The sequence below is a fragment of the Mesoplodon densirostris genome, chromosome 7 (assembly GCF_025265405.1).
Source record: "Mesoplodon densirostris isolate mMesDen1 chromosome 7, mMesDen1 primary haplotype, whole genome shotgun sequence".
In the NCBI taxonomy this organism is placed as follows: domain Eukaryota; kingdom Metazoa; phylum Chordata; class Mammalia; order Artiodactyla; family Ziphiidae; genus Mesoplodon; species Mesoplodon densirostris.
In genome coordinates, this window is record NC_082667.1 from 6,050,678 (window position 1) to 6,172,573 (window position 121,896).

Sequence of the window (121,896 nt, forward strand, 5' to 3'; positions counted from 1 at the left end):
GTACTAATCCAGGCCAGCTTAGGCTGCACTGAGGTGCCTTGAGCCAGGGTGAGCAGGGAGCCATGTGGCTCTCTGGGGGGATGGAGCATTCCAGACAGAGGGGACAGCCAGTGCACAGGCCCCAGGCAGGAGCCGGCTTACATGGTGCAGTGGGAGAGAGGGAGGCGAGAGGGAGGAGGACGCATCGCTGGCGGACATCACAGAGCCAAGAGAGGCCTTACTGACAAGGACTTGGGCTTTTCTGCTTGACTTGACCCCACCTTACCCAAGAGGCAACAAACCCCAGGCAGTGAGCCCCTTCCTGTCTCCCCCCAGGACCTGCCCTGCGTCCTAGGGCTCTGGACCCTGCTGGCCCTGCCAGGGGCCCTGGGCTCGGGCCGCGGCGCCGAGGACAGCCCGGGCTCCAGCTCCTCGGTCACTGTGGTCCTGCTGCTGCTGCTGCTGCTGCTGCTGGCCACCGGCCTGGCGCTGGCCTGGCGCCGCCTGAGCCGGGACTCGGGGGGCTACTACCACCCGGCCCGCCTGGGCGCCGCGCTGTGGGGCCACACTCGCCGCCTGCTCTGGGCCAGCCCGCCAGGCCGCTGGCTCCGGGCTGAGCTGGGGTCGCCAGATGAAGACCCGGAGCGGCAGGAGGACGAGCAGGACGTGGAAGATGACTACGACCTGGGTGGTGGCCAAGAGGAGCGTGAATCCCAGGAAGAAGGGCAGTGTGGACAGGGGCCCAGCCCACAGCAGGCCCCGGAGCCGGCCGAGGAAGCCTATGACGATCACACCAAAGGGGGCCTGGGCCTCAGCTCCCAGGGGCCGGTGGGCTCAAGGGGCAGTGCCGAGGCCCTGCTGAGTGACCTGCACGCCTTTGCTGGCAGCGCGGCCTGGGACGACAGCACTAGGGCAGCTGGGGGCCAGGGCCTCCATGTCACCGCACTGTAGGAGCCAGCCCTCGTGCCACATCCCGGTCACTGTGCCTCTGCTTCCCGAGCTGCCACGGCTGGACACAGCCTGCCCTGGGCTCATGTCACCCACACCCCCTGCTTGGAGAGCCTCCCCCACGAGTTCTAGTCCCCAGGTCTGTGTATCCCTGGCCCCTCCAGGAAGGCCATCCGTCCCCAGGGGGCACTGGGCAGCCATCTGAAATAAAACCCCTCTAGCCCCGCCCACCGCCGTTCTGTGGTCCTATCACGGCCCCTCCCATCCCTTAGCCGGGACTCCTCCCGGCACGACCCCACCCGCCCCTGCCCCAGAAGTCCAAAGGAGAAGCCAGGTCAGTGCCATGATTGAATACTTTAATAATCCAAGGGCACAGTTCAACTGCGGGAGGTGAGGGGGGCTGCCCCCCTCGACTGGCAGCCGTAGTCTGCAGTCCTTCGTGTTCATGATTCAGGGGTACGGCCACCCCCAGCAGAGACACACTCACGCACACTCGCTCCTGTACCCCTAGGCACAGCCCTAGGTCTCTGGAACTGGCCCGGGGTCCCACTGCCCTCATCTCCACCCACCCTCTTAGCGCCCGGGGCGCCCACGGCCTTTCTTGGACTTCTTGGTCCCTGAGGGGGGTCGGATGGGGAGGGGGGCAGTGCTCGAGGGCGGCGGTGGCGGCCGTGGCGGCCGCGGCGGCAGCAGGAGAGGGGGTAGGGGGGGCTCCAGGGGCTCCGGTGGGCCGGGGCTGGGCCGGAATCCCTCAAAGGGCGAGAACTTCAGGGGGCTGCAGAGGAAACCGAGGCAGAGTCAGCATTTACTGGCACGGGGCCAGGATGCAGTCAAGTGCCCACCCAGGCGGCCCCTGCCATAGAAGTCCCCATGGTAGACGGAGAAACAGAGGCTGAGGCTGGTTCCGAGACGGCCAAGGCAGCCCTGGGGTTGACGGCAGAGCCAAAGCTAGAACGGCCCCCGCCCCGCGGTACCTGATGGGGGTCCTGGGGCTGCTGTTGAGGCGCCTGGGGGAGCGCAGCTTGGGCTGGAAGGAGAAGCCCTCCTTGATGCTGTCCAGGACGGAGGGCGCCACGTACGTGAAGCCCTAGGGGGCAGAGGCGGGGCCAGGCGATGCTCAGGGTCCACCACTCCTTGGCCACACCCCTGCCCGTGTCCCCGTAACCCTCAGGCCCCCAGACCTCACCAGGAAGGCCTGGTTGGCGCTCTCACTGAGGGCCGTGTCATCTGGACTGTCCACCGGCGTCTGCCTCGTGAAGTGGGAGTCAAACTGGCTCACGTCCTCCTCCGACTGCTGTGGGCACCCCGGGGGGAGAGTCAGGGGTGTCCAGGACAGGGGCCTCCACCCTCCCCCAGGCCAGTGGGACCTCCACTCACCAGGGAGGGCCGGTAAGGGGGGTCCACGCGGCGGGCCAGGAGGTCATCCCAATTAACGTGCCGGAAGAAGGGGTGCCTCTGTGGGCAGAGTGCCCCCAAACGTGCCAACATTTCACCCTCCGTGGCTCCCTCAGAAACACCCTCTGCTCTAGGGCCCTGCCCCCTGTACCCAGACACCCTTGGGGGCTCAGCCCTGCCCCCTCGTAATGGGCCCAGACCCACCTGCACATCAGCAGCGTCCCCGGGGCCACCCCCGATACGTTGGCTGGGATTCCGCTTCAGAAACTGCAGGACAAGGGCAGGGGGTGAGGGTCTCGGGCAGAGGTACCGATTGTTTCCGAGTGGCCCCAGGGGGTGGGGAAAGGTGACAAAGGGGTCGTGGCTTGCGGTGGGGGCCCTGGAGTGTGGTCTCCACCTACTGACACCCTCAGGATTTCCAAGGGTTGGTCCCATGGCCCCTTCTCCACAAAGCCTTTGCTGGCATCACCCCAGGGCACATTTGTGGGGGTCCAGCTCACAACCTGGACGGGGTGCCTAGCCTCCCACTGTGGTCCCCAGTGATCGACTTTTTGAGGAGAGCAGCTAGTGCATGGTGCAGGCTCGCTGATTAGGACTCGACTAGGGGTCTGTCCAAGGTCGGCAGCCAGTCTGCGTCAGAGCTGACATCTCACACCTCACAGCCAGGGCTCCTCATCCCAAAGGCATGCCGCACAGGTGGGGGAAGGGGAGTGGGGAGCTCCAGCAACCCTGGCCCAGGGAGACTCAGGAGCCCATGCAGGGCCTGGGAGAAGAGACGGGGGCCGGACCAAGGGCAAGAGGGAGCCCACCTTTTTGACGAGGTCTCGGGCATCTGGGGTGAGGTAGGGGGGCAGCTCCAGCTTCCCTCTGATGATCTTGTCCATGGTTTTCTTCCGGTTCTCTGCAGTGAAGGGTGGCTGGAGAAGGCAGAGGATGAGAGGAGCCTTGCGGGCCTCCCACCGGGCCCGCCCCCGCCCCGGGAGGGGGCCCTCCTCCCGCCCCCACACCCACCCTCCCGAGGAGGCTGGACTTGCCGATCCAGTGAGCATGTCGTACATCAGGGCCCCCAAGCTCCACCAGTCCACCGCCCGGTTGTGGCCACTGCGCACCAGAATCTCAGGGGCCCTGGGGGCCAGGTGGAACCATCAGTCAGGCCGAGCCCTGCCTGGCTGTCCTCCCGACCCCTGGGCCCAGCCGGCTGCCGCTTACATGTACTCGATGGTGCCGCAGAAGGTGTGGGTGACGGCACCCTCGTGAATCGACTCCTTGCAGAGGCCGAAGTCCGTCAGTTTGATGTGACCTGAGGAAGAATGTTAGGGCGGGTCGGTCAGGACCCCAGGCCACCCCACAGGGCTCAGCCCTCCCCACACATGCGCACCCTGGCTGTTGAGCATGATGTTCTCAGGTTTGAGATCCCGGTAGATGATGCCTTGGGAGTGGAGATGGCCCAGGGCCAGTGTGATCTCTGACAGGTAGAAACTGCAGAGACAGGACAGGGTGAAGGCAAGGTGGGGGTGTGCAGCCAGGCCCTGGTGGGGAGGGGTCCCTGGACCCCCTCAGGAGAGAGGCTGGAGGTAACACCCACCAGGCCGTGTCTTCCAGAAAGATGCCCTCTCGCTCCAGATGTGTGAAGAGCTCGCCGCCTGCGACACAAACATGTCAGCAGCTGTGTGCTGGGACCAAGGTCCTCTGCTCGCCGAGCCTTGGTTTCTTCTTGGGGAGAGTGGGGCTCGTAATTCCCGCCCTACCTGCCTCCCAGAGCTGCCGTGGGGACTCAATTCAATTCAGCAAACGTCTACCGACGCCTACTCGGTGCCTGGCCCTGTGCTGGGTGAAGCTGGGGACAGAGATGAAGAGCCCCAGCCACTGCCCGCAGGACGCTCAGTCTACGGGGGAGACAGACACGCACACAGCTGCTCCAGTGCCAGACTGGGGCAGCGGCCCTGAGAGCCCACCAGAAACCTCACAGAGGAGACAGGAGGACACAGTTAACCCCAGCGTGAGGGGACAGAGAAAGTCCCTGGCGGCGGTGAGACTTAAAGGGGGTGCAGAGATGGAGCGCAGGAAATGAAGCTCCCAGGGCTCATCGGGACAGATGGGGTCAGTAGGAAAAGCAGGCCCGGATCGCTTCATGGCGAGCAGGGGACACCAGGCCAAGGGGGCCAGGCTTGATCCGGGCAGTTGCAGGGAGCCATGGAATTCTGAGTAGGAGTGTTGGGGGCAATCCCGTGCTCTGAGACGATGACCCTGGAAGTTGGTGGAGGAGACACTAGGAAGAGGGTGAGCTGGAGGCTCTGAGGCCAGTTAAGAAACAACTGTGACGCCTCCCCTCCGCCCAAGAGAGTAGAGAGGATAGAGGACACTGCAGAGAATGAACCTTCTGGATTGGGATCTGACTGGATGCAGGGCACACAGGAGAGAGGACCAGGACGTGAAGGGCTACTAGAAATGGACAAAACAACCCTCTGGACATCTATACAAACTCCCACCATTCCCATCCACCCCCAACACCGGTGAGGGATACAAGAGGCACTGGACAGACGTTTGCTGAATGAATGAATGAATGAATGAATGAATGAATGGATGGATGAATGAATGAACGGACAGAGGGATGGATGAGGTGGGGCCCCCCTGGCCATTCTACATACCACGTCTCTCCCAGCTCCCCCCAGAGCTCCCTGTGCTGGTTCCCTGGCCTTGCCCACACCCCGATGGGCCCGCACTCATACCACTGAGGCACTCCAGGATGAGGTAGAGTTTGCCACCAGTCTGGAAGGCATAGGCCAGTTCCACAATGAAGGGGTGCTTCACTGACTCTAGAATGTTCCGCTCAGCCCGCGTGTGTGCCGTGTCCTTGGCGTTGCGCACAATTTTGGCCTGCAGAGGCAGGGATCGGTTAGAAGCTGGGCCCCCAGGACTCCCTCAGTCCCTCCAGCCATTACCCTTCAGCCATTCTCTATCAACCCATTGTATTTCTCCATAATTCTGCAGCTATCAGCAACCATCCTTTCCAGGGACTGGTTTATTCTAGTCGTGCCATGTTTCTCAACCTCCGCACTCATGACATTTGGGGCTGATAATTCTTTGCTGTGGGGGGCTGTCTTTTGCATTGTAAGACCTTTAGCAGAATCCCTGGGCTCGACCCACTGGATGCCTGTGGCAGCCCCTCTCTAGTCATGACTCAGAAATGTACACCGACATTGCCAACATTGCCAGACGTTGCCTGGGAGGCAATACTGCCCATGGTTGAGAATATACTGCAAAACAATATAATTGCTACTGACAATAAACAAGCAAGTGCCCAAGACAGAGACCATCTCCTCCACCCCGTTCACTGCTGTCTCCCAAAGGCCGCTGTAGTACATTGGGAATGGCAGCCACTGGGTGAGGCTCTGTCGGCTGAATGAATGACTCACCTTCCTCAGGACTTTCATGGCATATATTCTGCCCACATTGGTGCCCTGCACCTTTCGCACCTGGAACACCTGCAGGACAGGGGAGACAGGATCAACCTCCCTCTCCATATCCTATCTTCAAAAAGCCCTACCCTGAAGCTCTGGCACTGGGACCAAGAGGCCCACCCAAGAGTGGGGCGGTAAAGATTTCAAGTCCGATTCTAAGAGGATTTACAAGTCAAACTTTTTTTTCTTTTAACTTTTTGGCTGCCGGCATGTGCGATCTTAGTTCCCCGACCAGGGATCGAATCCCCACCCCCTGCATTGGAAGCACTGGATCGCCACAGAAGTCTCTATAAGTCTAATTTGTTTTGAGACCCTTTGGTGCAGCAAGACTAAGCCTGTGAGGCCAGTGAGGAAGGAGGAGGGCCAGTACCTTGCCATAGTTCCCCTTGCCCAGCACGCGCAGCAGCTCGAAGCAGTGGGGCCCGATGCGCTCAGGGCCCGGGTTCACACTGCTCTCAGTCAGCTCCACCTCTTCATAGTGTCCCACAGGCCTGTGGACACAAGAAGTTAACGGGCTCAAGCTCCAGTGCTCCTCAGGTGCCCTTCCCCAGCCCATTCCCTCCTCCCCCAACACGACCCTCACTCACTCCAGGCCAGCCGCCCTCAACTCGGCAAGGGGACACACGTCCTGTGAGAAACCGAGGGGTAAGAGCCAAGGGAGGTGCCAGGCTCCCTCCCCCCAAGCTGGACTGCTTGGCCCAGGCGTGGAGAGGGTGAGGAATGGGAGCTGGCAGGCGATGGACCAGGACTGGGGAGGAGAGGCGAGGGCAGGAAAGGGAGACGCAGGGGAAGGGCTGGGGGCCTGCAAGACAGGTGGGGGTGAAGGTAGGGTCAGAGCCTAATAGTGGCTGGGATCTTGGACAGACCGGGGTCTGCAGGAGAAGAGCCCACTCTGGGGGCGGGGGGGGGGGGGCGGGCGCACGAGCGATCCCACCGCCTGGATGATGGGATCGAGCCGGGATCGAGCCGCGCCCGGGCGGACCACTCACCGCGGGGCTTAACTCTGGCTCGCCCTCGCCCTCGCTGCCTTCCTCCGTCTCCAGGTCCAGGTCAAACACCGCCGCCATGCCTGCGCCGGCCCCGAGGGCCCCCAGGCGCTTACCTAGCAGCGCTCTGACTGACAGGCCGACCCGGGCCTTGCGTCATCACTCCGCGACGGCGGCCTCGCGCGCCGATGACGCAAGAGGCTGCCCCTCCCGCGAGCTGGCGGCAAGAAAATTTGGCGTCCGTCACAAGGCATCTCGGGAATGGTAGTTCCTGAGTGCCGGGGTGCTAAAGCCCGCCGAACCTTCTTCCGCGGGCCCCTCAGTCTTCCCAGCACAGCTTCCTCCGGGGCGGCACAGGACAAGGGCCTCCTGGAAGCCGAGCATTTTGGTTCTGGGGCGACTTTGACTTTGGACGGGGCAGAGTCGAAGTGCATGCAGGTGTAAGTGTAAATGCAATTTCCAGCCCTGTTGGAGTCCTACGCTGCCAGGTTGTCTGGGTGGTGGCGAAAGGCGGGTCGAGTATATCTTTCTGTTCGCCTCTGAGAGGGAGCCGGCTGCTGCATCACGGTCTCTAACGTGCCTCCCGCTCGAGGACCCTCAAGTCAGCATTTACTGCTCCGTGCTCAGCTCACTGCTGGGCTTTGTTGCCAGATTCCTGTCGGAAAGGGTTTGGGTCTCAGTGCTCCACCCGTAATTATGGGCTTGTGCTGTGCGTCCGACACACGGACTTGTGTTCGGTGACACTACAATAATGAACACACCAAACCTAGTCCGTGAGTTTAGATTTGGGGATGGATTCTTGTTGGATGGGACTCTGAGAGTGTGAACTGGGCCAGACCAGGCCTTGGATGAGTTCTGATATTTGGAAGCTGTCTGGGTGTGCATTCCAGTTGGACAGGGGAGGCTAGATATGAGCTCAAATGGACAGAATTCAGGGTCTCCATGCTGGAGGAGGGTTATCTGGTTGGGTGTGGCCCTCGTTGTAATTCCACCCTCGGGTTTGGGTCCTGGTGGAGGTGCCCCCGGCAGGCCCCTCTCCAAAGGTCAACCCAGAGGCCTGGTCAGTGTGGCGGTTTATTCTTAGCTCTAGACGCTATGGATATCCCCTTAACTACCTCTCCCTCGCCCTTCCCCATCCCCTGTCTACCTGGGCTTGAGAAGTGTTGTCCAAGTCGCAAGAACCTATCCCAGACTCTGGACGTTTCACTAGTCCATAAGACTTTATTTGGAGAGGAACGCTTATGGAGCTGTCCACAGCTCCTGTGCAGCACAGAGGCAGAGTTCTTAAAGCAGCCCCCCCTGAATGAGGGAGTGTAGAGTCTCCTCTGCCAACGCAAGTTAGGTGTGCCTGAGGCCAAAGCACCAAAGCTTGGTGGATAAGGTGCATAGTGCACAGGAGGGGTGTTCACATGTCTCAGGGCCACATACAGGAGGTGAGTGGGGCCTGGAAGCTGAGTGGGCAGGTACAACTTAGTAAAAGCAGAAACCTGGACCTTGCATCTTGTCCCTCGACTCTTCATCCACTGTGGTATGACATCGAGGCAGTGGCCTTTCCTCTCTGAGCCTGTTTCCTTTTCTGTAGAATGGGGCAATAGTGTCTGCCTGGAGGGGAGATGGTTACTGCTGACCCCAGGTCACCTGCTTCTACTGCTCAGGCCAAATGAGGCAGGTGGGGCGCTGCCAAACATTGTCAGGAGGCTCCAGAACTATCTAGAATATGTTAAATGAGGGGGTGAGAGTAGGAGGACGAGGGATTTAGTCTCAGGTTTTCTTGGGATTTGTCCAAAGCCGGAGGCCAGGTTCTCTCCTGTAGGCAGCAGGAAGAGACAGACGTGGAGGGGTGGGAAGGATGGGCTGGGTTTGGGCCCACTCGAACTAACCTGGGGGCAGGGTGTGTGTGTGTGTGTGTGTGTGTGCAACTTCTGTTGTTTCTCCATGACTAGAGTCTTGGGAAGCTATGGGCTGGACTGGGGCCTTCGGGAGGGCAAGCAGCCCACCAGCTACTTCTTTTGTGGCCCCTCAAGTCCAGGAAGCCGTGGTGTCAAAATAGCCCTGCCGCTCTGGAACAGACCTGGGGCCTTGGAGAGGACCAGACCTCTCCAACGGTTGGGGCAGGGCCATGGGAAGAGAAGCAGGGAGAGCACCAGGGAGCAGAGAGCACCACCGCGTCCCCTCCAGCACTTGGCCCCTGCCCTCTGGCCCCAGCACTATTTGAAGTGGGACAAGAAGTAGGCAACGGGGTAGTGGGGCCCATCGATGCCCAGGCCCTGGCAGAGGCCCAACAGGCGGAGACGGGCCTCGGCCGGGCTGGACCCAGCACAGGCCACACTGCAGTAGGGCTCCTCGTATTCTCCAGGCACCAGGGTGTCCTCCAGCAGATTGAGACGCAGCAGGCCCTGGTCGTGAAGAGCCTGCAGGGTCTCGCGGCTGGCGGTGGAACTCAGCGCCTGCAGGTGCTGGGACACCAGGCACATGACACCCACCAGGTGGCCACGGGCGCGTGGGTGGGCAGGCAAGGCAGGCCGCAGGCCACAGGCCACCATAGTAGCAGCGAGCAGCAGGTCCACACCATAAAGCTCCAGGATCCAGTCTCGCAGGTAGAAGCCACCCATGCGGGGGTTGATCTCGATGAGCCGCGGACCAGCCCTAGTCAGCTTGAGCTCCACGTTGAAGACCCCATCCAGCAGCCCGCAGCCCAGGCAACAGCGGAAGGCTGCCTGCACCAGCTGCGCCTCCTGCTCCGGTGCCAGCCCAGTGGGCATGCAGGCCGCTGTCTCAGTGAAGCCAGGCAGCCGTGTGGGGCCATTGTCGGAGACGAAGGCAGCCAGCAGTCTCCCCCCAAACAACACCAGATCCACGTCGTGTTCGGTGCCCTCGATGAACTCCATCAGCAGCATGGCATTGCCCCAGCCCAGCCCGATGCCGGGGTAGTCGGCCTCGTCCTGCAGGTCTCGGGCGATCCGGGAAAAGTGCTCATGGCACTGCGATGCGTTCTCCACCAGCCGTACACCCACTGCACCCGCCCCAAACTCCAGCTTCATGACACCTGGCAGGGGCACCTGGCGGACAGCCCTGTCCACGTCGGCCTCGCTCTCCAGTGGGCAGCAGGGCACAGCATAGAGGGAGGGTGCGGGCCAGGGTGGGCCATGGCGGCACAACAAGTGCAGCTGGGTGCGGCTCTTCTGTTTAGCCACGTGCATGGCGGCTGGCGGATTGGAGGGCAGACCCAGCTTCTGGCAGAGCAAGGCCGTGAGCACCAGGCAGTCATCCCAGTAGGAAAAGCAGCCGTCTAGCTGCAGGCCGCGTGCCCGCACCAGCTCCAGCAGCACCCGTGCGCTCTCCTCATCATTCTGGTGGTCTGTTATATTGAAGTGGATGAAGGTCTGCACCAGCTGGGACGCAAAGTGGTTGGGGTCCGACTCCACCAGGTGCAGCTGCAGAAACCACAGGGCGGCAACACACGGAGATCAGCTTGTGCTGGGCGCTGGGCAATAGGATGGGGCCTAGAACATGGTCCTGGCTCTCAGGGGAGACAGCTTCACCAGTGCTACACGCTCAAAACTGATTTGTTGATGATTAAGTAGAAGGTACAGAGGTGGGACACCTAATCCAGCCAAGAGGGTAGGGAAGGCAACCTAGAGGAGGCAGTGCTTAAGCTGGGAGCTCAGTAAGGTTTAGCCAGAGGAAAGGTGGCTGCAGGAGGAGGGGGTGTCATCTAGATGGGAGGGGTGGCAGAGAGGGCTGGTGGACTCTTTCCCACTGGCAGGATCAGTCTGGCCAGGGTTTGTAGGGAAACCACCAGGGTTAGGGCTTGGGACTGCTGGTCTGGTGTCCCTAGTGGCCTTTTACTCCTAGCAGGGACAAAATTCAGCTAGGGGCGGGGAAAAGTTGAGACTCCTAACCCGGACGGGGCGACAGGCCCCACCCCTATGCTTGGGCTCCAGGCCCCCGGCTAGATCGCCCCGCTCAGACCCCGCCCCAAGGCCAACCCCGCCCCTGGCCCCGCTCCGGGCCCTGCCTCCACCACTCAGGCAGGGACTTTGAGCCCAGCCCCGCCCCACCCCGCCCACCTTGATCCCGTAGTCGCGCGCCGCCTCCCACACGAACTTCTTGCTGAAACCGCCCGCGCCGAGCAGCAGCAGCTGTTTCCCCTCCATGAGGTAGCGCGCCGAGCGCCGCAGCATCGTCTCCACCAGCGGCGCGGCCGCCGCCTCCTCGTCCGCCAGCCCCGGGCGCGGCGCGGCCCACAGCCCTTCGAGCGCGCCGCACGCCTCCAGACACAGGCCTCCGTTCAGCTCCAGGGCCACGGGGGTCAGCGCGCGGCCGGCCACCGTCAGGGCGAAGTCCACCCCTGGGCCGGGCACGGGGCGCGGGCTCAGTGCGGGCCGCCTTCGGGCCTCGGGCCCCCCTCCTCCCGTCCCCGTCCCGGGCGGCCCGCACTCACCGAGGAAGTCAGTGCGGACCTGGCGCCCGCCGCGCTGCTCAGCGCTCAGGCCGGCCTCCAGGGTCAGCACGGCGGCTAGCGCGGCCTCGGCCGCCGCCTTGACGCGCTGCCGCACGACTGCCACCTGCGAGGCCTCACCCAGGCCGCACTGGGCCAGCGCCGCCTCCAGCGTCCGTGGCAAGGAGCTCTGATGCCGCAGAGGCCGGTCCCCACGGCCCACGCTGCACACCACCTGGGCAAGGTGCGGCTTAGGGGGCTGGTCCAGGAGGAGTCCGCCCGGGACTATTCCCGGCCCCAGCACACCTTCCGCTATGTCACGATCCAGGCCACACCCCTCACTGGACATTCAAGTCCTGTCCTCCAATGTGACTTACACTGCACAAACCACCTTCCCTGCCACTGCTCATCTGGTCCCCCTGTGGGACCAGGCCCAGCTGGGGTCTCTGCTCCCTAAGGGCTCTAAGCATGCTTGTTCCTAGTCCCTACAGCCCTGGGAGCCTGTTTCACCCTGGTGGGCTTAGCCCTAGAGCTCCCTGAGGGCAAGGTTGAGTCTCTCCCTCTCAGCTTGGCCAAGAGCTGTGTACCTAGGAGGGTCCCTAAGCCTCCCTCCTAAAGGGCTCCAGGTCCGGAGGTTTGTCAGGGACCCTGGGTCAGCCTCTTCTGTGGGGAAGAGGTTTCAGCCCTGGGCCCTGGTACCCAGCATGGGGTACCAGGTAGGGCTCCGGATGTGGGAGGAGCACAGGAAGGGTTGGAGAGGAGGGAAAGTGTCCGACGGAGTCCTCCCAGAGGCAACCAAAATCCTCCGCCCCCGCACCCCAAGATTTTGTCCTCTCTCTGCCAGGGGCCCTCATCAGCTCAGTGGAACTGGGCTGGGGCGTGGCAGCAGGGGCATGACCTGAACCCGAGCCATGCTCACCTTGCTTAGCAGGGGCTTGTCACCCTGTGTCCGACAGACCACAGCACAGATACGCAGAGCCAGCTCAGGGCCAGGCGGGGGGCTGCCTGGGGGAGGACAGTGAGGCCTGAGCACAGAGCAGCCGGGAGGCCGAGCCAAGTTCCACCTCTGGCTGGCTCAGGTGGCTCTCACCTGGGAGGGGCAGCCGGGCAGGTGGGCATACCGCCTCCACAAGGACACTCTCCTCCTCCTCCAGTTTCTCCAGCAGTGCCAACACTGTGTCCACCACTGGGCCCAGCTCAGCTCGGGGATACAGACGCATCACCTGCCGCCCCCTCCAGCGCCAGCCACTGAGCTTCACGGCTACCTGCAACAGGCAGGGAAAGGGGGCCTCCTCACCACCCCACGTACCTGCAGGGTGGGGCACTCATACCACAGGAGCTAATGAGTAAACTGAGGTAAGAAGGCAGGGGATTACCACAGAGATGGGGCAGTGGTAGGGCTCAAAGTTGGGGACTGCTTCCCAGCAGGACCCGGTAACCCTCCACGGGTCCCCTCCTGCTGGCCTCTGCACAACCTCGGGGGCAGAGCCTGTTACCTGCAGGGCATCACCCAGGGCCTCAGAGTGCAGAAAAGCCCCTACTTCCTCCTTCACCAGTGTCTCCTGGCCCTCTTTGCCATTCAGCTCCACCAGCCGTAGTCTCGGGCTGGCATCCCCTCCCCTCAGCAGTGCCGGCGGCTTGTAGGTGAAAGCCAGGGTAGCTGGCACAGCCACGTCACCCTGCCGAGCTAGCAATCGCCGCGTCAGCAGCCGGTCCTCCAGCAGCTGGGCCAGCTCGGCCGAGGCTCCTGTGGGGCAGGTCAGGTCGCGAGCGAGCTCAGCTGCCTCTCGACCCCGGCCAGGCCCCAGCCCCAGGCCCGCCAGGAAGTAGGTGGCGCGGCGAGGAGGGACAAAATCGTCCAGGAATGTCAGGCCCCCCGGGTGGAAGCTCACGGCCTTGGAGACGAGCAGGGCTGCCTCGCCCGGCTGCCCTGGCGCTGGCACCTTTGTCAGCCAAGCAGGGGACAGGCAAAGGAGCATGTTTCCTGTGGGCAGAGGGAGGAGGGTTGCTGGCCAGGGAAGGCTTAATGCCCCCATGCCCTCCACCTCCAACCTGGGCCCCTGGGTAGTCGGGGGCAGCTGCTCCCAGAACCACCCCCACTCGGAGTAGGGCAGCTGGCCCGGTGGAATGCAGGCAGTTGCCAGGGTTAGCGGGTATTTTGGGATGTGGCCGGGCCAGGGCAGGGCTGCCCTTTCTGTAGGAGGGGGTGGGGGAACTTGGGCACACACTCACCCGGGCTCTGGACCCCACCCTCCAGCAGCAGAGACAGAAAGGTGCTGGGGGATCCCAGAATGCACAAGGTCACCTCCGCCCCAGGACAGCCTTGAGGAAGAGAACATTGCCAAGCTCACCAGGGGCTCCCCTTGCTCTCTTTCCGCCCACCTTTCCCCACCCCCATAGCCCTGCCCTCACCCTTGGACCCCCAGGTCCTCCCTGGGTATCAGACGAGAAAAGTAAAGGGGACAGAGGAAGCTGGAGAGCAAAGGGGAAGCTGCCTGCCCGCCTTGCCCTCTGAGGCTAGCTCCCTTCCCTCTGCAGCTGGCCCAGAAGGCACTGGAGGCTGGGTGACTGGAGACGTGGTTTTCTAGCCTGAGCTCTGCCACTGACTTTCTGTGTGACCCTTGGTCCCTGTGCGGTGGGGGGAGGAGTCTCTGCACCTCAGTTTCCCAGTCTGTACAATGGGGCCCAGTCTGTGATGTTCACGCACTCTAGCTGTAAGCCCTCTGTCCACACAAAATCTTTTGTGGCTGCCTGATACATAAAACAGATAAAGCAGAGGAGGAGTCCTGGGTCCCAGCTGCTAGCTGCCTCCACAGCAGCTCCCAAGACACTTCTGTAGAAGCTTTGGCTCCACAGAACATGGATTGCAAATCCCAGGGCTGGATTTTCTGGGGGGGGGGAGGGAAGCCTTGATCTCTGACTTTACTGGTGCCAGATGCCCTTTGAAATGCCTGTCTTCCGGAGGTTGACTGGCCTTGTCTCCCTGGCTTCAGACCAAGCCAGAGCCTAGGGGAAGGGGCCGACCTTGACAGAGATGGGAAGCAGGCTGGGCTGAGGGTGCCCCCTCCCCCCAGGGGTGCCCCCCTCCGTGGAGCCCTCGGGCACCTGTGCGGGGCACCTGGCTGCGGTCTTGGGTCTCCGGAAGGCCAGCTTGCTGCAGACAGCTCTGTAGGAGGCTGTGGTAGTAGACAGTCCAGGCCCGGGCCTCCGCCCCCTCGGGGGCGCCCTTGCAGTCCAGGGCCACGTCATGGCGCCAGGAACCATGGAAGCAGCCTGGGGGTGGCAGGCCAGAGCCCCCACCCCATGGGCCCTCCTCTTCTTCCAGGTCCTTGGAGCCCAGGGGGGAGTCACACTCAGGACACAGCGGATCCAGGGACAGCTGGGGGAGGCAGAAGTGGTGGGTCTTGGGCAGGGTCGGCAAGGGGCATATTAAGTCACCCAAGGGTATAAGTCCGCCACTCTCCTAACCTTGGGCAGACACTGTCCTAGGAACAAAAGAGGACGGGTTGGGTTGGGGGACGAAGGCCTGTCACCAGGAACGTGTAAGTGGGAGTGTTTTGTAAACTGTATGTGCAGTGCCCCAGCGGGTGGGAGCAGAAAGCAATGCGCTGCTGGCAGGACCACTGCCCCCTCATCCCACGCCCAGGCTGCCCCAGCTTGGTTCAGAGGGGCAGAGGTATTTTGCCGGTTTTGTTTATCGAGGCAGCCCTGGGACCTAAAACAGCCCCTGGCACACTGTAGCTGCTCAAAGTTTGATGACTGAAGAATAAGTGAACGAATGAACCAAGCAGTCACTCTTGGGCTGCTCTCTTCTCTCTGGCCTCAGTGACCCATGTACCATCGTGGAGTTCTGCTGAGACCTAAATATGTGGGTGAAGCTGGTCCACGGTCATCTCCAAGTAGGCTGGAGAATCTACCATACGCCCAGTCCTGGGCCAGGCATTAGTAAGGAAGAAGCTGGTGCCCTTCTTTTCAGATGTTCTGAGTCATGGAAATGCTCACTTTAGATGAAATCTTACACCCTGCCCCTCTCTGAGGCTGGCTGACTCCCAAATGAGGCTGCTCAGAATCTCACTGTGAACACACGTGCAGACACAGGTGTGGGCCTGTCCTCCGGGAGACAGGCTGGGCCTCCTTGGACAAGTCGTGAGGTTTCTTTGGGACTTGTGGGTGCCTGGTGCCTGCCCTGTCCACCCCCCCCCCCGGGGTGCTGATGAAGCTTGGACCTAGAGAATCACCGTGGTCATTGCGAGAGACAGCAAACTGCAGGCAGCCAGGAGGGCAGAGTTCTGGGCCTCAGACCTGGCCTGGAATCCCGGTTCGCCGGTGCCAAATTCTGAGGTTTGGTGCCCTTTCTTAGGAGCTGAGTCCCCTAAGAGCCCAGAATGGGTTCACTGCTATGTTCCCAAACTTAGAATGGGGCAGGGCGCATGGTAATAATAAGTTGCAGGTTGAATGAATGCCAGAGGGGACCAAGAGTGCCCGCCTCCCAGAGCTGATGGGGGAGAGAGGCAGTGCCTGGCACACGGCAGCTGCTTGTCCCATGGCACACAGAGTGGGCGGTCAAGGGGTGTGTGCGCAGCTGGTCACGGGTCTGTCCGCACAGGCAGCCCCAGAGCTAGGCTTTTACGTGCCCGATGCCGCCCTCCGGGCCCTCCCTCTGATTAGGGTCTTGGGCTTTGGTGGGGAGGGACCAGAGGAGACTCACCATCTCACAGGTGGAGAGGCTGAGACGCTGATGGAAGAGACTGACAGAGAGAGACAGAGGAGGGAGTCAGGGCGGCCGGATCTCTAGCGCAGAGCCCAGCCCCTAAGACTCTGGGGCAGAGAGGTGGCCGCGACCGCGCCGCTCTCCTGTCCCAGCCAGGAGGTGTCCAAGGCTGCCCCACCCCCACCCCAAGGAAGCAGAGGGATTTCTGACGCCCGGACCCCATGGGGCCCGCACCCCGAGCTCACACATCCCAAGCTGCGCGGGGCAGGGCCCGGGGGTCCTGGCTCTCAGCCCTTCCAGCGGGGGGCGCGCCGGGTCCCCGCGCGTGTATGCGCGCGCTTCTGGGAGGGGTGAGCAGGCGGTGTCGCGGGTCCCGCTGAGGGGCGCGGGCGCTCAAGGTCCCGTCCCCGCGGCCCCTGCCCCGCAGCCCCCTCCCTGGCTCTCCCCGGGGCGCCGGCAGCAGCCGGCGTACCTGGCGGGCGGCAGCGGCTCGGCGGGGCTCTAACGGGCTCGGCGGGCGGCGCGGACCCGGCGTGACTCGGCGGCGGCGGCACAGCGCCCGGCCGAGGCGGCGCCGCTTTATATAGAAGCGCCCGGGGCATGCCCAGTGCCAGGCGGGGCGGCGCGGGGCGAAGTGGCCCGGCCCCACCGTCCTCCAGCCGGGGGACCCGGCAAAACCTCCGCCACCCATCCTGAACCTGGGGCCCTGGGGCCCTGGGGGTGGGCGGGCCCGACCCTGCCAGAGGCAAGGCGCCGGGGTGCCAGGGGGAGACAAACAGAGGGACAGGCAGAGGGACAGACAGGAGACACAGTAAGTCGAACAGAGGGCCAGGTTCTAACGGGTAGCGATCGTCAGAGAGGGTAACAGACTTAGGGGCCGCGGTAAAGAAAAGACAGAGGACAGAGGGGGATAAATAGAGAGAGACCCATAATGGAAGAGAGAGGGAAAGAGGGTAGAGGGGGAGGGGAAAGCTGGAGCCGGCAGAGACTGGTACCAGGGCTCGCCCTCAGGGCTGGGGTGGCCAGGAGAGCGGCTGGAGCACACAGTCCGGAGCCCTGACCTTGGATGGAGTCCTGAGCTCCCCAGCACCCCGGGCCGCAGCTGTCTGCCAAGGAGCACTGTGCTGTATGGCAGCAAGCACTCCCAGAAAGACCTTCTTGAACAGGGGTCCCTGTATATCTGCGGGTTCCCCTCCTCATCTCTCCCAGACCATCCAGAGTAATGGCCACTAGGTAAGACGCCCCCCACAAGGGCAGTCCCAGTTCCCTGGGATACTCTCTGCCCTGCTGGGGGCCAAGAGGGAAGAGGGTGGCCAGGCTGGGAGTTCCAGTGGGTCTGAGCACAGCAAAGGAAGGGGCTTGTCTACACGATCTGCCCTGCCCATCAACACCCAGGTCAGCTGGACATCCATAGTTATACCCACAATCTCCCCAAAACGCACATCCTTACCCCCAGGTGCACCCATCCAAACACCCACAAAAGCACACCTCAAGAGAGCTGGATCACAGCCACATATTCACCCCAAGAAACACAGCCAGAGATTCATACCCTCGCAAGTGTTGTCGCACTAGGTGGATTCCCATCCTAGATCCAGCTGTGGGGCCTGGGCACCTCCCCTTCCTGGTCTGACTGAACCTCCCTCTCCTCCTGACTTAAATAAATGGGTCTAGTTACCATCTCATAGGACTGCGGTGAAGATTATCACAGCATCCTGAGCCCAGCACACGTAGGCTATTGCTGCAATTCTCCCACCTCACCCCGCAAACTCAGACCCTCTCTCCAGGGACACCCCCGACTGTTCCCTAGAGCCTCCTGGGCTGGGGGAGGGTACTGACGGCCCCGCAGCACTTGTGGAGGCAAAGGTGGCTGCTTTGGCCCCTTTCTACAACCGTACACAGAGCAGCCTGTGAGAAACCACCTTGTCTACCCGTGGAGGGGCTCAGAGAGGAGAAGTGACGTGCCTGGGGCCCCCCAGCCCAGCCCACGTTCCCCACACAGCTTTCCAGGGCTGCTCTGGGCTCCCCAGCACCAGATGCACACTCCACTCCTCCCTGTGGCCAGCCCCGGCTCCTGGAATGAGGTGCGGCCACCCAAGAAGATCCATCCCCTTGCTGAGGGGGTAGCCTCAGCTCCAGGGAGATCCATGGGAGGGAGCACGGTTGGGGCATGGATGTCACAGAGAGCATGAGATCTGACACTTAACAAATATTAAAACCCCAAATCCAACAGAGTAAATTTTAAAGATCTTATCGGCTTTATCCAGCGGTTCATGTAATCGGGCAGCATCCCGTCTAGCAGACAGAAAGGAGCTACAAGAAGTTGTGTAAAATGCAAGACTTTTATAGGCAGAAGGGAGCAGACACGAAGTTATACTTAGGCAAAAAAAATGGGTTGGTTATTGCAAGATCACTTTCTTTTAGGCAACAGCAGGCATCTATCAGGCAGATGAACTTGCTAGTGCTGGTCAGGCAATACCTGATTGACTGGTTTAAGATACAATTTCCAGGAGAGCTGAAACTGTAATCAAGTTAGCTCCGTTTGGTGACATGGGCTTAGCATCAGCAACTCCACCTTGGGCCTGCTGTCTTGTTTTTTGCTTTTTTTTTTTTAACTCTTTAAAAAATTTTTTACTTATTTATTTATGTTGGCTGCACTGCCTTAGTTGTGGCATGCGGGATGTTCAGTTGCGGCATGTGGGATCTTTAGTTGCAGCATGTGGACTCTTAGTTGCAGCATGCATTCGGAATCTATTTCCCCAGCCAGGGATTGAACCCAGGTCCCTGCATTGGGAGCGCAGAGTCTTACTGGACCTCCAGGGAAGTCCCTGCTGTCTTGTTTTTAACACAAGCAGTGTAGCATCTGTGGACTCAGTTTTCTCATCCTCAAATGGGGATTACAGTGCATATTTTAGCCCAGGCTTGGCTGGACAGGGGGCACCTGGCAGAAGGTAGCAGTGCCAGCAAACGTTTTTTGACTTGTCCCAGGCACTGTACAGAGGGCTTTGTGTGCCATATCTCACTTAACCCTGTTGGGTAGCAGTTATGAGTCTCTGCCTTTTGCAGATGAGGCAATGGAGGCTCAGAGAGATGATGTGCTTTGCCCAAGGTCACACGGCTGGTGAGCGGCAGGGCTGGGGTCTTTCCTCTGCCAGAGTGTGTGCATACATGCACACAGAGCAGTGTGGTTCTGTGCCCACTCCCAGACTGCCCTGGCTGGGCACCGGATGTGATGGCGTTTGCCTTGTGGATGCAGGGAGGAAAATCAGGGTTGGGCAACTGCAGCTCAGCCCAGGGCCCTGGGACTTGGGGCAAGCAGGCTGACAGGGAAGTCTTGCTCTGTTTGTGCCAGGAGAGCCTGGAGGTCACCTGAGGCTGAGCTGAGCCAGGTAGGCGTGGGGTGACGAGAGGCAATCCCTGGGTGACTGCCCAGCTTGACTGAACAATAACCGTCATAAAAATGAGACAGGTAGAGTGCTCTTGGGACTAGGGTGGGAGCTGTTATTATCCTATTATCTGTAGGAGGAGACTGAGGTTCAGAGAGAGTGAGAAGGCCTTTCCCATGCAGGGACTTTGCAGGGAGTCCAAGCCTGGCCTCCGGACAGTGTGGGGATGGGGGGACTTATGGGGTGGGTAGCAGTCGAGATGGAGACCATGGCCCCGCACACGGGGGTCCATTTGCCCTTCCACTTATTTGCTTGACCCCCACTCCTGTCCCCTGGGCTGACCCAGGCCGATGGACATCGCTGGGTGCCATCCCAGCTTTGGTCCCCACAGGCTGAGTACTCTCAGATGCGTGCCTTGCCTTCTCTGAGCCCCTTTCCAGGCAGGTTTGTAGGGAGCCGGGGCTGCTAGGTTCACTGAGTGTGGTCGTGCAGGTTGCTCACTGCACAAAGGTACCCTGCTGAGTGGTCACTTCCCTTCTGTCCTGCAAGGGATGCATGTACCTGGGGGAGGGGCATCTTTTCCCAACTAGTGCACAGGAGCCATAGGGGGCTAGCGCAGCCCTGTGGGAACAGCGTGTGTAAAAAAGCGTCCCGACAAGGAGGCAGCTGGTCCTCTTTTGGTCTGACCCCTTGGCTCAGGCTTCCCAGATGGATGGTTGATAACGGGACCTGCAGAAGGACTGCCCAGAAAATGCTTCCCTCAGTAGACAAGGCAGTGACTCAGCCCCAGCTAGAGAGGCCCCTGCTGGAGGCCACCTGCCCCAGGGTCTATATCCAGGGGGAACGACTACCACGTGGCCTCTCCTCCAGACTCAGCAGCCCTGGTGCCAAGGCTGCTGCTTTCCTGCTCCTCTACCTTCCCAGCAGAAGAGCTGAGCGCACGGAGGGCAGGGAGTGTAGGGCAAATCCCCTAAACTCCCTGCAGGTTCCTCCACCTACCTGCTCCCATGGAGAGTCCAGGAGACACCTGCCCTAAGCCTAAGGCGTGGTCTAGCTGGCTCTGCCCCCCACTGTGATCCTGGGCTGGGCGCTCAGCCTGGCCATCTCACCCTTCTCTAAAGAAGCTCTCAGTGCCACCTGCAGAGAGAGGGTGTGGGGGTCTGAGAAAGGGTCCGTGAACTGCAGGGGACTGTGTCATTAGTAAGCTCCAAGTACGCTAGTGGGGTGGGGAGGGGGGAGGGGGGAGGGAGGGCTCAGGAAGCTCTAACTCACAGGAGCCCAGCCCCTGGCCCACACTCAGAACCCAGGCTGGGGCGAGACTGGGGCAATGGGAGAGAGAGCAGCCCCAGGATGGCAGAGGGAGGTGGGTGTCAGGTTCATGGCTCTTGATGCGGGGGTAGCGGTGACCCTTGGGTCTGCCCCAGGCAGCAAAGCTTTGGCCCAGTTGCCTCTCCTCCTGAGCCTTAGTTTCCCCCCAGGTAAACTTCAGCTCTGGGTCTGGACCTCCGTGAGTCCCTCCTTCAGGGAGTGGGATGGTCTGCCCAGGACCCAGGGCCTGGCCAGTCACACAGTCAGCGCCACAAGAGTATATGTGGACAGAGCGTGTTCCTGCAGCCGCGGCCCCGTCACTAGATCTGAGGGCGCCAACACTCCAGCTCAGCCACTGAGAAGGATGGATCAAACACTCCACCACTGCGACTTCCCTGGCGGCCCAGTGGTTAAGACTCCGCGCTTCCACTGCAGGGGGCTCAGGTTGGATCCCTGGTCAAGGAACTAAGATGCACAGCGCGGCCAAAAAACACCCCACTCCACCATTTAAGCGGGACTGCGGACACTTTCTCCGGGTACTCCCCCTCCCCCTCCCCCCTTCAAGGGAGGGCACCCAAGGAAGCAGGGAGGCAGGGCACCCGGGATGGGCCCTGCAGGAACAGAAGCCTATGTCAGAACCAGCCCCGTTGTCCTGGAGACGGCTCCTGTCCCAGGCACCTCAGGCACCCACGGGGGCAATTAGCGAGTGTGGGAGGGGCTTCCACGGTGGCAGTCCCCAGGGGGTGCGGCTGGGGCTTAGGCAGGGGGCAAGGGCTGGCAGGCCCCTTCTCCTTCGTCCAGGCACACTAGGCCTTTGTTCTCAGCTGGCTCTCTCTGAGGACAGGACCAGGACCATGGGTGGGGGGCGGACTTGGCTTAAGAGTGCCCACAGCCCTGGGGGGCATCCTGAACCAGCAGGGAGAGGGAGCAGAAGAGGGGACAGGGTCCCACTTCTGGGCCCAGCATCCACTTGGGGAGCCCTCTTCCCCCAGGTACAGAAGCCTTCCCTGACCCCAAGAGGCTGGGCGCTGCAGCCTACCATTGGCTCCTGTTGCTGGTGAAGACCTTCCAGCAGCCAATAGGCAGCCTCGGTGAGCTCTGAGGAGCCGGGGCTGGGCTAGGAGGGGCGGGGCTGTGAGGGGAGTGAGGGCCGGAGGGGAAGGAGCCGCTGGTCCGGGGTTGAGGCTGGAAGGCGTTCCATCTGACTGCATACGGGCTTCTGCTCAGACTTTATTCCAGGCCTCCCCAGGAGCCTTGGGGTCCCCTAAGCCTAGCCTGTGCCCCTAACCTCACCCTCCTTCAGCGCCAGCTCGATGCTTGCAAGGGCCCAGGCACCAGGACAGCACCATGGGTGGATGATGGGCCTGGGTCCCCAGAACCTCACTCTCTCACCTTCCTTCATCCTCGACCCTGACACAGTCCACGGGAAAGAAGCTGAGGCATCCATCCCGGCTGTGAAGTGCGGTGCCTACTTTGAGGCTGGCATCCACCGTTCAGGCAATTGGGGTTGGGGGACCCTGAGTCTCTGGTACCCTCAGAAGTGGAACCTTCAGAATCGGGTGTCCAGGGAGGAGGTGGAGCCTCGATGGGACCTGGCGGGGCTCTCGATATGGGGAGCCCTGGACCGAGTCAGCAGCCCATGGAAAGTCTTGCCTCGGGTCTGGGGCTTGCGCCGCGGCGGCCTGGGCTCCTCCGGGGGCTGCACCACGATGCGGGGCACCTCGGGCCTGGTGGCTCCCCGGGTTCCTGCCAGCTGCTGGGCCTCAAAGATGGCTTGGGCCCCAGGCAGGCGGGCCTGCGGCCTCGGGGGTGGCCCAGATGCTGACGCGGGCAGCTGGGCCAGCTGGGCCTTGATCTCCCGCTGCAAGTCCTGTTCGGACAGGGCCACGCTGTGCACCTGTGGGGAGAAGTTGATACTGAATCTCCCTGGCCTGGGGGAGGGCAGGAAGCGATGAGGTCCCTGTGGGGCGGGCAGGACACAGCCGCAGGAAGTGGCTGAGGGCTGAGGGGCTGACAGACAGAGACTAAAGGAGCCACAGAAAGCCACTTGAGGCCTGGGGTTTCCACATTCTCTGCTGCTCAGAGGACAAGAACTGAGCCCCGGTTCTTACTCTGACTTCCCCCTCTGGGACTCAGTTTCCGCAACTGTGCAGGGGGGCTGGGCCATTACAGAGGGCAGGCAAGGGGCACCCACCTGGGGCATGAAGACCTCCTCCTGCAGCTGGGTGGGCGGGATGGCTCGAAGGGCACCGAGCGTCTCCAGGAGCCCCGGGCAGGCCAGGCGCTGTTCAGTGGTGCCCAGTGCCAGGCGTACCAGTGTCAGCCCCACGCGGAACAGCACCTTCACACCTGCAGGCCGGGGGCTCACTCAGTTGCGGGGCCAGCCCTGGGCTTCCTCAGTCTGCACCTGAACCTGCCCTCAGCCAGACTCCTTCCACCCTCCTGCAGCTCTGCTGCCGTGGCCCAATGACCGAGAGCACGGTGGCAATCTGAGAGCTCTGGCCAGCATGTCTCAGCGGCCACAGACACTTCTGGGCAGAGCAGCCTGCCAGGAGCCAGGGGCTACCGGACGCCTCACGCCAAGCCTTCTCATTCCGGGCCTCAGCTCCTCGTCCCTCCAAGGAAGGGCTGGGTGGTGACGTGAAGGCCTTTCCAGCTCAGACCTGTGACCTTCTGATTCTAGAAAGATTCTAGCCATAACTCCTCACCTCTAAGCCAAGAGCATAGAACACATGTGCACACAAACACGCACACACACACATGGGTGTGACCTTGGGCCTGTTCCTGGAGCCTCAGAATTCCTTCCTGGTAGCCTCGGGTCTTCTGAGAACAGCAGTCAGGGGACCAGTGAGGTCTGGTGACAACTGTGACTTGTAAAGGGACAGCAGCGACTACTAACGGTGTCACCGTTATGAAAGGGAGCCTGAGGCAGAGGGCAAGGGTAGCTCAGCCACCCTGAGGGGGGCCCTGCTCTGCCCCACCCTCGAGGTCTGCGTCTGCAGGGGAGGCCACGTAGACGGCAACTTGGACACCCGTGGCCAGAGCTCTAAGCCAGCCTGAAGCCAACTGGGCATACAGCAGGTGCTCAATAGATGTACTGATTGATTTCTACCATTTTTTGGTCCAACCAGCCAGCTCTTGGCCTGGCACCTCTCCCACGTCCGCACCCCCAAGTCAGTCGTCTGTAGTCTGGCCTCTCCGCCTCCACACTGGCCCTGCAAGTTTGCCTCTTCCATAGAGCAGCCGCGAGCACCTTTAAACAGCACTCTCCTCCTGCCACCCCCCTATACTCTGGCACATCCTTTGTTTTATTTTCTTCACAGAACTTATGACAATCTATAAATATCTTGTTAATTTAGTACCGTCACCTCCCATCCCCACCTCCACCAGAATGTAGGTCTCACTTACTCAAGTGGCCCTGGCTTCCAGAGCAGCGCTGGCCTCCGAGAGCGCTCACCAAGGGCCCATGGGGCTCCATCGGCCATGCCCCCACTGTGCCCACCCAGTCCCTGATCTCTGCGGCTCCTGCCCTAGCTACCATGGGGAAGCGCCCCCCGCCTCCAGCCCTCCCCCAAGCAGATGGTGCCCTCCCTGTGGGGGGTCTCACTGCTGGGGGTGGGGGCTATCATTAATTACATTGGTGATCCGTGGCCAAGGGCTGGGCCGTTTCCTCAGAGCCACAGGGCGCTGTCACCCTCAGCACACCCCAGCACCCAGACCCCAGGCCAGGACTGGCAGTGGCGGTGGGCAGAGCAGAGCTGGCACCCTCATCCCCTCTGCACACCAGGCACCCGAGGCTCCCGGCCCCAGTTCCCACGCCTGCCCCCACCCACCTGGCCAGCCACCCACTCACCCTCGCTAAGGAAAGCGTCCCAGACACGCAGCACCGTGGGGAAGGGCAAGGAGCGGGCGAAGAGGCACAGGAACCACTCGGGCAGGTAGAGCAGGGGCCCGACGCCCACCTGCTGCAGGTGCTTGTGCACACGCGGGAGCAGCCGCCGCAGCAGGGCCGCGAACACCTCAGCGTCCAGCCGTACAGCCTCCTGTGGCCACGTCCATCGGCAGCTCCACTCCCGGTCCCCAGGTCCCCACCCAGTCCCCAGGCCCCTCCCCACCCCCCGCCCAGCCCCTCCCCCTGTGCCCTCTGGCCCCATCCCAGCCTCTCACCATATGGGGCCCGTAGTAGCCAGGGAGGTAAACCTCGCAGATCTGTACCAGGCACCAGAAGGCCTCCTGGGGGCGGGCACAGGCCTTGAGTGCCCACCGCAGAGGAGACCACAGAGGGGACCGCAGGGCAGGGGAAAAAACGGGCGCAGGGGAGGGTCTGGACACCATCTGGGGTGACTCTGGAGCCAGGAGCCTGGACTCAGTGCTGGGGCTGGTGGGGAGGGGCAGGTCTTACCAAAATGCTTCCCGTTGCCCAGATAGAGGCCTACCAAGGGGCGTAGGGAGTTGGAAGTCACAGGGCTCAGGGTGTTGAATTTGAGGGTCACAGAGTAGGGGCTCACTGGTCAAGGCTAGGGAGGGTCCCAAAGTTCAAGTCTTGGGTTCTTGGGGTCACTGGGGTCAGGGATCATGGTCACAGGGTTTGAATCAGAAGTCATGAGGTCAAGGTAATAACATCCAGACTCCTAGATCATTGGGGCAAATGTCAGGGCTCAGGGTTCCATGTTCCTGCAGTCAAGGTCGTTGGGTTTGAAGGTCGCTGAGGTTGGTGGTCATGAGGCCCTGGGTCACTCACTAGGACAGGTTTGGGTAGAAGTCAAGGATCCCAGGTCCCTGAGGCCAGAGTTCGTGGGGATGGAGGGGTCATGGGTCCAGGGCACAGGATTGCTAAGTCCCTAGGTCACCAGCGTTGGGGGTCATGGATCACTGGGGTTAGGGGGTCAGGGTCTTGGGTCCCGTAGCAGGGTTGAGGGCACTCACCTCTGGGGGCAGATACATGAGCAGCACGGCAGCCACAGGGCCCTGGGCCTGGCAGTAGCCCTGTTCCGGCCGATATAGGGTGTAGGCCTTGAGTACCTGGAGGAGCCCCTGCTGCCTGTGCCAGAAGACCCCATTAGGGGCCAGTCCTCTGGGCATCCCTTCCCCACCCTCTGGCGGCCCTTGCCCAGGCCTCAGCCCCCCGAGGGCCTTGCTGGGTCCTCTGAGATGCAAAGATATAAAGCTGGGGCTGGGGGGGACTAGGCCAAAGCACCTGGGGGTTGTGGGGCTGGGGGTCCCTGGGCATCACTGGCCTCGTACCCGTGACCCTGGGGTGACACAAACATCTCATGCAGAGGGAACTGGCGGTGCAGGTCCCTGCCGATGGTCTCCACCCACTGTGGGTCCCCAGGGGCCTCAGCCAATTCCTATGGGTGGACAAAAAGGTGGATGTGAAGGCCCAGAGTGGTGAAGGGCCAAGGGAAGGGAGGTGGGACCCCTACCATTTCCCTCACCTGATAAGTGTCACGGCTGTTCTGCTGACACACATGGGCCCCGCACAACAGGGGCCAGCACCGGGCCCGCAGGGCCGAGGGGATGCCTTTCCGGCACTGCATCTTTATCTGTGGGTGAGGCCAAGGGACCCCGTTAGGCCAGCCAAGCCAGCTTCCCCTGCTCCTGTCAGCAGGCCCCAAGCACAACCTGTCATCAGGCAAGAGCCACCTTGGGTAGCAGGGAGAAAAGGCAGGAGGTACTGGGACACGGGAGGGATGAATTTTGCCAGGGCATGGGCCGAGGCAAAGGGCGCTGAGCCACGGAGGCCTGGGTGGGACCACTCTCCCCCTCACCTTCTTGTACCGCCGAGACATGGTTTTCTCCCAGTGTGAGGTCATCTCCACCCACTTCATCTCCCGCTGGCGGATAAGGTCTGCAGGAGGGTGACCTGGCCTGGGGACACATGGCACAGGTGTCCAGGCGCTGGGCAGCTGTTACCCAGAGCTGACATCTGCCACCCTTCATGCTACCTGGGTGAGCCTAACTCCTGGCCCTGGAGATCTCTGGGGTGGGGTGGGGACCTGTCACCTAGGAGTTGCCAGTGGTTGTCATGGGGACAGGAAAGGATGTGGCTCCGATGTGGGTGGAAGCAGGAGAGACTGAAGGGGGTGTGTAGGTGTGTGTTGAGGGAGGGGCTTGTTGATTGTCCCCCAGGATAGGGACACAGACAAGTCATCAGGGAAGTTGGGTAGACAGAGTCCTGGACTAGAAGCCAGGAGTTGTGAGTTTGATTCTCTCTCTGATCTGCTGTGTGACCCTCCTATCTGTTTCTGGACTTGTCTTCCTGTCTGTACATTGGGAATGCAGAGGCTTGGTGGGGGAAGAAGTGTGGGTTCTGTGATCTGGATCTGGGATTCCCGGGCCAGATTAGAAGGGGAGGAATGTTGGGTCCCAGAGGTGGGTGGAAACCCTCAGAGACTGGGAGTAAAAGAGACATGCAGGGACCACCCCCCGCAGCCCTGCTAACCTTAGGATTCCATCTGGAACCCGAGAGGGGATGATACTGGCTGAGTCCCCAGACCCGCCCAGGACCCTCGAGGTTGGACCTCACTCTAGAATTCAGCCCTCAGATCCCACCCTTATTCCCAGCACCCCACCGCCCCACCCCATCCCTTCCCTACTTACCCTGGCTCTGCTGAGCTGCCCCCAATGAAGCCATAGCGGTCAGCCTGGCGATATGGGCCGGGCCCACTCAGCTCTGAGTCAGACCCCAAAGAGCTGGAGTCATCCTGCTCACCAGACTGCACCAGGTCCTCCCCCAGGGCCTGGGCCATGGTGCTGCAGACCCCTGATGCCACAGGCTGCAAGATGTGGGGAAAGCCAATGTGAGAGGCGGCTCCTAGCCAGTCTGGGGCCTGGGCTCCTATCCAGCCAGGCCCCAGCCCCAGGACCCGACTGCGTGGTCAGAGGGAGCAGATTTCAGGGTATCTCTCCAAGCCCCTTCTGTCTCCTCTTCTCTTGTGGGGTGGGGGTGGAGCATGGGCCCAGAAGTGGCAGAAAGGCCAGGCCCCTGTCCCCTGCAGCCCGGCTTACCTCCTTGCCGCACCTCACCTCCTCCTCTCACTTCCCCCTCAGCCACAGCTTCGGCAACCAGCCGGCGGGCCCCTCCTAAGTGCGTGGGGGGGGTAGTTACCCCTTCCTGTCCCGGGCTCTTCCGGCCTGCCCCACGGGCCCTGGGCCATGGGCTCCTCCCACCATGCCGGTGGGCTGGGTGGGTGCAGGCTTGGGTTCCTGTGCTGGGTGTGCCAGGGCCTGCCAGAGGTAGAGAGGGCAGCCAGGGCCTGCCAGAGGTAGAGAGGGCAGGCTGCCTCCAGATTTGAGGTCACTGGCATGTAAAACACTCGATTCAGGGTCCAACGGGTATCATGGTGTATTTAGTGTTTGCTCTTTACAAAGTAATACTTTCAACATGCACACAAAGTAGCGTTACTATGCTACTCAAAAGGCAAGGATGAGACATTACAAAAAGTAATAATTTAGCATGCACCACAGGCAGTGTGGACCAAAATGAGCTCGGAGGTCAGCAACATGTGTCTGGATCTACCTAGCCAGTCGCCCGAGGGCCCCAGACTCAGGAGGTAGAGGTCCTCCGTGAATTTGGGGCTAACTCTTACTATCTCTGAGCCTCAGTTTCCTTTCCTGCACTTCAAGGGCTTAATCTACACTGTTTGGGGAGACCCAGTGAGTTACCAATGAGGTCACACCACCTTCCCCACCAGGACAGAAGTGGGAAGGACTGCTTAGCCCTTCCCTTGAAAGAGAAAAACAACTTCCACAGTACTTCCGACCGCACCTCCTCCGAACAGCGGAGGGTAACTCCTCAAGGGCGGAGCTAGGCTTGACCTCGCCCACGAAGCCCCGCCCACCGGGCAGGCTCCGCCCCAGACACACGAGTCAGTCCAAGTCCCGCCCCCCTGACCGAGGCCCCGCCTCCCGGGCCGCCGCGACCCCTGCGCCCGGCGTCCGGCGGAGGCGCTAGAGCGCTGGGGCAGCGGGCGGGGCGGGGCGCGGCGGGGCGGGGCAGGCGGCCTAGGAGGCGGGGCGGCGAGCCGGGGCGGGCGGAAGGAGCGCCAGGCCGGAAGGAGGCAGCGGGAGGCAGCGGGAGGGCGGGAGGCAGGAGCGGGCCCGGAGCTGCTGGGGCCAGAGCGGCGGCGCCGCCATGTCCGACAGCGAGAAGCTCAACCTGGACTCTATCATCGGACGCCTGCTGGAAGGTTGGCCGGGGCAGGGGAGGTGGGCGCCGGCCGCGCCCTGGTCCCCTGCTCGGCCCGGAAGTGGCGCGCGGGTCGACTTGCCCCTCCCAGGACCAGCTTAGACTGGGCAGGCACGGGCCGCGAGGTCCCGTGGCCGCAGGTGCCCCCCTTCCCAATCGCGGCGCCCCTGGGAGGTCTGGGGTTGCTCCCCTTGCCAGAGCAGGGCGGGGGCGCACGGGTTGGCCAGGGCTCTTGGGGTGAGAGAGAAATCCGAGAAGCCTAGCCCCCCCAAGCAAGGGGTCCTGTGTTCTGAGGTTTTGGCAGGCCTCCGCGCACAGCAATCCCCTCTCGAGTGTCTTGAGGGTAGTTGGGGGTCTCGTCCCTTGAGGCTTGAGGCGGGGGTCCCAGGAGGCTCAGCAGCAACAGCTGCCTCTGGGCGAGGCGGGGCCCAGGAGGCCCAGGCGCCCCCCAGAAGTGCCTATGGGGCCACCCGTGTCACCCACCCTCTTCTTGCCTGAGGGTCCTGATGCCTCATTCCACTCCCAGTGCAGGGCTCGCGGCCTGGAAAGAATGTACAGCTGACAGAGAACGAGATCCGTGGTCTGTGCCTCAAATCCCGGGAGATTTTCCTGAGCCAGCCCATTCTTCTGGAGCTGGAGGCACCCCTCAAGATCTGCGGTGAGACCCCTGCCCAGGCCCCTTTGCTTCCTGAAAGTGGGTACCCCCCCCCCCGCCCCCCAGCCAGAGTCCCTGGATCTCTCCTCCCTTGAGTCCAACCCTGGCCCTGGGTTCAAGTTTAGACTGCATCTAGGGCTGACGTGGTTCTCTGGGTCACAGGCGACATCCATGGCCAGTACTACGACCTTCTGCGGCTGTTCGAGTACGGCGGCTTCCCTCCAGAGAGCAATTACCTGTTTCTGGGGGACTACGTGGACAGGGGCAAGCAGTCTTTGGAGACCATCTGCTTGCTGCTGGCCTATAAGATCAAGTACCCCGAGAACTTCTTCCTGCTCCGTGGGAACCACGAGTGTGCCAGCATCAACCGCATCTACGGCTTCTACGATGAGTGTGAGTGGGCTGAGCCTCCGGGGCTGAGCAGGTCCTGAAGGGCTCTCCCGGCCATTCAGTGCGACCCTCGTGTTGACCTGGTGGCTGGGGTAGCAGTGTTTGACAAACACCTGCTAGACTGAGCTCCGTGAAGGCAGGGCCGGCCCAGTTCACATCTCTCCACTCTGCCCTCCTGGCATGGGTCCTGGCGCTCAGGAGGGACGCAGTGAATGGTTGCTGACTGAAGGGCTGCCAGCATTCTAATGCAGGGCCTTGCCTGCCGACACTCCCCTCCAGTGCATCCGTTACTTAAGCACTTAGGATGCCTGTCTGGACTGGACTCTGTTGGCCAGAAGCTGAGAGAGACCAGACCCGGTCTTGGCCTGGCTCTGCTCACGTGCAGGGGAGTGGGTGCCACCCCTGAGGTTGTTCCAGAACTGGAACTCTGGGGTTCCTGTGGACTCAGCTGCTTTAGAATTCCTCCTGGGAGGCAGTGGGGTGGGGGTTGGCGGGGGGGGGGGCGGTTTCCCTTCTTGCCTTCCATTCTCTTCTCCCAGCTGTGTCCGAACACCACACAATGTGCCCTGGAAAGCCCAGAGACCCACACTGAGGGTGGGGCAGACAGGCCTTCTCGTGAGCCCTCTCCTTCCTCTGGGCAGGCAAGAGACGCTACAACATCAAACTATGGAAAACCTTCACCGATTGCTTCAACTGCCTGCCTATTGCTGCCATTGTGGATGAAAAGATCTTCTGCTGTCACGGGGGTGAGGGCGGCTCTGGGCCGCATGGCGAGGGAATGCTTGGGCAGGATGAGCCTGGCCACCTCCCTGGGGGATTTGGGACAGAAGTGTTGGCTGGAAGGACACATTCTCAGCCACCTGGAACAGCTCTTCCTGGAGTCCTGGTTTGGATATCACTTCTTCCACAAAGTCCCCCCGCACCCCAGCGTTAGGCTGCACTCACTGTCATGTCGTGGCCTCGGCTTCTTGCGTGGAGTTTGCTTGTCTTTCTCCAGGGAGCACTGTGCTCCTTGAAGGGACAGGGACTTGAGAAGGCAGAAGGCGACGAGCTCTACCTGTCTAGGCTCCCAGGAATCCAGGAGAGGGCGGCGGGTTGGGGGAACAGAGGCTGATTGGCAAAGGCTTCCTAGAGAAGGGAGGGCCCTTGTTTTGCGGCTTGAGGAAGTGACCTGCCCCCGGTGCTCCCCAGGCCTGTCCCCGGACCTACAGTCCATGGAGCAGATCCGGCGTATCATGCGGCCTACAGACGTGCCAGACCAGGGCCTGCTGTGTGACCTGCTGTGGTCTGACCCTGACAAGGACGTGCAGGGCTGGGGCGAGAATGACCGTGGCGTCTCCTTTACCTTTGGAGCTGAGGTCGTGGCCAAGTTCCTGCACAAGCACGACCTGGATCTCATCTGCCGGGCACACCAGGTGGGCTGGCAGCTCTGGTCTGGGTGGCAGCGGGGGCCGCGCAGCAGCACCTGCTGAACTAACTGCCCCCACCCTCATCCAGGTGGTAGAAGATGGCTATGAGTTCTTTGCCAAGCGGCAGCTGGTGACACTCTTCTCAGCTCCTAACTACTGTGGCGAGTTTGACAACGCAGGCGCCATGATGAGCGTGGATGAGACGCTCATGTGCTCCTTCCAGGTGGGGGTGGAGATGGGGACGGAAGGGGCGGGGGGCCCATGGCTCAGCCCCACGAGTCTGACCCGCTTCCCTCTTTTAGATCCTCAAGCCCGCCGACAAGAACAAGGGGAAATATGGGCAGTTCAGCGGCCTGAACCCTGGAGGCCGGCCCATCACCCCACCCCGCAACTCCGCCAAAGCCAAGAAATAGCCTCCGTATGCCCGCCCTCTGCCCCAGATGGTGGATTGTACAGAAATCACGTGGCTCTGAGGGTTCGTGCCGGCCCCCTAGGGCCGCCCATCACAGGGAACACAGAGCCTTGGTGTATTTTTCTTTTTTTTTATGAATCAATAGCAGCGTCCAAACCCCCAGGGCTCCTTCCACCTGCACCTGCAGTGGCTGCAGGCAGGTTCCTGGGGCTGAGGCTGCAGCTCAGGGCAGAGCAGGGCCAGATTGTGGGTTCCCAGCCTTGCTTGGCCTCAGGGCTGGCAGCCGGATGCTGGGGCAACCCATCTGGTCTCTCGAATAAAGGTCAAAGCTGGATTCTCACCATGGCGTCTGTCTCCCTTGTCCCAAATGCCACGCCTGGCGACCCTTCTGCCTAGGGCCACTTGGGAGGCTTGCTGGGCACGGGCCCCCAGCCAGGGAAATACCAGCCACATGCTCAGGTCACAGGGGCCCTTGGAATTTCCAAGCCAGGGCCAGAGAGTTGGAAAAGCAAGCAAAACAGCGTGTGCCGGCCACAGGGGATCCCCGAGGTGTACCCAGGATCTGAGGGAGGGACAGGTCCTGATTGGCAGAGAAGGTGGATCAGCAGGGGCCAGCAGCCCCACCGAGATTTTTCTCCTAGGGAGGTGGGCTTAGAGAAGGCAGGCCCCCAACCCTGGCCACATGGTTGGATTAAGAGGTGAGGGACCTCCCAGCAGGTGGCAGCTCAGCACCAAGACTGGGAACAGACATGATCGACTGGGGGCTGAAGGGAGACCACGGGACCCAGGCCAGTCAGATAGCCGAGCAGGGCCTGGGGGAGGCGGCAGGACCAGCCAGCTGAGCCCCAGCACAGCCCACCTCTACCACCCACCCTGGAGGAGAGCTGGCCCCGCCCCTGGTTGGCGCTGGGAGATGGGGAGGCTGGGGCTTCCTCTGGTCCAGTCCTCCAAGGACTCCTCGGCTCAGCCTTCCCCCTCACTGTCTTCAGCCAGCACGGGGCTGGGGCCCTGGGGAGAGTGTGCAGGGGCCAGGATGGAGCCAAAGAACAGCGAGCGGAACTGGCGAGAAAACAGAGGAAGCCGAGTGAGCTCTGGAGGCTGCAGCCTCCGCCTCCCATCCCTGCCTCGGTCTCCAGCCAGCCCCTACCTTCTTGGGTGGGGGAGTCCCAGGCACTGTGCTGGGCTCGGTGTCATCTTCCTCCTCTGAGTGGGAGCCAGGGCTACAGTGGGGCTGGAGGCCAGGTGAAAGGGAGGTGGAGGGCAGTGTCCGTGAGCCCTCACTGCCCACGGTGGTTTCCATGGCGATCATGTATGAGTCAATGTCATCAAGGGCAAAGTCGTCCAGGTGGGGTGTGCTGTAAGCAGAGACGGCTTAGCAACGACAGGGAGAGAAGAGGGGGGACAGAGGCAGGGCCCCACCTTGGAGGGCTCAGCGGGGGGCTGCAAAAGCCCTGTGACCGTTGGTGACCTCTTGGTTTTATTACTTCCTGATTTGGTGGGAGGGGAGAGGACGCCTGGGGTTAAGTGGCTGCTTCCTGGAGGGGGTGGACCTGGAATCCTTTCATCAGAGTTGAGGTAGAGGCCTGAGGGAGGCATCTTGGGGGCCGGTTTAGCTCAGCTTGGGGAGGGGAGCAGCAAGTCCTGTAAGCTGGGTCACCTGGGGCCCAAGCCCGCACCTTCCCCGGGGACAGGAACTGGAGAGCACTGGGGCCCAGGGACATGCTGGGCGGAGGGCCAGGCCAAACTTCCTCTGCTTACACTACACTGGGCCCACCCTCCCCAACCCACCTGCCCTTTCAGCCACCGGCTTCCCCAGTCCCAGGCAGCCCCCGGCTTCCCGGCAGCCCTCAGCTTCCCGGCAGCCCTTTCCCTCCTTGGCCTGGGAGGAGGCTCGGAAGGGAGGCCTCAGCCAGAGAAGGAAGCCAGCCCGACCCTGGGGACACTTCCCTGGGTGGGGGGAGTCTCTGAGTACAGCTGCCCGGTAAGGTTGAGCCTGCAGGGCTGGAAGCTGTGAGCACTGCAGGGGCTGGGGCCCAACAGGAAGTGGGGGCAGGGGGAGGCGCAGACGCTGGAAGCAGCAGGCTCCCCAGGGTGCAGAGGTGGGGAGGGGAGGAGTGGGTGGGCAGCGCTCTCACCTGTGAGCCTGAAGCTGAGGCGCTGGCTGCTGGAGCTCCGGAGCACGCAGGTCCTGGGGGTGCGGGTCTGGCTCTGAGAGTGTGGCCAGGACAAAGTGGCCGTCTAGCAGAGAGTCCTTGATGGCAAAGATGGCTGGCCTGGGCAGGTGACGGGTCCAGGCAAGGTCAAGGCCCTTTGGCTCTTGGCATCCCAGAGCCCTCCCCTCCCTGTCCTGAGGCTGGGAGTTACCTGCCCGGGCCATCGAAGTAAATGCTGAGAGAGAAGTTTGCTGACTCAGCGAAGCTCAGGAGCCCCTGGGAAGGGAGAGGCGGAGCAGTGAGGCCCGGGCGGGGCCGGGAGGAGCGAGCAGTGGACCATGCGGCGAGCAAGTGGGGGGCAGCCTCACCCGGAATTCCTTAAGGCAGAAAGTGATGGCCACCCCTTCTTGGGCCTGCAGCTGCTGGAAATCCTCCCCGCCGATGCTCATCTCGGTCACCATGGCTTTGACGGTGCTGTCTGTGGGGACAGCAACAGGAGGAAACCTGGGCCCTGCCCCATCCCAGCCCATCTCTGCTCCCTGCCCAGGCCACGTCTGGCTCCCTCACCTGCCTCCTCCTGGTAGCTACGCAGGATGACCCTGTGGCCACGGCCAATCCCCAGTGTCACTTCGGCCAGCGCAGGGGGGAAGGGCAGAACAGCCTCCCCCAGGACCCTGTGAAGAGGGCACAGCATCACCCCAAGACTCAGCCCCACCCAGTGGCTTCGCTCTCAGGACCTGAGGCGGGACGGTGACACACACCCATGTCCAAAGGGAACCAGGCCAGGCCTAGCATGCCCCCAGGGAGGACAGGAGCGGGACATGGTCCCTGCCCCGTCCAAGGCTCCCAGGCTGTCGTGGGAGGAGAAGTCCACTTGCAAGAGACGGGGCAGACAAGAGCAGAGCCCACAGAAGACACCAGGAAGCACGGGCTGTTTGCGCTGAACCAAACCGGGCAGGCGGCACCTGGCCACCCAGGGGTGGGAGACCATCCCCACACTGTCTGCATAAATGCGGCCTTCAGAGAGAGCCCTCAGATCCTTGTCTAGAAAAGACACATGCCGACAAACAGTTACAGGTGAAATAACGTCTGGAATTTGCCTCAAAACACTTGGGACAGGAACTGGCGTCTGCTTTTATATGAATTTAAAATTGTCCATAAGAAAAAGAGAAACGGGCTTTCCTGGTGGCGCAGTGGTTAAGAATCCGCCTGCCAACACAGGGGACACGGGTTCAAGCCCTGGTCTGGGAAGATCCTACGTGCCCCGGAGCAACTAAGTCCGTGCGCCACAACTACTGAGCCTGCGCTCTAGAGCCCGCGAGCCACAACTACTGAAGCCCGTGTGCCTACAGCCCGTGTGCTCCACAACAAGAGAAGCCACCGCAATGAGAAGCCCGCACACTGCAACGAAGAGTAGCCTCCGCTCACTGCAACTAGAGAAAGCCCGTGTGCAGCAGCGAAGACCCAACGCAGCCAAAAATAAATAAATTAATTAATTAAATTTAAAAAAAGAGAAACAATTGCTTTTTTTAAAGGTTTTTTTGTATTATGTGTAACAGAGACAAAATTATTTAAGTCAATAAATTTTTAAGGAATTTCACATGTTCTGATTCTTTCCACTGCCAATCACCTTAGCTCCTCCAAACTCATAATCTTCAAGATAAAATAGCCTTTTCAGAAATAAGCTGTCATGTGAGTCAGCCGCTAATTCTCTTAGTTGGGCTTCTTTGATCTCCATGGAATATGGACACACTTCAGAATTCCCCACCTGTAATTTCTAGGATCCAATTTCCTCAAGCGATTTACTTTAGGACCATGTTTAGGGTCAGGAGGTGGATCTGCCTGGTTCTGAATTTGACACCCTCTACAAATGTATTGGGTTCAAATCACATTCACTCCTAAGCCATCACACCCTAGAACAGTACAGATTGTTGGGATAGGCCAATACCTAAGATAAAAAAAGTCTGACTGTTTTTCCAACGATGTAGGTTTACAGAAAAAGCCCCATCAGGATAGATCTCAACACAACTGCTCTTTTTAAAAAAGAAAGAGAAAGAAAAATCCTCAAAATACAGACCACAGATTGATTCCCTCTTTCTCTACCCAAAGGGATCCTGGGCAGTGCTGTTTCAACAGAACTCAGAAAAACAGAAAGTCAGGACCCAAAGGGACCTTGAGGTTACCATGTCCTTCGGCTACCGAAAGAAAAGAAACACAAGACCTTGGGTTACTTGGATGCAAGTGGCACCCAGCGTGTGCGCGAGTGGGAGGGGAGCCACTCCTCTCTGCTCTTGTGTTCACCAGGGACCTTTGCATCTGCTGGAGTCTCCTGGGCCCTGCACAACCCCTCTGATTCCCCAGAACAGCTCCATCTCTACAGCTGCTTTTTCAGGCAGCCCTCCTGGACCGTGACTTCCCCACCTAGCCTCCTTCCTTGGCCTCCTGCTGGGACCCCTCAAGGCTAGAGCCCAGCCAGGTAGGAAGAGAGGCTGCCCTTGAATGGGGATCATCCCAGAAGGATGACGAGGCCAGAGAAGGGTCATGAGTCCCTGAGCCACAAAAATTAAGGGACCTTCAAAGGTGTTTACGCCAGAGAAGACTTGACGGCAGGCCAGAGACCCGTTCTCTGACAGAGGAGTCAGAATGGGTCTGAGTGGTCAGAAAACCAAGTCAGACCTTTGAGGTGGAGAATGCAGACTCCAGAAGACAGTGAGGAACATGGAACAAGGGAGCACCCAGCCCCTCCTCACTCCAGCCTCTGCCCTTAAAGAGCCAGGCAAGGACCTGAAAGCAAACCGGGTTGGATAAACTCCTTGAGGTCTACAGAAACCCTGTAGGGAAAATGGAGGAGGTGCCTTCTTAAACTGACCCTTGAGGCCCAAAGAAGGAAGAGAGAAACCTATGCCTCAGCTTGCAACCAGGGGGCGTGCTCACCTTGCTGGGGCACGGAGCACATGGGGGCACACGGCTGGGTCGAAGACAGCCTGCAGGGACTCGCAGTCCTGGAAGGACAGGTTGTGAGTCTTCCTCACCCCTGGATGGGCAGACAGGGTCTCAGTGGGCCTCGCCAACCTCCACCCCACGCCGCAAGGACGGCCTGGCCAGCCAGCTGCTCACTCACCGTATTTGCAGTACAGCTGAACTACCAGGCGGCTGCTCCTGCCATTCAGGGAGATGCAGCATTTCTCCACGGTCTTCTCCAGCATCGCCAGCGAGCGGAAGACTGACAGGAACGACTAGGCGATGGAAACACATCAGCCGCGTGCTGCGCCTCCACCAGCCAGCTCTCACGTCCCCTTAGGCTCTGGCCCATCACGGGCTCAGCACGGTCACACCAGGAAAGGACCTCCCCCCTCACACAGACATTTACACCCTTCCAGGCCTTCGTTCATGCTGTTCCCCTTGTCTGGAATGCCTTGAAAGACCGGCTTACCTTTCAAGCACCAACTTGAATGTCACCACTCTCTGCAGGTCTCTGGCAGAATCAACTAACCTCTCCATATCTCCCATTACCCCCTGTGGATGCCCGTACTATGCCCCTGCGCTGCATTTTGCACTGGATTGCTCCTGCATCCATTTCTCTCTCCAGCTGGCACCTACTGTGTGCCTCAGAGCAAACGCACCGTGGTAGAGGTTCCTGGGGGAGTGCACTGCCACTGCTGAGGGAGGGGCCTCACCTTCATCAGGATCTTACAGCGCAGCGGGTCCTGACCAGGGGTGGCTGCCTGGTACTGCTGGAAGAAGAGCGGGGCAAAGAGGAAGCAGGCATAGGCCGAGCGGGAGGAGTTCACGGTCCGGAGGGAGAGCTGGGCCAGGAAAAGCAGGGAGAGGGATGCAGTCACCAGCAATGTCAGGCCCAGCCCTCTGGCCGGCTTTTGCTCACACACTTGCCCTAATGTTCTCCACTTCCACCATCATCTGCTGAATCCCTCCCTCTCCTTCCAATCAGCGGGTATCTTCTCCATGAAGCCTTCCGAGAGTGCCCCTCAGCAACGCCCCCGCAGCAAGGGCCCTACACAGCTTTCAGCGCCGACCCCACCCGCCCCCGGGCACTTCAGGGAGGGCAAATGCTCTCAATTCACACACTGGTCTGGGAAGATGACAGGGCTCAAGGTGACATCCCAGCAACAGGGGAGGAAACTGTAACTCAGCTGACAAATCTGCCCACCGGCATCCTATCTGATGGGGGCGAGACTCGAGCCCAGGTTAGGGCTCCCTGTGGGAATCTCGCCCCCCCCCCAATACCGTGGCTCCTCACCCCGTCTTCCAGGGGCTCCAAGTAGAGTTCGTCCCCGATACGGGACAGGGAGTGGACGGCCTTGCCGAGAACTGCAAGGAGAAGAGGAGAAAAACACTGGTTTGCTGGCGCCTTGGGCCGTCCCATGTGCCCCCAGCTGGCCCCAGCTCACCCTTCACGTTGCTGCCCGTAACCAGACACTTCATGCTGCTCCCCGCGGCTGGGCTGTGACAGGCGGCGGGCCCCGGACTGCACGCCAGCTCGCTGCTCCCCTCCGGGTCTCCCCGGCCGCCGCGGATGCCCCGGTTCTCTTCCCGCGCACCGCCCCCGGCAGCCCAGCCCCCGCCTCCTCATTGGGCCACAAGCCTGCACCTCCATCACGTGAGAAAACGCTCGCCGGCTGCGCCGTCACGTGACAGAGTCCTGCCGGGGCGGTCACGTGATCCGGGAGCGCCGCGCGCCTTCCGGGCTTGTCTCTTCGCGCGGTCCCGGGCCTTCTTCGGCCCTTCAGCGCCCCGGGTGAGCCGGGCCTGTCAGCGGGGCCCAGCCCCGAACGCAAGGCGCTCAAAGGGTGTGGGGGAGCGAATCCGGAGATGTGCAAGCGAGCCCGCCTGGGTCACTAATTTAGAACGGATTTTCTGGACGTCTGTCGGGGGTACGGGGTCGAAGGCAGACCGTCGCACCCAATCCGAGCCGGGGACACGCACAGAAGCAGCAACCACTGGCACTAAAAAGAAATTAAAGCACGTTGCGGCAGGATCCCGGGGTGGGAAGGCTTCGAGGATCCTGCGTTGATCCCGAAGAAAAGATTCTCCGGACAGAATGGGGTAGAAGGGTGTGGCTGGCAGGGGAAGGCGAGAGTAAGGGCTCCGCGGTGCATGGGGCTTTGCCCCCGTTGGGAGGGAAGTGGGTCTGTGAGAGGAGGGATGAGCGCTGCCAAATGATGAGGGTCACTAACGGGAAGGGCTGAAACGTTTTCTGAGGGTAGACGCATGCGTATGTGGCCCTTTGAAAAACGACCAAGGGACTGTGCCAAAGGAGGGGTTTCATCGGCGGGCAGGTCTTCCCCTAGTCCTGGGCCTCGGTCCTCCGCTGCGTGAACTGGAAGGGAAGTCCTGGAGCGGCTCCCTGACCTCTAGTTCCCTGCAGCACCCAGTGTGCTTTGAAGGGCCTTGGGCACCACTGTGTTCCTTTAGGGCCCATCTGGACTTGCCTCTCTGGTACTGTCCCCAGTGAGGAGGCCATGTTTGTCTGTGGGCCCCTTGCCCTCCTGCTCCTGGCCTGCAGTTCTGGACCGCACTTTGTTTCTTCCTCTCCTTGCCCTCAGCTCCGCTCCCTCACCAAGTTTCCCTGGAGCACTGGGGGAGGTTATTCTTGCGTTTTAGGGGGGTCCGTGTAAATGGTACTACCTTTACCCAGGCATTTAGGTCAGTAAACCTAGAGTCATCCTTGACCCCACGCTCTCCCGCACCCTACATACTACAAGCGTCCAGCAAGCCCTGACTGCTCTGCCTCTCAAACAGATGGCAACTTCGTCCTTCTCTCCCATGTCCACGGCCATCGTCCTGGCTCAGGCCACCATCATCTCTCACCCGAATGACTGTGGGAGCTCCCTGGGTGGTTCCCTGTCTCCTCCAGTCCACTCTCCAAGCAGCATCAATGTGACCTTCCTAAAATGTCACTTGGGTCACGCCTCTCCCTGGTGTAGACCCTGCAGTGGTTCCCAACTACTGTACTTGCCATCAAATCTAAACCCCTTGGGGATTCCCTGGCAGTCGGTGGTTAGGGCATCGTGCTTTCACTGCTGAGGGCATGGGTTCAATCCCTGGCGGGGGAACTAAGATCCATCAAGCCGTGAGTCCTGGCCGCCCCCCCCCCCCCAAAATTCTAAACCCCTTACCCCAAACCTGCAGGAAGGAGCTGGCCCCACCCATCTCTCCACCTGTCTGTGGCCTTCCTGTGCAGCAGAACTGGCCCCATCAGTTCCCTGAACGAACCACATCCTTTTCCATCTTGGGATCTCTGTAAAGCTGTTCCCACCGCTTGGAATGCTCCTTCCCCTTCTCACATGCTGGTGCCTTCTCTTCCTAGGGCTCAGCTTCAGTTGCCCATCCTCAGATAGGCCTTCTCTGCTTCCCCCTCCACCCGCCACCCCCCACCCCGCATTGTCTAGCTAAGCCCTTGCTCTGGGTTATCCACAGCACTTATCCCAACTCAACATTATTTCATAGTGTCTACTTCTTTAATGCCCCTAGTTATGTCAGCCCCATGAGGGCAGGGACCTAGTCTGTTCTGTTTGTTACTGTATCCCTCTACCTCCCACAGGGCCTGGCCCTCAGCAGGTGATCAGTAAGTATGTGTTCAGTGAATAGGTGTGTGACCCAAGTGTACCTGAGTTGCCTCTAGTTCCCTCGTAGCACGTAGCATGGTGCTGTGATGAAAGGAACAAAACTTCCAACCTCTGCCCACAGTCCAACGCTTTCGTGGACAGTAGCTGTCCCCCCACATTCTGTGCAAACCCCTGCCCCCCAAGGAACCTAGCATTCGTTATTCTCTTCCTTACGTTCCTCCTTCTCTCTGGATCTCGCCCTCTCTCTTTTTATTCCAGTGAAAATCAGCAGAGCCTTCATGGCTTCTCCACCTCTTCCCCACAGCCATTGCCGGAGCAGCGCAGCTGGAACAGAAGATAGATGCCAAAGCTCCCTGGAAGGCAGGGAGGGGAAGGTGTGACTAATCACACACCCGTGTCTCTGCCCCTGACACCTATGGGACCAGTAGGGTCCTGTGGCGTCGAGGTCTTTGGAGCAAGGCCCCGGGGGAAGGGAGAGGGAGACATAAACGCTTTAGGACTTGCTTTTTTAAAAATATTTATTTGGTTGCACCAGGTCTTAGTTGCGGCAGGCGGGCTCCTTAGTTGAGGCATGTGAACTCTTAGTTGCGGCGTGCACGTGGGATCTAGTTCCCTGACCAGGGATCGAACCCGGGCCCCCTGCATTGGGAGCGCGGAGTCTAATCCACGGCACCACCAGGGAATTCCCAACGCTTTAGGACTTTTGATGAGTCCTTCTTCCGCTGCACACACACACCTGCCAAAAGTTGGGAATCACCTGACCCTTCTGAAGGGTTCAGACACGAGAAAAGAGCCTAGAGCCAGGACTCAGGCGTCCTGGGTCTCTGGTCTGTGCTTCAACGCTGACTTGCTGTGTGACTTTGGGCGAGTCCTTCCTGTCTCTGCGGCTGTACAGTGTGGTTGTTGGCACGAGATACTCATTGAGGTCCCTTCCCACCGTGACGTGCTGTGGTCCCGAGGGGGCCCTTCGGCTTCTCTGAACCCCTCACCTAGCCACAGCTCTGGAGAGGAGCTGGAATTGGCAGGCCTGCTTCCCCCAGGCTGTGGGGCTGGAAGGGAGCTTTCCAATCGGAGGCCAAGCAGCCTCTCCAGGCTTGCAGTTGGCATAGCCAAAAAGGCCTTTCAGGTCCAGAAGGGAGAACACACAACGGGGGACGAGGACCTTGCAACTCTAGCCCTGCTACAGACAGCCTCAAGCTAGTCAAGGCCCTTCTTTGAGCCTGTTTCCTCCTTGATAAAATGAGGGGATTGGATGAGATGCTCTCTCAAGATCCTTTCAAACCCCACATTCTTACAGTTTTTGCCATACCCCACGGTAGAGGTGGTCTCCGGCAAGTACACAAGTATGTGATTGTGTGGGAGTGTGTGTGTGTGTGTGATGAAAATCCCTGCCCTCGTGGGCTTCCACTCGACTGGAGAGAGACAAACCAGAGGGCCTGACTGTGCCAAAGCCTCTGGCAGAGCCTGCTGGGCTGCGCACACGGGAGACGGGATTTGCCTGGTGACTCTCAGGTTGCCGAGCGGGCAAGGGAGCTCTGAGCTGCTGGGGCACTGAGCTGCTGGGGGCACTGAGCTGGCGGGGGCACTGAGCTGCTGGGGGCACTGAGCTGGCGGGGCTCTACTTGCCCACCTATCATGCCTTTGTGGCACACCAGGTGCCTCGAGCCCCCAGAGGCAAGCCCTGCCCAGGCCTTTCTTGTTCACTGGCATTTCTCCCAGCAACCAGAACAAGCCTGGCACATAGCAGTGGTTTAATAAACATAGGTCAGATGCCCCAAGAGTATAGGGTTCAGAGAGGTTACAAGACTTGAAGCCAGGGACTTCCCTGGTGGTGAAGTGGTTAAGAATCCACCTGCCAGTGCAGGGGACACGGGTTCGAGCCCTGGTCTGGGAAGATCCCACATGACGCGGAGCAACTAGGCCCGTGCGCCACAGCTACTGAGCCTGCGCTCTAGAGCCCATGCTCCGCAACAAGAGAAGCCACCCCAAGGAGAAGCCCGTGCATCGCAACCAGGAGTAGCCCCTGCTCGCCACAACTAGAGAAAGCCCGCGCGCAGCAACGAAGACCCAACACAGCCAAAAAAAAAAAGTTATTAAAAAAAAATAAAGCCCTTAGTTCACACGGTCAGTGTTGCTGTTACTGTGATTGCTGTGTCCTAGCACCCCTATCTCTGGAGTGACCCCTTCATGGTATTCTGGGGTCAGGACCGGGGACAAAATACATCATCAGCACGGACGAAGCCAGGGTGAATCCATACTAGAAACTGAGAGGGAAATCCCCCCACAGAAACATTACAGAGGAAAGTTCTGGAGGCCAGGAACTGGAAAATACTCAGAGAATTAGGGTTGGGGTAAAAGTCAGCCCCAAGAAGAGGCGTAGGTGTAGGCGGGGCTGCGTGCCGCCCTTTGATTCTACGCCCCTTGATTCTGGGCCCTCGGTGTGCCCTCTGACCCATTAGCTGCTGGAGGCTGGCATGAGGTCATGGCTGTGCCCGCACTGCCAGGCTCCAGGCACAGGTCAGAGACCAGGTCCCTTCAGACTGCAGGGCTGAAGGTGGAAGGAGATGGGATGGAATTTTTAAACCTGCAGATGGGAAGGGGAAGCTCAGGCTTGTTCACCAAAACCTGGCCTGCTGGAGTTACAGGGCCCCCTTGGAGCACAAGTGAGGTAAGTTTAGGACAAATCAAAGGCAGCGTGCTTCACCCAGCAGGGGAGGACTCCGATGGAACTCATTACCCCAAGATGTGGTCTCGGCTGGAAGTATAAATAGCTTCACAAAAGGTTTAGATAAATCTGTGGATGACAGCTCCATTCATGGGTTAGAAGGGAAGGAAGCTGTTTGTGGCCTGCGGGCCCGTGGGGAAAGCATCAGGGAGGCGACCTGGCCTCCCTGAGACCACCCCTCGGGGCCCCTGTTCGAGGCCGGCTTTGGGCCGAGGGGGCCCGGGCGGCAGTGTGGTGTTCCTACAGCCTGGAGCCCAGCCTGAGTCCCCAGGCCCTTTCCTCAGTGCCCCCGTCCCTCGCCAACCGCTGTTTCGGGAGCCATGGGACCACCCGCTCTGGGGAAAGCGCCCTGTCCTGGCTGTCCCCTAAGGGACCAGCAGAGGGAGACAGACACCGTGTCCAGTCCCAGCTTCCAGCACAGAGACCAGGCTAGCCTGCCCTGGGGAGGGCAAGCAGGCACCCGAGGGTCCCAGCTCGGTGTCCAACACGGGGCTAGGCGCCCCAGGAGGGAGGGGCCCAGAAGGCATCCTCCCTGGCCAAGGTGGGCTTCCTACAGTGCCGGGGCCGGTGAGGAGGAGAGACTTCAGAGACCTGGGGGCAGGGCGGGGATGAGGCCACTAAGAGCGGGGCGGCTCTGGAGCCATCTTCCCTCTGTCCCCGCAGACCCCCAGCCCCTGGCGGGCAGGGTGTGGTCTCCGTAGGACCACGCTGTTCCGCGGGCACATACAGAAGATGTTTCAGAAATCCTTGAGGGGGGTGACTGAGCCCCACAGGCCCGAGTGCCAGCTCCTCCCGGCCCAGGAACCGGTTCCAGGCCAGGTGTGGTTCCCCAACTTTGGCTGCTCGGCTTGTCCCCAGCCACCCTCAAAGTCTCCCTTGACATCCCCCTGACCTCTGACCTCTCCCTTCTCGGCACTACAGCTGTTCTCACACCTGTCCGACCTCTTGAGTCCCTGTTTCACTTAACAATGAAATTTTCATTGTGCAGCCGTCAGCGGCTGAAACTGACACGTGCTCAGGGTGCTCTGCTGAGGATCACGAGGTGGACCTCGGAAAGGAGGCTTTGGGGCCCGGCGAGCTCCTCACAGACAGATTGGGGCTGGCGCCCGGCACAGCCAGGGTGGGCTGTCTCCCCAGGTCACTTCAGAGCTCACTGTGCCCTGTGTCCCTCCTCCCCGCTCCGGCCGGCCCTCCTCCAAGACACTGACCCCCTAAGAGGAGGCTGTCTGGGATGCCGAAGCAGGTGCTCAGGATCATTTATCGTTGGAGGAAAGCTGAGCAGCGGCCCAATTCCAGAACTCTCAAGAGTTCTGTGTCTGTGCCCAGTGCGGGGAGTCAGCATGGGGGTGCTGGGGACAGGCCTCAGGAAGAAGGCAGAATGGAAAGAACAGAGTAGGTACAGACAGACAGACTTGTAGACACGGAGGCTTGCAGGGGTCGGGGCACATCATTAGCAGAGATGGAAGGATAGGGCATGAAGGGCGGATAATAATAATATTTAACCTTGTCGAGCGTTAAGTGCCAGAGATTTGACTTGTGTTAACTGAGGAAGGCACCATTATCGTCTCCCCTGTCTTATGCAAGAGAAAACTGAGGTGTAGAGGGGTCAAGGGGCTCGCCCAAGGTCACACAGCTCGTGGAGGCGGAGCGGCAGCCTCATGTGCTGTCAAGCTCCCAGCAGTGCTGGGACAGCCCCCCAGAGGTGCCAAGTGCAGGGACCCCCCCAGGGCCCCTGTGGAACGCAGACAGTCTGGAGAAAGGTTGAGAAGGCTGAAGGAGGAAGGCCGGCGGGAAGGAGGGGTCAGAGCCGAGGAGCGGCAGTGACTCAGCAGGGCAGGATGAGGATCTTCCTGAAGGATAAGGGAGAGGTAACCCCGCTCCTCTGCCGGGATGCCAGAGTCCCAGAGCCGGAGGCATGGGTGGTCCAGGGCAATGGAACATCCCGGAGAATGGCGGGGGAGCTCCTGGCAGACTGGGGTGGTGGTGGAGCCCCTGAGGGTATCCCTCCTGCCCCTGTCCTCCTCACACAGCCATCACCCTGACACCCTTGCAGACGGGGAGCGAGCCCAGGTAGGGCAGGGGAGAGGCAGGCGGCACGACCTGGTTCCTCTCCTCGGCTGGGAGGCAGGGGCTGTGGGCGCCGTTTCTCTCGGGAGGCCTGAGCTGGGCCAGGTGTAGGTGGGGGATGCAGGGCTATTGCTAAGGTAGGAGGAGGCCTTTGGCCCCGGGGTTTCCGCTGACATCACAGCCAGCTCAGGGTGAGGCAGGGCCCTCTGGGCTCCTGCCCCTGGAAGAAAGGGGAAAGTGCACTCCCCGCCGCCTTTCCTCCCCCTGCTGCCCTCGGTGGCCCCTGCGCCTGCACAGTCACGCTGGAGCACGCGTGCGCAGCGGCGGAGGGGCGCCCCTCCCGGGGTGCAAGTCCCCGGCGGCTCGCTTTGCAGGCCACACGGTCGGTCGGGCCCTCAAGAGGTACAGCCTTGTCCTGGCTCTGTGCGCAGGCAGCCGTCTGCCTTCCAGCTCAGTGCTCATTCCATGATTCAGACTCACTGCTCTGCTCTCGGGATCTACACTTCCAGCTGAGGGGACTGAGTGCTCCCGGGCTGGCACCTCTCACCGACCCAGGAGGGCCACGTGGCATGGCTGGCCCAGTCAGTCGCGTGTGGCGGGTCGCAGGCAGGAGAGCCCAGGTCTCCTGCTCCAGGCACATGGGGACTCTCTGTCCCAGAGAACATGCTCGTGTCCTGAAGAGAGAGACCAGGCGTGCCCCAGGTTAGATGCCTCACAGCCAGGGGGTGCTCAGCACGCGCTGCTTTCTCCACATCCAGCCTCTTCCCCTTTCAAGAGTCCCTGCGCGCCTGCGCCGCCGTGGGGGTAGTTAAGAGGGCGAGGTGCTGAAGACAAATGGTCCTCAGTTCCAGCCCTGGTTCTACCTCCTGGTGTGACCTTAGACAAGTGACTTCATCTTACCAAGCCTCAGTCCCCTCGTGTGTAACATGGGGAAACAGCAGTTCTTATTTTCTTGGGTTATTGTAAGAACGGAATGAAATCATTCACATAAAGCCTTAGCACAGAACCTGACTCGTGGTGAGAGCTCAGTACGTTTCAATCAACGCCTGTCAGGAGTTAAGCCTGAGAGGCGCAAAGGAGCAGCATGTCGCCAAGGAATGCCAGGCGTTGCAGCAGGCTGGCGGAGTCTCTGGGGCCGGTCGCTGCCTCTCCTGCCTGCGCACAGGCCAGCCTCTGCCTCTCGACCCCAGGGCCTCTTAGGCCTCCTCTCTGTGTCCCTGGCACCTGGCACAGAGTAGGAACTCAAGGAATGTTTGGTGAACAAATGAGTGAATGAGTGAATGTCCTTACTCATCTCTGTGGGCTTCTCCAATACCACACTCCTGCTCACCCACCAGGAGGGGACCGGACCAGAGGCTTCCCTGGACACCCCAGGGGTCAGGGCCCCTTCAATGCCAGTTCTGCATCTGCGTGGGACATGGGGCCTTTTGGGCATATAGAGAGCCTTCCCTGGGGATGCCAGTTATGGGGGGAGGAGGGGAGGCAGGAGGGAGGGGTGGAACACTGACTCACCCCCAGCCCCTTGGAGGGCAGCTCAGTCGTCTCTGGGTGCTAGCCCTGCCCCCTACCCAGACACACCCTTTGAGGCCTGACCTGCTACCCCCTGCGGGTGGTAAGGACTGAAGTCTGGAAGGCCAGAGAGGGCATCAAAACAGCATCCTCCTCATCAGCTCACTGATACTCCCACCATCCCGTGGGAAGGGAGGCAGAGGTGGTCATGGCGCATTCCGCCGAGGGGTGGTGGGCTTGTCCCAAGGCCCACCGCCCAGTTGGAGGCCTGGCATCCTGACTCCCAGTCCTGCCCTCTGCCCTCTGCCCACTGCAGGCAGCCCCGTGAGCTACACCCAGTGCAACCGACCGTGGGGCTTCGGCCTGTGGCTGGCTGCCGCTGCCCCTCCTGCCATCCAGCCACATTTCCACCCAGAAGCTCCACCTCCTCCCAGAGCTCGCCTTCCCTCATCATCCTCTGATCTCAGTTTAGTGAGTGTCCCTTGTCACAAGACTGTGAAATTCTTGCAGGCAGAGGTGGGTTTTCCTTGTCTCTCTGTCCTTTACAGGACCTGGCACCCAGCAGGGGCTCAGGAAATACCTGGATCTGGAGCTCAGGGGGCTGGAGCTCAGGGGGCCAGTGTCTCCTCTAACCTCTGCCCTGCCCCCAGCAGCAATCCCAGATCGTGAGAGCTGGCAGGGCCCCCGAACAAACATCCCTTTCTGAGAGCCACAGGGGTGCAGGAACTTCCCCAAGGTCCCCAGCTGGGAATCAGAGGGCAGCCACCTGCACCCACCACCCCACAGAAAGGCTGGAGGGGCTCTCGCTGCTCTGCTGCTCCCTTCTCCCCGAAACTCCCTCAGCCCAGCCCCCTCTGGGATTTGGCAGAATAAAGGCACAGTCTTTATTCTAGCCCCTACCCCAAACCAACTGGCAGCTCCTAGCCTGCTGCCTTTGCCCAGACATGGCAGAGGGGCACTGGCAGCTTGGAGATGGAGTTGATTTTCCCTTTGGCAGTGGGGAAGATGGGGGAGGGGAGAGGCTTGCCCCCCACCCCCCACCCCGTCCCCGCCAGGTGAGGGGAGAGGGCAGGGATGCAAGTCCAGACAAGAGGCAGAGGGAGAACACGACTTCCCCAGCTTGTAGGGTCACAGCATCAAGCCCGGGGCTGTGTGGAAAGCCAGTTGTCCCTGCACCCAGCTGGTCTGGGTCCCCACTTCAGAGCTGCAGCCTTCGGTTCCTGCAGACCGAGGCTTTCTCTCTCGACTCCCGAGGTGAACATTTGCTGGCGGGGGTGAGGGCATGGGAAGCTTTCCTCCCATTCCACTGCAGTCCGCTCCTCTCTGTGTCTCCTGCCCCGTCCCTTCTTTTCTCCCTTCTCTTCCCTCAGCACCACCCCCCTTCCTTCGGCTCCCCTCTCCCTCTTTCCCCTTTCTCCCCTGGCCCCTCCTCCTCTCCCGTGTTGGGGCTGCTTTCTCCCTGACTCAGCAAGGTGCTTTATAAGGTGCTGAGGGGCTCAGCCAAATCCAAACCACATTGTCTGTGCAGACACTCTCCACAAGCAGCAGGCTGCACACCAGGGGAGAAGGACTTGAGAGGCTCCCTTCTCCCCCTCCCGCTCCCCTTCCTTCTGTGGCTCCCTCCCTCTCAAAGGGTGGCTGCTAGGGGACCTCCTGGCCAGCCTCAGGGCCAGTCACCCACTGGGCATCTGCCTCCTTGACCTTGGCCTGGGCATCAGAAGATCTTCGGGCTCACTGACCAAGAATGTCATTGAAACTCCACGGCATTCTGGCTGGGGGAGGGGCGGGAGGGAGGCCCCCCACCCCAGCACTTTTGCAAAGGGCCCCTCCAAGGCAGGTTTCATCAGAGCTGCTCCTGACGCCCCAGAAAATCCCCTGCCCCCAACCCTCCGCCAGCTCCCCCTTCTCAGCTCATTTTCTCCTCGTTTAGGAAATGAAAGAAAGCGGGGGGGAAAAAAAACCCCAAACAAACCCAACAACAAAGTCTGTCCCACTCCAGTGAGGTAATTGAAAACAAACTTCTTCCCCACCCCCCCACCCCCCCATCCCAGTTCTGGAAGTGCAGAAAAGGGAAGAGCTGCCCTGGGAACCCAGCGCTGGTCATGCCCACGCTGCCTGCTCTGACCCACAGGCTGGAGGGGCTATGGCAGGGCGGGCAGGGTGCCCTTCCTTCTCGGGGAGGGGGGGAGAGGGGGCCCAGGGCAGGAGTGGTGAGCGCAGGCTCTGATGCTATTCCAGAGAGGAATCACCTCTCAGGTCTGGCCCACCACCTCTCCCTCCTTGAAACAGAAATAAACCACAACAAAAGCAACTTATTACCAAGTGATTTAATTGGCCATCCGGTTCTAGGGCACTCAAGCCTTGGAGACCAAATGACCGTCCCCCAAGAAAAGTCACAGAGTGGGGATGTCTGCAGGCCCCCAGAGGAGAGCTGTTTCCTTTGCACGCTCCTTGGCAGCCCTCTGTACAGGGAGGAAGGGAGACCCTCCAGGGAGGGTCTAGGCTACGGGTACCCTAGGGATCCTGCCGGGCAAGTCCCAACCCAGGCCTGAGGGAAGGACGGAGGGAGAGCACTCCACACTCAATCCACCGCTACCCCAGCACCGGAAAACAACCTATAACCCAAACCCCAAAGGCAGGAGATAGCCAAATGGCTTCTTGGGGAAGCATTTCACAAGTGGGGACTCTTGGTCTGTCCATCGCCTTGAATTTGAGCGGTCCCGCTGAGTCACCCCTGAAGCCTCTGGTGTTGAAACTGGTCCGGTGCCTCGTGCTGATTAATGAATTACAAATCCCCCACCCATGAGCACTCTCCTGGCGGCTGGGAAGAAGAATGAAGAACCCTGTGAACTTGAGGGAAAAACCCTCAGCCAAGTGCCCTCTTCTCTCCTCCACGCTGGGCAGTGGGCCTGTGTTGCGCTCTTCCTGCCCCCCACGGGGCATTGTGAGCCGGTTAGTCACCTGCCCCAGCCCCGGAGCCTCGCTTAGCCTCAGCTTTTGGAAATGGGACAGGCGGCGGGACAATAGGCAAGGGGGGCGGTCAGCCCAGACAAAGGGCAGCAGGAAAAACACCATCACTTGCTTCGAAGCCAGCTCGCTGGCATTTGGGAGGATGTGTCATTGCATTTACTCAGGGGGAGGGGGAGGGGGGAGGGAAGGTTAGAGACGTGGAGGCAGAGGTAGGGTGAGAGCTGGGACCCCGCCGGGCAGGGGGCAGGCGCGCCGGGCCGACACCGAGGGAGAAGAAAAGGAGCGGCCGGCTCACTCCCCTGGCTCTTGGGAGTTTGCAGAAGCACTGATGCCCTCGCGCCCCCTCCCCCAGGAGGCCCAGGGTGGTACCGCCGCAGCCTCGCCTCACCTCACCCCCCCTCGGTGTTGTGGGAGGGAGAGGAGCCCCAGAAGCCCTCCCTTCCCTCCTCCCCCCTCCTCCCCCCACCCCGGGGAGGGCCGCTACAATTTGTGGTTACAGCTTTACACGTCAGAAAAAAAAAGTTTGCAGAATGTCCCACACCGAAAAAAAAAAAAAATCCGAAACCGAGCGAAAAAAACCTGCGAGTGGGCCTGGCGGATGGGATTATTAAAGCTTCGCCGGGGCCGCGGCTCGCCCTCCCACTCCGCCAGCCTCCGGGAGAGGAGCCGCGCCCGGCCCGCCCGGCCCCCAGCCCCATGGACCTCCGAGCAGGTAGGAGCCAGGCGTCCGAGGCCCTGGCCCCCGCCCCCGCCCGGGAGCCGCGAGATCCGGTTCCAGTCCTTCCCCCCGGGAGTCCCGAGCCGGGGCCCGGCCTGGGAGCCGGGCGCTGCCCCCGCCAGCGGGGCTCGGGCCAGGGGAGGCACGGCCGGGCGCCTTCGAGAGGGGCCGGGCGGGGACGCGGCATTCCTTGAGTCCGCTCGGCGGGGAGCCCCGGCGACCCGCAGACCTGGGAGGCGGCCACCTGGAGCCCGGCGAGGCGGGGTCGCGGGATCCCGGAGGAGAGAGCCCCGCGCAAGAGTCGGGGAGAGCGCGTCCGAGGCGGGAGCGGGGCTGCGGGAGGGAGACGCGGCGCGCGGGGAGAAGGGGGCCGGGAGAGGAAGAGGAAGGGAGGGAGGGAGGCACGGGGAGCTCGAGGCCGGGCCGGCGGGAGGCGAGGAGAGGCCGACACCTCGGGCCGCGCCGCTCTCCCTCCCCGGCCCGCCGGGAGGGGAGGGCGGGAAGGAGGGCGGGCGAGAGTAGAGAGGAGGGCGGAGGGCAGAGCGGAGCCTGGCTGGTCCGGGCCGGGCCGCGGAGTCGCGGCTTCCTCGCTGCGCGCCGCGCGGCCGGAGCCCACCATGCTGCCCGCAGCGGGGGAGCCGGCGGCAGGTAGGGGCCGGGCGGCGGGGCGGGAGGCGGCAGCGAGCCCCCCGGGCCGGCCCGCCGTGGCCTGGGAGTGATTAGTGCGGGGGGCGGGCGCAGCCCGGCCGGACCGGGCAGGAAAGTCTGTCACCGGCCGGGGAGCGGAGGCAGCGGCCGCTCGGCCCCGGCGGCCCGCGGGAGGGCGGGCGGTCAGGGCAGGGACTTGACGCGCGGGAAAGGGCAGCGGCCCGGCCGAGCCCGGAGCCCGGCGCCCCGGACCCCGCCCCCGCCCCCGCCGCCGGGAAGGGAGAGACCGGGCGGGAGCGGGCCGGGGGCGGGGCCGGGGGCGCGGGGGCCACACAGGGGGAAGGCGCCGCCGCTTCGGGGAGGGGGCCGAGAGGTCACCGCCGGTGGGGGGGGGCCGGCGGGGTTCTCGGGCCGAGCCCCTCGAGGGAAACCCCAAGTCCCCGGGCCTCGCCAGAGTCCCCTCACCCCTGCTCTCCCTACCTTCCTTCCCAGCAACTCCACACTGCGCTCCAGAAGCCCTCCCCAGACTCCCAATCCCAGAGGACGCGTCCCTGTTTCCTCCTGCGCCCGGCCTGGCCCTCCCCCCTGGGGTAGGAGGGGGCTGCCAGGAGGGGAGGGGGCTGGAGGCTCGGCTCGGCAGGAGTGGTCCGAGCCTCAGAGAGAGGCTGTGGTTGGAGGCACTGGACCCACTCCTCTGTCAGGCGCTCTCTGACCCTGACCCATACAGGCTGAGACCTCTGAGCTTTCACTGTCCCCACGGACCCCTTCCCGGCTCCAGGAGCACACAACTGTCCCCCCTCCCACCGTAGGACACAGGGATACATCCCCCTGACAGATCAGACCCATTCCCCCCACTGGCTCAGACACCCTCGCTGCCCTGGAGCCAGGCACTCAACCAGGGAAGGAAACGGGCATCAGGCAGAGGTGGCAGCGACTGTCACCCAGCAGCCCCAGAAGTCTCTCCTCCCAACTGATGTAATGGCTCCCTCTCCCCTGGCAGAGCCCTGCGCTGGGCCCGTTCACACTTCTGCACACCACCCCTCTGCACCAGCTACTCCATTAGTGACACTTCACATTCCTCCCCACAATCCCACCTGCCTATTCACACCCTGGCTCCTGCTCGTTCCCTCTGAGCCCCTCCCATACCCGCTGGATAACAACACCCTTTCAAGCACACCCACACAATTGCCGGACTATCTCCTTCATTTTGCCCCCCGTGCCTGCCTTCTGCTGGCTGCCCAGCTCCCCCGCTCCACCCAGGGTCCTCTTGCAGCACGATCCGGACCCTCTTGCTCCAACAGAAGCCCAACTCCTGGGGGGGAACGGACTCCACAAGGCTGGAAGGCTGCCTGCCCATCTGTTTTTTTACCCTGGGCCTCAGTTTCTTCTGTCATTTAGGCTGGACGAGAAGGGCAGGGAGGGGGTTGCTGAAGAGCACAGCAGAGATGGAGCATCACGTGGTTTGGAATTTCACATGCACAGTGCAACCCCTTCACACAAGCCCAGTCACCAGATGGGCTGGTGACAAAATGAGGTCTCCTGACTTCTGGGCCCATGTGTACCCACGCACTAAGCCGATTCTCAGTTGCCTGGGGGATAGGGAACCAAGGAGAGGATGGAAGGGAGAGAAGGAACAGAGGGGAGGGCAGCCAGCCTAGAGGACAAGGAAAGATGGGCTGTTTCTTTGGGCCCTTCCCTGAGAAGGGGGGCTGGGAGGTGACCCCCAGGGCCGTTTCCTGGATCTCACACCGCAGTGGACCCACCACCCCCTAAACCGCTCGTCCCCTCAGTGCACCTCAACAGACCCCTCCAAGGTCACCAGGATGCTGGTCCTGGTCTGGCCTGAGGGTGGGGCCTTTCCTCTGGCTCCCACATTCAGCCCAACACCTCTGGAGCTCTGCGATGCCTCCCCCGCTCCTACCTGTTAGGCTGATGGCTCTTAGCCACCAATCCCAGGTGCACGGTCTCCTGGCTGACCTGTCCTACCCACCCTGACTACCCTGGCGTATTTGCACTGCTGAGCACCCTACCTTCACTGCGTGAGGTCAGACTGGGGGAGACAGGCTGAGGGGGCAACTGCCTAAACACGTGTACACGGGTATGCCTGCCTGTGTAGCTGTGTCAGGGTGGCCATGCTCTTGCGTGGGCTAAGTGTGTGTGTGTGTGTGTGTGTGTCTGTGTGTGTGTGTGTGTGTGTTCATGAGGGGGGGCCTCGGTTCCCAGGGCCCAGGGATCTGGATGGAATTAGGGGCTGGCCCGGGTGGGGGCCCGGATGGGGGGTGGGGGGGCCGCAGCAGGAAACGTGAGCTGCTCTCATTAGCTCCTCACGTGCTCAGCTGGATTTATAAACACAGGGGAAGACGGGATGTAAACAATCAGTGGGCAGCAGCCAGAGGCAGAGCTGGGGCGGGGGCTGGGCGGGGGGCCAGGACTCGGGGAGGGGGCCCAGGACACAGCCCCCGGTGGCCGGTCCACCTGCACACCATGAGCCTGGAGAGGAGGATGGATGTGAGGGCTCCAGGATGCCCACTGGGCTTGCCCTCCTAGGAACATAGGCAAGCGGCGGGCTGTGCTGAGTTCCAGTGCTCTCGACTAAACCACAGGTGTTCCCTGCCCCACACGGCTTTCAGTTTTGCTGCCTAAGATACGGGACATCTTGCCCAGAGTGGAGGCTGTCCTAATAGAGGGTAGAGCCCTGTCACCTTACTCCTCTCCTGGTCTCTTCTCCCTCTGGATTTCTGAGGCTCCTTCCCTCTTTCTGGTTCTCTCCATGGGTCAATCCCGCAGCTCCTTCAGCTTCCCCCCCTGCCCCCCCCAGCCTTCAGTGACACAGTTACCTCAGAACTGAAATATTCCTGGAAACACCGGCCTCGTCTGGTTAATTTCACGAGCCGTTTTTCTGCCCAGATGACTTCCCTCTTGTGTTTCCAAAGGCTTCTCCCCCTGCTGTCCCTGTATAGGGAGCCAATCCTCCCCAGGGATGTCCCACAGGGCCCAGAAGGGGAGGGGGCAAACAAGGCCCAGAGCTGGGTTCCTGACCCCCACCCCTACCCACCCCCTCCCACCGTGGGCCAGGCAGAGCCCAGTCCCAGAACTCTGGCTAGCAGGGCTGCCCGGAGCAGGGTGGGGAAAAGAGGCGAGCCTAGTGCTCAACTGCTGCTTCACCTGGGACCCTCGGCCTTGCCACTAACTGCGAGAAGACACCAGACTCAATCCTGAAAGCTACCTCAAGGCTGCAAGGACCGCTGCCCACCTCAGCAGGTCTCCAGCCTCTGAAACTAACCCCACATTGTACCCAAAGGATCCTGGAGGTGACTCAACCAGATAGCCAGGCTGAAGGCAGCAGAGGAGAAGGGCCTGGAATTGTGTTGGGATGTGAAGAACGGAGAATAGGAAGGAACTCAGAGGGTCAGCAAGAGCTAGGGGTGGAAAGGAAGAATGAGGAAAGGACCGCTTGGGAGGGAAGCCACAGGCTGCAGATGGGGAAGAGGAAACGGGGAGCCTGTCTCCCCAGGGAGCAGTTATGAGCCTGATCCTGCTTTCTGTCCTAAAACACACATGGGTGGGGCGCGCGCGCGCGCACACACACACACACACACACACACACACCTAGAACCAAGAGCCCTCCACCCGAGAGGGCAGGGTTCCTGAGCCTAGTGGCAGCCGTGCTACTGCATTCTGCCAGTGAAGCCAGCCAGTAAAGCAGATGAAAGAGTCAGGACTGACCAGCTGCGCCATCGCAGAAGTTCCCACCTGAGCCCTGCACTCTGTAAGAGACATTCCATAGAGTGTGAATCCTAAACCCCTCCGCGTTTGTAACCCTCGCTGAAGCCCTGACCCAGTGTTATGACTAAGTCTAAACCTGCCTAGTCTTAATCCTTTCTTAAATCCACACTTATCTTAAGTACAATCAAATTGTTAACCCCCCATCCAACTTAATTTCTATCAAAGCAACGTATGTCATTGTACAAAATTTGACAGTATATAATATAAACTAGAAGAAAGAAATCCCTCGTGATCTCACACCTACCCAAGCTCAAAGCCCAAACTAGCCCTACTCTTGCTGACAGGCCATGCATCACCCCATCTGACAGCTAAATCAACAGATTCACAAACCTTAGCCCCAGCCAACCCTCTGCCTGCCCAGACCTAACCACATCCCCCAGCTAGACACAAACCTCAACCACACTCAGTCAACCAAATCCCAATAGACTAACCTGAAGCTTTGAAAGGAACCCAGTCCTTAAACCTAACCTAGCTCAATGCCAATTATAGCCTTACTCTACGCTAACCCTCATGGCCACTGCCAGTCCCAATGCCCACTGAATCCTGGCCTAGTGCTCTTGACCTTGGACCTCACCTAAAAGCTGGGAAAATCATGTTTCCCAACTGCCTAGTTTGTCCTCACAGCAATGACCTCCTGGCCTCTGGTATCCTGTGGGGCCCAAACCCTCCAGCACCATCAGCAGACAAGTCCTTCTTGGCAGATACATCATATTCTCTCTCTCTCTCTCTCTCTCTCTCTCTCTCTCTCCCTCTCCCCCCTCCCCCTCTCCCTCCCCCTGCCCCCTCTCTTCACTGCAGGCTGATCACCAGGTCTCATTCAGGTCCCAATTTTCCCCATCCAATACCCTAGAGGAGAATGGGGCAGATCTCCACGCTGCAGCCAGCCTCTCAGGGTGACACTAAATCTTCAATCTAAGTCGATCCTACACTTCCCACACCCGGGAATCAAATCCCAGAATGTACCCACCACCGCCTGCCAGAGCCAGCCCCATGTCCTTCAGCCCGCCCCTGGTGGTCCACAGCTCCACCTTGCCTCTGACCCCGGTGGTTTGACCCTACGTCCTGCCTCTGGCTCAACTCCCACTCGTGGCCGCCTCTGGGGCGCCCCTCTCAGGGCTGACTTCTCTCAGTTTGAAGCTCTGACACGTGCTGCTTCCCAACCCCTTGGCTCCCCCTAAGCTGCAGTGGGACCCGGAGGGTGGGAGAGTAGGCCGAGGTACACCTGGAACCTGGGAATACTGATTCTGATCCGCAGTCCCTTGGCCTGGTCCCCCATGTACACACACACACACGCACGCACGCACGCGCACACACACACATACACATGTCGGCACACATAGCGACTTAGCTGAAACACAAATACTCTCCAGTACCTCCTGGTAGACAAACAGGCCAAGTCCTCTTCCTCAGACACAAACATGCCTCCATGCACACACTTTCTCAGGCCAGGAACACTCCCCTCCTCCACTCCCCGCACCTCCCATCTGGTGGTCCACCCTCACCCCCTCCCAGCCTATGGTGGGGACAGACACCTGAGGGGCTGCTAGCTAGCTTCCTTGACCGGGCCGGGCCACCCTCACGCTTCTCTCTGTCTTGTCCACAGGGGACTCGTGGGGGATGCTCGCGTGCCTGTGCACCGTGCTCTGGCACCTCCCTGCGGTGCCAGCCCTCAACCGCACAGGGGACCCGGGGCCTGGCCCCTCCATCCAGAAAACCTATGACCTCACCCGCTACCTGGAGCACCAGCTCCGCAGCTTGGCTGGGACCTATGTGAGTATCCAGGGCAGCTCAGGGGCTGGGAGTTGGGTGAAGAATGGGAGTGGGGGAAGAGAGGCCAACCGGTGGGGGTCCTGGTGAATGATGGGGTGATGGGGAGGGCCTGTCTCCCGCCCTTCCCTCTTAGGGAGGGTGCCCCTCCTCCCCATCCCTGGCCCCAGGACTAGGCATGTGGGCAGGCCTCGCACCCGCCTTGGCCCATCGCCCGGCTGGCTGCGGGCCCAGCCACCCGCCTCCCCCTGGGGGCCGGGGAAGTCTCCTCTGTTTACACCGTGTTGTGGTGTCTCTTGCGCACGGGTGGGGCTGGGTGGGGATGGAGGGGCCCCACCTCCTGTGCCTGTGTTCCAGCTCGTCTCTGCCCCAGACCTGGGGCCCTGCTGCTCTGGACCCATGGGCCTCCCTTCTGTCTGCCTCTCCCATCCTAGCTGGGCCTCCTAGGGGGGACTTGGGGGAAGGGGGCTGCAGGGAACCCAGGCCAGGAGTGGCAGGGGCTTCAGGGTGCGGTTGGAAGCTGTGCCATAAGGATCTGGGGGTGGTCCAGAGATGCTCAGAGAGCCCAGGAGGGAAGGCAGGAGGGTCAGGGTTCCGAGGACCGTGGGGAACTGGCCCCTCTTCCCGTGTTCCTCTTCCACATCCCAGACCCTACTTTGGAGCCAGGGAAAGAAAGGGGAGGAGGGTGGCGGGGGGAGCTGGCTCCGGCCCCAGGATACACCGAGGAAATGAGTTTGTCTCTGTGCTTGTCAGCGTGGGAACCTCCCCCGGGCCCTTGCCTATCCCAGGCCTCGCCCCTCGCTTCTCCCGCTTCTCCCTTTCTCTCCCAGCTGAACCGTCTCCCTCGCCCTTTCCCGGGGCCCCAGGCCTCTCCCCGGAGGCTTGGCAAGGCTCTCTCCTCTTCCCCAGACTGTCTTCGATACCCTTCCTCCTGCCCAACTCTTGAGATGGCCTCACTTTCTTCCTTCTGCAGCCTCGCGCCTATGAGCGCTTCTTTGGAGGCTTAGTGAGTACCTTGTCCCCTGCCCTTCAGCTGGTGGACCATGCGTGCCAAGGGGCAAAGGCAGCTCAGATGGTCAGGAGCCCCTCTGCCTTTCCACCCAAGGCAGCTCGGATGCTCACGGGCCCCTCTGCCTTTCCACCCGCTCTTCCCTCTCTGGTTTCCCGTCCAGAAAACCTTTGCTTGACTGCTACCCCCCTAGCTCCCGACCCTTTTTCTCCCCGGGCTGCCAAATCTCTTGAAGGAGTGGTCTGCAGCCTCTGCCTCCACTTCCTCTCCACCCACTCACTCCTTAACCCCCTGCAATCTGGCTTCCAGGCCACGGGAACGGTTCTCTCCAAGGTCGTCAGGCACCTCCTTCTTGCCAAACCCAATGGCATTTCTAAGGTTCATTCTCCTCGCTCTCTGTTTTGCAGCCCCACTGCTGAGCGTTGCTGCCTTCTTGAACTCCTCTCCTTGGCTCTGACTCTCCTGGTCCACCTTCACCTCTGCAGCCTGGCCGCCTGGGTCCTCGTGGCTCCTCTTCCTCTCTGTCCCGCCCCCACGGTGGGCGCTCTCCCAAGGCTGGTACTCTCAGCCAATCAGCACGTCCTTCCTGAGTTTCTGCTGCATGTTATTCTCTTTCTGCACTTCTCCATAGGAGAGCTCATCACCCCCATTGCTTCAACTGTCACCTCCATGCAAATGACATCCCTGGAGAAACTTAGGGGAGGCCCACCAACACAGAGGCCTAGCGTGGAGGTGGGGCCGGGTGTCAGTGGACACAGGAAATAGCAGCTTTGGGAGCAGGTATCTCCCGGCAGGCAGGCGAGCTGGCTTCTCCGTCCCCCTCCCTCCCCATCGCCCTCTCCTTTTCACAGCTGAACTACCTGGGCCCCCCTTTCAACGAGCCTGACTTCAACCCACCTCGGCTCGGGGCGGAGACTCTGCCCAGGGCCACTGTCAACCTGGAGGTGTGGCGAAGCCTCAACGACAGACTGCGGCTGACCCAGAACTACGAGGCCTACAGCCACCTCCTGTGCTACTTGCGTGGCCTCAACCGCCAGGCCGCCACGGCCGAGCTGCGCCGCAGCCTGGCCCACTTCTGCACCAGCCTCCAGGGCCTGCTGGGCAGCATCGCGGGCGTCATGGCAGCTCTGGGCTACCCGCTGCCCCAGCCTCTGCCCGGGACTGAGCCCACCTGGACCCCTGACCCTGCCCACAGTGACTTCCTCCAGAAGATGGATGACTTCTGGCTGCTGAAGGAGCTGCAGACCTGGCTGTGGCGCTCGGCCAAGGACTTCAACCGGCTCAAGAAGAAGATGCAGCCTCCGGCAGCCGCGGTCACCCTGCACCTGGAGGCCCATGGCTTCTGATCCCTGACCTTTACCACCGTCTCTTTCCCCTCCCCCTTCAAGCCCTGCTCCCACTCTGGGAGTGAGAAACGCGTACACCAACACTTGTTGAGCCAGGAGACAGAAGCCATGAGCCTCTAGCCCTCCCTGGACTGGGAGGAGGGTGTGATGCAATAAGGCCCATCCCCTCCCCGCTTCCCTAAGTCCTACGGGTCTGGGGAAGAGGTGCAATAGGCCCCATCCCATTTCCACAGGACGTGATGCTCAAGGGAACCCACAATGGTTCAAGTTGGTGCAAGGCTCTCACAGCTTCCTGCTCCCTGCCCACCACTTGCCAGTGCCCACCCAGCCCCTCAAGTGGCACTGCCAGGAAGCGTGCCTGTAGGGCAGGGAGGGGGCCACCATCGCATGTGCCTTTCTGGGGTGAAGCCCTTTGGCTGCCCTGCTCTCCTTAGATGGGTGTTGCTCCCCTACCCCCAAATAACTCAATACATCCGATTCAGGAAACAAACACAGTGGCAAGTCCAAACAGGAAGAGATGGGATCAAAAATGGAAGAGGTGGGATCTGCATTGGAGGTAATACTGAAAGCAGAGGGGCAGGGACAGACTGGACCCAGGGGTCCCCAAGGCAGTCGGTGGCACAGGGTGGCAACCAAAAGGACATTGCCTTGAATTTTCTTGCCAGCCCCAGGGTGCCTCCTCTCCGCCCCCTTTCCCAGGGTATCTGTGGGTTGCCCAGGCTGGGGAGGGCAGCCATAGCCACAGCCACAGAACTTCCTGAAAGTTTACATTGCAGTAGCATTTCGGGGTGTGGGGGGGAAGCTCCCCCAGGCCCTGCCCCCCAGCCCCACCCACTCATGACTCTAAGTTTGTTGTATTAATATTTATTTATTTGGAGATGTTATTTATTAGATGATATTTATTGCAGAATTTCTATTCTTGTATTAACAAATAAAATGCTTGCCCCAGAACTTCATCTGTTTGCTTGGCCTTGCCCCGCCCCCTGGCTCTCCTCCTTGTTCTCCGGGCCTTTCCGCCTCCTCCCCCCTCCCCCCCCACACCTGCTGGTGGAGGGCCGGAAGCCCAAGGGTTAGTTCAGGAGATGCCAAGAGCTGGGGAAGAGGCGCTCTCCCCTGTGTCCACCGGGAAGACGTGAACACAGCAGACTCCGCTGCTGCCCCGCCACCTACCCCCTCCTCTCGTCCTCCCAAATGTCTGTCTGTCGCCTACCTTCCTCCTCCCAGCCTTTGCTCGTCTACCTCACTCCTCCGGCTTACTTCAGTGGTCTTATGGGTCTGTCCCCCTGCACAGCTGTCTGCCCTCCGGTGCTCTCTCCGACCCCCGCGCATTTAGCCCTCAGCTTCCCCAGGACACCCACCTGTGGCCAGCTGCTGGAGTCCCTCAGCAGTGACCCTCACCTTCTCAATACCCTTCATCTCCCAGGGAGGGCGACAGACTGAGGCCAAGTATCAAGTCTCAGCTGTGACTCTACACTTTTCTCTCCAACATAAAACAGCCGATTGGGGGAGAGAGAGAAACTCATGTTGGCCTGCAAGCAAACGGGACAGATGCTGTTTGAGGGATGACCTAAGATCAAATGCCAGGTCCATAACCTACCACCTGAGTAACCTTGAACAAATGATTTAAAGCTCTCTATTCTCCAGTTTCCCCATCTGTAAAATGGGAATAATCGATACCTTTATAAGAACGTTGGAAAGGATAAGAGAAACAGTGAAGGTAAGATGCTTGGCCGAGGCAGCGGCGATCAGTAATCACAGATGACTGATGTCTGGCGTGTCAGGACGCTCTAGTGAAGAACCACTGGGTAGATCAATGGGCTAATTGCTCCCAGGTAATACGGGGATATTTTACCAGGGCCTCCTGGAGACAGTGTCCTAAGCGAAGGAAGTAACAAATGATGGTGATGTCAATCAGTTGACAAATATTTTAAAGACCTAACTACCTGCCCATCACCGTGCTAACTGGTGTTGGAGAGCCTAAAGGAGTCCAAGGCCTGAAGTGGCTCCTGCCCTTACAGAGCCTGCAATCTCTCTGGGAAGAGAGAGAGCTTACCTGAGCTGATAAGAAACAAAATCACGCTCACGTCATGTGCACTGGGAGATAGTGACAAGTGCAGAGCCACCAGAAGAGGGGGAGCTGGGAGTGTAGGTGCAGGAGCAACAGGACCTGCTTGTGGGCGGGGCGAGCCAGGCTCTGCCGAAAGTCCCTGAGTCACCTGACCCAAGTTGGGGGGAACACGTCCACCCAGAGGGGTCCAGGCTCTTGTGGCAGAGACGGCTGCCCAGGTGTGGCCGGGGGCAGCTGCAGTCCCCACCACCAGCCTAACTAGATAAAAAGGAGAGGGCCTCTGGGCTGTCTCCATCCAGAGGCTGTACTGTGAGGCACCTAGCAAGGGGCTAAACGGGATGCAGGGAGAAGGAAGGTACGTCCCACGCTACGTACTGTGAGCTTCCTGGGGGCAGATTCTGAGTCTTCCCCATCTCTCTGTCCAGCACCCAGCTCAGGCTCAAGCTCAAGTCCAAAGAAGGTGTTCAATTAGTGTGTTGAACAAAATCCGGGAAGAGGGACCAGCCCCCCCATCCCCCCATCTTCACCCCCTGCCAAATGCTAGAATCCAAAGCAGAATTTGATTAAGTGCAGAAAGACGCAGGCAAAATACTATTTAAGTCAAGAAGGAGGGAGTGATCGCATCCAGTTGGGCGAGGGCCCTGCTGGTCTGCTGGGCCATGGGCCCCACAGGGCAGGAAGTGGCGTCTGAAGTCCACGCTGTACTCCCAGCACCTAGGACACAGTAACTGCTTTCGCGTGGGACCTGACGCCATTCTTGGAGGATGGGCAGGACAAGGGCTGTTGTGTCTGCCTCCCTTTTAAGCAGGTAGCACCGTGAGGGCAGCCTCCACCATGTATTCATCTTTGCATCCCTGCAGCATTTTAGCACAATGCTGGGCACAGGATTATGTACTCGATAATTTGGTTTAAACAGATTTAAAGAGTGTCAAGACAATAGTGCGTGAAAAACCAAGAGAAGAGAGTCTCAAGGAGACAGCTGATCTGCAGTGTCAGATGTCCCAGGAGAGCGGAGAGGAGACTGGCGGGGGGGCTCTCCTCCCTGATTACCACCTCTCTGGTAATCAGGGAGTCACAGGCCACCTTGGCGAGAGCAGTTGAGAGACACCGAATTGTGAGATTAAAGATGGAGATGGTGAGAAGAAAGTCGGAAGGGTAAGTCTATTCCCTCTGGAGTTTCGTGGCAAAGTCAACATCTAGAGGGAGCAGCAGGATCACGGAAGGTTTTTTTGTTTGGTTGGCTGTTGCTGTTGCTGTTTTTATAAATTTATATTTATTTATTTGTTTGTTTGTTTGTTTGTTTATTGTTGGCTGCATTGGGTCTTCGTTGCTGTGCGCGGGCTTTCTCTAGTTGCAGAGATTGGGGGCTACTCTTCGTTGCGGTGCACGGGCTTCTCATTGTGGGGGCTTCTCTTGTTGCAGAGTATGGGCACTAGGCATGCGGGCTTCAGCAGTTGTGGCTTGCGGGCTCAGTAGTTGTGGCGCATGGGCTTAGTTGCTCCGCGGCATGTGGGATCTTCCCTGACCAGGGCTCGAACCCGTGTCCTCTGCATTGGCAGGCGGATTCTTAACCACTGCGACACCAGGGAAGTCCCCTGTTGTTGTTTTTAAATGGAAGAGACCAGAACATGGTGTTGCTCTGTGAGGGGTGGTGGCTGGAGAAGGACTGAGAGGTTTGGGGAATGGAATCAGGGACAAACAGAGGAGAATCAAAAGGGTTGCTGGGTAGCCATGTGGCACCAGTGATATCAGCAAACACACCTCTGTCATGGACTCATCGGCATGACTGTGACATTCCCTGACATTTCCTAGCAAGCCAGAGGTGGGGACAGAGTGAAGAGAGGCTATTGCCCAAGGCAGAGGACAGGCAAGCAGGGAAGGCAGTGAATCAAAGGGCGAGAGACTCTGGAGGGCTAGAGATTGCACGCTGAGCGGCTTTGAGCCCGAGCGCTGCATATGCGTACAGGGCGGGGAGTAGAGGGAACCCGGTGGCAGGGGTGGGGGGCAGGGGGTGGACGCAGAGGGGAGCCCGGCCAGAAAGGGCATTTCAGAGTTTGAGTTCTTGAACTCTCCCCCAACAGTTCCCTACTGATGAGGTCAGGGGTGTGGGTCCTTCCTTTGGGTTTTGGTGCCGTGGACCACGAGGCGGGTAGCTCCGGATGAATGACAGCTCATCAGCTTTTCTGTGAACGGGTTTGTCATTTGTTCTCCATCCACAGCGGCTTCAGGAGAGGTGATGAGTTTTCATTGGTTATCTTAGGTTCCACCTCTTAAGTACAGTCTTATAGTCGGGGCCCACGTACACAGAGGTCCATTTAAGAACCTGGAACACCTAGGGCCCTGCAGAGTCACTGGGGGAAGGGCATTATCTCTAGAATGCCTTCTGCTCCCAGGAAGGTTAGGGAGAGTGGGAGGGAAGGAGAGGAGGCCCTCTCCCTGTCACCTCCAGATAGCATGCTGTGGAGGAGAAATCTCATCCTCATCTTGGGTGCCTGGAAACACACCTGTGTTTGAGAGGATGCATACAAGATGGAGAACTGTCACTTGGGCGAGGCAACTTTTGGGGTGGGGGAGTGGACAGAGTAGAGGCTCTGCTGGGGGGTGGCAAGAGGGTAGTCATGCCTTGCCAGCTTCCTGCTGACCCATATCCAGGACTTAGGTCCCCCTTGCTATGTGGGGAGACTCACTGAAGCACGCACCACACCCCCCCACATCCACCCACACACACACACACATTCCCCACTTGCCGTAGCCATCCCACGTGGGGAAGGGCCAAGGGAGGCCCTTGTTCCCCTTAACCTACAGGGCAAGGGCTAGTGATCCAGGCCTGGCTGAGCGCTCTGATGGGTGGCTCCCCCTTAGCTCCCCCTTATTCTCTGGAGCCACAACTGTCCCTGCCTTTGTTCCTTCAATTCTTGAGCTCCCTGACTCAGCCTGGTTCCCCAATTTCCCAGCAGTGGACAAAGCCATTGTCAGTAGGCCGGGGGTAGGAGCATTGAGGGAGTAACTGTGAGCTTTAGAACCAGAGCTCTGGCCCTTTCCCCAACCTTCAGCATCCCTCAGCCTTCCTAGTTCAGAGGTCACCTCTGGGCCCCTCTCCAGTTCGTCCTGGTCGCCAAGGCTAGGCTGATGGGGTGGAAACTAAGTAGAACCTTCCTCCCAGCTGGACAAAGTCTGACACCTGGTGGCCAAGGTGAGGAATGGCCAGAAGGGCCCCTTTTCAAATCTCCCTAGGATTGCCCTAGAGCCAGGAAGGGCAAGGTGAAAGGGGAGGTGATGGGAGGAGGTTTGGGTGGGGTGTTTGGGACAGAGCAGAAGAGACGTCCAACGGCAAACCACCCAGACCTAAGGGAACTTTTGCCTTCCTCCCCTTAAGCTCACGGGGCCAGAGAACCTGGAGCAGGAGGAAGGAGGGTGTCTGGGAGGGTCAGGAGGGACCAGGAGGAGCTGCCTGAAAGAATTTGCCCCACAGGGTGGAGAACGGGGCCCAGGCTGTGTGAGCATGTGGGGGCCAAGGGTGGGAGTCTGGTGCCCAGAATCTCCAGCTCAGGGTGGGTGGCAGGGCCTGAGGGCCTTAGGAAGGGGGATGCAGGGAGAGGGAAGGAGAGCGGGCTACGCCCCGCAGCCCGCTGGGCCCCAGGCAGCTGCTTCCCTCCCTCCACCTGCCCCCACCTTCCTAGCTCTAACTGGCTCTCCCCACAGGCCCCATTGTGACTGGGGGAAGGGAAGGGACTCCTAGGGCGCGTGCGCAGTGCTGAGGCCCCCCCATCCTGCCACATTGTCTGAGCTAAGCCAGGTCTAATCCCCCTTCCCCTTGGAGCAGTCAGTGGTGGGCCTCAGCCCTAAAGAAGGTGCTGGGATCCTGTTCCAGTTCTTTTCTCTCCTTTTCTCTTGCGTTCCCCCAAGACTCTGGCCTTGGCCGTGAGGCAAGGGCCTTGAGTGTTCCCAGGCCAAGGTGCAAAGGTCACTCCTGCCAGTCTCATCACCAGCCTCTGGGGATCAGGGCTGACAAGGAACCTATGCCTCGGTCTCGGGAAATTTCCTGAGAGAGAACTTAACCCCCAGGTCAGACCTCTGGCCTGGGCTTCCAGCCTGAAGCCTGAACTGTGACAGGACCCAGGACAGCAGTTTTGGGGATAGGCCAGGAGATTGCCTGAATAGGGATAGGGGTTCCAGGAAGGAAGGTTAAAAGCGGCAGACAGGGTTGGGGGAGTAAAGAGGGAAAAGACCTGAGGGTGGGCAGGCCAAGGTCTGGCCTAGTTGTGCCAGCACAACTTAGGACTCCAGATGCCATGTCAGGGAAGGATACCAACTGGACAGAGATGGCTCCAAAACCCCTGGGTGCCTACTCCTTCGAGCCTTGGGACTTGATCCCACTGCTGTCTGACTAGGCAAGGTGGGCAACGTTGCTTGTGGAGAGTTCCCTCAACTCCAGGCCAGAAAGCCAGTCCTAGGGTGCCTGAACTTGAGCTGATGACCTGGACTGGGACAAGCTGAAGGCCAAGGGAGACATCTTCCAGGCTGGGTGGGAGAGGCTAGCAGGGCCTGGGCCAGGCAGGGCTGTGGGCAGCTGGCAGGGATGGCCCAGACAGTGCCCAGAGAGCAAGCCAGGGTGCCAGAGAGGAGAGGGACTAGCTCAGGCGGCAGTAGGAGCCGCTGTGGCCGCCCAGCCGCATACCCCATTTCACGCTCCCTGGGCGGTGGCAGGGCCCCACGGCTATCAGCTTTCAGGGGTGGGAGGGACCAGGAATGAGGAGGGGTCTGCCCCACCCATGGCTCCCTACTCCCTCAGGGCTTTGTGGGCGCAGGAGCTGGGTGCCACACACCTCCAGACACGCCCTCTGAGGAGGGGTGGTCAGTCCCACAGAGCCTGGGCACCATCCCTCCCTGGAGCGCTCTGTGCCCAACTGGACCCCACACGGAAGCCCTTCCCAGGCCTGGTGGAGAGGGCCTCCCTGCTTCCCTCCCCAAGGCAGCAGGGCCCCTGTCTGCCTCAGGGTGGGCCCCACTTAGTCCAGGAGGCAGAAGGGGGATTAGACCAGGCCCAGCCCAAACAGTAAAGCAGGGAAGGGCCCTCCAGCCCCGGGCAGTGCACCCACGAGCTCTCCCTGCTCCACTCCGCTCTCCTTCAGGAAGGGATGGGGAGAGCCAGGCGGGAGGAGGCCCCTGAAGACATGGCTGGCTCGTTCCTGCTCCTCCTCTTTGGTGGCTACTCTCCACAGCGTTCTCCTCCCATGTGCCCGCAATCCTCCTAAGGCAGAGCGCCCAGACCCCAGAGCAGTGCGACAGGGGGAAGGCAGAAGCCTCTGAGCAGGCCCTTGCACCTCGGGAAGGAAGGACTGGATGGGATCTCTGGAGGGCCATCAGAGCTGGGCTGGGCCACACACGGATTCCCAGACTCCCAATGGCCAGCACGTTCGCCTGCCGCCAGGAAGTTGGTGAGGAGGAGGCGGGTATAGGGGTGAGTCAGCGATGACAGTAGCCCAAGGGACAAAGGTCATGGGTGGAGAATTGAGAGACGATGTTTACAGCAGCCCACCTCTTCCAGGAGGTCTCCCAGTGCTAAGCCAGCCTCAAGGTCCAACCCACTCTGGCCCTCTCTTCCCCCTTTTCCTGTTTGTTAGGAATTTTATCCTTGCGCTGACAATGCGTGTGTCCGTCTGCTTGCCCTTTAGCCTGTGAGCTCCCGGGGAGCACGGAGGGACAATGGCTTCTGGGGCCCCACCACTGCCTGTGACTATCAGTACTTCTCACTTCCTCATTTTACCATGTACTGCATGGCTTGCGGGATCTTAATTCCCGGAACCAGGGACCAAACCCTCGCCCCCTTCAGTGGAAGCTCCGAGTCCTAACCACTGGACCGCCAGGGAAGTCCCCAGTACTTCCAACTTTCAAGAACCATTTCTGTCTATTTCAGTAGAGTGAATATGTGGGAAAGTGCTTAGAACAGTACTCGGCACACTGTAAGTGCCATATATGTGTTAGGTTTATTGTTGGTATTTTTTGCTCATACTCTCACATTGGGGCGGATTTTACTGACGAAGGACTGGGGATACAAACGCACTCTGGCCTCCTGCGTGGTGTGGAATCTTCCTGACTAGAAGACGGGCAGGGGCAGGCTGTAGGACCCCAGGAGAGCCGAGGAGGCAAGCACTCGTCTGGACTCAGAGTGGGCAGTGAGTGTCTCTGGGCGCAGCTTTCAGAACCCATGGGGCTTCTCCGGGCAGGTCTCCTGGGGCCGGTGGGGGTGGCGTGGGAGCCGGGAAGGGGTCGGGATGAGCCCAAACTCTCTCCGGACCTCCAGACCTGCCCACACAACGCTTGGCGGGCCAAGGGGCGGGATTGGAAGTCTCCGGCTGGGCTCTGGGGAGTTACACACCGGCTACGGGGATTAGTGAGGCTGAAAAGAACATTTGCCTAGAAGGGAAAACGGGAAGTGAGAGGCTGAGGATAACACTCTGCAAATCCCCAGAGACCCGCTGCAGACCAGTGTGGGGGGGACAGGAGGAGGTGGTGCAGTCTGGGGATACCATGACAGGTCCCCCACCCCAGCCTCACCCCTTCTCCCACAGAAAGCAGCTGCATCAGCTGCCCCGCCCCCTCTGTCTGCACCACCTGCCATTGGCTGGGGCTAAGCCCCGCCCCGCAGAGGCGGCCTCCCATTGGCTTAGGTCTTTACTGTTTGCATGCTTGTGGGGGTGGGGGAGAGGCGTCATTCCCTGGAACCCTCGGACTTCCTTTCTGTTTGTCTGGGTCATCCGTCTGCCCATCGCTGGCCCCAGGCTCGCTCTCTGGCCCCAGCCCTCTCTCACTCTCTCTCTCTCTGCAGCTGTCTCTCTCGTGCCCGCTGGCCTGTCTCTCCTTCCCGGCAGTCGCCTCCTTCTCCGCCTGCCTGGGTGGCCGCCATGGGCCGGAAACGGCTCATCACTGACTCCTACCCTGTAGTGAAGAGGAGGGAGGGCTCCGCTGGGCACAGCAAGGGGGAGCTGGCACCAGATCTAGGTCTCTGAGGTGTGGGAGGGCGGGAGGAGTGGATGTGAGGGACACGAGAGGACGTGGGCAATGGAAGGGGAAGTGAAGTATGTCCTCTGCTTCCTACGCCAGACCTGGCAGTGGACAGCAGAGGCAAAGGGGCGGTGAGGGCTGGGGAACAGTGGGTCAGCTGTGAGGCGAGGGGCAGGGGACCAGCCCGGCAGGGCACAGGCTTGGGCAGGCCTGAGGAGCAGCATGTCATTGCAGGGGAAGAGCCCCAGCCCCCGAGCGTGGATGAAGCGGAGATGGAGCTGCTGAGGCAGTTTGACCTGGCCTGGCAGTATGGGCCCTGCACAGGTGAGAGCCCCCTCAGGCCCCGAGAGCACATCCCGGAGCCAGTCCTGCCACCCACTCGGCGCCCAAGCAGCCCCAGCCCCTGCCTGACCCTCTCAGCACTGTCTCTGGAGACCAGGGGTGTGGAGGTCCTGACACACCCCTCCACCCACACTCTCTAGCCTGGACGCTTCCCTGCCCCCCACGAGGCCCCACTGTCTTCTTTCCACCCCCGCAGGGATCACACGGCTGCAGCGCTGGCATCGGGCAGAGCAGATGGGCTTGGAGCCTCCCCAAGAAGTGTGGCAGGTGCTGCAGACCCACCCCGGTGATCCGCGCTTCCAGTGCAGGTCAGAGGCCGGTGGGGGGCTCTCAGGGGAGCCAGGGACTTCTCCAGGCACCACCAGCCTGCTGGCCCTGGATGGGGGCCGTCCTGACCTGAGGAAGAAACAGGTGCAGCTTTGGGGGGTCCTCGCTGAGCAGGCAAGAAGGTTCTACAAGGTGCTGGGCTCAGGAGGCAGAAGCTTGCCTTAATACTTATCTCTGAGCTAATGGTGGAGGAAGGGTACACTAGGGCCCAAGGGACTATTTAATACTGAGACGTTGGCCAAGGACTATAGGCCGTGGCCAAGAGCTGGGGCTGAGACTTAACTGACGCGGGTTTTTTCCTCCATCCCACACCCCCTTGCACAGCCTCTGGCATCTCTATCCCCTCTGAAGCACCACCTAAGACCTCCCGCCCGCTACTTGAGAACCTCCAGACACAAGCTAGAACCAGTTGCTGCCCCTCGGCTCAGCTCTGCTGTGGAGCACGTTTGTCAGGAAAGAGGTTCACAGGGCAGGGAAGAGGCTGAGTGTGGAGGTCCGACCAGCAGGCTCCCAGCGCCCCCTCTGAGAGCCAACACAGCCGAATCCAAGCACCTCCTACATGGAGAGTGGTCTCTGAGGACGAGGACCTGGCCGTGACCCTTCTGAAGCCTACCCCATGCCTGACCTGAACACCATGGTCCTTGAGATGATGTGGCAAATTAGGCACAGCTTTGGGAAGAACCAGACTCGGGCAGAAGGCAGAAGACCGAAGAGGCAAAGATGCACTCCGCACCTCAGGCTGGGAATCTGAGGGCAGAACTGGCTGAGCTTACGGGGCGAGGGGTTCACTAGTGCTTATCAATAAAGAACTCTGAGGCTGGAAGCCTGACCTCCAGTCTCTTAATGTGGCCCTGCTTGGACGGGCAGCACCCAGCAAGTTGATAGGTGGGAGAGAACTAGCACCATGCTTTCCTGCAAGGTGCGTGTGCCTCTTCCACTGCCTAACCCTAGACCTGAGAGGAAGGAAAGAGAGACACCTTAAAAAAAAAAACCAACGGTCAGTCCTCACAAGCGCTGAGCAACCTCTGGCGCCCCCTGGTGGTGCACACTATTCTAGCCACCTTCCCTTACCAGCCAGGAAAACCCCACTGGAGCCACCACCTAGCCTGCCCAGGGCTGCCCACCTCACAAAAATGGGTTCTTTGTCAGAGCAGGATCCATGGGGCCCATGACTCATAAGGTCCAGACAGACATACACATTCCCAGCAAGCACCTGTACTTCCCACACGGGGGCCACGTGGATCCAAAGCAGGGTTGGGGGGCGTTTCAACCTGCAGGAGCTGCTCAAAGATGGCCATCATCTGAGGAGCTTTGGTAGGGAACTGGAAGGTCCTGGGGATGGAGGAGAATTGGCTGTATTCAGAAACAGCGCTTAGGGAACCCTGGGCCATACGACGTGGAGAACAGAATCAGTTCTCCTTTTAATGGTGTTACTTCATTTGATGCATCAGCCCTCCATCCTGGGGCAGATAGAGACAGAACTATTAACTCCTTGGGAACAGGCCTAGAGGGCAATCAAGTGGCCTTTTTAGCCCCCATTTTATTGAGCACTGACCATGCCTCAAGTACCTTAAATGTATTATCCCTATATTTCCTAAAAATCCTTCATGGTAGATTTTACAGAGAGGGAAACTGAAGCCTAGACGGTTGTCCAAAGTTGCCCAGAAGCGCCAGCAGCAGGTATGTGGTGGCGCAGAGACTGGGGCCGTGTGCACTGGGCTCTTCCCCTCTCCGCCGTGGCCCCTGCCCGGCTGCTGAGCACCTGCTGTGTGCTGGGCTCTAGAGCTCCTCTGGGCTGTTAGTGGTGAAGAGATGGACAACAAACATGTAAATATGATGTCAGTGCTGGGCAAAATCAGGGTGAGAGGTCAGAGAATGCCAAGGGTGCTGAAGAGGTTGGTCAGGGGAGGCTCTCTGACAGGGTGGCATTGGGCAGGCCGAAGGGACAATGGGCACACCCTCTCCAAGGCAGGAGTGTTTCCAGACTGGTCCAGGGGCAGCACGGAGGCCAGCGGCCGGGCAGAGGGAGTGAGGAAGTGGGGGGGCAAATGAGGCCAGAGAGGTAGCAGGTTGGTCCCACAGGGCCTTGCGGACCGGGACGAGGAACCTGGATTTTATCCTGAGTGAGAGGGGAAGACACTGGTGGGGTGGGTCTTAAGCCAATAAATGACAATCAATCTTATGTCTTGAAAGCATTACTCTGGCTGTTGGTAGAAAATAGACCGTGGGTTTGGGGGAAGAAGAGGCAATGAAACCGCTCAGGAGGCTACTGGAGTTGGCCTCGTGAGAGGTGATGGTGACTTAGCCCCGCGCGGGAGATGGAGGTGGTAAGAAGCGGCCAGCTTCCTTTCTTTCTGTATTTTGAAGGAAGAACTAACTGACAGGACTTGCTGATCAGTTGGCTGTGGGGTTGAAGAGAGAGAGGAGCCAAGGATAACTCCAAAGGTTTTGGCTTGAGCAACTGGAAGAACAGAGTTCCCATTACTAAGATGGGAAAGATTGCGGGAAGGGGAGGGTGGGGCGGCGAATTAAGAGTTCAGATTTGAGGTCTGTGACACATCCAAGCTGGGGAGTAGGCAGTGGACATGCAAGTCTGGAATTCTAGGGAGAGCTCTGGGTTTGAGATATAAATTGGGGCACCTTTTAGGTGGCACTTAAAGCCGTGTGTGGGGATGAGACTACCTGAGTGAGTACAGTTAGAGGCGAGAAGTGGTCCGAGGACAGCCCTGAGGCTTCTATGCTTAGAGGCAAGGGAGGAGAAGGCCTGAGCAAGGAGACCGAGGAGGGGCCAGACTGGAGAGAAGTCAGGAGAGGGTAGGGCCTGGGAAGCCTGGGCAGAGGGTCAAAGTCTCAGATGCTTCTGAGAGGCTGGTAAAATGAAGCCTGAGAAGAAGAGCACACTGGACTGGCAACGTGGCGGTCACAGGAGACGAGCAGCTCCCACGCAGTGATGGGGATGGGACCGGGCCTGGAGTGGGCTCAGAGGGAAGTGGAAATGGGGAGCATGCTGATCCTTTCAGAGACCTTTTACTGTAAAGGGAGCAGAGAAACGAGTGGCCACTAGAGAGGGTGTGGGATCCAGGAACCGTTTTGATTTGTTGTTCTGTCTGTCTTTTGTTTTAGCTAGAGTGAGAGTACAGCATAATGACCCGGCGAGGAGAGTGATCCGACAGGGAGTCTTTGTGAAGGTGAGAAGGGCCAGGACTAGGACACAAGGAAGAGTGTGGACTTAGATCGGAGCATCCACTGTGACAGGAAGGGAGGCAGAGGATATGGGAGTAGATGCAGGTAGGAGGACACGGTTGGGGGTGGGAACATTCAAGAATCAGATGTTTGCTGACAGCCTGGTATGCTGGGAGGGATGTGATGTTTAGTGAGCGCCCCCATGCCATCTGCTGCACTTCACGCTGTCTGGTTGACTGCTCAGAACAATCTCATTAGGTATTATCCACTCTCACAGATAAGGAAACCGAGGCTGAGAGGGAAAGTGCCCTGCTTCATCCGTGAGCACCGGGGCCCCGTTTCCACCCGGGTGTGTCTTCCCACTGTGTCACCCCACACCTGCATTCCCACCCGCACCTGCGCTCCAGGTGTTTAGGGTGGCATCGAAGAGATAAGACCCACCCATGTGGAAAGTTAAGAAACAATGTACTACAAGTGCTACCTTGGGGCCAGGAGGAAGGTATAGACACAGAGTTCTCAGGAAGGAGGGAGTGTTAAAGGGACCCTCACTGCAAGGGCCCTGAGCACAGGACTGCCACGTCGGCATGGCCCCCGCCTTACCTCATCACACCTGGCTCCTCAACCCACCAGGCCCCTGCTTCTCAGATCTTTCCACGGCAGAATGAATGCACACTCGCCACCAGGGCCACTCTGAATATTCTTAGTAGTTGTGTGTTTTCTCTTTGGCCAATTTTGCATTCTACTCCATGATGTGTGTGGAGTAGTTGCTGTAACGTAAAAATGGCTGAACTTACTTACTAAGTAAAATGAACCCCAGGAAGATGCGTTCCTGTGTTGCCTATGGCTGGTTTCATATACCGCGACACGCCCACTACCACCCAGCCGAGGCCGAGCTGCACTGCAGAAAGCACCAAACAAGTGTGTGTTGGGAGGAAATGGGAGGTCAGCGGCCCTTGAAGGGTGAGTAAGAGTCAGCAGACAGAGAAAAACATTCTAGACTGAGGGACTGGGCTGAGCAAAGGCGGTGAGGAGAGGTGGGTGTGTGTGCCCAGGGGAGATGTGTGCAGACTGCAGCCCTTGCTCTACAAAACTCAGCGCAACCCAAAGCTAGCGTTTCAGTGCTTGCTATGTGTCCAGCACTGTCCTAAGTGCCTTTTATCCTCACAGATTATAAACATTTTATAAAGCAATTTAGAGAGGAAATTCAGGCACAGAGAGGATAAGTACTTGCCCAGGATCACGTAGCATGTGACTGAGGAGAATAAATAGGATTTGATCCCAGAGTCCCGCTCCAGAGCCTGCACTCATATCGTGTGGGACAACAGTAGTGAGGTGGCTGGAACAAACACAGCTTCTTGAGCCTGAGACAAAGGAGTTTGGACTCATCGATGGTGATGAGAGTGCCTGAAGGTTTTTGAGCAGGAGAGAGACAGGACAAAAATAATCATTCTGGAGAATCTGTCGGACCAGACTAGACGGGGGAAGAAACTGCAGGCAGGAGGGCCAAGTAGGAAGCTATAAAATATTCAAAACCTGGGTACTGAGACCTAGATTAGCAGACAATGCAAAGGACAAAGAGCTAGCTATACGAGAGGTTGCAAAGGAAGCTGGCAAGACTTGCGTTTGGGAAGGAAGGATATGGGGAGGAGCCGGCCACTATGACTCAGGTTTTGAGCTCATGTGGGTGAGAGAATGCTTGTGCCATGGGCAGAACAAAATGGAAACTGGGAGGGGAAGACAGGCTTGATTTCATGCATGTTTAGTTTGAGATGACGACAGGACATCCAAATGGAAACATCTAGTAGGCAATGGAAACCCAGAGGTCAAGTCCAGCAGCAAGGTCAGAGAAGGGTGTGGAATCCAGGGGAGAGAGGGAAATCATCAGGAGCTGACATTTGAGCCCATGACCATGGACGAGTTCTCTGAGAGAGGAAAGGGAAACAGGGAGAGGGTGCAAAGATAGGACCAAAGATGGCACTTGGGAAAATTCTCTCTAGAAGAAGGTGGAAGACCAGCAAAGAAGAGGGGAGAGTGTCAGAGTGGCAAGAGAGTCGACATAGTGTCCGGGAGGTTCCCGAGAGCTTCACAAGTGGTAGTGGCTGGTGTGATGGTGCCGAGACGTCAAGGAAGATCTCGTGAGGAGGAGGTGGAAAGGTACAGGATGGCTCACCCTAATTCGGTCCCCACATTTCCTGCTTCCCTCTTCCTTGTTTTGTAATTCTCGCTGGCATCTCAGCTGTCATAGTATCTACCATGCCACACCCATCAAAGAGGGGCACACTGATTCATTCTTTATTGACTCAGGTGTGGCAGCATTTATCCACCCTCAAACTCTGACAAACTCACTAGTAGCGTGAGGGCTTAAGGAGCTAATTACCAAGAAACTCGAGTAAACAGGGAAAGGAAGACATTTCTGAATTAGTCTAGACGTAGATGGAAGCCACAGCCGTGCCAGCTTGAGTGAATTCGGGTTACCACCACCTCCAGGACTTAGGGGATCCTCAACATGATGGCTAGTTTTCTCGGCAGGTAGGTCTCCAGTTCATCCACCTGAGTCCTAATCTAGAAAACAACTTTGTGCCAGTCACAGCACAGGCCAATCAGAACCCTGGTCCCTAAGCTTCAAGAGCTTACAGTAGTGCGAGAGAGAGACAGAAAAGATGTATAAGAGAATTTTAAACACTGCCACAAGACGGGTGTAAAATGGACTCTGGGAACTCAGACTTCCTGAAAACGGCCCTTTAGCTCAGCATTTAAGGATGAGTAGCGGCTTCCACAAGGTGGACCAGGTCCTTGGTAATTCTTGAGTCCTACTTCAGTCCTTTGTCTCTTGAAGGAAAAGGCATTTCCTAGAGACCTCCTATGGGGTGGAAGCCTCCCTCACCTCACCAAGAGGTTCCAATGGCTCCTGTCCTGCGAGCCCTACCTGGATTGCACGCTGTTCTCTCCTTGCAGCTTTCCCTAAGAAGAGCTAAGGACTCCTCCTCTGCATCCTGTGGTAACCTGGTTATATTTTATTATAGCATGTCACATGGCTGAAACAATACATTTCATTGTCTCCACTGCTGGAGAGTATTTTATACTTGTCACCAGTGTAACTAGCACAGGGATTGCTACATAGTAAGCACTCAAAGCTGAAAGAACCTTCCCACTTCACTCACACCTACTGTTTGAGTGGTTGGTCCTGTCCAGCCTGTGAGAATCATTTATGTACCAGTTGTGGAGGTCAGCCCTAAACTCCAGTGAAATCTGATCTCCATCTAAGTCACTTCTGGGGGTTGTGTGGCCTTGACGGCAGGAGCCATCTTTTCCTAGAGGCTTCTCGTCAAGGAAGGCATCAAGGCTGTCTGTCAACTTCAGAAGCAGGATCCTGTTCCATTCCTATTTTGAAGCCTATGCCGCCCCTGGGCCAGCCTGCTGAGTGTTTATCTGCGGTCCTCTCACATGAGAGCGGAGACAGTCATCCTATCCAGAGTGTGGAGGAGAATCCAGCCAACTTTTCTACTTGCTCTCAAGAGCATGGCCGCCCAGGATCCTACATTACCTCCCACAATACTGGCGTGTAAACTGGTACAATCCCAAAGACACCAATTTGGCATTATTTATCAAAATTACAAATGCACATATCCCTTTCAGTTCCTATGTAGAAATGTATCCTACAGATACTCTTGTATGTATAAAATACCATTATAGCACTGTTTGTAATAGCAAAGACTATAAATAGCCTAAATGTCTCTCAGTAAGGCAACCAGAATGTAAGTTGTAGTAAACGATGGATGCTGTGCTGTGAAAAAGTTTGAGGAAGCTCTTTACGTATTGGTGCAGAATGGGACGATCTGTGAAATATACAGTTAAGTGTAAAAAAGGATTTACAGAACACTGTGCACACTCTGCTATAGTTTAGGTTAAAAGGTGTGTATTCACTTGTTTCATGCATACAATATCTCTGAAAGGACACCCAAGAACTTGATACCACCAGTTGCCTTTGAGAGGAAGGTAACTTGGTGGCTTGGAAATAGGAATGAGGGGAATTTTTTCATTGAATAAGACTTTTGAACTTTGAACTATGTAACTATATTACCTATTTAATCAATCAATAAGAAAAAAACTCTCACCATATCCATGTTGATGCACTTATTTAACAAGTATTAAAAATAATAGAAACAACACCACTAGGGTAAAAGGGTTATTGTACCATGTATTGCGATGGCTTTGTGCATATCTCAGCACTCATGATGCTGCACTCTTTTTACTATATTCCACTGGGAGAAAAGTGTCTTCTACCTCTCTGTATGGTGGAGTCCTGGCAGTGGGAAGGTCCAGGACTCACTCCGTCCAGAAGGCCCCTCTCCTCTTTTACTAGACCTCTGCCAGGCACCTGGCACTGCCCTACACTGGGACAAGGGTCAACTTGTCACAGGGACAGGTTTCACAAGAGTGCAAACATAAAAAAAAAAAAAGAGTGCAAACATGATGAGTCCAGTATAAGTCCAACCAGTTCATTCATTTATTCATCTAACAAATGCAGATGGGTCACCTGTTACTGTGAGTAGTATGTGGAATATATGGCTTGGGTCCCAAACCTTAAAGAGTTTCCAGTCTACCCTTAAATACATGAAAAGATGCACAACTTCACTCCAAATAAGACTGGCAAATGCTAAAACATTTGGACAGTACACTCTGTTGGCAAGGCTTGGGGGAAACATGCAGGAGTACAGAATGGCACAGCCTCTATGGAGGGGAATTGGTGGCACTGATAAGATGACAGCATTTACTTTTGACCCAGCAATCCCACTGCTAGGAATTTACCCTGAAAATTCACTTCCACAAACATAAAACAACATATGCATAAGTGTATTCCCTGTGGCATTATTTGTAAAAGCAGAATATTGGAAACACCCTAAATTTTTGTCCACGGATTAAATAAACCTGCCCAAGGGAATACTGTGTAACCATTTTTAAAAAATGAGGAAGATTTCCATTAACTGATATGGAGTGATTACCAGGACAAATTGTTGAGTATGTAGTATGCTACCTTTGTGTAAGAAAGAAGGGGAAATGAGATATATATTTGAAAAAGGGAACACTGGGAAGAGTAAACTAGAAACGAGTAAAATGGTTACTATTGGGGGCAGATAAGAATGGAGCCGGTGAGACAGGATAGGAAGGATATTCCTCTAAGTATATTTTCTTATATAGTTTCAGCTCTTGAACCACATAAACATTTTACATATTCAAAAATATATCGAAAGATGGGCTTCCCTGGTGGCACAGTGGTTGAGAGTCCGCCTGCCGATGCAGGGGACACGGGTTCGTGCCCCAGTCCGGGAAGATCCCACATGCCGCGGAGCGGCTGGGCCCGTGAGCCATGGCCGCTGAGCCTGCGCGTCCGGAGCCTGTGCTCCGCAACGGGAGAGGCCACAGCAGTGAGAGGCCCGCGTACCGCAAACAAAAACAAAACAAAACAAAAAAATATATATCAAAAGAGATTTTCAAAAATCCTAAAATTGAATATAAACGGTAACAAATCAATCCAACTATATGTCAAATTAATAATATAACCTCACAGAAAAAGAATATAAGGATTCAAGTAAATTTTTTTTTTTTTTTTTTTTTTTTTTTTTTTTTTTTTTTTTTTGCGGTACGCGGGCCTCTCACTGTTGTGGCCTCTTCCATTGCGGAGCACAGGCTCCGGACGCGCAGGCTCAGCGGCCATGGCTCACGGGCCCAGCCGCTCCGCGGCATGTGGGATCTTCCCGGACTGGGGCACGAACCCGTGTCACCTGCATCGGCAGGCGGACTCTCAACTACTGCGCCACCAGGGAAGCCCTCAAGTAAATTTTGAACACAGTTCATGGACTTCGTAAGAACAAAAGAACCACACACATAAAAAAAAACTTGAACTTTACTTAGTAGGTTTGTTGTTGATAATGGTATTGGTGTACTAATTCTAAAACTGTTTGGCTGTTTTTGTATTACAAATAGAAAATAATGAATAAACATGTAAATGTTGGGAGCCAGAGACTGCACTGTGAAAAAAGGGAGGTAAAATATGGAATGGGGGGGGGGGGAAATTCCCTGGCGGTCCAGTGGTTAGGGCCCCACGCTTCCACTGCAGGGGACATGGGTTTGATCCCTGGTCGGGGAAGTAAGATCCCACAAGCCGCGAGGAGGGGCCCCCCCAAAAAAAAGGAATGGGGGAAGGTGAGGAAGAGTCCTGAAGTGCTGTATTTGAATTGGAGGTATCAGTATGCTGATTTCTTTTTAAATTAACTTTTTGAAGTATCATTTATCTACAACAAAACTACAGATCTTATTTTATTTATTCTGGCCATGCCACCAAAATAATAGTTATACACCAGTGTAACTACCAACACAATTAAGATCTAGAACATTTCCATCAGCCCAGAAAGTTCCCTCACTCTCCTTTGCATCCAATATCTCCCTCCTCTCCCATCCTAGGCAATTTGATTCCTATAATCAAAGATTTGTTTTGCCTGTTCTAGAACTCATACAAATGCCACCATTCAGCATATCTGACTTATCTCACTCAGTATAGTGCCTATGAGATCCATTCATGTTGTTGTGTATCAGCACTTCACTCATCTTTGTTGCTGAGTAATATTCCATTGTATGAATATACTAAAATGTAGTTATCCATTTATCAATTGATGAACATTTGGGTTATTTCTAGTTTTGGACTCTAATGAATCAAGCTGTTATGAATATTTAGGTACAAGTCTTTGTGTAGGCATTTAGTTTCATTTCTCTTGTGTAGATGCCAGGGAGTCGAAATGCTGGAAGGTGTAACATAATATACATTCAATTTTACAAGAAACTGCTAATCTGTTTTCCAAAGTGATTCTACTTCTTCTTTTTTTTTGATTATTTAAAGATCTTTTTATTGAGGATTGACAACTATGCTATCATCAAAGTGGTTCTACCCTTTTATATTCCCATCAGCAACGCATGAAAGTTTTTGTTGCCCCATATCCTACCAGCACTTGTTATTGTTAGTCTTTTGAATTCTAACCATTTAATGAGTGTAAAGTGGTACGTCATTGTGGTTTTTTTTTCCACATCTTTATTGGAGTATAAATGCTTTACAATGTTGTGTTAGTTTCTGCTGTACAACAAAGTGAATCAGCTATACATATACATATATCCCTATATCCTCTCCCTCTTGAGTCTCCCTCCCACCCTCCCAATCCCATCCCTCTAGGTCATCACAAAGCACCGAGCTGATCTCCCTGGTGCTATGCAGCAGCTTCCCACTAGCCATCCATTGTGGTTTTAATTTGCATTTTCCTAATGTTGAGCATCTTTCAATAAATCAATGGATTTATTTGCCATTTGTATATTTCCTTTGGTGAAGTGTCTTTTCAAATATTTTGTCCATTTTAACATCAGGTTATTTGGCTTCTTATTATTGAGTGGTAAAAGTTGTTTATATATTCTGGATACATGACTTTTGTTAAATATATGTATTGTGAATATTTTCTCCCAGTCTGTAGCTTGCTTTTTCCTTTTCTTAATAGTGTCTTTTGAAGAACCAAAGTTTTTAATTTGATGAAATTTGATTTATCAATTTTTTCTTTTATGGTTAGTGCTTTTTATATCCTAAGAAATATTTACTTACCCCAAAGTAATAAACATCTTCTATGCTTTTTTCTAGATGTTTTATTGTTTTAGTTTTTACTTTAGGTCTAAGATCTATTTTGAATTAATTTTCACCCTTTTGTCCCTGATAATTGGTAATTTGTATCTTCCTTCTTTTTTTCCTTAATCAGTCTTACTAGGGGTTTATCAATTTATTAATATTTTCAAAGAACCAACTTTTGGCTTTGCTAACTTTCTCTGTTCTTTGTATATTTTCTATACAAAAGCATGAGTGAAGAGCATTAATTTCTGCTCTTCACTATCTCTTCCTTCCTCTGGGTTTAACTTGGTCTTTTACTAATTTATCTTATTTTATTTTTGAGATAGTATTCACATAACATAAAATCCACTACTTAAAAGTGTACATACAATTCAATGGTTTTTAGTATATTCACAATGTTGTGTAATCACTGCCACCATCTAATTCCAGAACTTTTCCATTACTCTATTATCAGTCAGTCCCAGTTCTCCCCGCCAACCACTAGTCTACTTTCTGTCTCCATGGATTTGCCTATTCTGAATATTTCATGTAAATGGAATCACACAATATGTGGACTTTTGTGTCTGGCTTCTTTCACTTAGCATAAGGTTTTCAAGAATCATATATGTTGTAATTATTTCATTCCTTTTAATGGCTGAATAGTATTCCATTGTGTGGATATATCATATCTTGTTTATCCATTCATTAGTTGGTGGACATTTGAGTTGTTTCTACTTTTCGGCTATATAACTAATGTTGCTATGAACATCCATGTACAACTTTTTATATGAACATATGTGGGGTATATATTTAGGAGTAGGATTGATGGATCATATGGTAATTCTGTTTAACTTTTTGAGACACCACCAAACTTTTTCTGGTGCTTTTTAAAAAAAATTTATCTATTTTGGCTGCGTTGGGTCTTGGTTGCTGCATGCGAACTTTCTCTAGTTGTGGCGGGCGGGGGCTACTCTTCATTGCAGTGTGCTGGCTTCTCATTGCAGTGGCTGCTCTTGTTGCAGAGCACAGGCTCTAGGCACACAGGCTTCAGTAGCTGTGGCACGCAAGCTCAGTAGTTGTGGCTCACAGGCTGTAGAGCGCAGGCTCAGTAGTTGTGGCGCATGGGCTTGGCTGCTCTGCAGCATGTGGGAACTTCCTTGACCAAGGCTTGAACCCATGTCCCCTGCCTTAGTAGGTGGATTCTTAACCACTGTACCACCAGGGAAGTCCCTTTTTCTGGCTTCTTAAGGTAGAAATGTAGAATATTGATTTTAAATCTTTGTCTTTTTTTCTGATATAGGCATTTAAAGTTATACATTTTCCTCTAAGTACTTTTTAAAAAAATATTTATTTATTTTTGGCTGTGTTGGGTCTTTGTTGCTGTGCGTGGGCTTTCTCTAGCTGCGGAGAGCAGGGACTACTCTTCGTTGCGGTGCACAGGCTTCTCATTGCGTTGTCTTCTCTTGTTGCGGAGCATGGGCTCTAGGCACGCGGGCTTCAGTAGTTGTGGCACAGGGGCTCTAGAGCGCAGGCTCAGTAGTTGCGGCGTACAGGCTTAGCTGCTCTGTGGCATGTGGGATCTTCCCAGACCAGGGCTCGAACCCGTGTCCCTTGCATTGGCAGGCGGATTCTTTTTTTTTTTTTTTTGGCGGTACGCGGGCCTCTTACTGTTGTGGTCTCTCCTGTTGCGGGGCACAGGCTCCGGACGCGCAGGCTCAGTGGCCATGGCTCACGGGCCCAGCCGCTCTGCGGCATGTGGGATCTTCCCAGACCGGGGCACGAACCCGTGTCCCCTGCATCGGCAGGCGGACTCTCAACCACTGTGCCACCAGGGAAGCCCTGGCAGGCGGATTCTTAACCTCTGTGCCACCAGGGAAGTCCCTCTCTAAGTACTTCTTTAGCTGCACTACACAAATTTTGATATGCTGTGCTTTCATTATTGTTCAGCTTAAAATATTTTCCAATTTCATTTGTTTTCTTCTTTGACTCATTAGTTATATAGAAATACATTCTTTAATTTCTAAACATCTGTGGATTTTCTAGATATATTTTTTATTCTAATTTAATTCCATTGTGATTAGAGAGCATATTCTATGAGATTTTAATCTTTTGAAATTTATTGAGAGTTATCTTATGGCCCAGGATATAATCTAGCTTAGTGAATATTCCATGTGTACTTGAAAAAAAAAGTTCTGCATTTATTCTGCAATTATGGCGTGGAGTTTCTTTAACGTCAATTATATCAAGTTGGTTGACTGTATTGTTCTGATTCTCTAAATCCTATTGCTTTTTTGCCTAGATGTTCTACCAATTAGCAGTAGAGGAGTTTTCACATCTCTGACTGTAAGTGTGCATTTGTCTGTTTTTTCCCTTTAGTTCTGTCAGCTTTTTATTTTATTTTTATTTTTTATACAGCAGGTTCTTATTAGTCAACCATTTTATACATATCAGTGTATACATGTCAATCCCAATCTCCAAATTCATCCCACCATCCCCCACCCCCTGCCGCTTTCCCCCCTTGGTGTCCATACATTTCTTCTCTACATCTGTGTCTCTATTTCTGCCCTGCAAATCGGTTCATCTGTACCATTTTCTAGGTTCCACATATATGCGTTAATATACGATATTTGTTTTTCTCCTTCTGACTTACTTCACTCTGTATGACAGTCTCTAGATCTACCCACGTCTCTACAAATGACCCAATTTTGTTCCTTTTTATGGCTGAGTAATACTCCATTGTATATATGTACCACATCTTCTTTATCCATTCATCTGTCAATGGGCATTTAGGTTGCTTCCATGACCTGGCTATTATAAACAGTGCTGCAATGAACATTGGGGCGCATGTGTCTTTTTGAATTATGGTTTTCTTTGGGCATATGCCCAGTAGTGGGATTGCTGGGTCATATGGTAATTCTATTTTTAGTTTTTTAAGGAACCTCCATACTGTTCTCCATAGTGACTGTATCAATTTACATTCCCACCAACAGTGCAAGAGGGTTCCCTTTTCTCCACACCCTCTCCAGCATTTGTTGTTTGTAGATTTTCTGATGATCCCCGTTCTAACCTGTGTGAGGTGATACCTCATTGTAGTTTTGATTTGCATTTCTCTAATAATTAGTGATGTTGGGCAGCTTTTCATGGGCTTCTTGGCCATCTGTATGTCTTCTTTGGAGAAATGTCTATTTAGGTCTTCTGCCCATTTTTTATTTTTAGTAAATTTATTTATTTTATTTATTTATTATTTTTGGCTGCGTTGGGTCTTCGTTGCTGCGTGAGGGCTTCCTGTAGTTGCAGTGAGCAGAGGCTACTCTTTGTTGCGGTGCACGGGCTTCTCATTGCGGTGGCTTCTCTTGTTGTGGAGCATGGGCTCTAGGCACACGGGCTTCAGTAGTTGTGGCACAGTGGCTCAGGAGTTGTGGTGCACAGGCTTAGCTGCTCCGCGGCATGTGGGATCTTCCTGGACCAGGGCTTGAACCCGTGTCCCCTGCATTGGCAGGTGGATTCCTAACCACTGCGCCACTCGGGAAGCCCTTCTGCCCATTTTTTGATTGGGTTGTTTGTTTTTGTAATATTGTTTTTTAATATTGAGCTGCATGAGCTGTTTATATATTTTGGAGATTAATCCTTTGTCCGTTGATCTGTTTTCAAATATTTTCTCCCATTCTGACCATTGTCTTTTCGTCTTGTTTGTGGTTTCCTTTGCTTTGCAAAAGCTTTGAAGTTTCATTAGGTCCCATTTGTTTATTTTTGTTTTTATTTCCATTACTCTAGGAGGTGGATCTAAAAAGATCTTTCTGTGATTTATGTCAAAGAGTGTTCTTCCTATGTTTTCCTCTAAGCGTTTTATAGTGTCTGGTCTTACATTCAGGTCTCTAATCCATTTTGAGTTTATTTTTGTGTATGGTGTTAGGGAGTCTTCTAATTTCATTCTTTTACATGTAGCTGTCCAGTTTTCCCAGCACCACTTATTGAAGAGACTGTCTTTTCTCCATTGTATATCCTTGCCTCCTTTGTCATAGATTAGTTGACCATAGGTGTGTGGGTTTATCTCTGGGCTTTCTATCCTGTTCCATTGATCTATATTTCTGTTTTTGTGCCAGTACCATATTGTCTTGATTACTGTACTTTGTAGCATAGTCTGAAGTCAGGGAGTCTGATTCCTCCAGCTCCCTTTTTTCCCCTCAGGATTGCTTTGGCTATTCAGGGTCTTTTGTGTTTCCATACAAATTTTAAGATTTTTTGTTCTAGTTCTGTAAAAAATGCCACTGGTAATTTGATAGGGATTGCACTGAATCTGTAGATTGCTTTGGGTAGTATAGTCATTTTCACAATATCGATTCTTCCAATCCAAGAACATGGTATATCTCTCCATCTGTTTGTGCCATCTTTGATTTCTTTCATCAGTGTCTTATAGTTTTCTGAGTATAGGTCTTTTGCCTCCTTAGATAAGTTTATTCCTAGGTATTTTATTCTTTTTGTTGCAAGGGTGAATGGGATTGTTTCCTTAATTTCTCTTTCCGATCTTTTGTTGTTAGTGTATAGGAATGCAAGAGATTTCTATGCATTAATTTTGTATCCTGCAACTGTACCAAATTCATTGATTAGCTCTAGTAGTTTTCTGGTGGCATCTTTAGGATTCTCTAGGTATAGTATCATGTCATCTGCAAACGGTGACAGTTTTACTTCTTCCTTTCCAATTTGTATTCCTTTTATTTCTTTTGCTTTTCTGATTGCCATGGCTAGGACTTCCAAAACCAAGTTGAATAATAGTGGTGAGAGTGGACATCCTTGCCTTGTTCCTGATCTTAGAGGAAATGCTTTCAGTTTTTTAACATTGAGAATGATGTTTGCTGTGGGTTGGTCACATATGGCCTTTATTATGTTGAGGTAGGTTCCCTCTATGCCCACTTTCTGGAGAGATTTTTATCATAAATCAGTGTTGAATTTTGTCAAAAGCTTTCTCTGCATTTATGGAGATGATCATATGGTTTTTATTCTTCAATTTGTTAATATGGTGTATCACATTGATTAATTTGCATATATTGAAGAATCCTTGCATCCCTGGGATAAATCCCACTTGATCATGGTGTATCATCCTTTTAATGTGCTGTTGGATTCTGTTTGATAGTATTTTGTTGAGGATTTGTTCATCTATATTCATCAGTGATATTGGCCTGTAATTTTCTTTTTTTGTAGTATCTTTGTCTGGTTTTGGTATCACGGTGATGGTGGCTTCATAGAATGAGTTTGGAGTGTTCCTTCCTCTGCAATTCTTTGGGAGAGTTTGAGAAGGTTGGGTGTTAGCTCTTCTCTAAATGTTTGATAGAATTCACCTGTGAAGCCATCTGGTTCTGGACTTTTGTTTATTGGAAGATTTTTAATCACAGTTTCAATTTCATTACTTGTGATTGGTCTGTTAATATTTTCTATTTCTTCCTGGTTCAGTGTTGGAAGGTTATACCTTTCTAAGAATTTGCCCATTTCTTCCAGGTTGTCCATTTTATTGGCATAGAGTTGCTTGTAGTAGTCTCTTAGGATGCTTTGTATTTTTGCAGTGTCCGTTGTAACTTCTCCTTTTCCATTTCTAGTTTTATTGATTTGGGTCCTCTCCCTCTTCTTCTTGATGAGTCTGGCTAAAGATTTATCAATTTTGTTTATCTTCTCAAAGAACCAGCTTTTAGTTTCATTGATCTTTGCTACTGTTTTCTTTGTTTCTATTTCATTTATTTCTGCTCTGATCTTTATGATTTCTTTCCTTCTACTAACTTTGGGTTTTTTTTGTTCTTCTTTCTCTAATTCCTTTAGGTGTAAGGTTAGATTGTTTATTTGAGATTTTTCTTGTTTCTTGAGGTAGGCTTGTATTGCTATAAACTTCCCTCTTAGAACTGCTTTTGCTGCATCCCATAGGTTTTGGATCGTCATGTTTTGTCATTTGTCTCTAGGTATTTTTTGATTTCCTCTTTGATTTCTTCAGTGATCTCTTGGTTATTTAGTAACGTATTGTTTAGCCTCCATGTGTTTGTGTTTTTTACGTTTTTTTTCCCTGTAATTGATTTCTAATCTCACAGTGTTGTGGTTGGAAAAGATGCTTGATATGATTTCAATTTTCTTAAATTTATCGAGGCCTGATTTTTGACCCAAGATGTGATCTATCCTGGAGAATGTTCTGTGTGCACTTGAGAAGAAAGTGTAATCTGCTGTTTTTAGATGGAATGTCTTATAAATAGCAATTAAATCTATCTGGTCTATTGTGTCATTTAAAGCTTGTGTTTCCTTATTAATTTTCTGCCTGGATGATCTGTCCATTGATGTAAGTGAGGTGTTGAAGTCCCCCAGTATTATTGTGTTACTGTCGATTTCCTCTTTTATAGCTGTTAGCAGTTGCCTTATGTATTGAGGTGCTCCTATGTTGGCTGCATATATATTTATAATTGTTATATCTTCTTCTTGGATTGATCCCTTGTTCATTATGTAGTGTCCTTCCTTGTCTCTTGTAACGTTCTTTATTTTAAAGTCTATTTTATCTGATATGAATATTGCTACTCCAGCTTTCTTTTGATTTCCTTTTGCACGGAATATCTTTTTCCATCCCCTCACTTTCAGTCTGTATGTGTCCCTAGGTCTGAAGTGGGTCTCTTGTAGACAGCATATAGATGGGTCTTGTTTTTTTTTTTTTTTTTTTTTTTGCGGTATGCGGGCCTCTCACTGTTGTGGCCTCCCCCGTTGCGGAGCACAGGCTCCGGACGCGCAGGCTCCGGATGCGCAGGCTCAGCGGCCATGGCTCACGGGCCCAGCCGCTCCGCAGCATATGGGATCCTCCCAGACCGGGGCACGAACCCGTATCCCCTGCATCGGCAGGCGGACTCTCAACCACTTGCGCCACCAGGGAGGCCCTGGGTCTTGTTTTTGTATCCATTCAGCGAGACTGTGTCTTTTGGTTGGAGTATTTAATCCACTCACGTTTAAGGAAATTATCGATATGTATGTTCCTATCACCTTTATCTTAATTGTTATGGGTTTGTCTTTGTAGGTCTTTTTCTTCTCTTGTGTTTCCCACTTACAGAAGTTCCTTTAGCATTTGTTGTAGAGCTGGTTTGGTGGTGCTGAATTCTCTTAGCTTTTGATTGTCTGTAAAGCTTTTTTTTTTTTTTTTTTTTTTTTGTGATACATGGGCCTCTCACTGTTGTGGCCTCTCCCGTTGCGGAGCACAGGCTCCGGATGCACAGGCTCAGTGGCCATGGCTCACGGGCCCAGCCGCTATGTGGCATGTGGGATCTTCCCGGACCGGGGCACGAACCCATGCATCCTGCATCGGCAGGCGGACTCTCAACCACTGTGCCACCAGGGAAGCCCTGATTGTCTGTAAAGCTTTTGATTTCTCCATCGAATCTGAATGAGATCCTTGCCGGGTAGAGTAATCTTGGTTGTAGGTTCTTCCCTTTCACCACTTTAATTATATCATGTCACTCCCTTCTGACTTGTAGAGTTTCTGCTGAGAAATCAGCTGTTAACCTTATGGGAGTTCCCTTGTATGTTATTTGTCATTTTTCCCTTGTTGCTTTCAATAATTTTTCTTTGTCTTTAATTTTTGTCAGTTTGATTACTATGTGTCTCGGCATGTTTCTCCTTGGGTTTATCCTGCCTGGGACTCTCTGCGCTTCCGGGACTTGGGTGGCTATTTCCTTTCCCACGTTAGGGAAGTTTTTGACTATAATCTCTTCAAATATTTTCTTGGGTCCTTTCTGTCTCTCTTCTCCTTCTGGGGCCCCTATAACGTGAATGTTGTTGCATTAAATGTTGTCCCAGAGGTCTCTTAGGCTATCTTCATTCTGTTCATTCTTTTTTCTTTATTCTGTTCCACAGCAGTGAATTCCAGCATTCTGTCTTCCAGGCCACTTATCCATTCTTCTGCCTCAGTTATTCTGCTATTGATTCCTTCTAGTGTATTTTTCATTTCAGTTCAGTTGTATTGTTCATCTGTGTTTGTTTGTTCTTTGATCTTCTAGGTGTTTGTTCTTTAATTCTTCTAGATCTTTGGTAAACATTTCTTGCATCTTCTCAATCTTTGCCTCCATTCTTTTTCCGAGGTCCTGGATCATCTTCATTATCATTATTCTGAATGCTTTTTCTGGAAGGTTGCCTATCTCCACTTCATTTAGTTGTTTTTCTGGGGTTTTACCTTGTTCCTTCATGTGGTACAAAGTCCTCTCCCTTTTCATTTCGTCTGTCTTTCTGTGAATGTGGTTTTCCTTCCACAGGCTGCAGAATTGTAGTTCTTCTTGCTTCTGCTGTCTGCCCTCTGGTGGATGAGGCTATCTAAGAGGTTTGTCAATTCTGTCAGCTTTTATTTCATTTTTTGTAGCTCTGTTATTGGGTGCGTATACATTTAGGGTTATATCTTCCTTCCTCAATTGACCCTTTTTTGATTATGAAATGTCTATTTCTCTGCTAATTCTCCTTGTCCTGACATTTCTTTCTCCAATATTAATATAGCCATACCAGCTTTCTATGTGCATAGAATATCTTTTTTCATCCTTTTACATTGTGTCTGTATGTTAAAATTATACTTCTTTTAGATATATACAGGTTGAACAACACAGGTTTGAAATCCATTTATACACGGATTTTTTTTCAATAAATATGTACTACAGTACTAGACGATCATCGGTTGGTTGAATCTGTTGATGCAGAACTGCAGATAGGGAGGGCCAGCTGTAAAGTTATACTCACATTTTCCACTGCAGGGAGGGTTGGTGCCCTTTACCCCTGCATTGTCCAAGGGTCAACTATAGTTGGGTTTTGACTTTTTATTCTGACAAGCTCTGTTTTTTAATTGGAGCATTTCTATTTAATGGAATTATTAATACAGTTGGGTTTAAGTCTGTGTTAGTTTGCAAGGGCTGCCATAACAAAGTACCATGGACTGGGTGGCTTAAACAACAGAAATTTATTTACTCATAGTTCTGGAAGCAAGAAGTCTGAGATTATGGTGTTGGCAGGGTTGGTTCCTTCTGAGGGCTGTGAGGAAAGGATCTATTCCAGGCCTCAATCTCTGGCCTGCAGACAACCATCTTCTCCCTGTGCCTTCACATCATTTTCTCTCTGTACATGTCTGTGTCCCAATTTACTCTTCTTATAAGGACACCAGTCATATTGGATTACGGTCTACCCTAATGACCTCATTTTAACATAATACTTCTGAAAAGACTCTATCTCCTTGGAAAAGTAGGATATAATAACCAAGGACAGGGTTTATTAAAATAAAGCTGTAATTAGTATTAAAAAACTGTTATAACAGCAGCAATTGGCACAACACTGTAAATCAACTGTACTTCAATATAAAGAAAATAAAATCAGAAAAAAGATTATATATCTATCTATATGTATATGTATCTGTATATCTGTATGAAATAAAGGAGCTTATCTTTAATGAAGTGAAAAAAAAAACAACAAAGACTCTATCTCCAAAAAAATAAAATAATATAAATTTTTAAAGACAAAAAAAAACAATACCTGTCTCCAAATAAGTCACATTCGGAGGTGCAGGATTTCAATATACGCTTTGGTGGGGGACACAATTCAACCCATAACAAAGTCTATCATCTTGCTATTTGTTTTCTATTTGCCCCATATGTTCTTTTTTTATTATATATTTTTAAGTTAATTAATTAATTTATTTTTGGCTGTGTTGGTTCTTTGCTGCTGCACGCGGGCTTTCTCTAGTTGCCGCGAGTGGGGGCTACTCTTTGTTGCGGTGTGCGGGCTTCTCATTGCGGTGGCTTCTCTCGTTGCGGAGCACGGGCTCTAGGCACGCAGGCTTCCGTAGTTGTGGCACACGGGCTCAGTATTTGTGGCTCATGGGCTCTAGAGCATAGGCTCAGTAGTTGTGGAGCACAGGCTTAGTTGCTCTGCGGCATGTGGGATCTTCCCGGACCAGGGATCGAATCCACGTCCCCTGCATTGGCAGGCGGATTCTTTTTTTTTTTTTTTTTTTTTTTTTGTGGTACGTGGGCCTCTCACTGTTGTGGCCTTCTCCCGTTGCGGAGCACAGGCTCCGGACGCGCAGGCCCAGCGGCCATGGCTCACGGGCCCAGCCGCTCCGCGGCATGTGGGATCTTCCCAGACCGGGGCACGAGCCCGTGTCCCCTGCATCGGCAGGCGGACTCTCAACCACTGCGCCACCAGGGAAGCCCTGGCAGGCGGACTCTCAACCACTGTGCCACCAGGGAAGGTCTGCCCCATATGTTCTTTGTTCCTCAGTTCTTTTCCTGACTTCTTTTGAGGAATTGAATATTATATTTATATTAATATCATACATAATTAATATTATAAATGTAATAGTATTATTAATATAGATATAATTGTCACACATTATAATTCAATATTAAATATAATTAATATTATACTTTGTTTCATCTCTGCATTTTAGCTATACCTTTTTATTTTTAATGATTGCTCTAGAAATTATAAATATGTATCACTAATTTCTCACAGTGTAATTGAACTCCACATTTCACAAAAGAAGAAACTATAATATAATCTACTCTTCCATTTTTTGTACTATTATCATATATTTTATTCCTACATATGTCATAAACTGCATCTTACAATTATATTACTTTTGCTGTAAACAGTCATTTGTCTTTTATGGAAATTAAGAGAAGAAAACAGCCATGCTTTTATAATTACCCAGAATTATCAATTCTGTGGCTCTTCATTCCTTTCTATAGATCCAAGTTTCCAAATTTCCTTTCAGCCTAAATAACTTCATTTAGCATTTCTCACAGTGCAAGTCTGCTGGCAATAAATTCTCTTATCTTTCATTTTTCTGAAAAAGTCTTTATTTCTCTTTCTTTTTTTTTTTTTAATGTTGAGCCTTCTTTTAATTTATTTATTTTTATTTTTGGCTGTGTTGGGTCTTCGTTTCTGTGCAAAGGCTTTCTCTAGTTGTGGCAAGCGGGGGCCACTCTTCATCGTGGTGCGCGGGCCTCTCACTGTCGTGGCCTCTCTTGTTGCGGAGCACAGGTTCCAGACGCGCAGGCTCAGTAGCTGTGGCTCACGGACCCAGCTGCTCCGCGGCACGTGGGATCTTCCCAGACCAGGGCTCGAACCCGTGTACCCTGCATTAGCAGGCAGATTCTCAACCACTGCACCACCAGGGAAGCCCTCTCTTTCATTTTGAAGGATATTTTCATTGGCTATAGAATTCTAGACGGAAACTCTCCCTTTGTCAGCAATTTAAAGGTGTGATTCCATTGTCTTCTATCCCCCTTTTCTTCCTATCATTGTATCCCTCTATGTAAGGTGTCTTAGTGGTTCAGCATCAACACTAATGAGATAAAGCAATATTAAATGATTGAAACAACGCAAGAGAGAGCATGTCCCTTATGTAGTATTCTTGCAAAAAGGTTTAACCTGAATCTAATTGTGAGGAAACATTCAAAGAAATTCCAATTGAGATATTTTACCAGAAAACTAGCTTGGATTCTTCAAAAATATCAATGTCATGAAAAACAAAAAGGCAAGAGGACTAGTCTAGATTTTAGGGATATGTGGAGAAATGTAATTATGGCCTAATTAGTCTAGATAATAATACTGCACTGTGAAATTTCTTGGTCGCCATGGAAAATAGTTTGCCAGGTCCTCATAAATTTAAACATAGACTTAGCATATGACCCAGCAATTCCACTTCTAGGTATATATCTGAAAGAATTGAAAGCAGGGACTCAGACAGATACTTGCACACCCGTGCTCCTAGCAGCATTGTTCACAACAGCCAAAAGGTGGAAACAACCCAGGTGTCCATCAACAGATGAGTAGCTAAACAAAATGTGATATATACATACACTAGAATATTATTCAACCTTTAAAAGGAATGAAATTCTGACAATGCTACAACATGGGTGAACCTGGAAGACATTATGCTAAGTGAAATAAGCCAGACACAAAAGGACAAATATTGCATGATTCCACTTACATGAACTACCTAGAACAGGCAACTTCATAGAGACAGAAAGTAGAACAGAGGTTACCAGGGGAGGATGGGATATTTACTGGGTACAGTTTCTTTTCAGGATGATGAAAAAGTTCTGGAAGTGGATAGTGGTGATGGTTGCATAACACTGTGAATGTACTTAATGCCACAGTTGTATACGTGGGTTTTTTTTAACATCTTTATTGGAGTATAATTGTTTTACAATGTTGTGTTAAGTTTCTGCTGTATAACAAAGGGAGTCAGCTATATGCAATGCAACTGTATAACTTCAAAAGGTTACCATAGTAAATTTCACGTTATGTATATTTTACCACAAATTTTTAAAAAGGATATTGTGGTTACGTGAGAAGATGTCCTCATTTTTAGGAGATATGGGCCAAAATATTTAGGGGTGAAGTGTCTTAATGTCTACAACTTATTTTTAGTGGATCTAGGGGAAAAGAGAGAGAAAAGAGAAAGAAATGTGGCAAAAGGTTAGCAACTGGTGAACCTAGATACATGTTCATTGTGCTACTCTTTCAACTTTTCTGTAAGTCTGAAGATGTTCAAAATACAAAGAAGATGCTCAATAAATATTTTTAAATGAGTAAATGAATGTGAGAGAGAACTCTTCCAGACAGAGAGAAAAGCAGGAGCAAAGGTTAAGAGGAAGAAAAAGTGCTTTCAAGAAACACTGAGTAATCTAGTTTGATTTGAGTCAAAGGTGCATGCTAGGACGTTCTGGGAGATAAAGCCAGAAAGGTAGGTAGGCTGTGTGCCAAACTGGGAAAGGTCCTGAGCTAAAGAACAGAGAGGCTGTACTGTTCCTGGCTAGCAACAGGGAGCACCACGGAAGGCAACAAACATGGCAGTACCATGTGAAGTGATGCAATTCTTCTGCAAGATTAATCTAGTCATGATGCCCTGGACAGACCAAAGGGCATCACAGCTCGGAGGCTGTTACAGTAGCCTAGGCATGGGAGCAGGGACTTGGGCTACGTGGAGGAAGTGGGAATAAAAGGCAACTGCTTTGTGAAGGACCTTCAGAATTTGATAACTGAGTAAACATGGAAAGTGCGGGTTATCACCCTGAGGTTTACACCTGGGTGTCAGAGAACACAGGAACTGGGAAAGTCAGCAGGAGAGGCTAGTTTGCAGCTCAAGGTTCAAAGACATGAACTATAAGAAAACGGAGTAGGTTTGGTCTTATCCCTGCCTTCCTGTAAAATGGATCCTTCACAAGCCCTCAGGCTGTCAGACAGGGTCCAGTCAGAACCAGAATTCTCCACTGGACCCGCTTCACCTGGCCCCACAACCCATCCCCGGGGCCAGCAGGCCCTTAGGGCCGACTGGTACCCTGAGTCCTTCTCCTGTAGTGTCTCTTCAGCATCTCCCCTGGTTCCTCTCCACTTAGCCCGCACGTAGTTTGGTCTTCTTGCCCTAACTTCCCCTCTTTTCAGAGTCCTTTTTCCTCAGTAAGAGGAGAGGAATCAAGTATCTGCACAAGCGCACCAGTCCTGCAGCATGCAGGCCAAGACCGGCACTCCTAAGCAGCTCAGGTGTGGGTGGGTCAGGGGTGGCGGGAGAGAGGGAAGAGATGACAGAGCGGGGCTGAGGGGGAGGCCAGCACAGGGTGGTGGTGGGGGCAGCAGGGACCTCCTGCAGCATATCCGGCTGCAGGGAGACCCAGTAGGCCTTGCTCCATCCAGCCCCACCTGCCATACAGGACACCCAGCAGTACTGGGGTTGGTGGAGGGGGTCTCTGCTTACCAGCTCAGTCATCCCACCAATCCTCAGATAATTCCATTTGTTGCCCCTAAACCACTTACTCTATCCCCATGGCACTCAGCCCTCCTCTCCCAGTTTCCCATTTCTGTGTAGAAAATAAAAGCTCGAGGTCGGCAGGAGTGTGGACATTCTGATGAGGCAGAGCTCAGCCTAGCACACAGGAACATTTAGGACACGGAGACAATCAGACTGCGGACAGGGCTGGAGGAGGCATCCAGCTGAGCCACCAGTGAGGGTGGAAGCTGTGGAGAAAGTCAGAGGCCTTGGAGTCAGTCCACCAAGCCAAGAGGTGAGCTGCACAGCAGAGCACGGCCTGCAGAGGCAGGTGTCTGCTGTCCTGGGCACAGCTGCCCAGCTCCACGCCTTCTCAGGCCGCATGAAGATCAATTATGTGGGGTGCATATAATCAGCTCCTTCTCCTCGCCGCAGCCTCCTTCACGCAACCTGTCGCCTGCCACCACAGTTATCAGTCTGGCCTGAGTTAGGCTGGCACGTGGGGTCTTGCTCTAGCCCGGGCTTGCTCTGGGTGACCCTCCCTGCCACACCTGCCTCCCCAGCTCTACCTCCCAGGCTCACTGATCTGCCATCAGGGGTGCCGGGGGCTGGGGGCTGGTGTCACGACCCAGGCCAGGGAAGCCCACTGGGCAGCCTTTGCCAACTTGCCTCCCTACCCACTGGGAAAACAGCTTTTGTATTCTTGGTCCTCAAGCCCAGATACAGAATCCCCTAAAGTGTGCCAGCTCTCCAGGGCGTCTGCCTGGGAACGAGCAAACCTGGCAGAGTAAGGGGAGAAGTACCAGCTCTGGTGTGACCTGCTGCCATGGAAACAAGTCAGTGACTAGCAAGGGCGTGAGAGTGAGAGGCTCTGGTGAAATATGTCCAGCGACAGAGAAGCTGGGCTGGAAAACTGAGGGAAATGGGCAGGGAAATCTGGCTGAAATGGGAACGAAGGAAAGTCCCGGTTTAACTGCAGGCTAGCCTTACCGGGAGGCAGAGGGCACACCTTTAGTGACACCTTTCCAAGGCAGTGGCAAGATTACTGGTCTCACTGCCACCACCGGCTCTTTGACCTAAACCTACAAATCCATCTCTCTCAGAAGGGAAAGTTAAAGTCACAACATAAGACTTTTCAGCTGTTGTAAATTGCAATGGACCGTCACGCCCCTGACGTAGGCTGATGTAGGCCTCCACGGCAGGCCCTGAGCTGCAGCAGGTCTGGAGTAATTAAGGCTTCCCGGGGCACTTTGCTATACAGGAATCCTGACACACCCAGCAGGCACTTACCTGCAGCCAGCGGAGCAGAAGCAAACTGGAGAGGCAGGACAGAGAAGAAGCGCAGGATCCTGGGGTGGGAGCACAGGCTGCCAGGAAGAGGGTGTAACAGCTCACCTTGGGTCACATCTCCAGGAAAAGGAGCATTTGTGGGCCCCAGAAGTCCTGCACCATCCCACATCTAGGGACAAAATAGACAGTCAGTCGTGTCCCATCCCTTCCTTCGTTGTACTCACTTAACCTCTCCCCAGCTTCCTTGTTCTGAGGATGACTGTACCCTCTGTGAGCAACAGAGGGTCCGAGGGGACGTCTAAACAGGACTTGCGAGGCTTTGCCCTGTCCTCAAGCCATTATTCCTTCAATCTTCTCTGCTCTGCCTTCCTCAAGTAACAGCTCCGTCCCAGCTCCTAAGGAAGTTCTCCACTCCCCAGGTCATGGGACAACTGCTCTGCGCGGTCTGCTTCAGCGCTAGCTCCTGGCACAAGTTCAGCCCTAGGCAGGCCTGTGGAAGGGCAGGGCCTCCAAGTCAGCCTGAAGATGCTGCTGCAGCCAGCTTCATTCCCTTGCAGCAGCTGCAGGCCTCGGCAGTCTGCTGGTGTGGTGCACACAGCTTCCCACTCCCAGGTGGGTCACAGCTGGGGGAGAAATGTCTCGGGGGAAGAGTGGGCCATTGAAAAAGAAGAGCCAAGAACAGGCACAAATGCCACAACAGCCAAAGGAGTGTCCATCACTGGTCCTCCAGATTGCTTCATGATCCTGTGCTGTACTTTCCTCCCCTTGCAGCTGTTCAGCTCAGTTCCAGAGAAGGAGACTCACAAACCCTCCTACCCATTCACAAGACCCTGTTCACCCTGCTCCCAGTTGGCTGGTCCTGCACCAAATATGCCAACGATATGGCCCTTGCCCCGTAATCATCTGCCTCTTCACATTCTTCCCCTGGAAGAGTGGCTGTAAGAAGTGAACCTCATAAAAGGGCCTCAGGGTAATAGAGAGACCACATCTCGCTTCCCCTCTGCAGGAAACTCACAGCTCCTGTTCATTCACTATTATTTACTGTGTGCCATCCATGTGCCAAGCTGGGAATAAAAACACTGACCAAAACCCAGTCCCTGTCTTCTAAGAACTCAGTATCTATAGACATTTCTCCCCCATGTCTCAGGGCTGTGGGGAGGGTGCCCAGAATATCTTTTCCCGACTTCCTAGCATATCCACATTCTCCATGTCCTTCACAGCCCAGCACACACGCTGTCTGCTCCGTGGCTCTCATCATATAGCCACTTCGCAGTGGTGTCTCCTGCCTCTGAGGGTTCACAGCACAGTCACCTGCACCTCTCTCAAGACATGTCACTTTCTACTTATATGTGTTTTGTATGCATAGTTGATCTTCTCTACTAGACTCCATGTTTCTTGAGGGCAAATATCATCTTACACATCTTTGTATCCTTTGGAGTCCCCCCAAAATACCACGTGCATAACAGGTGCTCAAATAATACTCATGGAACACGGCTTCCACACAAAGATGCCGGTTGGATGAATGAAGTCTTGTTTGTGAAGCTATTGGGAGTTCTCAGATTTAAAAATAATACATTTTCATCACTAATTAAAAACTTCTTATTAGAATTTTCCCAATTAATACAAAGCTTGAACTCAATGCAGGTAACATAGGATTCTTATGTATCCCTTATAGCTGTATATATATCCAGTCTTATGTAAATGGTATATTATGTAAATATTATAATTCAATAGTCAGCTGTTTCTGCACTATAACATGTAAGTGCTCACATCCTGTGTGTATCTTATGCAAGGGAAAGTATCTTCTGCACTACGTGGTGTCCAGTTTTTCACTCTTCCTAATGCTGTGTGGTAATGATATAACCCAGGCTACAGCTGAACGGAAGAGATACCCTGGCCATGAGCACCCAGCCTTGGGTAAGCAGGCTCAGGTTTCCCCATCAGAGTCAGCCTATAAAACCATCCTTCCTAGGAGGACAGATTTGCCCATCAACAGAGGAAGTGGGGACTTCCCTGGTGGTCCAGTGGGTAAGACTCCACGCTCCCAGTGCAGGGGGCCCCAGTTCTATCCCTGGTCGGGGAACTAGATCCTGCCTGCATGTCGCAACTAAGAAGTCAGCATGCCACAACTAAAGATGCTGCCTGCCACAACTAAGACACAGTGCAGCATAAATAAATAAATTAAATAGAGGACGTGACTCCAAAAGTTAAGAAAAGTTCTCACAGTGGCTAAGGGATGTTTTTGAAAATATCGGAACTGATGGCTGGGACTGGGATAGTGCTTATTACGGGCAGGCTAAAAACTTACTCCATTTAACCATCAAAAACCTGAGGTGGTTCTATCACTACCCCCAGCTTTGCAAATGAGGAAACTGAGGCTCAAGAGATGTAATCACTTTGCCCAAAGTCACATACCCAAGTGTCTCTGACTCTAGATCTTGAGGTGAGATTCTTGCTCAAACCATCCAAGTCCCTTTTTTTCTGTTTGCACTTGGTGTGCAGTGAGGGGCAACGACCCCATATCCCCTAGAAGAGACCTTAGGGATAATCTGCTTCAACCTCCTTACTTTACAGACAGGAAACTTGGGCTCAGAGAGATAAAGGGACATGTCCCTTAGGTCACACAGAGCCAGGGGCTTTTCTGCAACGGAATCGCAAGGTGCACAAGAGTACCAGTCCAAACTCCATTTTACAGAGGGGGAAGTGAAGCCCAGAGCGCTGAGCGCAGGTCCCGGGTCCATCACAGGCAGAGCCGTATCCAACCCTGGGAGCGCTCGTTATCCTGCCCGGCGCTACCGGCACCTTCAACTGGGAGCCAACCATCAACTCACCGGCCCGCGCCTCGGGAGTGCTTGTCGGCGGCGCGGAGGCCCTCGGCCGGGAGTGACAAAGCGCTGACGTGGAACGAGCGGGGCCGCGCAGGCCAGAGCCGGACATGGCCTCGCTAACCCGGGCCTCCCCTGGCCCCTTTGCCTCAGAAGGCCGAGGCCCCAGGAGGGCGCGGACGCCCGGACGCCGAGCAGAATTCGGAAGCGCTGGACCCGGAGGGAGGCAGGGTCGCCTGGCCTCCTCTCCTCAGGCTCCTACTTTGCCCCCTCAACAGTCTGTAGACCCGGTCCTGGCGCCGGGGCACCTGACGGGAAGCAACGGCTCGACCCTCAGCAGGGTCTAGCCACTGGACCGGCTAGGTTGCCCTGGAAACGGGAAAAAGAGAGAGGCTCTTTGCGCCTGCGCGGACGCGCTAGGCACCATGGGAAATGTGGTTTCCGGGCTGTCACCTGGTGGCCAGAGGAACGGACGCAAGATGGCGCTCCAGCGTCGCGGTCAGTTCAGAGACGCAGGGTTCCCCGGCTGCCCTGGGCCCTTTCTGGGCGCTGCCGGCGTAGGAGAGGCCGCCGGAACCTGAAAGGTAGTTTCTCTTGAGGGGACGCCCTGGCTCGTGACTCGTCCCAGGCCGGGTCGAGCCGGCCCCGACGAAGGGAGAACGTTGTGGAGGTGGGAGCTGGCCCAGGAGGGACCGGCTGCCCGAGGGACCCGAGCTCCTCGTCGCACAAGTGTTCTAGTCGGGCCGGGCGACCACTCCGGCCCCTAAGAGAATCCTATATCGGGTGGGAGTTAAATTGGGACCCCGTGAGCAGGGCCTGTCCTGACCATCCCTCCGGCTTCCCTGCCCAGTGCGTTGACTGCCCTGGAACCACCTTCTCCATTCCCGAGTTAGGCCTCTGGACTGAGATCTAGAAACCTAATTCAGGCTCTGTCAGAGACCCAGTTACTTCTCTGAGCCTCAGTTTCCTTATTTCTAAAACGGTAGTGATTGTAATGGCTCCCCTTTCTCCTCTGAGAGTGCTGCAAGGTTCATATGAGGTGACTGATGTGCAGGTTGGACAGTCCTTTAAGAACATAAACAGGCATTCCCATTCGTTGTAAATTAGTGCAACTTCTTACAAGGAAATTAGGCAGTGCCCTTCAGAATTAAAAACGAAGAATGAATTTACTTCGGCAATTCTAGAAATATGTCCTACGGAATTAGTGGCCATGTGTGCACAAGAAAGTATATACAAGGGTACTTAAGCATTACTTGAAATGGAAAAAAAAACCAACCCCAGAACAATATAATGTCCATCAGTAGATGACCACTTAAGTCATGATGGATTCCATAAAAGAGAATATGTGTGCTTATTTTAAAAATTAGGCAGAGCTTTCTGTACTGATGTAGAGCTCTTCTGTGATATGAAAAAAATTTTCAAAATGCAGAATAGTATGTTAATATGCTTTAATTTATACTTAAAAAAGAATACACAAATGTATTTGATGGCTTAAGCATGGAATGTCTTTGGAGGGCCTTAGAAGAAGCTGGTAACAATGGTTGTCTGTGAAGGATTGGAGGACAAGATCGGAGGGAGACACTCTTTTCATTTTATATATATTTTTTAAACTGTGTTTTTTGCCCCTTTAGCAATTTGTATGAGCTTTGTCTATACATACAGTTCTTTTTCTTTTCTTTTCTTTTTTTTGGGGGCCATGCCACGCCTTGAGGGACCTCAGTTCCCCAACGAGGGATTGAACCCTCGACCACAGCAATGAAAGCCTGGAATCCTAACCACTAGGCCACCAGGGAACTCCCAGTGTACATATAGTTCTTAATCATTTGTCTGTATTTTTTTTTTTTTTTTTTTTTTGCGGTACACGGGCCTCTCACTGTTGTGGCCTCTCCTGTTGCAGAGCACAGGCTCCAGACGTGCAGGCTCAGCGGCCATGGCTCACGGGCCCAGCCGCTCCACGGCATGTGGGATCTTCCCTGACCGGGGCACGAACCGGCGTCCCCTGCATCGGCAGGCGGACTCTCAACCACTGTGCCACCAGGGAAGCCCCATTTGTCTGTATTTTTGATGCAGATAATTTCCCCTCCAATTTTTGTTTCTCCTCGTGCTGAATTCTTACTTCTCCGTAGATTCTAGTGGGCCCCACAGCTCTGAGTTCATGACTGGATCCTGCCTTCCCAGCTGCACAGACTGCAGGAGGGCAGGGTCCAACCTTGGCTTCCCTCCTGACATTGTCACCCCCACTGTCCCCGAGCCCCGGCCCAGAACTGCTGAAAGGGCAGTCTGGGTGGGACTCACGGGTGGCTGTAGATGGCAGGCAGCCCCTTCCCTGCTCAGCAGGGTGGACCAGCCAAATGGATCAAGAATCACATCTGGCTTCTCTGTACCCCACCTTGTGACCCTGGGCCTGCTACCCACAGACAGGTACAAATGATTCCTCTTCTAGAGAGCATGTTGAGGCTGAATTCTGTCAGTGTACAGAGGACACGTATTGTTAAAATATCAAAGCAGGAGGTGGGGTCTAGGGATTTCCTGGTTTAATCCTTTTGTCTTACAGAAAGAAACAGAGACTTCAGATGAAGTAACTTGTAAGTGATACAGCTGGGGCTAGAACCCAAGTGTCCTGCTCCTCCGTCCACTAGGGTTAGAGCAGTGCTGGGGGTCCCATCAGGGTCTGGGTGAGAGATTCATTCCTAAAACTGGGCGTGAGGTCTCAATCAACAAGAACATTTGCTGCCAGCTCCTATCTGAGGCCTGCTTTGAGGGAAGGAGCTGCACCCACCCACTCCCAACCCCCAACCAAACTAGAGTGTTACAGGGCAGAGCATATGATCTGGGGAAGAGGGGAGAGAAGTGACAAAGATGGACCCACTTACTCTTCTTGAACATTGTAACTGAGCAGAAGGAACCCCTAGGCAGAGGGGAGGGCCCACCGAGGGTCCTTCTTCCCTGGCAGTGATAGGCTGGCTTGGAAAGTCAGGCTCTCTTGCATTGTAGCAAGAAGAAGGTTCTTGGGACCCAAAGTGTGCTCAAGAACTAGCATCAAGTGCCCAAAAGGAGCCTTAGCTTCTGTGACAGGCTTGGTCCTGTCCACATAGGCATCAACAGCTTCCATTTCCTCATGGGTAACTCCCTTCCGCTGCCCCGACAGAGCCCAGCACCTGCTGTCCAGTGTAGACTTGTTCCCCTGCCGACCTGCCTGAGGGGGGCGGGGCAGCTAGCATTTACCCAGGCCCTGCCCCGGGAGATGAGGGAGATAGCGCCGACCTCCCCTCTTCTCTTCCCCAATTTTCCTCCCACCCCGCCCCAAACACACCACTCCCCAAACGGGCCTGTCGCAAGATACCTGGGAACTGTGAAGAGAATGGAAGGGGTAAGGAGAGGCCACACTCCTTGTGCAACCAGAGAAAGAGTGGACCGACAAGCTTTATCATAAAATTAAAACAATATGAAAATGTTTTTTCTTTCTAAGTACAAAGCCAGACACTATTAAGACTATGAAAAACTGGCCAGAGGCCGTGAAGCTCAGAAAGAAGGCTCTCTTTGGCATAGTGCCCTGTGCTCCAGTGCAGTGCAGGCGGAGGGTGCTGGGGGCAGCAGCGGAGACTCAGGCTGCTTATGGGGGGTGTGAGGGAGGCTGACCAGCCAGCTCCGCCAGAGGGCTCTGGCTCCCCACTCCTCAGAAACTCCCAGGTTTGGGGACTGAAGTTACTCTTGGCCTTTGGGGGCCACTGGTTCTCTGCAGAGCCCCAGGAGTGAAATGGGGTCGGGGGGATGAGGCAGACAGGAGTAGGGGAGGGAGGGAGCATGAGCCTTTCTGCACTGAGAAACTCTTGTTTTTTATTCCATGGCTGCAAGTGTGTGTTTCAGGCAGCAGTTGAGAATGAAGCTACGGTACTGTTGCCCCCAAAGGCACCTTCAGTCTCTCTACCACATCCCCAAATGTGGAGGAAATCTTGAGCCCTTGGACAGGGGGACATGGGTCTGAGACTTAAGGCTGTAGGTGCTGAGGCTGTAGTGACGGGAGTCTGGGGCCTCCTGGGGAGGAGCTAAGAGGAACGTGGACAGGCCGACAGGAGTGAGGGGTGCTCATCCCAGAAGCTGTGTTCCGGTGCCTCTGTTTGTGTCTAGGGGGGCATGGGAATGTGTGTGGGCTCACACCTCGCCCTCCTCGCCACTGTCGTCCACGCTGGGCTGCCTCACGACCTTCGGGTGCCTGGGTGTGGATGGACAGCCAGCCTTCCGCTGCTCCTGGAAGGCCCGGGTCCGGCTGGCCACCAGGGCGGCGCTGTTGAGGGCAACCACAGACTGGCGGGACTTAAGGGCAGGCCAAGGCCCCTTGCGGGCCTGCTGGCCTCCCTCGGCGCTTGAGAGCTGAGGGAAGGGCTGTGGAGGGTCTTCATCTGAAAACTCCTTTGGAGAGAAAACCTGGAAGGATGAGAGTATAAAGAAGAGTCACGGGGAAGTCGTTCCAAGGCAGCGGCACGAAGCACAGAGCCTAGAAAAGGGTAGATGCAGAGCATCTGTTGAGTGAATACAGAAAAAGCTACTGCAGGTACTCACAGGTCAGATTTCCCTAGAAGGGAAGGCAGCACCCCAGCCCTACTGCCACTGCTCTTCAGCCCTCACCTGTCTGGCCCCCAGAAGCCCTCCTTAGCTCCCCTGCGCCCACTGCGTCCTTGGGGTCCTCTCCTCCTCCTCTTGCCCCCCACTGCTTTGTACAGTCAGTCCCATGAGCCACAAGGGAAACATCTTCCGGGTGCCGGGCCCTGGGCTGGGTGCCGAGTGAGGACACCCTGCCTTTAGGAACACATACGCCTGCCCATCAACCATCTGTTCCTCCCCCCAGCCTTCCACACCCAGTGCCACCTCCTCCAGGGTGCCTTTCCCAAACGTTCCCATCCTCTGTGAGGTGAGCTCTCCTTCCTCCGGGTCAGCCACCTTGGCCTCAAGTCACATGGAGGGGCCTGACTTCCTAAGGCAAGGGCCAGGTCTTACACTCGTGCCCTGCAGCACTTAGCACAGAGAGGCTGCTCAGCTACTCAGCCAGCACTTCGGTTGTGTGAGTGCTATGACCCCACTGCACACCATCCTTCGATGGGTTGCCCTTCCGATTTGGGAGGGGGTGCTGAGAGCATCTTATCCACACCCATCTGGCGTCAACAGTTGGTTGTGCAGCTCCTGGCCTGGGGAGGATGCTCCTTCCAAGGCTGGGCAGCCCTGCCGCTTAGGTAGCAAGTCCTTTCGTCAGGCTGAGAGCTGCCTGCAGCCGCCAGCCTAGGGCCGGTTTGGCTGTGGAGCCCACCAGATGGCCCTGTCCCGTGACTGCTCTCCAGCTCCCATGGAAGGCAGCGCTCGCCTGTCCTCATCGGTTCTCCTCGGCTACTCTGAGGGGATGAAAAGGAGCTGCCCAGGGTGTGGTCCCCCTGCTCAGGTGCCCCCCGCTCAGGGCCAAGCCGAGCCCCAGTCCTGGACTTTCTCCATCCTCCGGCCATCTGCCCTCTCCTCCTTTTGGCCCCCACTCTGCCTCAACCTGGGCTCCTTCCTTAGCCCCAGCCTCACCTCTGGCAGGTCACTGTCCCCCGAGGTGCTTTCCAGCTCTGAGGATGGCTCCAGGAGGCTGATGGACCTCATAACCCCGCGGAGGTTGATACGGGGCCGTGACCCAGGCTCTTCTTTTGAGGCTGCCTGGATTTCCTCCAACCCCACCACATTCAGCTCCCCACTGCCCCCGGGTTCTGGCTGAAGAGGTGGGAACGGTGTAGAGACCTCGGGGGCCAGGTGCTCCTCTGGGGAGGCCCCACCCACTTTCTGCTCCCAGACATGGCTCTGCCGGCTGTGAGGGGGTGGCCGAGTCAGCTTCCAGTGACCCAGCCACAACCTCCAGCACCCACCCCCAACCACTCCCTTCCCCTCGTCCCCCACTCCATACCTAGCAGTCAGGATGCCCTGGTAGGTCTGCAGCTGGCGCAGGAAGCCGGGGTTGGGGCGAGCGATGGGCCGCAGCTCCTGCACGTGGCGCAGAGCCTGCTCCAGGCTCCAGCCATACTGCTTCATGGCGTAGGCGATCACCGTGGCGGCCGAGCGGCTGACGCCCATCTTACAGTGGACCAGCACCCGGGTGCCCTGCGCTCTGTGGAGGCCGAACCGGGTCAGCTTCCCCCTCCCCCGCCCCCTTGCTGTGCCAAGAGTGTCGGGGAAAGGCAGGTAGGTGGTGGGCTCACCTCCCAGAGCAGAGGGGAAAGGAGGTAAGGACCCTGAGGGCCAGAAAAGCTGAGGGCAGAGCAGGCAGGAGGGCACGGGCCCTGGATGGCAGGAAGCTGGGATGGGGCGGGCGGAGGGGTGGGACGGCCCGACCTTGCAGCCTCCACGAAGCGGTGTGTCTCCTTCCAGTGGGGCAGCAGCTGGGCCGACTCCTCATCCCAGAGGCGCACGTTGTGGTAGGTGAAGCGCTCGGGGTAGAAGTTGTCAATCTCGCGGGCCATGTTCAGGATGTGGCTCACCCTGCAGCACGGGGCACAAGGCCAGGCTGACGTGGCCACGGGCACCAGGCCCGTTGGCCAGCGGAGCCGGCGAACCCTGGGTGTTAGTTTTCTTGGTTCTGAGGGTCCGGTGGGGGCGGCACAGTTGCGGTGGGAGGAGGAGATGACGGTGACCTTGAGCAAATCGGTTCACCCCACTGGGCTTGAGTACTGTCCCCCCCGGCCCGGCCCGGCCCCACCCCGCTTCCAGGTAGCTGCTGGGCGGCCTGCAACACATGCCCTTCTGTTATCGTCAGAAGTCAGTTAGAGAAGGGCTTCGGAGTTCAGCTGAGATGGGGTGGTGGATCTGCAGCAGCTGGATGACAAGGGTCACAGCAGGTTTCCCGAAAGCCCATGATGGACAAGTGACAGGAGCTGTTGGGAACGGGCAGCCAGGTCTCCCACAGGGGAGGGGCCCTCCCTTCTCCCAGAGACGTGGTCAGGCGAAGAGGGGCTTTTCCACCAGCAGACCAGCAGGGTAGCTTGTTCTCCTGTCCCCCCCTGAGCCCATGCGAGGGGAACGGCCCCAGGGGTGGAGCTGGAAGTAGAGCTAGCTGCTGCTGAGAGGGTTCTGGGGGTTTCTGGCCAGGTTTCCCCACGGGGGAGGACAGAGGGCGGGCAGTCCTGGGAGGGCTCGAAACCCCACCTGTTTCTCTGCAGCTCCTCCAGGTTCGCTGCGTTCCACTCTGAGCCCTGTGAACACGGAGAGAGTGTCACTGGCCCTCTCCCCCAGCGACAGCAGGCCCCATCCCCCAGCCCTCAGCCTGCAGCTCACCAGGTAGAGGTGGGGGAAGATGCGGGACGCCCGGTCTTGCTGGGCCATGAGGAGCAGCATCTGGTTGTCGATGAAGTCGCGGTATTGTTGGAGAGGGCATCCCAGGCGCAGCTCCAGGGCCTGGCGGATCTGCAGGCAGGAGGGTGAGGAGAGGCTGGGGGCGCCTTGCGAGGTTCCCGATGCCCCAGCTCTCCCTGGGGGAGGGAAGGGCCTCTGAGGACAATACTCTGTCCCATCAAGGCAGAGAAGCTGAGGCCAGGCACGTGACAACAGCTCAGACAGGAGGAAAGCTAAAATGGGAAGGCTCCAAGGAGAGGACCCCTCTGGGGCCCAGCCGGAGGCCCCCGCAACCAGGGCCCAGCTCCCCCCGTGGTCCCCGGCACCCTGCCCACCTCTTTGGAAGTGATGCTCTCCAGGTCACTGGAGTCCAACACCTCCCACAGCTCAGCCCGGATCGCCTGCTCCATCTGCTCCTGTCCCGAGGGCCTGGGAACCGAGCCCGTCAGTCCAGGGGCCCCTTCCCCGCTCTGCCATGGCACAGCCCCCTCTCCTCCCCTCCCTGTGCTGACCGGCCGGGCTCGATGCTGGGAGGCCGCGGGGACTCCAGGTCAGCCATGGCCGTCCACTCGTTGAGGCAGCTCTGGCCAGAGCTCAGTCTGTCCTGGTAGTGGCTGGCCCAGGCGAGGGCACTGCCCCCTGGCACAAGACCACTGCCCAGAGCCGCCTCACATGCCTGGTGCAGCACCTGGAGCGTGGCCCTGGGACAGAGGAGAGGCCGGGTCACGCTGTCCTCCCTGCTGCCCCTACCCAGACCCTGAGCCATCTTCAAGACCCAGCCCCTTACCACATGGTCTGGATGCAGACTGGCTTGAAGATTCGACTCTGCCCACCAGATGTCACACTGAAGCCCCTGTGGGAGATCAGGTGGGGGTGGAACCCAGCTCCTGGCTCTGGGACAGGGTCCCCTGAGAGGCCTTCCCACTAGCCACCTAAGGCTGGTCCTCAAAGTATATACACATCATCTAAACTTCAAAATAAGCCCTGTTTGCCAGATATGGGGCAGCTGAGGCCCAGAGCAGTTAGGTGACTTGCCCAGGATCACACGGCAAATCTCAAGTGGAGCTGACAGTAGGCCCAGCCTAGAGTTCTGCAGTTGCTCCCCAGTACCACCACACCCCTGCACCCCTCCCCGCCCCATACATCACACTTAGTTATTCCACCCTCTGACCTCTCTCCTTTCCCTTCCCTCCAGTTGCCACCTCTTACCCATCTCCATCTAGGTACACCTGGGTGTCACTCCAGAGAGGCAAGACCAGGCCTAGGGTGCAGCTGGGGGAGCTGGCGGGGACAGAGGGAAAGCTGTTGCCACCCAGCACCTCACTTCCTTGCCCTCCTCCCTTCCTCTCCCTGCTCCCACCTGCTTTCAGGGAAATCCACGCCCAGAAGGACTGTCTCATCCTGGCTCAGACGTTCTCTTGTGGAAACTACCAGCAGGTAGCGGAGCCTGGCGGGCCGGGCCGCCTCCAGCTGGGCTGCCTGGAGAAGATGGGAAGGGAAAAGCCCGGGGTCACAGTGGCCCAGAGCACCCTGCTCCCCCCACCCCCACCTGACACACAGCTGGGTCTAGAACAGACCTGCCACCTGCTCCCTCCACATCCATCCCTCTCTTCCCAGATACCGGATCAGTGGTTACAATCTAGTGGTTCCCAACTTTGGGATCTCATGGTCCAATAAAATGTTTAGAAAGATTCTTCTCAGAGAGGGTGTATGTGAAAAAAAAGGGGAGAATGGCCATGACAGATTGCCCTTTTTTTTTTTCTGCCTAGGAAGGAGGTTTAAGAAACACCTTTCCACTTGCCATTACCATAATTTGATTCAAGGAATGTTTTTCACCAAAGAAATATTAAGGACACAGTTTCACAATAAAGGATGGTGCTTCTGTGGAATGAATTCTGCCTTACAAAAAACTGACTGCATCTTGTTTTTCCCATTTTGCTGCAGACAATGAGATTGTTCCACAGGCATCTGGGAACTGGTCCTCACTTTCCCGCCTGTGTCCCATTCCCGCACGGGCCCCTCCAGCACACGAGCCCACGGTGGGTGCTCAGCAGACCCCCCTGAGCACCAGTTCATTTGTGGGCAACTCACATAGTCAGGAAGGTCTTGTGCTGGTTGAACAGAAACCCGCCTCTGGGTAATTCCCAGCTCTTGGACCTAATCTGACCCTACAGGCTCACATCGGACAAACCTCCCCATCCTCTCCCAGCTCTCCAGAGACCCGAAGACATGACCGGATCGCCCTGTTAAGACAACTCTAGCCGAAACAGCAGAGTCATTGGGGTTTGGGTAACCGCTACGCTCCCCAGGGGGCCCCCTGCTCTCACACCACTGCTCCCCAAACACACACACACTGGCCCCATTCCACCCTCTCCTCCCACCTGGGGAGTGGCTCTCTCCCCTTTCAGAGGGCCAGAGGGCTCTGGACGGGGCCCTCACCAGGCGGATGTCGTCTTGTGGCCTTAGCAGCCCCACCATGAGGCGCAGGTGTTGACTCTGTTCCTGCTTCCTGAGACTCTGGGGCCCATGCCCGTCGTCTGTCTGGTCCCCGTGGGGCTGCTCCTCCCCGGGGGGTTCCTCCACTTGCTCAGAGCTGGCCTTGGCTGCATCTCCATCATCGCCTCCATCCTGCAGTCCCAGGACAGCCCCGCGGAGTACTGCAAAGCTCTGCCTGGCAGGGGAGCAGGGAAACTATTATGGCCCATCGTAGCCCTTAGGACAGGGGTGTGTCAGAATCACCTGGAGGGCTTGTTAAAACAGGTGTTGGACCCCATTCCCAGAGACTCAGTGGGCCTGGAGTGGAGGCCTGAGAATGTGCATTTCTAACCAGTTCCCGGGTAACGCTGCCCCAACACTTTGGGAAGCACTGCCCTGGAGGCTCTCAAGCCTCCAGCCCATCTATTCTTGTCTGAGGAGGGGTGGAGGTTGCTTCCTTTTCCTTCCCACCTGCCTAACTCAGTAGATACTGTGAGCCTGGTGGGGACTCAGGAGTCCTCAGGCCCTGCCGTCCCATGCTGCCCACTGGCTCGTGACCACTGGCCAGAGCCAGGTCCAGGACAGTGGGTGAAGGAGCTCCAACTGACCAGGGGGAAGATGAAAGCAAAGGCAGCCAGCTGTGCCCACCAGCTATGCCTACTGGCAACACTGCCCCACACAGTACGTAGTGGGCTTTGGCTGCAAGTCCTCCAGGATGGCGGCGGCCAAGGCTGGCGGCTGGACGGGGGTGCGTGTGTTGGGAAGAGGTGCTCACCTTCGCTGGAGCCGGCTTCTGCGCTGGGACACCTGGTCCTGCTGAGAAAGCAGCCCCCAGGGCAGAGTGAAGTGGCAGGGAAGGTTTCTCCTCTCCCCTGTCTCAGGGCTGCTGTGGTGGACGGTGAAGGGATCGCGCCCCCTCCGCGCACACCGCCCACCCCCGCAGTGGGGAATGGAACCAGAAAGGGGGTCAGGTCCCCTTGGCGCTCCAGTCCACTCTCCACGTGGACGCACTGGGGGGAGCCCGGGCCCAGGTTCAGGTCCAGCGGCCGGAGGTAAGGAGGCGTGGGGGGATGGAGCGGTGCGGGCGGCCCGAGGCTGGAGACGCCTGAGACTTTGGCCCCCATCTGGGCCCAGAGCGGGGTAGGGCCTCCGCAGGCGGTCACGGCTCCGGCTCCGGATCTCGCCTTGGTCCGAGTTCCTGATTGCCTCAAGATTCCCCCCCCCGCAACCCCTCTCCCCACAGCCTGAGACTTGAAGTCCCCCTCCGGACACTCCCAGGCTTCAGGGGAGGCTGCCCGTGGTCAGCAAGCACTCCCCCAGGCCCAACTGGCAGCCAGCTGCGTGGGCAGGACCACAGCAAAGCCAGACTCACCGTGGGCCCCACAGGCGTGGAGTGGCCGCCGGCCGGGGGCGAGCGGCTTACGGTGACCAGGGCCATGCGACCAGACCGGGGGCACCTGGCCCTCCCGCAGCCCCACGGACAGTCCCTGCCCCGCAGGACCAGGAAGGAGAGTCCGGAGCCACCAGGGCCTGGCACCTCCTCGAGGGCGGACCTTAAAGGGCCAGACACCCGTCCAGCCCGGCCTGGGGAGCCCGCAAGCAGTGGCCACCGCCCCTCCCTTCGCGTCTCCACAGGTTGGGTCCGCCTCGTCCCCGCCCCCCGAAACACGTTGGGGGCGGGGCGCAGGTGCGGAGCCCGGCAACAGCGGCGGGAAGGGGCAGCCTACGTTGGGTTCAGGGTTCGGTCCCTCCTCACAGGAGGCGCCCCCGTCCTCCCTGCTCCGCCCAGTTAGGTCACCTGAGCTGTGCTCTGGGCCTCAACCGTTCTGCTAGCAGCAGAGATAGGACCTCGGGAGGAAGGACTGAGGACCCGGGTCTTGGAGAGGACCAGAAACCGTGGGTCTTAAGTGGGGAGCACCCCAAACTTCTTTCTCCTTGCCGGTTGGCCCTGGCGCTTCCACTCAGCATGAATCACTGAGAGACACTCGAAGCTTCAGGGGATATCAGGGTGGGTTTAGAACTAACCCGTGAGGCTCACAGCAGGTCCTCAGGGCCACCTCGGAGGTGAGCAGGGCAGGGCTGAGCAGGTTCACGGCGGCAGCAGAGGGAAGTGACTTGTCTAATGTCACTGCAGTAGAACCTGCCGGAGTCAGGTTAGGAACCCAGGCCTGGGGCGCAGGGCCTCCTCTGACCCGGCAGAGTCTGGAGAACCAGCCTCTCCCCGTCCCTGACACGAGCAGGGGTGGGTTCCCGGAAAGCCGGACTGTGTGGCCGGAAGAACCGGGGTCTCCAGTAGGTGGGACAGGGCTGGGGGAACTGACGTTCACGGAGCACCTACTAGGGCACCTGACACCTGTCGGCTCATTTTACCCTCCCAGAAGCCCTGGGGGTGGGAGGCGGTCTCATTTACAGCTGAGGACACTGAGGCTCAGAGAGGCTAAGGGGAGCACGGTCAGGATTCAAACCCAAGTCTAAGGCCATTGCCCACAGTGTCTCCCCTCGGTGCCCCCCAGCACTCCCCCCCCCGACCCCCGCAATGAGCGGAGCAAGTCTGCTGCTGAGGGTCTCTTTATTTCCATCTCAGTCTCCAATGCAAGCCCACCCGCAGGGCTCCAGGCCCCAAGCCCAGCAGCAGCAGAGTGTCTATAAATAAATAAGTTACAAAAGTGGGGGGCGGAGCAGCCCGGGGCAGCCCTCCTGAGGGCGGGGCTCAGAGCTCCGTGAGCGAGCGCTGCAGGGTCCGCTGTAGGTCCTCCTCCTCCCGCCGCCCCCGCCGCTCCCGCTCCGCCTGCTCCCGCGCAGACAGCTCCAGGGCCAGGCGAAGCTGCTCTTCAAAGCTCGGGGGCGCCCTGCGAGGGGACTCCGGACCCCCAGGCTCTGTGGACATCTGCAGGCTTTCCTGGAGGGCCCTTCCAGGCGAGGCATGAGAGGGGAGAGCAGACCCGTGAGCGCTAAGGCTGGGGAGGAGGCCGAGGGCTGGGACATGGCTGCGGAGGCTGAAGATAAGGACGGGGAGGCTGGGACCCAAGGACCGGAGACAAGAGACGAGGCCGGGCCCCGTCTCTCCCCATCCCTCATGCCGCCCTCGCTGGTGGGCAGCACGGAAGATGGAGGGTGGCCTCAAAGAGGGTGTGGGGTCCTGGGGCCAGCACCTCCCTGCTACTTAACCCCACCAGCCAAGAACCCCCCCGGCCGGCAGGGTCCTCGAGGCAGGGCAGGGCTGAGACATGGACCTGGCAGGTCCTGGAGGGCCTCACCGCTCCAGCTGAAGCTGCTCCTCGTAAGCCGTGACCTGGGGAAGGTGGGCACCAGGCCGGGTGTTGGTCAGGGCTTCCCAGACAGTCACCTGCAGCAGCCAGAGCCCAGAGCTGTCACCTCTGCCACCCCTCCCCACACCCAGGGCCCAGCTCCTGCCCGCACCCCACCTGCTCCGCCTCTGTGCCCGCCTCCAGCAGGCTCTGCTGGATGGCAAACTGCAGCAGGTCGTCGTCCTCGTCACGAAGGGGCTCGCTGCGCTCTGCGCCCAGCACGCTGTACCCGTCGGGCACCTCAAACACGGCGGGGTCCACCTCACAGGGGAAGGGGCTCGCTGGGTGCAGCAAAGGGGTCGTGCTCAGCCCCTGGTGTGCAGAGACCAGCGAACCTCACAGCCCCGCGCCCGCCCACGGCGGTACCTGAAGCTGCGATGGCAGAGCTGGGCGCTGGCACCCACACCGAGCTCAGGGGCTCGTCACAGCCACACAGGTTGCTGAAGGTGATGCGGGCGTTCAGCACGTGGAAAAGGGGGATCTCTGTGAGGAGATGTCGAGCCTGAGCCAGCCCTGCAGCCCGTGCCCACCCCACCCCGGGGGCCCTCCTGCCGCCCGGCCCACCCTCTCACCAATCTTGACCGGGAAGCCGGGCGGGAGGCGCAGGGTGATGAAGTCGCGCAGCTTGGCAAAGTGAGCGTTGCTGATGGCCATCAGGTCGATGATGGGCATCACCTGGTCACCCAGGGAGAGCGGGTGCTCCTCGCTCAGCCACAGGGTTGCCTTGAACCTGCCCGGCCAACCGCAGGACGTGGGTCAAGGAACCTCTGGTGGCCCCTCTGCTAAGGCGCACCTACTCTGGACATCTGCCTCTGCTGCCCTCCACCTGGCCTGGGGGACCCTCTTCCCTGCTCAGCTGCTCCTGCCTGCCTCCCCCAGGAGCTTATGTCCTTCTGGCCCTACAGCCTGAGCTGCCCCCCGGCCCTGGGCTCAGGCTGGGCCCCGGGTGCTCTGTGCCAGCTCAGCTCTGCTGGATGAGGAGGACAGGGCTGAGCTCCTGGCTTCAGTCCCGCCTCGTCCACAGCCCTGTCCCCCTCCTCGGCCCACAGCCAGCCAGCACGTCGCACTTCGCCGTACTCGGGGGTCCCGCACAGCCCGACAGTTCAGGACCGCACTGCTGGGGTCGCATCCCAGCCCGGCCGCTGCGTGGCTGAGGGAGTCCACGTGAGGTTCCTGGCACAGTGCTGGGCCCACCAGACGCGCTAGAAGTCACGGCTCATCAGAGCCTCACAGCACCCTTGTGAGCAGGTGGCCAAAGGCAACTGTTCTCATTTTACTGAGGGGGAGAACAGACTCTCAGAGGGGAAGGTGATTCCTTGGGCCACGAAGCCAGGAGGTGTTAGAGCCGCGTGCCCTTCCTGTCTGCCACAAGCTGGCCCCCAGCAGGTGCTCGTTCAGTTGAACAGAAAACCATACATGGGTGGTGCTGCCCATTCATTCGTTCACCAAGAAGAGCGACCAGTCCTCTGAGCCAAGCCCCGAGCTGGGTGCCAAGGACCATGGCTAAAGCAGGCCTGGCCCCGGCCCCCAGGGAGTGAAGTCGAGAAGGCAGCCAGCTGGGTGAGTGAGTTCCCCACTCCAGGGGGCCCTGTGTGTGACAGGGTCTGTAAGGGCTCGGGGGGCACCAGGCAGGGTCCCCTGTCCCAGAGGGAAGCCCCCCCGCCAGCCCCCAGACCTCACCTCTGTACTTTGCTGGACATCTCAATGGGGCGGCCGATGTTCCTGGACTCCAGGCTGAAGTTGGGGTCAAAGTACTCGTCGGGGGAAATGGCGGTGGGGTTTGTGGGGCTGGCTGCCTGCTGCACAGGAGCCTGGGTGGCCCCGGGACCAGGCTTAGCGCTCAGGAGGTGCTGGCCCGGCCCCACCCAGTGGGCCCTGCCGGTTGGCCCCCAGCCCCCGCCCCCCAGCCCCGGCTCACCCCATTGTGGGAGGAGTGCTGCTGGGCCATCCCGAGGAAGGACTGGAATGGAGTCTTCCCCCCTAAGGAGAAGGGGTGGAGCCCATGAGGGGACCTGGGGCCACTGCCCCCCGACTGCCCACACCTAGCCTCCACCCTGGGAGCCTCCCCTGTGGTGGAAGGAGGACTGCCCACACCTAGCCTCCACCCTGGGAGCCTCCCCTGTGGTGGAAGGCGGAGCAGACAGGAACGGGGAAGCCTTCCAGCTGATCCCAGATACTCTGGCCCTGACCCCAGATCAGGGTGACCACCCCGTACGGTGTGACTGGGCAGCAGGCAGGCGCACCTGGGTTTACCTTTGCTCCTCGACTTGTCCTGATCGGAGAGGTGCTCCGTGCGTGTGCGTGTCACCAGCTCCACATTGGTGGCGCTGTACACCTGGGGAGCAGGGGGGGACACAGGGGGAGCTGGGGGCTCAGAGCCTGCTGCCCACACTCAGCCTCACCAGCACAGGACCCAAGTCCTCCTGTCCCCAGGGACAGATAGGATCTCGCTCCCCACAGTGGAGGGGGTGGGGTCTGAACCCCGGGGAGTCACTAATGAGGGTAAAATGCTCCTGGCTTCATCTCGGTGATCGGGTAGGGGCCCGTGCTGTGGGTAACCCCTGCGTGCTCAGCAGGGGCTGGGCCACTTGGGCCCCACTGAGTTCCCGTGTCCACACAGGGCATCCGGAGCCCACGGGCTGCTGGGTCTCTCCCTCCACACAGGGTGGATGTGGAGAAGGGGCAGCGTTCCTGGGCCTCGTCTCCTACCCCAGCTCCCACCACTAGCCTCTCCTGCCTTGGCCTCGTAGCCGCTAACGGTTTCCATCTTCTCAGACCGCCAGCCCCAGATACCACATTTGTTCCTGAAACAGACCAAACAGGAGCTCATGAGGACCCACACCCCCCAACTCTGGCCAAAGTCGTCCCTTCCAAAGACCCCCTCCAATTAGCCTTCCCGCTGTGAAGCACACAGGGGCCTTGAGGAGGCTGCCTGGACAGCTGGGGACAAATGAACAGAGGACTGAGGACTAGAAAGTACTGGGCAATTATTAATTTTTGCTACGTGTGATAATGGCGCTGGGGCTCGGTTTAAAAACATCCTTATCTGTTAGAGTCACATGCAGAAACATTTACTGTTGCAATGATACGACATCTGGGACGTGCTTTAAAATAGGTGGGGGAAAAAGAAAACAGGAAAAAAGTGAGGAAGGGTAGATTCAACAAGATTGGCAAAATGTTGGGAACTCCCTGGCGGTCGAGTGATTAGGACTCGGCGCTTTCACTGCTGGGAGCCTGGGTTCGATCCCTGGTTGGGGAACTAAGATCCCACAAGCCGTGCGGCGTGGCCAAAAAAAATTTTTTTAAAAAGATTGGCAAAATGTTGATAAATGCTGAAGTTGGGTGATGAGAACATTATACTAGTCTCTCTTCTTTCATATGTGCTTGAAATTTTCCATAATCAAAATTTAAAAATAAAAGTATGTCTGATTTAACAATAGTAGTTGGAGACTTCAGTACCCCATTTTCAATAATGGATAGAACAAGCAGACAGAAGATCAACAAGGAAACAGAAGACTTGAACACACTACGAACTAGACTTGATAGACATCCTTAGATCACTCCACCCAACAACAACAGAATACATATTCTGCTCAAGGGCATGTGAAACATTCTTCAGGATAGACCGTAGGCTCAGCCATAAAAGAGACCTCAATACAACTGAAAGGACAGAAATCATACACAGTATGTTCTCCAATCACAACTGAATGAGGGCTTGCCTGGTGGCACAGTGGTTGGGAGTCCACCTGCCACAGCAGGGGACACGGGTTCAAGCCCTGGTCCGGGAGGATCCCACGTGCCGCAGAGCCATCTGGACCCGCGAGCCACAACTACTGAGCCCACGTGCCACAACTACTGAGGCCTGCGCGCCCGGAGCCTGTGCTCAGCAACAAGAGAAGCCACCACAATGAGAAGCCCACTCACTGCAGCAAGGAGCGGCCCCTGCTCACTGCAGCTAGAGAGGGCCCGAGCGCAGCAGCGAAGACGCAATGCGGCTAAAAATAAATAAATTAAATAAATAAATAACAACAACAACAAGAAAGCAACCTTAATTTTAAAAAAAACTGAATGAAATCAGAATCAGTAACAGAAAAAAGATGACTTGGTAAATTCATGAATATGGGAAGAGTAAACACCACACTCCTAAGTAACCAATGGATCAAAGAATAAATCAAACGCAAAATCAGAAAATACTTTGAGATGAAAGGAAACGAAGATACAACATACCAAAACTTATGGGACACAACTAAAGCAATGCTTAGAGGGAAACTTATAGCTGTAAATAACTATATTAAGAAAGAAGAAAGATCTTAAATCAATAAGCTAAACTTCCATATTAAGACACTGGGAAAAGAGCAAACTAAACCCACAGCAAGCAGAAGGAAGGCAATAATAAATATTAGAGTGAAAATTAATGAAATGGAGAAGAGAAAAACAATAGAGAAAATCAATTCAACGAAAAGCTGGTTCTTTGAAAAGATCAATGGAATTGACAAAGAGGGAAGACTCAAACCACCAGAATCAGAAATGAAAGAGGGGGCATTACTACTGACATTACAGAAATTAAAAGGATCATAAATAAAAGAATATGATGAACAATTGTACCCCAACAAATTAGATAATTTAGATGAAGTAAACAAATCCTAGAGAGACATAAACTACCAATACTAACTCAAGAAGAAGTAGATAATCTAACAGACTTGTAACAAGTAAAGGGACTGAAGCAGTAAAAACAAAAACAAACCAAAAAGTACCCACAAAGAAAAGCCCAGGCCCAGACGGCTTCACCAAAGAATCCCACCGAACTTTTAAAGAAGAATTAATACCAGTTATTCACAAACTCTTGCAAAAAATAGACAAGGAGGTAACACTGCCTAACTCATTCAATGAGGCATTGCCCAGATACTAAAACCAGGCAAAGACATTACAAGAAAACTATAAACCATTACCTCTTAGGAATATGGACACAAAATAGTAGCTGACCAAATCTAGCAACATATGAAAAGAATTATACACCACGACAAAGTGAAATTTATCCCAGGGATACGGGGTTGGTTCAACATCTGAAAATTAACTGACAGCAACACATATCAATAGAATAAAAATAAAAGTCACATGATCATATCGATAGACACAGAAAAAGCATTTGACAAAACCCAAACCCTTTCACGATAAAAACACTCAACAAACTAGGAACAGAAGGCAACTTCCTCGGCCTGATAAAGCATACCCACAACTAATGTCACACTTAATGATGAAAGACTGAGTGCTTTCCCCCTTGTTTCTTCATCAGAAACAAGATAAAGATGTCCGTTCTTGCCACTCCTATTCAACATTCTACTGGAGGTTCCAGACAAAGCATTTAAACCAAAAAAAGGAAATAAAAGGCATTCGTATTAGAAAGGAAGAAGTAAAACTATTAACAGACGGCACGATCTTACATATAAAAAATACGAGGAATCCACTAAAAACCCATTAGAACTAAAAAATGAGTTTGACAAGATTACAGGATGTAAGATCAATATATAGAAATCAATTGTATTTTTATAGATTTGCAATGAATAGTTCAAAAATGTAATCAAGAAAACAATTCAATTTATAAGAGCATCAAAAAGAATAAAATACTTAGAATAAATTTATTTACTGTAAGTGTAAAACTTATACTCTGAAAACTACAAAACATCACTGAAAAAAATTAAAGATCTAAAATGGAAAAATATCCAACGTTCATGGCAGAAGACTTAACATTATTAAAATGGCAATACTCCCCAAAGTGTTTTACAGATTCAACACAAACACTATCAGAATCCCACCTGAATTCTTTGTAGAAATTGACAAGCTGAATCTGGAATTCATGTGACATTTCAAGGGACCCACCCAGAATACGTAAAATAATCCTGAGAAAGAAGAACAAAGTCGGAAGACTTATACTTTCCGATTTCAAAAACTTACTACAAAGCAACATGTGATTACGACAGTGCACAAAGAGAGTCATACAGATCAGTGGAATAGAATTGAGAGTCTAGAAATAAACCCATACATCTCTGGTCAACTGATTTTTCCACAAGGGTGCCAAGACAATTCAATGGGAATTAACAGTCTTTTTAACAAACGGTGCTGGAACAAGTGGACAGTCACATGCAAAAGAATGAAGTTGAATCCTTACCTCCCACCATATACAAATATTAACTCAAAATAAATCAAAGAGCTAAGTGTAAGAACTAAAACTACAAAACTTTCAGAACAAAACTTAGGGGAAAATCTTCATGACTTTGGATTTGGCAAAGTATCGTTAGATATGACACTAAAAGCACGAGCAACAGAAGGAAAAATAGATAAACTGGACTTCATGAAAATTAAAAACTTTTGTGCTTCAAAGGACACCATTAAGAAAGTGAAAAGACAACCCACAGAATGGGAGAAAATATTTGCGAATCATGTAGCTGATAAGGGATTTCTACCTAGAACATACAAAGAACTCTTGTAACTCAATAATAAAAAGATAACCCAATTTTTAAAATGGGCAAAGGGGGACTCCCCTGGTGGCGCAGTGGTTGGGAATCCACCTGCCAATGTGGGGGACACGGGTTCAATCCCTGGTCCGGGAGGATCACACATGCTGCGGAGCAGCTTATCCCGTGCACCACAACTACTGAGCCTGCGCTCTGGAGCCGGCGAGCTGTGACTACTGGGCCTGCAGGCCACGACTACTGGGCCTGCGGGCCACGGCCCTCAGCGTGCACCTAGAGCCCGTGCTCCACAACAAGAGAAGCCGCCGCAATGAGAAGCCCATGCGCCGCGGTGAGGAGTGGCCCCGGCCCACCGCAGCTGGAGGGGGCCCGCGCGCGGCAACAAAGACCCAACGCAGCCAAATTAATTAATTAATTAATTAATTATTTAAAAAGATAAAATGGGCAAAGGATCTGAATAGACACTTCTCCAAAGAAGATATACAAACGGCCAATAAGCACATGAAAAGATGCTCAACATCATTCGTCATTAAGGAAATGTAAATCAAAACCACAATGAATACCACTTCACACCTGCTAGGCTGGTTATAACCCCCAAATAAATAAATGAGCTGTAAGTGTTGGTGAAGGTGTGGAGAAATTAGAACCCTTATATACCACTGATGGGAATGTAAAATGCTGAAGCCCCTTTGGTAAATAGTCTGGCAGCTCTTCAAATAATTAAACATCTGTGTTTAATTACCACATGTCACCACAGGACCTAGCAATTCCACTCTCAAGTAAATACCCAAGAGAAAGAGAATGTATGTCCACACTAAAACCTGTACACTAATGTTCAGAGCAGCATTCTTCATAGTCAAACAGTCAACAGTCAAAAGGTGGAAATAATCCTTATGTCCGTCAATGGACGAATGAATAAACAAAATGTGGGATATTCGTGCAACGGACCTGGCCATAAAAAGGAACGCAGCAGTTACATGCTACAACTTGGATGAACCTTGAAAACATTACGCTAAGCAAAAGAGGCCAGTCACAAAAGACCACACGTATTGTATTATTCTATTCATATAAAAATCCAGAACAGGAAAACCTATAGGCAGAAAGTAGATTAGCTCGGGGGGAGGGGATTGTTGATTGTTAAAGGGAGTTGATTGGGAGTTGATTGTTAAAGGGTACAGGGTTTCTTTCTGAGGCAACGAAAATGTTCTAAAATTGGACGGTGGTACTGGTTACATATCTGTGAAAATACTGAAAACCACTGAATTGCATACTTTAAATAGGTGAATGGTACAGTATACAAAATTATATCTCAAGAAAGCTGTTTTTTTAAAAAAAAGTGTTTCTGAAGTCTGTTATTGGAACTGGGGCACATGTTGTCAGAGAAATAACACCCTGCCGGAAGGGTGGGCTCCTAGGCTACCCACAAAGGACTCTGGCCCAGACGCAGCTGCACCGCTGAGAAGCCGACCTTGCTGCAAACAGCTGCCCTGCACGGCAGCCTCAATCCTTGTTTTTATGGGAAAACACGTGAGGTCAGAAGTCAGGAAACTGGGGACTCCCTGACCCAGCCTCCTCCCAGGGAGAGAGCTGCCAGTATAGACAGGCGTGCAGGAGCTGGAAGGTGCCACAGGACCCAGGACCAGCAGGTGGTCCAGAAGAGACACTGGGCCTGCAGGGACCCCCTCCCCGTCCCGAGCAGCCTCTGCAAAGGGCTCAGCCTCCCAGAAGCCTTAACTAGAGGCTTGAGGGCACTGCCCACGGTGTGGCCAGGCCCCAACTAACCTCTCGAAGGCCACATTGCGAGTGTCCAGGTGGGTGGAGACGATGGGAGAGGTGAGGCGACTGGCCACATGCTCCTCACTGGGCCGCATGGTGGCCAGCAGCGCTTCAGGCTCGTGCAGCGTGAGCCCCAGTGTCTCCGTGTGCACCAACTGCCGGTCGTGGTCAACTTCCATCACCAAGGCTCCCGCCTCTGCCAGCCGGCGTGGGGGTGTGAGGGGGACAAATAAGTGCCAGGCCCAGACAGTGGCCAGAGGGCTATCGTGGTGCCCTCAGCCACCTCCTGCTATGGGGTGTGGCCACAGCCTCTGGACGCCCTCCACCCCCGCCTCCATTTACACATCTAGAGAGAGAGACAGAGGACAGCACTGTCCTCACAAGCCACGGGAGAACCTGGGGGCCCTGGTCTGCTGCGTGCCTGTGGGGAGCCCCCCAGAGCTCACCCTGGCCCTTGAAGATGAAGCTCCTCCGGCCGCGTTGCCAGGTCATGTGCTCAAAGCCCAGGAGGCTGGTGTCCACCCGCAGGTTCTCACCCCGCTTCCACACGCGATACACATCACTCGGGCACATCTTGGACACGAGGGGCACTGTAGGAGGCACAGAGGTCACCAAGGTTCTTTCCCAACGGCCCCAGCCCAGGCCCCTGAGAGCCAAGAGGTCCCCACTCACCCCAGCTGGTGAACTCCCACTTCATCTCCACGTAGAAATCGGGGGCCTGAGATAGACCAGAGCACCGATCAGGGCCCAGCCTGCAGCAGGGCCCAGCGGGCCTGGGAAGCCCCTTGTCCACAGGCCCCCTTCTGGGAGCCCAGCCCTTCCCCAACCAGGGGTCAAACCCAGCCCCCCACAGTGAAAGCACGGAGTGCCAACCAGGGAATTCCCTCAGCGAGGCGCGATGTGCCGCCATGGTCCAGCTTTGCCCCCAACCCAGCCAAACCCCATCCAGGAAAGGGTGGGCCAAGTGGGGCCTGAAAGGTCTGCAAGTCATCAGGCTATAAGCGTCTGCAAGCCTGGGGCCAGGCTCAACCTGGCCACTAGCCCACAGGGTTCCTGGGGGAGCTTCTGCCCCCTCTGGATCCCAGAGTCCTCATCTGCAAAGGGGGCATAGTGACCCCCTGGGGGCCTGCCCCTGGGGTGGAGGGCACAAGGTAGTGTGCTCTCCCAGTGGGGGCCCCCCTATCCACCCACTGTGTGCTTTGAGAAGGGTGGACAGGAGTCCAGGCCGCATCCGGTAAGTTGGATGAAATCCTTTCAGTAAATCTGCATTAACCAGGAGACCCATGATCTAAAGCTCTGTTGAGATTTCTAGCACTAGAGGACCCTCTATGGTGGCAAAAGCCTTTCTCCCCAAAGGGAGAAAAGCCTCATCCATGTGGGCCTGGTTGCCTCTCTTTCCTACATGACCCTGGCTGGGGTCAAGAGAGAGGGACCTCACTGACAGTGTCAGGAAAGCATGCTGCACAGGCTGGGTGCCCTTCCAAGGCCAGGCCCGGCAAGGGTTACCCCACATAGTCTGTCATGGTCCCCTCCATGGTGCCCCACACCCCCCTTACTGGCCACACTTCTACGTCCTGCTGTACCTGGCGGAGTTTGTTGAGCAATTCCGGAATGCCAGCCAGCCTCTGCGTGGCCCTCTGGTAGTCCCGATACTGGAGTACCAGCTGCACCATCTCAGGGTCCCCAGTGCTGACTGCCTCCTGCAGGACTGGGGGCACTGGGCTGCTGAGGGGAGCTCTCTAGATGGCTCCAGGCCTGGCCATTCACTCCCACACACACCACCCGCCCCCCCGCTGCCAGCCTCAGGGGAGCCCCTCTGCCCTCTGCAGTACCTGCCCAGCCCTGGCAGCTCTCTTTGCCCACGTTGGCATTGTGTCGAAGGAGGACTCTCACGGACTCCAGGTTCCCCAGGGACACGGCCAGCTCCAGGGGGGTGCGACCCCGGGGGTCTTCCTGTTCAATGTCGTGCTGGGGGAGATGAGACACTCAGCACGGGGCAAGTAAGGGGAGGCCAAGGCAAGAAGGCCACTGGGATGAACAGGGTTGGGAGTCACTGCAGGAAATAAGGACAGCACACAGGTGGTGGAAATGGCAAAGGGTGGCCTGAGTGTCCTGGCAAAGGAGAAGAGGGGGTAGGTGGGAAGGGCCTGCCCACCTCTCCTGCCCTCTGCGAGGGACAGAGCTGGGGGCCCGGTGGTGGTGGGCAGGGGCGGGGGTGGGGTGGGGTGGGGGTACGGCCTGGTCTGGTAGAGGTGCAGCTGCCGATGTCAAGAGTTTGGACTGACTTGGGGACCAGGACCGGGCTGCTTTTCTCAGCCTGGCTTAGGGGTGGTGCGGCACGAGTTCAGAGGCTGGATGCAGTGTGAAGTGGGGAGACGGACAGGGCAAGGCCCAGCGCTGGGAGCCGAGGCCAGAAGCCCAAGCTCGAGGGGCAGGTGACCTCTCTTCTGGGCCGGGGAGAGGGAGCCGGGCAGGCGGCCTCCCGATGCAGACCACAGATTTGGGTGGGGGACCAGGAGGACGGCCCGGGGGCCCGATGGGCCTCACCTGGCGGCTGTGCAGCGCGGCCTCCAGTTCGCGGTGCCGGTTCGCCCAGACGAGCCGATGCAGCGGGAAGGTGGGGCCCGGGCCTGCCATGCTGGGCCTCAGCGCCTCATCCCGGGCGGGCCAGCGGGCGCGGCGGGGGCGGCCCGGCTCCGCCTCGGCTTCGGGCCTGGCGCTGGCCCCTCGCCTCCCGTCCGCGCCGAGCCGGAGCAGTGCCCACCGCAGCCCCCGCGCCCCCGCGCCCCCGCGGCAGTGGCTGCAGCGGCGGCGGCGCAGGCAGAGGGGAGGGCGGGTTCGGCGGGCCCGGCGGGCGGGGCTGCGCCGAGGCGGGGCGGGGCGTCGGGCCTGGCGCGACCTTGCTTCGCAGCCACGGAAACCTCAGTCCGGCCCGCGCTCGCCGGGGGCGGACGAGGGGTGCTGCCCAGCAGCCCTGGTGACCACGTGCGCCAGGGCAGAAGCCAGGACCTGCGTATCAGCCCAGGTCTCAGCCGGGAAGGGTCTGCGGAGGGCGTTCCGGCGGGCGGGGCCTGGATGCAGCTCCGCAAGCGCCCGGCAGGGGGCGCCTCAGACACGGCGCAGAC

General features: G+C 56.2%; 10 protein-coding genes and 1 long non-coding RNA gene across 27 annotated transcripts in view; 4 read left to right on the plus strand and 7 right to left on the minus strand.

Moving 5' to 3' along the window:
* PTPRCAP (protein tyrosine phosphatase receptor type C associated protein) overlaps positions 1–930 on the plus strand; it is a 2,706-nt gene extending 1,776 nt beyond the window's left edge. Inside the window, 1 exon segment of the mRNA XM_060105128.1 lies at positions 316–930. Within this exon segment, the coding sequence (XP_059961111.1) occupies positions 316–930 (615 nt within the window).
* A 342-nt stretch (positions 931–1,272) lies between these two features.
* On the minus strand, positions 1,273–6,928 carry RPS6KB2 (ribosomal protein S6 kinase B2). 3 transcript variants are annotated; one of them, XM_060102821.1, is made up of 15 exons: positions 6,773–6,928; positions 6,371–6,411; positions 6,154–6,274; positions 5,739–5,807; positions 5,052–5,199; positions 3,908–3,965; positions 3,701–3,801; positions 3,532–3,622; positions 3,357–3,447; positions 3,132–3,239; positions 2,527–2,589; positions 2,305–2,382; positions 2,114–2,218; positions 1,902–2,014; positions 1,273–1,702 (listed from the first exon to the last, which is right to left on the minus strand). In XM_060102821.1, the coding sequence occupies exons 1-15, from the start codon at positions 6,848–6,850 to the stop codon at positions 1,501–1,503; spliced, it is 1,467 nt and encodes a 488-aa protein (XP_059958804.1). In that variant the 5' UTR covers positions 6,851–6,928; the 3' UTR covers positions 1,273–1,500. The 3 variants fall into 3 exon arrangements, with proteins under 3 accessions (XP_059958804.1, XP_059958803.1, XP_059958805.1); XM_060102820.1 differs by having other exon boundaries at positions 2,114–2,221; XM_060102822.1 differs by lacking the exon at positions 6,371–6,411 and having other exon boundaries at positions 2,114–2,221; positions 6,773–6,861.
* A 2,048-nt stretch (positions 6,929–8,976) lies between these two features.
* Positions 8,977–13,194, minus strand: CARNS1 (carnosine synthase 1). The gene is made up of 6 exons (XM_060103040.1): positions 12,707–13,194; positions 12,301–12,475; positions 12,130–12,215; positions 11,214–11,445; positions 10,840–11,120; positions 8,977–10,203 (listed from the first exon to the last, which is right to left on the minus strand). The coding sequence occupies exons 1-6, from the start codon at positions 13,187–13,189 to the stop codon at positions 8,977–8,979; spliced, it is 2,484 nt and encodes an 827-aa protein (XP_059959023.1). The 5' UTR covers positions 13,190–13,194.
* An 8,967-nt stretch (positions 13,195–22,161) lies between these two features.
* On the minus strand, positions 22,162–27,364 carry TBC1D10C (TBC1 domain family member 10C). 2 transcript variants are annotated; one of them, XM_060103042.1, is made up of 9 exons: positions 27,216–27,364; positions 26,384–26,483; positions 26,051–26,158; positions 25,857–25,963; positions 25,539–25,653; positions 24,780–24,845; positions 24,466–24,655; positions 22,807–22,961; positions 22,162–22,509 (listed from the first exon to the last, which is right to left on the minus strand). In XM_060103042.1, exons 1-9 carry the CDS (start codon positions 27,362–27,364, stop codon positions 22,162–22,164), a joined length of 1,338 nt encoding a protein of 445 aa, XP_059959025.1. The 2 variants fall into 2 exon arrangements, with proteins under 2 accessions (XP_059959025.1, XP_059959024.1); XM_060103041.1 differs by having other exon boundaries at positions 24,780–24,863.
* A 1,290-nt stretch (positions 27,365–28,654) lies between these two features.
* Positions 28,655–32,009, plus strand: PPP1CA (protein phosphatase 1 catalytic subunit alpha). Its single transcript, XM_060103046.1, has 7 exons — positions 28,655–28,804; positions 29,330–29,461; positions 29,621–29,851; positions 30,490–30,594; positions 31,040–31,263; positions 31,346–31,480; positions 31,560–32,009. Exons 1-7 carry the CDS (start codon positions 28,750–28,752, stop codon positions 31,668–31,670), a joined length of 993 nt encoding a protein of 330 aa, XP_059959029.1. The 5' UTR covers positions 28,655–28,749; the 3' UTR covers positions 31,671–32,009.
* RAD9A (RAD9 checkpoint clamp component A) lies at positions 31,786–38,371 on the minus strand. Of its 2 annotated transcripts, XM_060103045.1 has the most exons (11): positions 38,232–38,371; positions 38,081–38,151; positions 37,500–37,628; positions 36,944–37,058; positions 36,757–36,856; positions 34,390–34,496; positions 34,191–34,300; positions 34,034–34,098; positions 33,805–33,942; positions 32,817–33,024; positions 31,786–32,728 (listed from the first exon to the last, which is right to left on the minus strand). In XM_060103045.1, the coding sequence occupies exons 1-11, from the start codon at positions 38,263–38,265 to the stop codon at positions 32,633–32,635; spliced, it is 1,173 nt and encodes a 390-aa protein (XP_059959028.1). In that variant the 5' UTR covers positions 38,266–38,371; the 3' UTR covers positions 31,786–32,632. The 2 variants fall into 2 exon arrangements, with proteins under 2 accessions (XP_059959028.1, XP_059959027.1); XM_060103044.1 differs by having other exon boundaries at positions 38,081–38,371.
* Positions 38,372–50,215: 11,844 nt separating this feature from the next.
* Positions 50,216–59,896, plus strand: CLCF1 (cardiotrophin like cytokine factor 1). 2 transcript variants are annotated; one of them, XM_060104753.1, is made up of 3 exons: positions 50,216–50,392; positions 56,436–56,602; positions 58,460–59,896. In XM_060104753.1, the coding sequence occupies exons 1-3, from the start codon at positions 50,377–50,379 to the stop codon at positions 58,952–58,954; spliced, it is 678 nt and encodes a 225-aa protein (XP_059960736.1). In that variant the 5' UTR covers positions 50,216–50,376; the 3' UTR covers positions 58,955–59,896. The 2 variants fall into 2 exon arrangements, with proteins under 2 accessions (XP_059960736.1, XP_059960737.1); XM_060104754.1 differs by lacking the exon at positions 50,216–50,392 and adding an exon at positions 51,469–51,636.
* A 7,679-nt stretch (positions 59,897–67,575) lies between these two features.
* LOC132493918 (uncharacterized) lies at positions 67,576–97,757 on the minus strand. Of its 5 annotated transcripts, none has more exons than XR_009533030.1 (3): positions 97,399–97,757; positions 94,568–94,736; positions 67,576–68,765 (listed from the first exon to the last, which is right to left on the minus strand). It is a non-coding gene; the product is annotated as an uncharacterized LOC132493918 (long non-coding RNA). The 5 variants fall into 5 exon arrangements; XR_009533028.1 differs by lacking the exon at positions 67,576–68,765 and adding an exon at positions 69,914–70,028; XR_009533029.1 differs by lacking the exon at positions 67,576–68,765 and adding an exon at positions 72,485–72,646.
* Positions 67,729–69,519, plus strand: POLD4 (DNA polymerase delta 4, accessory subunit). Its single transcript, XM_060104846.1, has 4 exons — positions 67,729–68,024; positions 68,262–68,351; positions 68,566–68,677; positions 69,021–69,519. Exons 1-4 carry the CDS (start codon positions 67,928–67,930, stop codon positions 69,043–69,045), a joined length of 324 nt encoding a protein of 107 aa, XP_059960829.1. The 5' UTR covers positions 67,729–67,927; the 3' UTR covers positions 69,046–69,519.
* Positions 97,758–100,728: 2,971 nt separating the features above from the next.
* Positions 100,729–108,754, minus strand: SSH3 (slingshot protein phosphatase 3). Of its 2 annotated transcripts, none has more exons than XM_060103747.1 (14): positions 108,590–108,754; positions 107,993–108,030; positions 107,182–107,413; positions 106,103–106,221; positions 105,952–106,023; positions 105,530–105,595; positions 105,255–105,443; positions 105,078–105,171; positions 104,686–104,814; positions 104,557–104,603; positions 103,747–103,893; positions 103,322–103,522; positions 102,952–103,225; positions 100,729–101,817 (listed from the first exon to the last, which is right to left on the minus strand). In XM_060103747.1, the coding sequence occupies exons 1-14, from the start codon at positions 108,653–108,655 to the stop codon at positions 101,545–101,547; spliced, it is 1,947 nt and encodes a 648-aa protein (XP_059959730.1). In that variant the 5' UTR covers positions 108,656–108,754; the 3' UTR covers positions 100,729–101,544. The 2 variants fall into 2 exon arrangements, with proteins under 2 accessions (XP_059959730.1, XP_059959729.1); XM_060103746.1 differs by having other exon boundaries at positions 100,730–101,817; positions 107,993–108,033.
* A 1,021-nt stretch (positions 108,755–109,775) lies between these two features.
* ANKRD13D (ankyrin repeat domain 13D) lies at positions 109,776–121,595 on the minus strand. 7 transcript variants are annotated; one of them, XM_060104617.1, is made up of 15 exons: positions 121,319–121,595; positions 120,604–120,739; positions 120,355–120,479; positions 119,444–119,489; positions 119,218–119,361; positions 118,778–118,967; positions 113,263–113,329; positions 112,779–112,860; positions 112,444–112,505; positions 112,206–112,336; positions 111,098–111,255; positions 110,892–111,008; positions 110,643–110,806; positions 110,475–110,563; positions 109,776–110,213 (listed from the first exon to the last, which is right to left on the minus strand). In XM_060104617.1, the coding sequence occupies exons 1-15, from the start codon at positions 121,406–121,408 to the stop codon at positions 109,928–109,930; spliced, it is 1,887 nt and encodes a 628-aa protein (XP_059960600.1). In that variant the 5' UTR covers positions 121,409–121,595; the 3' UTR covers positions 109,776–109,927. The 7 variants fall into 7 exon arrangements, with proteins under 7 accessions (XP_059960600.1, XP_059960605.1, XP_059960601.1 ...); XM_060104622.1 differs by having other exon boundaries at positions 109,776–110,126; positions 110,475–110,509; positions 113,254–113,329; XM_060104618.1 differs by having other exon boundaries at positions 110,475–110,509; positions 113,254–113,329.
* Positions 121,596–121,896: the final 301 nt, after the last annotated feature.

Bases quoted from the DNA above. Each gene is read 5' to 3' on its own strand.
- RPS6KB2 (XM_060102820.1), bottom strand. From the start codon at position 6,850: ATGGCGGCGGTGTTTGACCTGGACCTGGAGACGGAGGAAGGCAGCGAG. The intron at 5,808-6,153 runs GTACTGGCCCTC...CCTGTCCTGCAG, and splicing joins GCAAGGGGAACTATGGCAAG to GTGTTCCAGGTGCGAAAGGT. The intron at 2,015-2,113 runs GTGAGGTCTGGG...TCTGCCCCCTAG, and splicing joins GCGCCAACCAGGCCTTCCTG to GGCTTCACGTACGTGGCGCC.
- CARNS1 (XM_060103040.1), bottom strand. From the start codon at position 13,189: ATGCTCCTTTGCCTGTCCCCTGCTTGGCTGACAAAGGTGCCAGCGCCA. The intron at 12,476-12,706 runs GTAACAGGCTCT...TGCCTGTTGCAG, and splicing joins CCCTGGGTGATGCCCTGCAG to GTAGCCGTGAAGCTCAGTGG. The intron at 10,204-10,839 runs GTGGGCGGGGTG...TGGTTTCTGCAG, and splicing joins CGCGCGACTACGGGATCAAG to CTGCACCTGGTGGAGTCGGA.
- TBC1D10C (XM_060103041.1), bottom strand. From the start codon at position 27,364: ATGGCCCAGGCCCTGGGGGAGGACCTGGTGCAGTCTGGTGAGCAGGAT. The intron at 26,484-27,215 runs GTAAGTAGGGAA...ATGTGTCCCCAG, and splicing joins GGCAGCTCAGCAGAGCCAGG to GCCAGGTCACCCTCCTGCAG. The intron at 22,510-22,806 runs GTGGGTGCCCCT...TTCTCCCCACAG, and splicing joins AGGAGGTCTTCATGCCCCAG to GTGCACAGCGTGGCCCTGTC.
- PPP1CA (XM_060103046.1), top strand. From the start codon at position 28,750: ATGTCCGACAGCGAGAAGCTCAACCTGGACTCTATCATCGGACGCCTG. The intron at 28,805-29,329 runs GTTGGCCGGGGC...TTCCACTCCCAG, and splicing joins CATCGGACGCCTGCTGGAAG to TGCAGGGCTCGCGGCCTGGA. The intron at 31,481-31,559 runs GTGGGGGTGGAG...TCCCTCTTTTAG, and splicing joins CGCTCATGTGCTCCTTCCAG to ATCCTCAAGCCCGCCGACAA.
- RAD9A (XM_060103044.1), bottom strand. From the start codon at position 38,206: ATGGGACGGCCCAAGGCGCCAGCAAACCAGTGTTTTTCTCCTCTTCTC. The intron at 33,025-33,804 runs GTGAGAGCGCTG...CTCTGCTTACAG, and splicing joins CCTCAGCTTCAGGCTCACAG to CACACCCCACCTGGACGACT. The intron at 32,729-32,816 runs GTAGGGGCTGGC...TTTTCTCGCCAG, and splicing joins GGACTCCCCCACCCAAGAAG to TTCCGCTCGCTGTTCTTTGG.
- CLCF1 (XM_060104753.1), top strand. The intron at 56,603-58,459 runs GTGAGTATCCAG...TCCTTTTCACAG, and splicing joins GCAGCTTGGCTGGGACCTAT to CTGAACTACCTGGGCCCCCC.
- POLD4 (XM_060104846.1), top strand. From the start codon at position 67,928: ATGGGCCGGAAACGGCTCATCACTGACTCCTACCCTGTAGTGAAGAGG. The intron at 68,025-68,261 runs GTCTCTGAGGTG...ATGTCATTGCAG, and splicing joins GGAGCTGGCACCAGATCTAG to GGGAAGAGCCCCAGCCCCCG. The intron at 68,352-68,565 runs GTGAGAGCCCCC...CCACCCCCGCAG, and splicing joins GCAGTATGGGCCCTGCACAG to GGATCACACGGCTGCAGCGC.
- SSH3 (XM_060103746.1), bottom strand. From the start codon at position 108,655: ATGGCCCTGGTCACCGTAAGCCGCTCGCCCCCGGCCGGCGGCCACTCC. The intron at 107,414-107,992 runs GTGAGCACCTCT...CTCCCCTGCCAG, and splicing joins AGAAGCCGGCTCCAGCGAAG to GCAGAGCTTTGCAGTACTCC. The intron at 105,172-105,254 runs GTCAGCACAGGG...CTCGGTTCCCAG, and splicing joins CCCAGCATCGAGCCCGGCCG to GCCCTCGGGACAGGAGCAGA.
- ANKRD13D (XM_060104616.1), bottom strand. From the start codon at position 121,408: ATGGCAGGCCCGGGCCCCACCTTCCCGCTGCATCGGCTCGTCTGGGCG. The intron at 119,490-120,354 runs GTACAGCAGGAC...GGTCTATCTCAG, and splicing joins TGCTCAACAAACTCCGCCAG to GCCCCCGATTTCTACGTGGA. The intron at 111,256-112,205 runs GTGAGGTCTGGG...TTGGCCGGGCAG, and splicing joins ATGTCCAGCAAAGTACAGAG to GTTCAAGGCAACCCTGTGGC.